The 144,179-nt window shown below is 35.3% G+C and overlaps 9 protein-coding genes across 31 annotated transcripts; 4 read left to right on the top strand and 5 right to left on the bottom strand.

Annotated features, from left to right (window-relative positions):
* The first annotated feature begins 1,964 nt into the window (after positions 1-1,964).
* LOC125682339 (uncharacterized) lies at positions 1,965-9,017 on the top strand. 14 transcript variants are annotated; one of them, XM_056156970.1, is made up of 5 exons: positions 1,976-2,144; positions 4,119-4,279; positions 4,393-4,945; positions 5,899-6,756; positions 6,908-9,017. In XM_056156970.1, the coding sequence occupies exon 5, from the start codon at positions 6,925-6,927 to the stop codon at positions 7,975-7,977; it is 1,053 nt and encodes a 350-aa protein (XP_056012945.1). In that variant the 5' UTR covers positions 1,976-2,144; positions 4,119-4,279; positions 4,393-4,945; positions 5,899-6,756; positions 6,908-6,924; the 3' UTR covers positions 7,978-9,017. The 14 variants fall into 14 exon arrangements, 13 of the variants coding, with proteins under 13 accessions (XP_048778800.2, XP_056012945.1, XP_056012947.1 ...); XM_056156972.1 differs by having other exon boundaries at positions 1,989-2,144; positions 4,501-4,945; XR_008800655.1 differs by having other exon boundaries at positions 1,989-2,144; positions 4,119-4,945; positions 5,899-6,012.
* Positions 9,018-16,839: 7,822 nt separating this feature from the next.
* On the bottom strand, positions 16,840-31,845 carry LOC125682336 (uncharacterized). Of its 2 annotated transcripts, none has more exons than XM_048922834.2 (2): positions 31,581-31,845; positions 16,840-21,043 (listed from the first exon to the last, which is right to left on the bottom strand). In XM_048922834.2, exon 2 carries the CDS (start codon positions 21,029-21,031, stop codon positions 19,967-19,969), a length of 1,065 nt encoding a protein of 354 aa, XP_048778791.1. In that variant the 5' UTR covers positions 21,032-21,043; positions 31,581-31,845; the 3' UTR covers positions 16,840-19,966. The 2 variants fall into 2 exon arrangements, with proteins under 2 accessions (XP_048778791.1, XP_048778790.1); XM_048922833.2 differs by having other exon boundaries at positions 31,660-31,844.
* Positions 31,846-57,711: 25,866 nt separating this feature from the next.
* LOC125682338 (uncharacterized) lies at positions 57,712-71,367 on the top strand. Of its 7 annotated transcripts, none has more exons than XM_056156965.1 (4): positions 57,759-57,797; positions 67,915-68,073; positions 68,437-68,584; positions 70,151-71,367. In XM_056156965.1, exon 4 carries the CDS (start codon positions 70,163-70,165, stop codon positions 71,219-71,221), a length of 1,059 nt encoding a protein of 352 aa, XP_056012940.1. In that variant the 5' UTR covers positions 57,759-57,797; positions 67,915-68,073; positions 68,437-68,584; positions 70,151-70,162; the 3' UTR covers positions 71,222-71,367. The 7 variants fall into 7 exon arrangements, 4 of the variants coding, with proteins under 4 accessions (XP_048778792.2, XP_056012940.1, XP_056012941.1 ...); XR_008800653.1 differs by having other exon boundaries at positions 57,763-57,797; positions 67,915-68,041; XM_056156964.1 differs by lacking the exon at positions 57,759-57,797 and adding an exon at positions 65,217-65,247.
* On the bottom strand, positions 68,090-68,842 carry LOC125682340 (uncharacterized). The gene is made up of 2 exons (XM_048922844.2): positions 68,747-68,842; positions 68,090-68,554 (listed from the first exon to the last, which is right to left on the bottom strand). Exons 1-2 carry the CDS (start codon positions 68,810-68,812, stop codon positions 68,183-68,185), a joined length of 438 nt encoding a protein of 145 aa, XP_048778801.2. The 5' UTR covers positions 68,813-68,842; the 3' UTR covers positions 68,090-68,182.
* Positions 71,368-88,483: 17,116 nt separating the features above from the next.
* On the bottom strand, positions 88,484-92,299 carry LOC125680568 (BTB/POZ domain-containing protein 6-B-like). The gene is made up of 3 exons (XM_056153436.1): positions 92,294-92,299; positions 91,448-91,899; positions 88,484-89,846 (listed from the first exon to the last, which is right to left on the bottom strand). Exons 1-3 carry the CDS (start codon positions 92,297-92,299, stop codon positions 88,730-88,732), a joined length of 1,575 nt encoding a protein of 524 aa, XP_056009411.1. The 3' UTR covers positions 88,484-88,729.
* A 2,747-nt stretch (positions 92,300-95,046) lies between these two features.
* Positions 95,047-109,136, bottom strand: LOC125682502 (mothers against decapentaplegic homolog 5-like). Its single transcript, XM_048923130.2, has 6 exons — positions 108,964-109,136; positions 108,007-108,434; positions 107,565-107,762; positions 107,244-107,381; positions 98,213-98,434; positions 95,047-98,002 (listed from the first exon to the last, which is right to left on the bottom strand). Exons 2-6 carry the CDS (start codon positions 108,419-108,421, stop codon positions 97,602-97,604), a joined length of 1,374 nt encoding a protein of 457 aa, XP_048779087.1. The 5' UTR covers positions 108,422-108,434; positions 108,964-109,136; the 3' UTR covers positions 95,047-97,601.
* Positions 109,137-109,149: 13 nt separating this feature from the next.
* On the top strand, positions 109,150-126,635 carry LOC125682500 (glutathione S-transferase C-terminal domain-containing protein homolog). Of its 2 annotated transcripts, none has more exons than XM_048923125.2 (14): positions 109,150-109,438; positions 111,358-111,722; positions 115,527-115,562; positions 115,751-115,821; positions 116,981-117,623; positions 118,710-118,924; positions 120,516-120,582; positions 121,471-121,567; positions 121,809-121,921; positions 124,137-124,181; positions 124,349-124,438; positions 124,791-124,997; positions 125,091-125,154; positions 126,356-126,635. In XM_048923125.2, the coding sequence occupies exons 2-14, from the start codon at positions 111,363-111,365 to the stop codon at positions 126,499-126,501; spliced, it is 2,154 nt and encodes a 717-aa protein (XP_048779082.2). In that variant the 5' UTR covers positions 109,150-109,438; positions 111,358-111,362; the 3' UTR covers positions 126,502-126,635. The 2 variants fall into 2 exon arrangements, with proteins under 2 accessions (XP_048779082.2, XP_048779083.2); XM_048923126.2 differs by having other exon boundaries at positions 109,164-109,438; positions 116,984-117,623.
* LOC125682503 (vacuolar protein-sorting-associated protein 36-like) lies at positions 126,542-138,563 on the bottom strand. 2 transcript variants are annotated; one of them, XM_056156963.1, is made up of 14 exons: positions 138,475-138,536; positions 138,220-138,349; positions 133,441-133,509; positions 132,102-132,172; positions 129,517-129,631; positions 129,287-129,364; positions 129,080-129,196; positions 128,862-128,939; positions 128,590-128,724; positions 127,951-128,016; positions 127,594-127,658; positions 127,103-127,187; positions 126,866-126,942; positions 126,542-126,760 (listed from the first exon to the last, which is right to left on the bottom strand). In XM_056156963.1, exons 2-14 carry the CDS (start codon positions 138,313-138,315, stop codon positions 126,664-126,666), a joined length of 1,149 nt encoding a protein of 382 aa, XP_056012938.1. In that variant the 5' UTR covers positions 138,316-138,349; positions 138,475-138,536; the 3' UTR covers positions 126,542-126,663. The 2 variants fall into 2 exon arrangements, with proteins under 2 accessions (XP_056012938.1, XP_048779088.2); XM_048923131.2 differs by having other exon boundaries at positions 138,220-138,563.
* A 320-nt stretch (positions 138,564-138,883) lies between these two features.
* LOC125682504 (uncharacterized) lies at positions 138,884-142,709 on the top strand. The gene is made up of 3 exons (XM_048923132.2): positions 138,884-139,023; positions 141,583-141,779; positions 142,579-142,709. The coding sequence occupies exons 1-3, from the start codon at positions 138,987-138,989 to the stop codon at positions 142,645-142,647; spliced, it is 303 nt and encodes a 100-aa protein (XP_048779089.2). The 5' UTR covers positions 138,884-138,986; the 3' UTR covers positions 142,648-142,709.
* The last annotated feature ends 1,470 nt before the right edge of the window (positions 142,710-144,179 follow it).

The following is a 144,179-nucleotide window of genomic DNA, read 5'->3' as shown; positions in this document are numbered from 1 at the left end:
ACAATGAATTTACGGTGAATTCAGATATAACATTCTCCACCAAAAATTTAATTTATGTAATAACATTGGCTGGCTTGTTAGACCGTTCTTTTCGTATTGATGTTGAGTATGGAATGCTCCGTTTACCTGGTTAAGATATACATGTAGGGATCACGACGATAAAAAGGAGATGATTACTCTTCCTAGGCGAGTGATCCCACCTTTGCTGTGTCCAGGAATCCTTGTTTTTTCCATATCCTGGTTGAATATTGTGGAGCGTCCCGCTCGAGAATACAAGAATAATCGTTATCTTGATTTTTTTCTATAATGTGTCGATATATACATAAATAGATAGATATATTGAAAAAGCGGATTTGGTGAAGAAAACGTCAGGTACCAAGGAGGTTAGCAAATCGACAGTAAGGCGTAAAAGTCAACTGCTGATTCCAAGGTACTTATCAAATGGTGTAGTTTCATATCTAAAATATATCACCAAGGCTATCCTCCAAAATTCATTTCATTCACCTAAAATCACTCTTCTCTTTTCTCGTGTACCTTGTATATTATATAATTGCCTTTATTTGTATATATTGCATATATATAACCTCATGTACTATAAAGTGGTGTGCGAGAATAAACTGAAATTGGACTTGGAAATGTAGGGGACTTTCTATAACCGACAGTCAAATCTCAAAATAGAAAAAAGCTCCGCATAAACCTATCCGCGACTTTCATGCAGGGTTAGGCAAAAATACGTACGAATTGTACGCGGTTATACGTCATCTCTTAAAATGTTTTGCCCTAAACGAACGTCTTGATAGGACATTTCATTTTAGATGGGGAAGATATTATGTACGAAGAATTCTCAGAAGATTTTCTTGAAAAAGTGTTCAAAGTCAACTTCAAGTACGATGTTAGTATTCGAGGAAAATTTGAAGATTGCTAGAAAGTGCAGATGAGAGGGGGTCACAGTTCCTATAAGTAGAGGGCAAATGCTATTTGTAGTTCACTTAGAGGAGGGCCGAAGGGTGTCGTACCTGGATCATGATTAATGTACAAAGCTGAATAAGCGACTGTAGATTAACTTAACAAGATGAGATTTGAAAACGGTATCTAAAATCGGCTCACTGAAAAAAATATCAACTTGTCCTGAGGAAAAAGTGTCATTATTATGGCTAATACGTAGCGGTAGCGTTATAGGAACTGGGTGGGATGAGGTGTACAAAACGATATCTTCGTATACGTCTGCTTAAAGAACATCCTTGGGGTATAATTATCATCTTTATTAATATTGTATCGAGTTTTCCAAGGGGCGTCTACTTTCATTCTAAAATTTGCCGACCTGATTATGGTTACTTTGAAGTTGATTTGGTAGATATTTTAAACGTGCAAAATATTAGTAATTTTCTTTACATTTATTGCTCCATACATTGAAAGAAACGAGCATTTTTACCAAATCTGCAAATTGTGTATATAGAATTAGCATTATACATAATGGTTGTGACCGGTCGACAGGGGATGCTTACTCCTCCTAGGCACCTGATCCCACCTCTGGTGTATCCAGGGGTCCGTGTTTGCCCAACTATCTATTTTGTATTGCTTAAAGGAGTTCATTATCTTCATCTTTCATACATGAAAAGATGACGATAACAAACAGTGATTAATCGCATTGTAGTTCGTCAAGAACTTGTTCATCAGAAGAATAGGATTATATTGTTCAGATTATAAAGTATTTTGAAACATTTGTCTTGTGAGAATATGAAATATTTCAAAGAATCATGCACTTGTATTGTAAATCTCTTTTTAAAGGGTGATTACTCAAGCATTGTGTATATGGAATAAAAAAATATGCTGATGCTATTTGCATATTACATATGAAAATGTCGGTTCAAAATTAGAAGATCAAAAAAGGCCAACACATAAACTATTCATTTTTGAGATGTGTCAATGAGTATAAAATCGGGCTCAATGTTTAAACAGACTTTAACATCGTATTGAGTTTACACGATACCCGCTTCGATGAACACCGCCATTGATTCTTCTGTTAGTGCCACACCTAAGCATAACAAGGGATAATAATAGAATGAGACTAACACGGTCATAGTTTGCGAAATATACCAGCCGGAAGATTTTATCCACTAAATATCGTTTTGGACCGGTAAAAGGTAACAGTTTATTTCTTTGTTTGGACTGATGAATTGATTAGGATAGACAATTAACGGTGACATGATGTGTGCGGGCCACAGAAGCTTACAATATACTTTACCTAGGGGCCTGTATACCCGGGGTACTCAGTTGTGAAGTTTGTGTTTCTACTTAAATCGGGAAATTGTTGAATATAATCTAAAACTCAGTTAAGGTGTACTTACGAACAAATCCATTTCAAATGCTCGATTTGACCTCAGTTAGGTTTTATGATAGTGATTCAAGTAATAATGCATTTCGTAACCTTTATAATATATGGTCGTACTTTTTTTCTCAAAAGGGTGTTTGACATTTGGTGGTCCAGCAAATCACTTCCATTTTTATAAGACCAGCTTGCTTCTCATAGCCTTAGATATACATTCCGCCATTTCCCCACTTATTTATTGAAAGCTTTACAGCTCATCAATACTATGCAGTCACGACAAAAAGAAGTAAAGAATACATGATATTGTCATCCCTAACCTTAAAGGTATACATCTGTGTGTGTGTATGTGTATAATGTGTTTATATGTGGTATGATGTGTGGGCCACCGACGCTTACGATATACTTCCCCATTATATATATAAAAGCACGAAAACCCAACAACACCCTACTTTCTTAAAGTGTCGGATCTGAGAAGCTACAAGGCCAGTAAAGAAATTTATAAAAGCACTGAGATATATATATATATATATATATATATATATATATATATATATATATATACACCGGAGTTTCAACACAACACCCTATACCTCAAAGTGTCGGATCCACAACATGGATACAAGGTCAAATACAAAAAAAAATTATACAAAGCACTAAAATGACCAATGACACGAACAACCAGATTGTCAAATTTTCGGGGTCGTCCCTTCTTCAGGACAAACGAAAAGAATTACATAATGTGGCCAATATCAACAGAGAATAATAACAAAAACTACATATAAATACATCTAGCACTACAACTACACTAATCTACAAACGTATTTACCTTTAAACGCAAATATTATTTAACGTACAATATTCACGAAGCTCAGAGAGAAAGTACACCAAAGGTAGCTAAAGTCTCGTATTCACCTAAGCATGTCAATAATTATTTCAACGTTCAGAACATTGAAACTGGTTGTTAGAGCATATGAAACGCTACTTGGTTGGCCATTATTTATTACCATTTTATTGCAAAACCTGGTCTCCAACTACTACGTTTTTCATATTCGCGGTCTTTGTTGAAGTTATTCAACCGTAACCATTCTTTAGGCAGCTTATTGACGTTATAGATGTATCTAAATTACTTTTGTCAAGTCCTTTGAAACGCCAGTTGTCGAAATAATTGTTTGTTATTGTATAACTAAAGGTAATTTTCTTTATATAGATTGATTAAAAAAGAGAAGAACATGTCATTTTGGTTAACTGTTTTTGGACATGCTGAACGTTTTAAAGATTTGGTAGTCGTGATAACAAACTTTGATTATGTAAATGAAAGGTGTAAATCTAATTCATATTTGTCTGCCTTATGTGTAGAATGACCTGTTCTTATATGTCAACATTCTTCAGGAAGATTTGCACATTGTTGTTTTCCTTTGAGATCATTTTCGGAATCCACGAACACTTGATCTATATTGTTCTGGATTCTATATCCACAACACTTATGATACCTTTTGTATGATTCCTATAAAAAGGTAAATATAACGAACAGTGACCAATCTCACAACTCCTATAATCACACAGGTTTTAAAAGTATTTCGTACAATATATAAGATGAAATACGAGAATATGCAGAGCACCCTTATTTTTTTTTTTTTTTTTACGGCGTATTGCATTATTCAGAAACATTCAGTAACAAAAACTCTTCTGAAATATTTTTAAAGTAATTTATGTTTGAGAGTTTCTAATGATAGGGTCTGTGAGGCTCGTCATGTGATTGGCGAGATATAGCGAGATTGTTTACATCCAGGTACATGGACTCTCAGACTGCAGAGGGATATATATTTTTTATTATGGAGGGCTTGAAGCAGCAGGGGAGTCGCAGAGGGTTCTTCGCTTTGTGTTTGACGGATTATGTGTAATTACCGCAAATGTACAAGTGTTGATGAAGACGCGTCTTACAGAATGCAGGTTAGTAAATGGGTGTAATCCATGAACTATTGAAATGCACGATACCATTTAGGCATATTCGCAAATCATTTCAATTGAAAATAAAACGCATAAAGCATGTTTTGTGTGTATAGACACGAACTTACTGGGGTGTGTGGGGAAATGGTACAACGCTGCAGTGTACAGTCATGTTTTTCGTAAACAAACATTGAAAGCATCCATCTCTATCCGTTATATCACAGATTCCCTGTTGGGATACACCCATCATCATGTGGATGTCCTACGCCAGTATACCCATAACAGAACAGTATAAGTGCCATCATATGACAGCAAGTTTCCATGGGCAGATATACAATTTAAAGATAAAAATATTGTAAATATTTGTTTGGATATAAAGTATGGTGTATAGTAGATTCAAAGAAGGTAATAAATGTGTTCAAATTGTGAAAATAAAATTTATACATGTAGATGCAGTGTTCTTGCCATGATCAGTTATACTATATTGGAAATTTTCAATATTGCTGGCATAGCTAAAGGTCACAGCATTTGGGAAGAATGAAGTGCACCCAGACGGTAACAGCCCATTGTCAGCACCACCTGAAATTGTTAATTGGGGTTAACTACCCATTTTCAGCTACAACAATGACAATTAAAGAGACTTGTGCAAACGTTAGGACTTCCCTCTTTGTAAGTCAGCATTAAAGACTGAACAATTACACGTATGTGTACCTAATACATGTATATGTATATTAACTGTACATATCTGAAAGGTGAAGATAACGTTCAGTGATCAATCTCAAAACTCCTATAAGGAATGCAAACCAGTTAGGCAAACACGGATTCTTGGACATACTAGAGGTGGAAGAAGGTGCCTAGGAGGAGTAAGCATCCCTTGTCGACCGGCCACACCCGCCGTGAGCCGTATGCCTCGATCAGGTAAACGGAGTAAACCGTAGTCAAATTCAGTGTACCAAGAACGGGCTAACATACGTCAGACAGCATTTGACCCAATGATAGGTTGTATTGACAAACTAGATCATTATAACGGCCATAGAATTTGCAAAATGCTGACTTAAAACGAGACTGTTGAAACCCCAGTAACATAAACTTGTTTGTCAATAGCCTGTCTTGATTTAAAAAGATGATCATACACAGAACAAGATCCGTGTATCCTAAATCAGTTGAGAGAGATATACACCATATTTTAGTCATAATGGAATACTGCTACATGAATATGGGCAGTTGACGATCGAGAAGCTGAAATAACCTCGTTTGTCATGAAGTTGAGTTGATAGTTCGCCGTTAATATTCATTTTCAATAAAATATCTAAGTACGAAGCAGATTCTGGAGGACCATATATATATATATATATATATATATATATATATATTCAGATTTTAGGGATGTGCTCATGCTTATAATAACTTTATAGTAACATTTTATGAATGAAAAAATACAAGTACTACTTAGGCTTGATCGCGATATCAAACTGTTAATGCTGCTTGCATTAAGTTTTGAATACTGCAGTACATCTTTGTCAGAATAAGTATGCATTCAGTATAATACTTTCACCACTGATCATACCGGTTGGAAATCATGTATGTTTTATCAATACATGTAATTACATTTTCCATTTTAGAATTTGATGCAAGGGATGGTTCACTTTACCTAAGATTGGCATCAGATTTCAGGACTGGTACTACCACATCGACAGGGGATGCTTACTCCTTCTAGGCACCTCATTCCACCTCTGGTGTGTCCAGGGATCCGTGTTTGCCCAACTATCTATTTTGTATTGCTTATAGGAGTTATGATATTGATCACTGTTCGTTATCTTCACCTTTAATCTGAAAAACACTCAATGCTGTGATTTACTAATGAGCACGTTTAATTGAACAACTCGAGTTACACGAGTTGCTAGAGTTGTGAATAAAACGTGTAGTTCATAACACTAGATAACTGTTGAACACAGGTTGAAAAAGTATACTCCTGACTTTAGCAGGAGCATTAGATGTTCAACATGGCGGAGAATGAAGAGAAATATTGAGTTAGGCATGTGAATTTTTGGGAATATAAAGCAAAATTACCATGAAAAAAGATACCGGTACATACAACTAAAGTGTAATGAACTAATGTTTAATAATTGATCTGAATATTTGTAAGCATCTTGCAAGATGTATGTTTTGACTTCGATATATTGTAGATATGGTCAGTCTTTGGGGTGACATATATAGGTCTACGTTTTGTTTAATTTTGATGATATTTACACTATTTTAATATTGTATGTACATGCATATTCATGTAATAGGAATTAAATACTGCTCGATATCACAATGAACTACCACATAGATAAATTATCATTGATACGATTTTCATATTAAATGCCATTTTTCAGTTGTTGTTTTATTCACATTCAAGGAATCTGGTATGTCCAGGGGTTCATGTTTGCCGAAGTCTTAATTTTGTAATCCTTATAGGAGTTATGAGATTGAGAACTGTACGTTATATTTACCTTTTCATCTTGCATGTAATAACTGCAACATTTCATTTATGTACTGATAACAACGCTTTCACAACATTCTGTAGCAATGATATATTCTGAGAGGTTTTGCATTCTAATCCTATATAATTTTTGTTCCTTTTTTCAGCATTTCTAAAGGTGGCAATGTTCTCTGATTTGCAAAGAAAAGGCAGGCTTCTCAAATATTTTGGATTGCTCATCTTCGCACTCATAGGACTATTTGCCTTCAACCATGTCCATCGAAGTATCTTAAACTCAATCACCAAGTCTCATCAACGAATCAAACAAGTGACTTCGCCACCAAAGAAGTTGACTGACCTGGAAAAAATTGAAGCTATTCGCCAGAGCTGTGGACCGTTGTGTGATACTTCTAGACCTGGTACCTCTGGGCCATATTTCAATCATGTAACGGCTTCGATAAATTGTAGAGGAATCTACCAAAATCCATACATTGATGAAGGCCATAAGACAATACCCCCAAAAGAAATTCCTAAAGAGCTTTGGAATGATTTTACCATGAACAACAGGACACCTGTTTTTCCTTTTTATTTCAACGAGATATATCTGGGATCCAAAGCCAAGAGTCCTGTCTGGTCAAAAGAAGAGATCGACCAGATGGTTTTGTTAGCAGCAAATGACATACTAGACGGGAACTATGGTTCCTCAGAGACAAACGCATTGAGGGATGGAATGGACCATGCTCCGGGAATTAAGAATGGACGTGTATTAGTAATTGGTTCAGAAATTCCTTGGGTTGAGGCGGCAGTTCTTGAAAAAGGTGCAAAAGAAGTCGTGACCTTAGAATACGGCAGAATAGAATCAAGGCATCCAAAAGTAAAAACGATGGTTCCATCTGAATTCAGTGAGAGCTTTCTGAATGGTTCACTTGGTTTATTTGACGCAGTAGTTACTTTTAGCTCAGTAGAACATTCCGGACTCGGGCGATATGGCGATAGACTGAATCCATGGGGTGATATAATAGCAATAGCACGTGCATGGTGTGTAACAAAAGTCAATGGATCGTTGACCATAGGAGTCATGTACGATAATGAGGACGATTATATTCGATACAATGCCGGTAGGTGGTATGGGAAAATAAGATATCCTTATTTGTGCACGAACTGGAAGCAACATTACAGAGGTTTTGGGAATCAACGAGTGCATGTTTTTACCAAAGTGGATCAGAAAATCTTATGATGTGTACATAGTAAAAAAAATGAATTGATATACGGTATACCAAAGTCAAAAGTGTGTTATATTTAAACAGATGAGAGAGGGAAAAAAAGAAATTAAACTTACCTACGGAATCCGTTATTCTGATCAGAATCGAGCCCGGAGTATTCGTTATGTCGCAACAGTACGTAGAGTATCCAGGTAAAATAAAATTAGTGTGAGAATTATGAGACGTTAACATTCATTCGTTTGTTTATGTAAGAGTTATGAGACGTTAACATTCGTTTGTTTAGTGTGAGAATTGTGAGACATTAACATTTATTGGTTTGTTTAATGTGAGGATTATCAGACGTTAACATTCATTGGTTCTTTTAGTGTGGGAATTTTGAGACGTTAACATTCATTGGTTAATTTGGTGTGAGAGTTATGAGGCGTTAATATTCACTGGTTTCTTTAATGTGAGAATTATTAGACGTTAAAATTCATTGGTTTGTTTAGAGTGAAAATTATCAGACGTTAACATTCATTGGTATGAAACCCTCCATCATTCATTTCGAAATTGTAGTTGCACATTATGAATTTCACATGATAGAATATAAAGGATTATTCATAGTAGAGAATAGAATTGGAGTGAATGTGATAAGGCTGAAACAGCAGATAAGATAACTTCACATGACGATACATATTAGATCAGATAGTCAGTCATGCAAGAAAGTGCTATCTTATTGATTTACCAAATTTAATTACAAGAAAACAAGGTGGTAATAACTAAATGTCGTAATTAAAAAAATGACAGTGTCTATATCTTTTGTTTTCATAGACTAATCAGTTTTCATCTCAGGTGAATGAAAGTTAGAGCAATATAACTAAACTGGATTGTTTCTGGATACTAGTATGATCGCAAAATTACTGTATGCCAATCTTCCCGAATATCATCCCAACATTTTACTGTGTGTCAGTGTTCCGGAATATAATCCAAACATTTTACTATGTGTCAGTGCTCTGGAATAGGATCCCAACATTTTTCTGTATGTCAGTATTGCTCAATAAAATTGCACCATTTTTCTTTGTGTCAGTGTTGCTGAATATGATATCATTATATGCCTTTGTGTCGGTGCTACTGAATATGATCTCAGCATTTGTCTGTGTTTATACAAGAACGTTAACACTAAAACTACACTAAATCTTCAAATACGTTTGCTCTGCAAATAACACCTTCATTGGTTTTGGCTTGCTTATCAATGTTTTCTATGGAGTGAATTTGAACACACCCCATCCATATATATTGACTGATCCACGATTGTGTGTGCGACAACATATACCAGAAGTGTATAAATCAAATGTGGATTCTAAAAAAAAATCGAAAGAACTTTTAGTAAATTTGAAATCGCAAGATCTTTCTCAAATGAACAACATCAAAACGTATGAATTATCAAGGCTTTACACGATGATTCCTCACGAGAAATTATTGACTAGACTTTTTTTTTTTTTTTTTTTTTTACATCACAGACAGTTGCTTCTTCTTCAAAAATGGAAAAAGGAAGTATTCGTATCTAGTGACAAGTCATCCCCCCAAAAAATTACTTTGATAAACAACACTCTGATTCCACGCAAAAGTACTCTGAAGTTGAAACAAAAAAATATGCAATGGGCACGAATTGTGCTCCTTTGTTAGCTGACCTGTTTTTATATGTTTATGAAGCAGACTTCAGAAGAAAAAATACCTTCTGTGCCCTTCAATGCAACATTTAGATATATCGACGTTTTATTTATAAACAATAATCATTTTCATTCATATGTCGATTCGGTGTATCCCTGTGAACTCGAAATAAAAGACACAACAATCCTTTACATCTACCTTGTACTTAAATATTTTATTGAAAACAAGCATTCTGAGAGTATTGCATGGCAATACATGGTCCCCCTACCGGTTGTGAAAATTACTGTACCACAACAATATTCAAAGTTCATTATGTACGTTATGGAAAAAGGGAAAATTGGGGAGCCAGGATAGGAATGGTATTTGGCTCCAGTTTTTTGGTACTCTAGTTTTCCTTTTAGCTCTTACAAGTTTTTTGTCATTTCGAATTTCCAAAATTTCGGCTTGAGCATCTCTAAAGAGACATTATTTGTCGAAATGCGCATCTGGTGCATCAAAATTGGTACCGTATAAATTTTACATTGGAAATCAACTACAATTCGAGTAGAGACTAGACCAGGAAAAAAGACAAATCTACATGTACAATTAGGTTTAGGTCCTTAACCAAGTCAATAAACTATAAGATGTGGGTGATCATGAATGATGTAACTATGCTAGAAGTTTTAATGAGTGTAGTACTCTTATCTACAGAAATAAGAAACTTGAATGTAAACTAACAATTCATGCAATTTTTCTAATTCCAAGGGCCATCACTTAATGAAAAATCAACAGACCGAGACGAAATTCAAACTTGATCTGTAACTGGTTATGGCAAAGCAATGTACCAAATATCAAATGAATATCTGCAAGTACAACAACAAAAAAGTCCGGAAAACTGATAATCAATGCTATTTTTCTAAGTCCAAGGGCCATAACTTAGTGAAAAATCAACGGACCGAGACGAAATTTAAACTTGATCTGTAATTTATTATGGCAAAGCAATGTACCAAATATCAAATAAATATCTGCAAAAACAGAAAAAAGTGCGGAAAACTGGACAGACGGACGGAGTGCAAACCTAAAGTCCCCTTCGACTTCGTCGGTAGAGGACTAATTACCTGGAATTCTCTCTAAATTTATGTCAAAATAAAGTAATGTAGACTTTCATCTCTATCTGTCTGCAATACAAAAGAAACGCGGAGAGTATTCGAAGTGGATGTAGCTTCTGGGAGAGCGGAAAACGGTTTCATATCCAATGGCAATAAATGAGTCAAAATGTCAAGAAAACTTATAATTCGCGCTATTTTTCTAAATCCAAGGGTCGTAATTAGACGAAAAATCACGAAATTCAAAATTGACATGTAACATGTTATGGCAAAGCAATGTACAAATATCAAATGAATATCTGCAAGCACAACAAAAAAGTCTGGAAAACTGATAATTCATACTATTTTTCTAAGTCCAAGGGCCATAACTAAGTGAAAAATCAACGGACCGAGACAAAATTCGAATTTGATCTGTAACTTGTTATGGCAAAGCAATGTACCAAATATCAAATAAATATCTGCAAGAACAGAGAAAAAAGTGCGGAAAACTGGACTGATGGACAGACGGACCGACGGAGCGCAAACCTAAAGTCCCCTTCGACTTCGTCGGTAGAGGACTAATAAATATCAACTGCAGACTTAACAACTCAACTTTATGACAAACGGGATGATTTAGACTTCTCCGTCGTCAGATTCCCACATTTATGCAGCAATATTACATTATAACCTGCATGTGATGTTCATATCTCAAAAATGATTCGACATGGAGGAGCTTGTTCCGCGTATGATAAGTTTTTAAAATCGAGGCAGGCTACTGATAAATAAGTTGATTACAGCGGTTTTAAGAAGTCTCGTTTAAAGTATGCATTTCGCAAATTTTATGGTCGTTCAAATGATCCAGTTTGCCAATAAAACATATCTTTGGGTCAAAACCTGCCTGACGTCTTTCATTCCGATTGTTAGGCCAGTCTTGGAACACTAATTTTGACTACGGATTATTCCGTTTACCTGATCAATATATAGGGCTGACGGCTGGGGTGTTCGGTCAACAGAGAATGCTTACTCCTCCTAGGCACCTGATCCCACCTCTTGTATATCCAGGGGTCCGTGTTTGCCCAACTCTCTAATTTTAAACAATAATTTATTGAGTTGTTGTTACATACATGCACATATACTACCCTCTCACACTGATTCATTCATTCTTTAATAGAAGTATTAAATATATGGTTACTTGCTGTACAAAAAAAAACAAAAAAAAAACAAACAAACAAAAACAACACACAAGTGAAAATTGGCAACAAACCAGTCAAAAATAAACTTCCATCTGGTGCACATTTTATCAAAGCTGTACATTTTAAACTTTTGGATTGCAGGATATTTTTCCACATGGTATCTTAACCGTAGATGACATAAAAATCCAACCAGGTTTGGTTCTTTATTCTGCATTAAACAAGTAAATATGTATTGTTTGATATACAGGATTATAAAATCAATAACTTTCACCTATTATGATATTGGACGCATTAAAACCAACTCTTTCTGAAGTCTTTCAGTAATTCGACCAATAGAAGTAAGAATTATTTTATTCCACTGCTCAATAAGTGAAGTAATATTTGGAATTTGGAGTCCAAAGTTGATGTCATCAATTTCACTAAGATCTACAGAGAATAGGATACCTAATAGATCAAGGATTGTTGATCCCCAATCCAGTTTCCATCTTAAATGATGAAAGAATTGATCTGAAATTTATTTTAGAACCAATCCAGGTGATTTTTGTTTTAAAAGTATTAATCTTTAGACCAAAAAAGCTAGAGAAAAATTCTATGGTATCTAAAGCTGTAAAAAGGGATTCATGTGAACCATCAAGGGCTAGTGAAGTATCATCTGTATATTGCGATATTTTATGTTCTGTGTTTTCTATACATATGCCTTTGATATTTTTTGTTTTGTTTGATTAATATCGCAAGAATTTCAGCACACATGAGAAATGAATATGGTGCAATAGAGTCCCCTTGTCTACACCCCCTTTGTATGTCAAACTGTGCCGATAAATATCCACTTTGGAAAATCGATGCTCTGAAATTTGTGTTTAAAATCTTTATCCATTGAATAAAGTGTTTCCGAAAACCAAAATACTTTAAACTTTATATATAAATGACCATGACAGTGAGTCAAAAGCCTTTTAAAAATCAATTAGTACTAGAAGATCAGGGATAGTGTTGTGTTCAGTGTAGGACATATATATATAAATCGAGTATTATCCCCTTTTAAGAAACCAGACTATGTATCAGATATTATATAATCCAAAACTTATTTGATTCTGAAGCTAAGACCACATGTTATAAGTTTGCATAGTACATTAATTATACATAATTAGTCGTCATTTTTTAAAGAATTGTCTAGCTTTATCACCTTTAGTTAAACATGAAATAATTCCAAGTCTTTGTAAAATAGGAAGTTCTTTCTTAAGGAAAATACAATTGATGGATCTTACAACATAACATTTAATATCACTCCATTTTTTTTTTTTTTTTTTTTTTTTTTGAAGAATTCAGTCATGTATCCATCACTTTCAGGAAATTTGTTTTTCATATTTTTTGAGATGGACAATGTTAATGTGGACAATGTTAATCTCCAAACTTTCGGCAATATGTGTTCTATTTTAGGAAAATTGTAATTGGAAATGATGTTTTCCAGATCTACATCAACTAAATTTTAATCATTATTAGCATATGAAGTATCGTAATCTTTCTTAACATTATCTAATATTTCTGATTGTTTGTATATTGTTTCAGTACCCTCCAATTGAATGTTTTTGATAGTTTTGTTTAAATAATTCTGAGATTTTGATTCACAAAAGTATTTTGACGGTTTTCCCCTTCCTCTATCCAACGGGCACGAAACCTTATCATGTGACCTTGTAGCTTTTCTTTTCGGATATTGTCAAGAGCGGTTCTCTTCTCATTTAGCTAATTAAATGCAATAGAAGATTCGGATTCCAAAACTTCAATTTCACCCAGGGGTTCTTTTTCTTTTTTCTTATGAGTATGAAATGGTAGATCCCCTGATTTCCATCATCAGGACCTCAAGAAATAAACTTTCATCAATGCCATTTTTGCATTGAAAATTTATACTTCCTATATTCCCAAGTACTGACGACTTGCAGATTGAACAGTTTCTTTGAACATCTTAACATTGTCTTTGCCTATTGATAAATTGTTATTAAATTTCCAAAGGCCACGCCCTCTCTTGAAGGGATTAATTCAAGTACACCAATAGAATGATCCGATCTATATCCCCACAAATATTTAGCTAAATATTTTAAATAAAATTTCATCCCAGTTCCTTTAAATAATAATTATTCAAATAGCTAAACTCACGGCAATGCGGCATCCATTAGTCTGGTCCAGTCTCCATCTCTGCCACATGGGTGTTAAGGGCCATAATTGGCTTTTGTAGCATTTTCATTAATTAAGAGCTTATTTTACCTTTAGAAAAACTATACTTTTTAATTTCTATAAATTATTCGTGATGATAATAAATGAAGAGCGAACATATAACTTATAACGAATGTTATGAATACATGTATATATATACCAACAACAACAGAGTTCGAATTGACCCGGCTACCCAACATGGCTACGTCAACAGAGATTGCAAAAAATAGAACATGTAAATGATTTTAGCAAGTAACTACTTACCAGTATATCATTTAAACATGCACACACACACACACTCACACAACAAATACACATGCAAATGTTCATTTATTTAGTATGGCGATCCCGATCCTATAGATTGTCAGAGTTTATAGTATTCCGATTGAATTGTTCCTTCCTCACTATGACCTAAAGTTTATCAAGCTTTCTGCCGTTTGTGTCCATGATGTCAAACTTGTGACGAACCCCTTTCTGATCTACGCAAAGATTTTCCCGTTGAGGTACCAGACACTCTGACGTCGTTGTTCAGTTCTCTTAGAAGTTGCAAGGTCATCTGTGTTAGATGGTCAAACATGAACCATTTTTTCACTTCTTCCTTCGATCTGTTACAGATAACTTTAACTTCTGTTTCAGAGTTTTTGAATTTGGCAACAACTGGTCTAGTTTTTCCTTCTGTCCCGGGAATCCTGTGGATGGCTAGTTCATCTGAAGGGTCGATGGTTACGCCCGCCGTGTCTTTCATTGTGGCGCATAACTCTTCACGAAGATTTTTCTGTGCCTTTTCCTTCCACCCTAGAAATTTGATGTTGTTTTTCTGGGAATATTGCTGATTATGATTCGCCAAGGTTAATGCAGATTCTGTCAATGTTTTGCAATGATCTTAGTTCTTTCATGTTCTTGATTTTTTCCCCTAATGTTTGATAAGTCATGTTCACACTATCTGCGATCTCTTTAGTTTCAAACATAAACTCTTTAACTTTTAGATCAATTTTGTATTCCAATTCGTCTTTAACCTGGGCTTTGACACTTTCTACGATTTCTTTTTTCAATGCCTCTTTAACGTCTGTAATAATTTTTTTCTTTATTTCCCCAGTTATTTCTGATAGAATTGTTGTTACTATGCTTTTTATATCTTCATTTTTCACCATTGACTCCCTAATTTCTAATAAACTTTCATGAATGAGATGAGTCTCAATTCATCTGATAAGCCGTTACCCGGAGTGAGATGTTCGGTGTCGGAGCTGCTAGTAAGTTGTTGTTGTTTTAACGGCCTTTTATCTGAAACAATGGAACTTCTTACAGATAATGGAACCGATTGCAAATCTAAGTTCAGTTGACTCTGTACCAAACTTTTATCTGTTCATTTGCTACTCCGGTCTGCCGTTTTTAATTCATTCTCTCCCCCCCCCCCCCTTTTGTTTCGTGTCCATACTTTTTGACATGGTTTGAAAGTCCAGTGAGCGAGTACTCACGATGATTTTTGCACTTTATAGAAAAACGATGTCAGATCCACGAAGAATGGTCACAAATAATCACAAAACATACTGGAAACGGATTTTTATTTAATTAAGCGTGTTAAGAAGCTTTTTAACCTTTATTAAGAAACAAATATTCGATTTTTTTGCGGAGCACTGAAAAGTCCGTCACTCTACCACCATCACGTGGCCCAACTCTCTATTTTGCATTTTTCTTGTACAATAACTTCCAATATCATGAAGTTATTGCCCGTCAAATACAAGTTAAAGCTGTATGTCCGATGTTCATTTATTACATTTGTTCAAAATAACTTAAGCAGATAAATCAGTTTTTAAAGTTATCAACTTTCCCTTAATTACATACTTCAAAACATTGGCAGTGAGAACATTATTTAAAAATTAAATATAGCGGGTACACATAAATGCATTTGTCGCTCGTCAAGTTTGTTAGGCGTCTATAAATACATGTAACCCACGCGCATCAAGAGAATCACTACTTGATGTATATAACTTATAATGTAGATGCAACTGTCTAGATTTAGGTCGGAAAGAGCCCAAAACAACGACTTACTAAGAGGTATTTGATATTTTTATTTCTCATAAACTTATGACAAAGTACACACTGATGATCTTCGCTCTAAAACTTTTAACTGAACATGTCTATTACTTGATTCGTGCATTAAAAATGGCCGAGTGACAGTTGTTTGTCATCACCGATTTCAAAAATCAAATATGTTTGGATGAAATAATATATAACACTGTCGTACAGCCTCATAAATACGTACATGCGATGATGTAATAGCGTTTTTATAAGGTGGAAAAAATTGTCGACATTTGGACCATACAACTTCAATTGAATAACACTTCATTTCTGAACTCATGAATATCGCAAATTGCGGAAACTTCCTCGCTTTGTAAACTCGTACCGGCCTCTTTGATATCCACGAGACAATATATAGAATGTATTTTTAGCATAAAATGAACAGATAAATGCAACGTACATGTATATCACGAAGTTCTTTGGTATCTAAGGTCATTACGAGTTGACCTACTACAAGCTGACAAAGCAATATATTTTCGTAGAGTATGATGTATTTTCGAGCTGACAAAGCAATATATTTTCGTAGTGTATAATGTATTTTCGAGCTGATAAAGCAATATATTTTCGTGGAGTATAATATATTTTCGAGCTGACAAAACAATATGTTTTCATAGAGTATATTGTATTTTCCTATTGAAATAGTTGAATATCAGTCCACATAAAGTCAATGACTACAAGATTTACGAACTGGTAGTTAATATTTAATACTTTCTTAAAATAGATCATAAATCAGTGATTAGCAACAACAATTTTCATATAATGTATCACATTTTCGTACCATAATTATGTAACATGCACAGCCACCAAGAGATTGTACTTTTAATTCTTCGCAGAATGGTCGAGAAGTTGTGGTTGAATTCGAAAGAATAGTTCTTCCTAAGCGGTGGAGCATTGCAACGGATACATACTCATGTGATCGAGATCCTATATCAATACGCTAAATCAGTCAACAAACACATACTCATGTTATCGAGATCCTATATCAATACGCTAAATCAGTCAACAGACACATACTCATGTTATCGAGATCCTATATCAATACGCTAAATCAGTCAACAGACACATACTCATGTTATCGAGATCCTATATCAATACGCTAAATCAGTCAACGGACACATACTCATGTTATCGAGATCCTATATCAATACGCTAAAACAGTCAACGGACACATACTCATGTTATCGAGATCCCATATCAATACGCTAAATCAGTCAACGGACACATACTCATGTTATCGAGATCCTATATCAATACGCTAAAACAGTCAACGGACACATACTCATGTTATCGAGATCCTATATCAATACGCTAAAACAGTCAACGGACACATACTCATGTTATCGAGATCCTATATCAATACGCTAAAACAGTCAACGGACACATACTCATGTTATCGAGATCCTATATCAATACGCTAAAACAGTCAACGGACACACACTCGTGTGATCGAGATCCTATACCAATACACTAAAACAGTCAACGGACACACACTCATGTGATCGAGATCCTATATCAATACGCTAAAACAGTCAACGGACAAACACTCATGTGATCGAGATCCTATATCAATACGCTGAAACAGTCAACGCACACATATTCATGCTATCGAGATCCTATATCAATACGCTGAAACAGTCAACGGACACATATTCATGCTATCGAGATCCTATATCAATACGCTGAAACAGTCAACGGACACATATTCATGTTATCGAGATCCTATATCAATACGCTGAAACAGTCAACGGACACATATTCATGCTATCGAGATCCTATATCAATACGCTGAAACAGTCAACGGACACATATTCATGCTATCGAGATCCTATATCAATACGCTGAAACAGTCAACGGACACATATTCATGCTATCGAGATCCTATATCAATACGCTGAAACAGTCAACGGACACATATTCATGTTATCGAGATCCTATATCAATACGCTAAAACAGTCAACGGACAAACAAACACGTGATCGAGATCCTATATCAATACGCTGAAACAGTCAATGGAACTATGTATTTGCACTTTATTCTAGTTTCTCATTCACTGCTACATAAATGGAGACGATAATGAAAAAAGATGACGGTGTTTGTTGTATGTTTAAAATGCGGTAACATGCTCCATCCCCTACAGGTACCTAAACGCAAATACATAGAGAATACCGGAAATACTGAACCATCCATATTCCAACATACTTATAAATACAGAGGGAAAACCGGAAATACTGAACCATCCATATTCCAACATACTTATATGTACCTAATTGTATGCAGTTTCAGCTGTAGAATACTATATGTTAAACACCAGAGTGTTCCAACTCTGCTTCTTATTTGGATGACTTCAGCTTCGTCAATTTACCATTTTTATATAGGAATAATCCATTATCACCTGCATATGGTGTTTATGTTTGTCAACTAGTTAAATAGTCAAGACCATGTTCTGTGTATGATCATTTTCTTTAGATCGGGGCAGGCAACTGACAAATATGTTAATGTAACAGAGGTTTTAACAGCCTCGTTCACAACCTATCATTGTGTCGAATGGTGCCTAATGTGTTTTATACCAACTGGTAGGCCGTTCTGTACATACTGATTTTAATTACGGAGTTTTCATTTTGTATTTTGTGAGATTAATAACTGTTTATTACCTTCACTTTTTTGCCTTTTACTTTTAGTGTAGGTTAGACAATATTGTCAAGGGTACGCCCTGAAATTAATGTATCAATCCATGCATGATTTACCTAAATCGAAATCTTAATTTCTAACCAATGAATCATTTATAAATTAATAAAACTCATAACAAGGGTTCTACAACATGTGAGGCAATTGAGATTCCTGCAAGTTTATCAAAGTTTGGACAAAAGATCTACCTTAAATAATGCGAACAAATGTTGACCTTTTGAATTTTACCCCATACCTTAATTTTATAAGAACACTAATATTATAGAAAGTTTCAACGAAAATCATTATAAGCAATGGATTTCATACACAATAACACTCCTATAAATCTGACAAAATTTTGATCTGGATAAAATGAACTTCAGGCAACCGTCCCGATTTGTTCAGTACATCACAAGTTCAATATAATCATTATATGATATGTTGCACTATATGAACGTCACTGGGAGTTATTTTTACATCAATAACAAACAGCTATAATTCTTTTGAATCTTAAAAAGAATACAAAATTAAGAGAAGGACAAGCTCGGACCTCTGGACATCCCAAAAATGAGATCAGGTGCTTAGGAGGCGTATGCATCCCCTGCTGACCGGTCACATCCGGCATGAGCCCTAGATCCTGAGCAGGTAGACATAATAACCCGTTATATATTTGAAAACCAGTATCTAGACAACATTCGACCCAGTGATAGATAATTATAACGACCATAGAATTTGAGACATGCTGACTTTAAACAACACTATTGAAACCCCTGTAACATCAACTTATTTACCATATTTGTTAGCAGCCTGCCTCGATTTAAAATTGATCATACCGAGAACATGCTCTCACGTGTCCAATCAATTGAGAGACAAATAAACAGATGATAATGTAATATTGCTACACAATTATGGGAAGTTAACGATGGAATATAAGAGCTAGCTCAATATATACTACGAGTACTTCAATATACATATATGTGGAATAGACTATAGATGTATTCTGTCATTCCCCTTGGGTTTTTTTTCCCCAGTGCAGTTGTTGTATGTCTTGTCATTAAATATCAAGAATATTGCTGTAGAAGCTTTCTTAAGTAGCCTAATCAAATGTAATAATTATCTATTTGATACCCATATTTTGAGTGCAATAACTAGAACCGAGGATCCACTTTGGTAAAAACATGCACTCTTTGAATTCCTGAACCTCTGTAGTGTTGCTTCCAATTTGTACACAAGTAAGGAAATCTTATTTTTCCATAAGTTCTGGCTGCATTATATTGAATGTAATCTTTCTCATTATCGTACATGACTCCTATGGTCAATGATCCATTCACTTTTGTTACACACCATGCACGTGCAATTGATATTATATCACCCCATGGATTCAGTCTATCGCCATATCGCCCAAGTCCGGAATGTTCTACTGAGCTAAAAGTAACAACTGCGTCAAATAAACCAAGTGAACCATTCAGAAAGCTCTCACTGAATTCAGATGGAACCATCGTTTTTACTTTTGGATGCCTTGATTCTATTCTGCCGTATTCTAAGGTCACGACTTCTTTTGCACCTTTTTCAAGAACTGCCGCCTCAACCCAAGGATTTTCTGAACCAATTACTAATACACGTCCATTCTTAATTCCCGGAGCATGATCCATTCCATCCCTCAATGCGTTTGTCTGTGAGGCACCATAGTTTCCTCCCAGTGCACCTCTTGCTGATAACCGAACCATCTGATCAATCCCTTCTTTTGACCAGACAGGAGTCCTAGCTGTGGATCCTAAATATATCTGGTTAAAATACCAAGCAGAAACAGGTAACCTGTTACCCATCGTAAAGTCATTCCAAAGTTCTGGAAGGATTTCTCTTGGGGGAACTTTGAATGTATGACCTTCATCAATGTATGGATTCCGATAAATAGCCTTACAATTTATTGGAGCTGTCACATGATTAAAATATGGACCAGGAGTGCCTGGTCTGGAAGTATCACATAAAGTTCCACAGCTCGCACGAATGGACTTAATTTTTCCTAATTCAGTTAACATACCTGGTGGAGGCTCATGATATGTTTCTTGATAAGGCATAGAGCTTGAAATCGTTTCATTCAAATTACCTTGATGAAATTTTTTGAACGTCAGTATTCCTATGATTAATAACATCAATAATAAAACGTATTTGATCACTCCGTCTCTTCCTCGGAAATCAGGGAAAATGGCCATCTTGTTGGATCACTGAAAAAGAAGCATACTATAATGAATATGATTAGATGTAAACAAAATTCATAGCTCATGATGATGAGCCCCTCAGAGAGGATACATATATACATCTGTATATGATTATGTACATGTATATATACATTGTTACACCAGATATACGTTAATATATAAAACCGACATCATATCAAGATAATATAATACAAATCCAGCAGCAGTAAATGAAATATTCTTAATCATATACTAGTACGAACTGCAAGAAATGAAAAATACACACACGCACGCACACGCACACACACACAAATATATATATATCCAAAAAAAAATTATCACAGTGTCCTGTTTAAGATATTAAAAAAATAAAATAAACAGTACACAAAGTTAAAATTGATCAGGCTACCTAACATGGCTACGTCAACAAACGCAGCCATTTGAACATGTTAGTTTTCGGGTCGCATTGGGATTTAATGAATATTTGAAGGTATGTTTGGACACAAGTATAGTAGGAAATATGTAGAGAATTTTTTTTAAATATTAAATCTATGAGACAGCAACTCAAGAATTCAACGACATCAGGCCTCAACCGTGCGCAGCTTTTTGTGCGCCGTAAATCGAAGGTTTTTACAAGGGGTGGATCTGTAGCTCTCTGTTCTGTCACATTTTTTTTCAGAGAGCTACAGTTCTGCAGCTAACCTGAATCCAATGATATAAATATGACAACAAGGGACCTCAGTTTTTTGCGGTCTCATCCGAAGAACCGCGCCATTTAGTCGCCTCTTAAGACAAGCAAGGGGTACTGAGGACCTATTCTAACCCGGATCCCCATGGGGTAAAAAAAAAATGTTTTATAACAGATTTACATTTCAACCCAGAATATCAAGTATTTGTTAGCAACTCATGTGTATGGTCCACGTATTGCGGTCTTGTTTTATAGAACCCCAACTTGTTTCATATTCATACCCGTGCAGTAGTCTGGTAAATGTTTTGAATGGTGATCATTCAGGTGTAAAAGGCCACTATCCAAGTAACGATCGTACATACCATAGTAATTTTGTTTACTCTACCGTGAATGAGGTTATATATGGAGTTCAAACGGTCATTTGAGAGTATGGGAAAATATAAATGCGTCTGATTATGCAAAAGTAGTAATTAGAAATGGTTATAAATTGCCTTTCCAGCCGGATCCAGAATCGAATTTTTATTTTGCGAAACAGTAAGTGTATTATTTACTAAATGTATATATAACCGCTTTTTGTTTTTATATCTCTGTATACCATTGGATAATGGTGATGAGATCCAATAAATTGAAAAAAAACCTGCAAAATAAATTCCGGAAATTCAGTGCGCAAGCTATCTAATTCGACACATTTTTGATGAGATTAATTTGTACTGTTGGGGCGTCAAGCGCCTATACTATGCCTGGTTCCTCAGCTGTGAACATGAAATTGTGGAATTACCCGATCCTTTATACATAATACAAATGATAAATAAGAAACATTGGCACAAGCACCAAATTCATGGGTCGGAAAGATTTTTGGGAAGTGTAGAACTTTAAAAAAAATCAAATTAACAAAAGGTTAACCGAATGTAAAGAAACAGTTGCAAATACGAAATCAAATATATCTCCAGGTTTAGACGGAATACCTGATGAAATGCTTTTGGGACCAATTACATGTGCATCTCTGCTTTTTTATGATATGATGAAAGAATTTTTTACAAATGGAAAAATGACATATTCTCAAAGGCTCGCAGTTATCTCTCTAATACACAAGAAAGGAGATATCAAAGGCCTGAAGGGCCTGAGAGTCGACTCGCTCTTCATTGTCAACTGGAATAGGTAATTTTGAAGGAGCAAGATAGTAATCAAGGACGACAAACATCATGTGTGTGTTTGCATATGCACGCGTCTTTTAGCAGAATTTATACTTTAATGCATCATAACTGTAAGGTGACTAAATTTGACTAAGTCATGACCATTGCCATTTAAATTACATGTACATATCCAACATGGATGTAAAGAGTCATTTCTAACTGATGATTGTGCTAAACAACCCATGATGTATAAATGCTAAGAATCGGAGGAAAATCATTATGTAGCCATATAGTACTTTGTCGACTCGCTCTTCATTGTCAACTGGAATAGGTAATTTTGAAGGAGCAAGATAGTAATCAAGGACGACAAACATCATGTGTGTGAGTTTGCATATGCACGCGTCTTTTAGCAGAATTTATACTTTAATGCATCATAACTGTGTAAGGTGACTAAATTTGACTAAGTCATGACCATTGCCATTTAAATTACATGTACATATCCAACATGGATGTAAAGAGTCATTTCTAACTGATGATTGTGCTAAACAACCCATGATGTACAAATGCTAAGAATCGGAGGAAAATCATTATGTAGCCATATAGTACTTTATATCACAACAGAAAACCCTCAAATAAGCACCACAGTGGTTGTAAGAAGATACCATCCAACAAAACATTTTAGCAAATCAATTCCTTAAAGAGACACTACAGCTCATTTTCCACATTTTAATGAAGTGTTTTTTAAACCATATATTGATAAAATGATAAAATTCACATCGATGCTGACAATTTTGAACATTTGGGATGCATCAATTTACTCTCAACTGCGTGTTGAAGATCGTCCGGAATTCAAAGGTTTCTTCATGCTGACTCGGACTTTTGAATGCTTATTTACATCACGTGGTTTTGAATGACAGCAAAGGTGCTGTGTAGGAAATTATCTAAATTCCCCTTCAAGGGGTCCACACTCACCTTTCAAGTACATAAGATTATTCCCTGCTCCTTATAATAACTAATTATAAATAATTATTTCAACAGAAACCTTTCCATGATGTTTTTACAACTAACACGTGTCGTGTTCAGATAGAAATAGCACGTACTTACTTTTAAACGTAGTGTCTTCGCAGCTAGTCTCAATGGCAGATTTAGGGGTTCAGTATCCCCCTCCCTTTTTACGCCTCAGATTGTGAATGAAAATCAAAATTTTGCACCCGAATGGCCAATTACTTTGGCTAATCTTTGACTTTCACACCCCTCTTCGGAAATCCTAGATCCGCCACCGAGTTACATGCGTTTCTCCGAGCTCTCTGTTTTCCAACGGTCATACTGATCCCTAGGTAAATTTTATTTCACGCATGAGTTTTATCTCATTCTATTTTTACCTCTTTTCTCACAGAATCTGTCAAAATGCTAGATCTATCAACTACACTTTCTCTCACTGGACGACATGCTGCACTGTTTACTGTCTATGCGCATGCGTCTGAAGACTAAAAGGAGGAGACTCGATATTTTTTGTATAGGTCATCAAAAAGTATCAATTTTTACATTAAAACGATAATTTTTAACTTTAGATAAGTGTTATTTTCGTAAAGTTCATACTTTCAACAATGCAACAAAAATTGAGAAAGCGCTGGGAAAATTGTCATTTCATGATTTTGGCGCAAAATGAGCTGTAGTGTCTCTTTAAACTTTAGTCAATGTTACAATGACTATGCAGTTGACATCTGTAAGAAACATCCCTGTTTTTACTGTACTGACTATCCGTGCACATTTTGAGAGTTTATTCAGAAACTAGTCATAAAATGCTACCATCAAAACAATAAAGAAAACAAGAAATGTTTGTCAAACAATAGAAACATACAACAATACCCCCACTTCCAACGTGGTGCAGAACTGTAAACAGTTATACACATGCATCATTTAATTCATAATAGTACCAAACCAATGCAAGTCAAGATGTTGAGTGGACAATATCTTCCTATGTCCAGAATGGACTGACCCTTGGCCTTTGACCATGTGACCTAAAATAGATAGGGGTCATATATTCCATAGGATGTACCAGTGTACCAAGTTTGGTGTCAGTCAAGCTACTGATTCTTGAAATATACGAGACAATATATTACTATGTCCAGTTTGACTCTTGATCTTTAACCATGTGACCTGACAATCAATCAATAGGGGTCATCTACTTCTTAAGATGTACCAGTGTTCCAAGTCTGATGTCCGTCAAGCAAAGGGTTCTCGAGATATTGAGTGAATAGTATATTCCTATGTCCATTTTGACCCTTGACCTTTAACCATATGACCTTAGAATTATTAGGGGTTATCTACTCCTTAGGATGTACCAGTGTACCAAGTTTGATGTCTGTCAAGCAAGGGTCCTCAAGATATTGAACGGACAGTATATTCCTACATTTATGTCCACATTGGACTGACTCTTCACCTTTTGACCTAAAAATCTATAGGGGTAGTGTACCAAGTTTGATGTCTGTCAAGCAAAGGGTCCTCAAGATATTGAACGGACAGTATATTCCTACATGTATGTCCAAATTGGACTGACTCTTCACCTTTTGACCTAAAAATCTATAGGGGTCCTCTTTTACTCATAACCAACCAACATTTGAAATATCATAACGATCAAGTGAATGGATCGCAAGATATTGAGCGAACATGTGGTCTACCGACCGACAAGTGCAAAGCACCCCCTCTCCCCTTTTTTCTTCTTTGAAAGAGGGCATAAGTGTTTACAAAATCTCAAATACAGTCAGAAATATGGCTGAAATGGGTTTCCGTACTTCGAAAAAAAAACGTAAATACTGACTATTACAATGAGATTAATGGGCTACCATAATTCTAGAAAAAAATTAATTTACACTCATATTTATCCAAATATAATACGCACTTTTAAATTATTATTTTTTTATGCGAATGGACACATATTACATACCACCAAAGGTTTTTGCACTTAATTTTTCGCCGCGTTGTTTACCTATCTAAAAGCGTAAAATTGTTCTTAAAAAAAAATAAAATATTATCTTACACCCTGTAACTAATCATTATGAAACAGCCAATTAAAATTTATCATCGTGCAATTTTTAAAACTGTCATGATATTATGATACCGTGACTAGCACATGTTTTGTGTACACGTCCTGTCACTTGCTTTTGTCAGATTTCTGCATGTTGCACGTTTTTCATGGGTCTGGGAATATGCGATTACTTTTGAGTTTTAGCGGTAAATGACTGATGTACTTACCCATCTAGATGCGGTGAAATTTTAGAGGGTTATGTTTGAATTCTTCATTTAGTACCAATTAATTAAATTACTGGCTTTGATTATTGATATGTTTATAATTACCGAGGGGGTGGGGGTGGGAGTGTCGTTATATCGCACCTTCATACGTCATTTTTCGAACTTGGGTGATGTTTTGATTACAACATATTTTGAACGCTTGCATCGGCTATTTAATTGATATGAACTTTAAACAAAGAAAATATAGAGTCTGGTAAAACTTTATTGCTACAAACTCTCGTGCTCTGTTGAAATTAACACTAGGGACCGGTCAATATTTATTGGGGGGAGGGGGGGGGGGGACCGCGGCATTACACAGTTCTATTTTTGTCCTATCGTCTACACATACTAATAAGAGGCCCACAGGCCTTATCGGTTACCTGAATACTAGTGAAAATCCATGGGCTTTGAAATTTAGAAAAAAATCCTATTCTGAATACCTGAGCTACATTTTAATGTTCAGCAACAGTATAAAATAAGATGTGTTCTTAAAACTTCACTGCCTTCAAAAGTGCAAACACTGATGAAAGGCTTTAAATAATAGGTGTATTAACATTAAAACATCAAAACATATGACTAATTTGGACTCATCCTAAAGTCATAACCCTGGGTTTTGATCGAAATTCACCATTTTTTGTACATCTTTTTCTGCTATTCCTAAGTATGCATTTAGATTTTATATAGTATCAGCAAACTTACACATAAATACTATATACTAAGTTTGGCCCAACTCCGGCCGTTTCACTAACCGATCGTAGATCGTAAACGTACGATTACGTTTAAGATCATTTGACTCGCACGTATACGAGCGTTTCACGAAACCTATCGTAGTCGTAACACGAACGATTGCGATTTACGTCTGACTTTTTAGAGCTCTTTTCTCTATGGAGGTAGATTTAAAATTAATCCTACCATGGAAAGAAATATTCATTCATTATTTCCTCATGGTTTTAAACATATCCTTATCGTCTGCAGTAACCCATGCAAGTTGTCAACAAAAATAATGGAAGTTTTGAGCCCGATCTCTAGTGTAACGTAAAGAAAATTCCTAGAATGTTTAAACAATTGATAGAATAATTTTTATTGACTTTCATGGAACTAAAATTGGGGGTGGGGGTGGGGGTGGGGGGTGGGGGTGATAAGAAATAACATAAAAGATTTACATTTTAGAATTTTAAATGTCATGTATCATCTGCTCATGTGAGCCAAATTTCCATCAATAAGTAAATTATGTTCAACGGATTAAAATAATAATAAGGAAATGAAATTATATTGATAAAAGGAAAGAATAAAATGAAAATAAAATTGCACACTGACTTGACTTATTCCTGTTGACTCCCGGTGGAGCATAGGGCTGCAAAATTGCACACAAGTAAAGGAAATTTTATTCTGCATCAAACCATGGATATGTACTCCGGCGTTTAATCATTGCTGTAAAATACGCTATAACACTAATGACATATCTATTCACTTATTTGTATAAATTTCAAACAAATCATGGGCTCAATTTTTCCCTAAAATGACTTGAAATTTATTTTCCCCATGCGTTTGTCTTTTATATATATTTTTTCCGTTTAGGCATGTAAGCATATATATGCTTACTTCCGTCTTTACGTGATGATGTGTAATCCAGATCATTTATTAAAAATTATAATTGTTATTATATACTTTCAATTTCATCTCTTCTTTTTTCTTTAAAAGTTTGCGGGCATATATCACACGATATATGCCCGGAAACATTCAGGCCCGCAAACATTACGTCACAATCAATACACTACCCGTTAATTTTCAAATTTTTCGTGTTTTTCATCTTTTACTCAGTTAAACCAATAAAGAAATTGTTAAAATAGAATTATTATTAGTTTCTAAATGAAATTGAAAGTATATAATAAAAAGGTTATAGACTTTGTATGGGAAAATATGACGACTTCGTTTTTTGTCGCGGACGGACCTCGCAAGCTCGGTCCGTCTACGCGCCAAAAACTCGGTAGTCATATTTTCCCATACAAAGTCTATAACCTATAACTATTACATGCAAAGTTTGATATATTGACTACCCCCCCCCCCCCCCCCCCTCCCTCACTTTTTAAAATATGAATTCTTGCATTGCCTTTACATTTATTTCAGCAGACTGGTCACAGGGTCTAGGCCCGTTTTGGACCCGAACTCTGTGATACAATGAATTTACCATATTTGTGGTATCACAGAGCCCGGGCCCAAAACGGACTTGACCCCTGTGAGACTGACATTTCTGTGGTTGTGCGTAACAAAGAAGGACAACTCTAATTGATTTAAGATTCGGGCTCGGACTGTTCAATATTTTTGTGCAAAAGCAGACTGCAAGTCATTGTGATTGTTTTCTTCCTACAAAGTATAAACAAACTCGGTCAGGTAAATACTACCACAAAATGATCTCAGGCGGGGCCAGCATGGCGGCCATATTGCTCATTTCCGTGCATGTAGGAGCACTTACGATAACCCTAGACTACTCGTAGGGTTACGATCAATACTGATCGTAAATTGCAAATCGTAACTTTTAGTGAAACGGTCGTACGTGCTACGTTCACATTTAAGTCTACGTTTACGATCTACGATCGGTTAGTGAAACGGCCGCTGAACCCTTACTCTGGGGATCATCAAATTTACAATCTTGGTAAAAGACTACCTGCTCTATCCATTTAGTTTCAATTTAGTATCAACAACACTAAAGAAGATGTTATTTAAGTGTTTTACACATAAACACTATATATAACCGGTTTGGCCTTACCTTGGGGTCCGTTTTACAAAAGGTCGTAAGTCTTAAAATTAGTCGTAAGACATAACTTACGATGTGAGACCCTTTTACAAAGATTTAGGATTTACGAGTTACGATGAAATTCGGCCTTAAGTCTACGACCGCCCGGGGGCGACCCTATGTCCCAAGTTTTGTCGTAAGTGCTCCATAAAATCTTTGTTACTATGGTTATTAAAATAATTCAACATGGCTGCATTTCTAATGTTTAATGTTATGAACGAGACTCATAAAAAACGTGCGTTGCGGGTGTTTCGCGATAGAAATAATCCGTTGGACTACCTCAGTGATGTTGAGGTAGTCGAGAGGTATCGTTTGCCCAGGCGGTATCTCTACGAGTTAACAGATTTAGTGCGGGGAGACGTAGAGCATCCTACAAACCTAAGCAAGGCTGTACCAGCTGTTATTCAAGTACATACCATGATTCATTATTGTCTGCACACATAAAGGCCTGTCCTGCCTCCTTTGTTTACTACAATGCGTCACTTCCTCTGATGACTGCGTCACACAAAATGTGGTTACGTACTCGTATATTTCCGTCAGTGCGCGGATCAAACAAATGTAGCAAGTGTGTGCCTTAGGACCCATTGCAATGTTTTTTTTACAATGTTTGTATATTCCCGCATAGACCATACTTTTTCCAATGATCATGATGATGTTGACTACTTCAAGTATTTTTAAAAAGAATATGCATGTCATATCAGATCTTATTTCGACACACCCATCCACACGTAGGCCTAGTTATGTACGCCTATATTATACATGTATGCACTTACATGTACTAGTACATCATTTATATGCACGGTGTTATCCAATATCATGGTAGATTTATACCAATTATTAGTATGTATGAGAAAGACACTGTATTGGGAAAAAAATTGTGAATGAATTAATCCCTAACCCTTTTCCACGTCCGCCCCCATCCATTAAATTATCATTTAGGCCTATTAGGCCTAGTATGTTTGTAATGTATTTCAAATGGAAAAAAGAAATTGTGAGTGAATTAATTAATTAATTAATAACTACATCCCCCCATTATACCAGTTATTAGTATTTATGAAAAAATAGACGGTGTTGCATTTTTTTTAACGTGTGATTGAATGCCCCCCCCCCCCCCCTCCCCCCCCCCCCCCTAACAAGTACCATCATCCATCATATTGCTTGTTATATATAGCCATTAACGAACTGCAAAGATTCACCTTTCCGTCCTATATTAGACCACTTGATACAGCCACGTACCTGTAAAATTATGATTTTATATCGCCTAGTATATCATATATAATACACAAGAATAACTCTTATTTAAAATCTAACTTTTAAAAAATCAACTTAATTTCCTTGATATTGGAAATCTGTAATTAATATTAAGATAATTAGGAATATATATAATTTGAGATCAAATAATAAGTCTAATTATTCATATAATATGCATGCATTAGCACAACTAACTTATAATTAGCAATCTGACCCCCCCCCCCCTCCCACCTTAGTCTTGTAACTCGAATATAAATGCATGTGCATTTGTATATACAATGTATGTAAAAACAAAATGCTTTCTCATAACATACTATGCAGTAATTAAGAATTGTTTATATGTACATGTATTGATCAGCTTCAAATGGTTAACATTCAATCAACAGGTTTTGGCTACAGTCAGGTGCCTAATTACCCCCCCCCCCCCCCCCCCCGATTTATTTTGGCGATATTTTCTTCAAAATGTGTGGATTCCCTGTCTATCCCATCCCAATTTAGGTAGTCGTTTCACTGTTAGTATGAATTAGTAGTTTATTAATTAATGTATCAATTAAGATTGTATGCCAACATGTTTGGTAAATCAATAGATTGAATTGAATAAATTTACTTCGCTTAATTAGCAATGCAAATATATAATTCAAAGTTAATTTGCTCCAATTTTCTTTCCTCCCCAGTGTCTGCACGTCAAAGCGTCGGGTTTCGCGCGGTATCTATGTTCAATTCTACAACTTCATGCGCTGAAGAGTTCCATATACGACTTGCGACAAAAGAATTTACGATATACGATTACGATACGTTTTGTAAAACGGTCCTACGATCTGTCGTAAGTTCTTCAAATTTATGACTTAGGACTTTTAAAGATTTACGACTTTTTGTCTGGTCTGTATATCATTCAAGTTATGACCAACATGATATACCATTTTCATTTTCTATGATTGAAATCCATACTCCATGCAAAACTTACATGTAATTTTTTACAATTTTATTCACATTTGAGTACTTCTTTTATGATTTTGAATTACATACAGTTTTAATATTAAAATTTTCAAAGGTTTAGTATTTTATTGCAAATTGTCTCTATTATATTCAACTAAATCCAAGTGCGTATCAAATATATTCGGCAAAATACGGTAAATGTGATTATTTATATCTGACTGTAGAATAGTCTGAAAGCGAAAACATAACAAACTGAATGTGCGTTCCTCGTCTCACCCCGGAAGATTTCCGCAGAAATAGTCACATGGTTTAGGTTTTGAAACACTTTCGAAGAGGCCTCGATGGGGAGTATGATCGGTCGTAATATACCATTTTCAAATATTTATTATGCTTTCTCAACCTAATAAAGCGAGATATTTAAACGCATGTACTAATCATGTATTTCATTTGTAATGCCTGAAAGGACCCTACCTTGGATTAAAGAATCTGCATCGTTAGATGTTCAAAATCTTCGAGCCGGTATATGTCTGGTAATTTCTAAAACCCTTACCGTGTTAGTCGTTTATCCCTTGGAATGCGTCGCGTCGTTTGGTCGCTGAGGTGGACTAACCGGAGTATTAATGGCGGCGCTCGTTGAAGCGGATAGCGTACTATGTTACAGGCTGCACATTGAGCCCGATTTTATATTAATTAGTGTATCACAGAGACAAGGGCGTGGTTTTGTTAGGGATAGTAGATCCCCAATTCAAAGGACGGTATGTGTAATTATCCAGCTTTCGTACTCAGATGTGAAACTTAATTTATAACGAGTTGTTATACGACTCCTATCACCGATCGAACTTGTTTGTCTGTAAGCTGTCGGCAGACGATTATATAACATAACAAGTTCAAGATCAGTTTATTCACTCAAACCATAGAATGGCACACGAGGAACTATACACTTGTCAGAGGTATAAAAGAGATAATAAGTAGGCTTAAATTTACAATATATACAAAGTGCTGAACCATTTTTGAATAAATTGGTCTTGTAACCTTTGTTTTACAACAGCTGAAATCCATTTACGTTCAGACCAGATATTAGAGAACCCACAAATGTCTAATATTTTCTTAATACATAGGATCTAAGAGTTTGACATGTGTCCACTATTGTGATGCATGAATAAATACCTGTACAAATAATACTATTTTATTTTCCGAGCATGTAGACAATTTTGTCTAGTAGGATATCATTCTTTTATATATATTGATATACAAAGGATAATGCCCTGTCTCGCCGTATACCGTATTTTATAAGAAGGTGTACTGTTTTTTAAGTTGAAAATATACTTTAAGAAATTTTAACTCTACACGTTCAATAATATCTGTTTTCATTACCCCAAATTCACATCCATAAAGTAACAGTGGAACTGCAATCTTAGCAAATAAATCGATTTGACAGTCAACTGGTAAATTAAATTGTTTTATTTTTCTGATTACCCCATACATTGCTTTCTGTGCCTGTTCACATCAATGTTTTTAAAAATGAACCCTGATCTTTAAAAAAAAACAAAAAAAAAACAACAACAAAAAAATACCCAGGTATTTAATATCTTTTATATTTTCTGTAGCAATGTCACTATAATGAAGAACATTTTTCGGCATAGGCCCTCTAGAAAATATATATCGATATTTTTGTTTTATCTGTATTGGCTTGTAACTTCCTTTGATTACAATACAAGTAAAATTCGTTTAAGGTAGCTCATTACACCAAAATTTTATTTAATGGCTCGTTTATACATCTCTTTGAAGTATGATTTCGCCATCGAAATGGCCAGATTTCATGAAACTTGAGAAACTTTGAAACTTTTATTTCACTTTTAGGCCTCACATGAGGCATGGAAGTACAAACATATAAAACAAACAGTAACAAACAGGTAATGAATGAATAAAAAAGTAACATATGTACAGTACAATTGTCAGGTTACTAGTGGAAGGAATATCATTTTTTGAACATTGATCTTACAATTGTACAAAATTTGGCCAAACCGATAAGAGTGAATCTGTCATCACTACGAGGGCGAGTCAATAAGTAACCAGCCTATCCCTTTCCAATTGACCGAGACGGTCACGATTTTCATGCCTTGTTTCAATACATGTTTTAATAGGACCTCCGTGGCCGAGTGGTTAGAGCACCGCATTCAAAATCACACGGCCTCTCACCTCTGGTCAGTGCGGGTTCAAACAGCGCGGGTTCGAATCCCGCTCACGCCGGTAAGTGAGAAAGTATCTAAAGTTGAGTAAGGTCCTATAATTCGGTACTTGTATTTAAAAGGTAAAACAGGCAATGAAATACACGGCGAGTTAGCCGATATTTATGGGTTTTCTGCACCATCTTATGCTCATGTTAAATTCTGGGTAGGGAAATTCCAACGCGGTAGAACGTCTTTAGAAGATGAAGTCAGATCTGGACGCCCAGTGGTTGCCACCGACGAACATATGTGTAAGAAAGTTCGGGATCTGGTATACTCTGATAGGCGAACTCAGATGGAAGAAATAGCGCAGGCAGTAGTCATTTCACATGGTAGTGTTTCAACAATCTTACATGATTGTTTAGGTATGCGCAAGTTAACAGCCCGTTGGATCCCTAAATCCCTTAGCGATGAACAAATGGCAACCAGGGCCCCGTTTTACAAAACAACTTACGACAAAGTCGCAAGTCTTAAATTGTATTGCACACTTATTAGTTTAAATGAGGGGATTAAAACGTTTCTGTAACTTAATTTTCAACATTATTTTTTTCACTGTTTTACATTGAGCGAATCATCTTACAATAAAAACGAGAGAATTCCAGTATGTAAAGTTGGCCGTAAGTCGTAAGTTCTTTTGTAAAATGCACCCCTGAGCATCAGTATGCAGCGCCTTGTTGAAGCGTTTTAGGTCAAAAGATGATTTTCTTTTGCGTTCATATAGACTTGGGTTCATTATTATGAGCCAAAGAATATTCCTCAGAGTCGGCAGTGGGTAGGGTCTGGGTCCCCGAAGCCAAAGAAGTTCAATACGCAATCATCTGCTAGCAAGGTGATGGCCACAGTATTTGGGACACAAAAGGCGTTATTATGTTGGACTTTTTACCCAAGAGAAGTAAAATAACTGGAGTGTACTATGCAAACTTGTCAGACCAGCTGAGAACCGCCATCCATGAAAAACGCCGGGGCAAACTCTCTAAAGGTGTTTTGCTGCAACAACAACAACGCAAGGGTCCACACTTGCAAAGTTGCAATGGATGCTGTAGAGCGAAACGGTTATGAATTAATACCACATCCTGCCTATTCGTCTGACCTAGCTTCTAGCGACTTCTTCCTGTTCCCAAACTTGAACGTGGACGTCATTTCCGGTCTAACAAAGAAGTCGTGACGGCAGTTGAGGAGTGGGTCAATGGAAAGGACCCTGACTTTTTCAGTTCTGGGCTTATGGCACTTGAACATCGTTGGTCTAAGGGCATCACACTAGAGGGCAATTGCATCGAAAAAGAAGAGGTGGATCTCAACCGGAAATATGTTAGGCTGGTTATTTATTGACTCGCCCTCGTATTAGATAAATTTGCAAAACTAATAGCATTTCTACCTTTGTAAATATTGGCAAGTAAAAACATTTTTCTTTCATTATTGACAAATTCACAGTTAAATATGTAGTGGTATTCATCTCCAATTTCATTTGCATTACAGAGATCACATAACCTATCAGAGCTATCAATGCTAAAAAATCTGCCATTCAACTGGTAATCTGTGACTGACACATCTAAAATTACTTAAACTATAAACTGATAAACAAGATCACAAGGCAATAGTGAAAATATTTTTCTGATCTAAAAATCTGCTTTAAAAATTCTATAGTTAATACATTTAGAAGAATAAAAAATATTAGGTTTCCATTCTGCTATAAATGCATCTTTACACATAGTTTTCACTTTTTTGATAAACAGACATTCTTTGGGAGTGAATTGGTCAATCCAATAGTTTAATATTTTTAAATCTAAAATATCCCTGATGTGTAGCAACCAGTCTGAGTGGTAAACATCCTCTTAATGAAGATTGAAAATAATATCATATAACATTCTACCTATCTTTTCTTTTGTTTTCCAGATACAATTTTTTGCCAGAAGCCAACCACTCTGGCATTTATAAACACTTGTAAAGGTACTCTGCCAAGCTCACCATATACAATACTATTTTAAATTTCATTATATATTTACATAATTCCAAATGCAACGACTCAATTAAATTGTTATTTTCATATCCCCATACTTCCGAGCCATAAAGCAAAATTGGAACAACTATTGCATCAGACAGTCTATTGTTTAAAATACAGGTAAATAATTTCCCAAAGCAGCTTAGGATTGTTATTCCTCTATAATTGTCAACATTTGCAGGGTCACCCTTATTTTTATAGATAGGACACATATTACCACTTGCCCGTGAATCTGGTATAACGCCACTTTCAAAGACAATGTTAAAATTTGAACAAACACCGGCATTAATCTAGAAACAGAATGCTTTGAAAATCCATTTAGAATCATATCACTAATGCATGTTTTGTTGTTTTTTCAGTGATTTCACTGCATCAGCAATTTCCTTCTCAGCAATATGCTGGTTAATCACAAAATTATATTCATGTACATTAGCTGGTAAATCAAATTCCACATCAGTCGGAGCATTATTTAGTTCTTTGAAATGTTCAAAAAATGTACTAAGGAGGTACTCTACATCGTCATAATGGTTGACTTCCTTTTAAAACATGGATGAAAATATAAATATCAGCAATATTTTCTTATAAACAAACATAGGTTTCTCAATTTTTTGACACTTGTAGTTGACATTATTTCAGAATATTTAACCACAGTTGGATTTGAACAATACCTTGAATGTAAAACACACCCACTGTCAGTCCTATATCAGTATATCTTGATCAGGTAAACAGAGTATTCCGTGGTCAAAATTAGCATAAGTATGCATAGAACGGCCTAACACACCAGATAACATTCGACCCAGTGCCATCTTGATTTCCAAGTTGATGATGGAGATATTAAAGTCATCTCGTTTAACATAAAGAGGTGGTGCGAGTGTGCAGTTGAAAAAATATGCAAATAATTATCAAGCAGATACTGAAGATTGAGGTAAAAGTATGTACATGTACGTTACATTACTTACTTGGTTTATTTACCAGTGTTTTATGGTTTTATCGTCGGTCGATGTCCTCAAAATTTACAAACTTGTATGAAGGTTAAGTGACTTCAGTGACCTTGACCTCTGGCCTTAGATCATAAAATTGGTATAAATTAAGAACCAGTTTTGATAGCGGGATCTTCAGAAATTATGTTTCCAGGTCAAGTGACTCCAGTGAATTTGACCTTGATTATAAAAAAAAAACTTTTATAACTTTAGAATCGGGACTGATAGAGACATGGGTCTTGAGAAATGATGAGAGGATGTTGGCACCTACGAACTGGAATCAAGATCACGTGATGCCAGTTTTACTAATGGAAGCAAAGTATTTTTTAAAAACTTTCAAAAGCAAGGTCTTTGTAATCTAGATTGTTTTGAATGAAATTTAGATTGGCATGGATTTTGTGAAAGGGAGTTATTAATAGGGGAAAATAGTAGTGCACATTTAAAAAAAATCCCACTTTTATACAGCCAGTACTTCGTTTGGGAAACTTTACAATCAGCAGATTGTAATGTTATCCTGTTTCGTTATCTTATATCTAGTCAGAGTAAACTTCTTTTATTAAAAAGAGAAAATAAAAGTTATCAAATAAACTTGTAAGGGGGGGGGGGGGGGGGTCCTGTCGCGGAAGTAAGTGGTGGTATATTAATCCGGCAAATAGTTTGATGAGAAATGAAGACATATCTTGTTTGTAATGGTATTCCAGACAAAGGCATTGGAAAATGTAAATAAAAGTATATATTTACATTTCCAACTGTTTTCTTTGCGATAACCCCTTGAATCCTCAGTGTGTTCATTTTCCGCAGATTGAAATAATTAGTACCCTCAAGTAGGACCCGGGATCACCCGAAAGTAGTTCTTATATCTCGAAATAAATGCGCGTGATAATAAATTCAAGTAAAACTCTTATCTGTTAGAAAAGGATGAATATGCCTACTTTCTGTATGGCTTTGTCATTGTCGAAGCACAAATATTTCGGCAGGTAGACATGCTCCAATTTACATTCTGTTATGAATTCTATTATTAGATTTCTCACTTTTGTTTTTCTTATGTTTATTAATTACTATTATTATTATTATTATCAATCTCTATTTCTTTTCCTGACGGAGTGATATTTTTGTTTCAATGCTTACAGATGAATAAATTTCATCACTATATAAAACCAAAAAAGTATGCTTTAGTGGGACCATATCAATGTAGGGGAATTTGTTCCCAACCTGTTCATTAATGGTTCTACAAAGGCTACCCGTGGTCACCATTATAATATAATGATCATATAATGGTTACCACTGGTCACCCATTGATGTAATGGTAATATAAAGATTACCTCTGGTCACCCATTGATGTAATGGGTTCTCTTTGGTCACCCATTATGTAATTGTCAAATAAAGGTTCCCTCTGGTCGCCTATTGATATAATGGTCATATAAGGGTAATCTCTGGTCACCCTTTGATGTAATGGTCATATAAGAGTTGCCCCTGGTCACCCTTTGATGTAATGGTCATATAAGAGTTGCCCCTGGTCACCCTTTGATGTAATGGTCATATAAGAGTTGCCCCTGGTCACCCTTTGATGTAATGGTCATATAAGAGTTGCCACTGGTCACCCTTTGATGTAATGATCATATAAGAGTTGCCCCTGGTCACCCTTTGATGTAATGGTCATATAAGAGTTGCCCCTGGTCACCCTTTGATGTAATGGTCATATAAGAGTTGCCACTGGTCACCCAATGATGTAATGGTCATATAAGAGTTGCCCCTGGTCACCCTTTGATGTAATGGTCATATAAGAGTTGCCACTGGTCACCCTTTGATGTAATGGTCATATAAGAGTTGCCACTGGTCACCCAATGATGTAATGATCATATAAGAGTTGCCCCTGGTCACCCTTGATGTAATGGTCATATAAGAGTTGCCCCTGGTCACCCTTTGATGTAATGGTCATATAAGATTACCTCTGGTCACTCATTGATGTAATGGTCATATATATGTAAGGGTTTCATCTGGTCATCCATTGCTGTAAATGTCACATAGGGTTACCTCTGGTCATCCATTGCTGTAAATGTCACATAGGGTTACCTCTGGTCATCCATTGCTGTAAATGTCACATAGGGTTACCTCTGGTCATCCATTGCTGTAAATGTCACATAGGGTTACCTCTGGTCATCCATTGCTGTAAATGTCACATAGGGTTACCTCTGGTCATCCATTGCTGTAAATGTCACATAGGGTTACCTCTGGTCATCCATTGCTGTAAATGTCACATAGGGTTACCTCTGGTCATCCATTGCTGTAAATGTCACATAGGGTTACCTCTGGTCAGCTTTTGATGTAATGTTCATATAAGGTTACCTCTCTGGTCACCCTTTGATGTAATGGTCAAATAAAGGTCTCCTCTGGTCACCCTAACTTTCATGTAAATGTCATATAAGAGTTTCCTGTGGTCACCCATGGATGTAATGGTCATGCAAGGGTTACCCCTGGTCACCCATTGACAGAATTAATAGAAAGGTGTCCTGAAGTAACCGACATATCAGTGTATGGTGGCCTTAGGTCATCCTTGTTTATATTTCTTCTTCAATTTCAAATATATAGCCAAGTAACAGATAGAGTGACCACATAACTAATCTCCTTCTCTGTCCGAAATCCATACTTCCCGTGATCTCTTATACACGTCTTACAGACACGCCTTATATGTTATATTTTCTATTTACAACAATTCTAATGAACAATTACAAAGTCAAACCATAACATAATTTAGACAAATTACCCTGGGACAATCTGAAGATAAATTTGGACAACACTTACTTAGGTTTGGTGAAAATATGCCCAGTAGATAAGATTTGCAAACGGATAGACAAATGATTGAAAATAGCTCATTTTATTCTTTGGCTCGGGTGAGCTAAACATTTCACCTTGACACTGTTGTAGCATCATATTAAAATATAATCCACCGTAACATAATTTTCATGTCTGAAATCAATAGGTGACCACAGGTCATCCTCTGGTGCAACATTATCTTATAATTATCTGTATATGAATAACAAATAAAACAAAAGGATGATATTCGAAGTTCAATTTCACTGCATTTTATTTATTACAAGCTAGGTTCATATCACATTCTCGTATTTGGGAAAGTCTGGGGGATGCAGATAAAAGTGAATTATCATTTTCAAAATTAGGCTATTTTTTGCTAAGAAATGATGACATGTAAATGGCCAATAATGACTTGCTCGATATTCATTTTCCTCTGGTAGTAGCAATATCCAGTGTCGGTGATACATGGTGGGTGTGAAAGTTAGTAGATTTAGGATAGTTTTAGTGCTGCAATGTAAATACGTTAGAAATTTAGTGTAGTTTTAGTGCTGCGGTGTAAATACTTAGTAGATTTAGTGTAGTTTTAGTACTGCTATGTAAATACGTTAGTAGATTTAGTGTAGTTTTAGTGCAGCGGTGTAAATACTTAGTAGATTTAGTGTAGTTTTAGTGCTGCGGTGTGAACAAAGTGCTTTTAGTGTAGTTTTAAAGCTGTGGTGTAAATACGTTAGTAGATTTAGTGTAGTTTTAGTGATGCTATGTAAATACGTTAGTAGATATAGCGCAGTTTTAGTGCTACGATGTAAATACGTTAGTAGATTTAGTGTAGTTTTAGTGTTGCGGTGTAAATACGTTGGTAGATTTAGTGTAGTTTTAGTGCTGCGGTGTAAATACGTTAGTAGATTTAGTGTAGTTTTAGTGATGCGGTGTAAATACGTTAGTAGATATAGCGCAGTTTTAGTGCTACGATGTAAATACGTTAGTAGATTTAGTGTAGTTTTAGTGTTGCGGTGTACATACGTTGGTAGATTTAGTGTAGTTTTAGTGCTGCGGTGTAAATACGTTAGTAGATTTAGTGTAGTTTTAGTGCTGCTATGTAAATACGTTAGTAAATTTAGTGTACTTTTAGTGCTGCTATGTAAATACGTTAGTAAATTTAATGTAGTTTTAGTGCAGCGGTGTAAATACGTTAGTAGATTTAGTGTAGTTTTAGTGATGCTATGTAAATACGTTAGTAGATATAGCGCAGTTTTAGTGCTACGATGTAAATACGTTAGTAGATTTAGTGTAGTTTTAGTGTTGCGGTGTAAATACGTTGGTAGATTTAGTGTAGTTTTAGTGCTGCGGTGTAAATACGTTAGTAGATTTAGTGTAGTTTTAGTGATGCGGTGTAAATACGTTAGTAGATATAGCGCAGTTTTAGTGCTACGATGTAAATACGTTAGTAGATTTAGTGTAGTTTTAGTGTTGCGGTGTACATACGTTGGTAGATTTAGTGTAGTTTTAGTGCTGCGGTGTAAATACGTTAGTAGATTTAGTGTAGTTTTAGTGCTGCTATGTAAATACGTTAGTAAATTTAGTGTACTTTTAGTGCTGCTATGTAAATACGTTAGTAAATTTAATGTAGTTTTAGTGCAGCGGTGTAAATACGTTAGTAGATTTAGTGTAATTTTAGTGCTGCGGTGTAAATACGTTAGTAGATTTAGTGTAGTTTTAGTGCTGCAGTGAAAGTACGTTAGTAGATATAGCGCAGTTTTAGTGCTACGATGTAAATACGTTAGTAGATTTAGTGTAGTTTTAATGCTGCGGTGTAAATACGTTAGTAAATTTAGTGTAGTTTTAGTGCTGCGGTGTAAATATGTTAGTAGACTTAGTGTAATTTTAGTGTTGCGGTATAAATACGTTAGTAAATGTAGTGTAGTTTTAGTGCTGCGGTGTAAATACGTTAGTAGATTTAGTGTAGTTTTAATGCTGCGGTGTAAATACGTTAGTAAATTTAGTGTAGTTTTAGTGCTGCGGTGTAAATATGTTAGTAGACTTAGTGTAATTTTAGTGTTGCGGTATAAATACGTTAGTAAATGTAGTGTAGTTTTAGTGCTGCGGTGTAAATACGTTAGTAGATTTAGTGTAGTTTTAGTGCTGCAGTGAAAGTACGTTAGTAGATATAGCGCAGTTTTAGTGCTACGATGTAAATACGTTAGTAGATTTAGTGTAGTTTTAGTGCTGCAGTGTAAATACGTTAGCAGATTTAGTGTAATTTTAGTGCTGTGGTGTAAATACTTTAGTAGTTTTAGTGTAGTTTTAGTGCTGCGGTGTAAACAAAGTGCTTTTAGTGTAGTTTTAGTGCTGCGATGTGAATACGTTACTAGATTTAGTGTAGTATTTAGTGCTGCGGTGTAAATACGTTAGTAGATTTAGTTTTAGTGATGCGGTGTAAATACGTTAGTAGATATAGTGCTGCGATGTAAATACGTTAGTAGATTTAGTGTAGTTTTAGTGTTATCATTAATGCAGGTGTATTTTCTTGTTGTTTTGTAATTCTCTGTTAATATTAGCCATATTGAGAAAACCTAAGAAGGGAGATAGCAATCTTACATTCAACCAAAATATTGCAGTATCTAAAATTTTGCATGGATTTATTTTGTCTACACAGATATTTGTGTAACCAATTTCATTTTATTGTTATCGAACCAATATCCGATTTTCTTTCTTTTAATGTTATTATTTTTTTTTAATTTCATTTTTTGTTGTTGCTATTTTATGTCTTCTGTTTATAATATTTATACCTACAACTATTGATTACCAATGCACATTTAAAGTATAAAATATTTAATGATTTCATACGAAATTATAGTAGAATTTCTTATAAGCTGCCACCTCATGAATTATCTATATTATTGCAATGTTAATATTATTATATCCTTTGTGTATTTATATATTCCAATTTTCCTTCAACGGAGAGGACTTACGAGTATATAGGCAGTGCCTATTGTCCTATCATATCATGAATTATCATTATAAAATACTGTTTAAATCTAAATTCAAACTAAATTCAAATCATGTAAACCTTTTTGTTTGTCCCGAAGAAGGGTCAGGACGTCCTGTCGTTGGTCATTTTAGTGCTATGAATAATTTTAGAACCTGGCTTTGTACCATGTTGTGGATTTGACACTTCATGGTATCAGGTGTATATATATATATATATATATATATATATATATATATATATATATATATATATACAATGTATATATATATATATATATATATATATATATATATATATATATATATATATACACGAAATATGCGGATTGACAGAAAATGAAATGTTTCTTGTTCTTCTGGGGCGGTATACAATATACAATATACGAAACAGACAATCAAACCTTCTGCTTACTGAACTTCAATCTTGTTCGAAACGCAGCTCCGCATTACCAGAGAGCTCTGGCTCAGTTACAGGTCTCGCCTCCCTAGCTGTCAGACACCATGCCGTTATCTGCCCCCTATCCAACACATACTTTAAGGGTAGTGTATATATGTTTATTCTTCTATATTATTTTTGTTTATATATATATATCTGTTCAAAATGTAATATTCATGTATATGTAATTGTATGTTAACTTATATTGCAATATCTCCATATGGAGGAAATAAAGAATGAATGAAAAGGAGGAGTGGGAAAATTTGTTGAAATTGACGAAAGTAAATTTGGTAAAAGAAAATTTCACAAGCAACAGAAAGTTGACGGTGTATGGGTTTTTGATGGCATTGAAAGGGAGACGAAAACGTGCTTTTTTACAACAGTGGTAGATCGAACACGAGACAATAAAAGCCAATATACAGCCCGGTACAACAATAATTAGCGATTGCTGGAAAGCTTATGATATTCTTCATAAAGAAGGGTTCGAACATTTAAAAGTAAATCATTCCGTAGATCCCGATACAAGGGCACACACCAATACTATAGAATCTACCTGGCATGCATTAAAAAAGTTATTAACAGTCAGTGGCACTTGGGGAGGCGAGACAGCTGACAATGCAGTGTGAACGATACTTATTTCAGTCAGTACTGCATCCGAAAAAAATATCTTACAGACTATCAAGATCCAGAATTCATTAAATCTGTATACCACCTCTTGATACTCGTACCTAACCTTCATCAAAGGAACCTTTGATTGCCAAACAACAAGTTCTGCAACCCCTCAATTTGATTAATCCAAAGAACAACTTAGATAAATTCATGTTGTAAGGTAAGACAATTTTTAACTATATTTGACTTATTGGGGGCTGCCGCCGCTAAAGTATACTCAAATGCCGTTGGGCTTTTATTTTTAACGTATGATTTTCAATGCTCAGCATCCAAGGCGAAAATGGCGGTGTGTAAAAATTTTACATTCCGCTGAGCAACGGCAAGGGATATAACTACTTATACACAGTCGCATGCTTCTGTGGACTGTATAGTAGAAACTTCCCCCGATGTTATATAGATGTTAACAACATCATTATCGAAGTAGAATATGTTTCGTTGTTTGTTTGTTTTGTTGTTGTTGGGTTTGTTTGTTTTTTTTTGGTTTTTTTTTTTTTTTTTGGTTTTTTTTAATTTCATCATTTATTAAAAAGTATATACATATTATTTGGGATAAAATATCCTCGGATACTCCCACATACTTCTCACCAATGGTGCCAGGAGCCCATTGGATTGAATGTATTTTATTGTGATTATTTTATACAAGGCATATATATAATTAATATGAAAATACATAATACATGTATCACTATATGTATAATAACAAATATTTTTCGAAGTCATAGAAATGTCATATACAACGTTCATGTAGATATATCAATAGTAGAAAAACACCAAAATTACTCAAGGAATAATATATAAACAATATTGTCCTAAGTTGACCGTATAGTTATAATGATAAATATTTAAGGATAGTATATACTTGTCTCTTCACAGCAGTCAAGTTACATTAATTTACAAAGATATTCAAAACAAGAGATGTTTGTAAAACACATATGCCCCCCATGGTGCAAAATTAAAAAGGATTATACACACACACATCATTTAATTGAGAGTAGTATCATCAATTCAAAATATTGAGCAGACAATATCTTCCTATGTCAAGAGTGGATTGACCATGTGACCTAAAAATCAATAGGGGTCATCAACTCCTGAAGATGTACCAGTGTACCAAGTTTGATGTCTGTCAAGCAAAGGGTTCTCAAGATATTGAACGGACAGTATATTCCTATGTCCAATTTGACCATTGACTTTTGACCATGTGACCTTAAAATAATTAGTAGTCATCTTCTCCTGAAGATGTACCAGTGTACCAAGTTTGATGTCTGTCAAGCAAAGGGTTCTCAAGATATGGAGCAGACAGTATATTCCAATGTCCAGTTTGACCCTTGACCTTTGACCATGTGATCTGAAAATCAATAGGGGTCGTATTCTCCTGAAGACGTACCAGTGTACCACGTTTGATGTCTGTCAAGCAAAGGGTTCTCAAGATATTGAACGGACAGTATATTCCTATGTCCAGTTTGACCCTTGACCTTTAAACATGTGACCTCAAAATAAATAGGGGTAATTTTCTCCTGAAGATGTACCAGTGTACCAAGTTTGATGTCTGTCAAGCGAAGGGTTCTCAAAATATTGAACAGACAGTATATTCCTGTTTAGTGTGACCCTTGACCTTTGACCATGCGACCTCAAAATCAATAGTGGTCGTCTTCTCCTGAAGTCGTATCAGTGTACCAAGTTTGATGTCTGTCAAAAAAAGGGTTCTCAAGATACTGAGCAGACAGTATATTCCCATGTCATGTTTGACCCTTGACCTTTGACCATGTGACCTCAAAATCAATAGGGGTCATCTTCTCTTGAAGATATACCAGTGTATCAAGTTTGATGTCTGTCAAGCAAAGGGTTCTCGAGATATTTGACGGAGAGTATATTCCTATGTCCAGTTTGACCCTTGACCTTTGACCATGTGACCTCAAAATCAATGGGGGTCATCTTCTTCTGAAGATGTACTGGCGTACCAAGTTTGATGTCTGTCAAGCAAAGGGTTCTCTAGACATTGAATGGTCAGTATATTCCTATGCCCAGTTTGACCCTTGACCTTTGACCATATAACCTCAAAATCAATAGGGGTCATCTACTCCTTAGGATGTACCAGTGTGCCAAGTTTGATGTCTTTCAAGCAAAGGGTTCTCAAGATATTGAGCGGACATTATATTCCTATGTCCAGAGTAGATTGACCCTTGACCTTTGATCTTTTGACCTGAAAAACAATAGGGATCCTCTTTTGCATTTGCATATACTTCTGCATTATAAACGTGGATATTGCTAAAAATAATTTTTGAAAAATTTATAGTTTAACAAATAAAGAAAAAAATCTGTAGATTATGTGCGATAAGAATGGTATAATGCTTATCAAGCTAGGCAATTTTTAGATCAATATTTTTAAAATAAGAAAAAGGGCTTCATATAAGAGAACCAAACTCTAGTACAAGGGTACACGTTTTTTTTTTTTTTTTTTTTTTTTTTTTTTTTTTTTTTTTTTGGTACGTATATCAATAACATAGGTCTTATTAGTGTTTATTATAGATAATCCCTATCTGCTATTACATGTATCTTCTGTAGTCAGCTTCTTTTTCTTTTTATGTCGACATGTTACTAATACTGCCATCAAATTTGACTTTCTTCTTTTGTATGTTGCTCTTTATTGTATGCCCTCAAGGGCCTCAAATTGGTTTCAAATAAATTTATTCTATTCTAAACATTCAGTCTAACCTTAACTGCTTAAGACTGTGTGTGAGGTGTGGGTGTGAAAAGGCTGAAATAACTCAAAATTAGAGAGGTTTTTTTTTCCATGGTAAGGTTTCGACTTTAGTAGCTAGGTTATAGGAGGACAATATAACTTTGGCAACATCTTTCTTTAATATGCATAAGGAATTGATTTACTTGACACTGCAAGCTGTCGTTGTCTATCTAGTTTTTATGTGTATAACACGTGTTGATCAACTTGAGATCTACTCAAAGGCAGAATGTTATTTCCTGTCTTACCCAGCCAAACTTGACAAAGGAATTTTTTTTTTTTTTTTACATGACATGACCGTTCTATCGACCGTATCAAATAGCGGATCGTAAAATGATTTCAGTGCATAGTTATATCAGTCAATCTTTTATAATGCTTGAAGACCCATCTCATGACCGTACGGTTGGTGAAAATGTAGGCGGAGCCTAATCTAAACAGATGTTATTTACCTGGAGTGGCCAGGGTCTACCAAGGTGTTAATTGGTATATCCCATGGCACCCAAAGAAATACACAGAGACAGAACATGGTAGAAATCTAACTGTACCTGCTTTTTAAAAAATATACACAGGACCTGTCTCAGGGACCTCTGCAGAGTTTCCATGGTTATAGTGTTTGAATAATGGTTATATTCCTAAGGGTAGCTGACACACAGTCTACACCCACCCTCTTTTTCTTTCTCTTACTCTCAGTCATTGACTCAATGAATAATTTCTGTTATAAATATAGAGATATCATAAATTGATGACAAATTATTTCAATAATTAAGTTACAAATTTTAGAAATTATTGTGCAAATTATTGTTTGATTTCTGATTGTGTAATTTATAATACATGTATGTAGAGGGAAAAAAAACTACAATTATATTGAAATTGCATTGTTCAGGGGTCTTTTTAAAAACAATTGAATTACTAGAAAATAGCAGTTGTGAACAGGTCAATGTTATCAAAACTCAGGTATGCTGGCCTTCCTCAAGATCTAAAGAATGTATGTAGGTACTGGCTGTTATTGTTATCAAAACACCTCTCTGGGGTAGCTCCAGACCTCAGTGACTGCAGATGTCACTCCGCCTGAGATCTATTGTTAAATGTTTGATTGACAAGCACCCTACAATTTGTGGGTGTTAACTTAGAATTGGGTCTTTAATTTCTGTGCTGTATGTATTATCACATGTGCTACATGTATTGTCGCGTATTATGTAAACATTGAATTGAATGCACAGAGATGTTCTCACATACTACCTTGCACACTCGCATCGAATTTGGGGGAAAAAATTAATTCTACATGCCATGAAAAAAAAAAAAACCAATGATGCAGTCCTCGATTTTAGATACACATGTACGTTTCTGTGCATGCTGTACATATACATTTCTGTACATGTTGTACATGTACATTTCTGTACATGTTGTACATGTACATTTCTGTACATGCTGTATTTCATTATATGAATAGTGCATGTAGCTGAGGGCATCATTGAGAATTTTCACCCCGAGAAAACCACCGTCAACCGAGGCGCAGCCGAGGTTTACAATAGTTTTTGAGGGGTGAAAATTTTCAATGTTACTCTTAACTACATGCACTATTTGTTTAATTATAGTGAATGTCATACATTAATTAGATGCTTTACTGGCTATGTCGTCTTCCAATTCACGAACCGTTCGCGCATAATCTGTGCGCATGTGATACCACCCGTCGTCAAGTATTGTTTCCCGTTGCTAGATATTAGCACCCAGGATGTAGTGGTTTCTGTTCTCAGAGGGAAACACTGTGGGTTTTTGTTGTTTTTTTCAAATCCGTCTCGACCAATCAGATTCGACTAAATTACAGGATAGTATAATGAATATACGATGTCCTTATACTTCCGGTATATCTTTCCAATGATCTCAGAGAGAATAAAATATCAACAATTAAACTTTTATTAGTTATTGCATTTTTCACCGTTATAATCAATCTTTGAATAGTTTATCAATACAAGTAAATTTGGAATATTTCCGCATTTAAAAAAGAAACAAAAATATACTGTTTGGCACATATTAAATATTATGAAGTTTATGACAAAACTTTTATGAATAAAATGTGCCTCTCCAAAAATGTATCTGTAGTTTTTGATGTCGTATTATATACATGTATATGTAGGCTAAGATCATTCCATATATGCAGTGAATTTTCCCACAAGAAGAGCACATGCAGAATAGTCTCCCATTCGCTATTGCAGAGTGCAGACATCATTAACTATTATTTTGATTGTTTTTTAAAGATAATATTTTACAGTCTCTACTCTATGTGAAATTCTATACTGTAAACACTGGATAGAAGACTTAATTAACTCCATTTCTGAAGATCCTTTCAATAGTACCGAGCGAAGCTCGGACGGGCCGAAGGCCCGTCCGCGAAGCAAGGCTCTAAAGGTAACACGTATGTAAAAGAAAAAAGTCAAAATCAGCAAAAGAAAAAGAGACAATCTCTATATACGTTCACTGAAATTTTCGTGATCCATATGGGCGCCGCCATTTATTTTTTCATTACCTGTTTCAACAGTTATTCGTGTTTTATTTTGAATGCCAATACTAGAAGACTCTGACGTGCAATTCCTAATTTAAACACTCAGTTTGTTCAAAGTGAATAGTATAGTTATCATTGTAACAGGTTTTAGCAAATAATTACATATAAAACCGTAATACGACTAAATAGATGAACGAGTTCATGAGTTTCTTTAAATAAGAATATACGATAAAATTACGGTTACATTTTTACCATTTTGAATTTATTGGTTAATTTTATTTAGTTTTATAACGGCCTTTTTCATTGCATACGGAATGTATTATTGTTGTTTATAATTGTTTGCTTTGAAAAAGAGAAAAAGGTTGAGGCTAAATGTGACGTCACAATACACAGTTTACGTCGCCTTGTGTTTTATTTCCCGCGTTCAATGAATAGGCGGATCCTGTAAAACTGTTGTCCCCATATAAACCCCTTTAATATTGAGATGCTACTGGATTTTTAGCGCAAGGAACATTTCATTAAAAATATATATTTTTTAAATAAATCATAACCTACCATACTTAACGGAATTGTGATTACCACTTGGGACACTCCAATGACCATTACATGCTTCGCTCGGTCCAACGGTCACACCGTATACATATTAGTAGAGGAGGCTGTATAGCGGGGGTAAACAATATAATCTATTGTTCTCTATTATTCTCTATATACATGTACATATATTTGCCTATAAGAGGGCAAATGGAGGTTTGTGATTTTGTATTACTTTTAAAAAAGGTTTTGTAGACCTACATTCTTGTGTGAAACACGAATTCTCAGGTTTGATATATTTCTTTGGTGAGTGAGATTTCAAGATTATGTACATTATATACTAAAGATAATTTTAGTGCAATACACCCCTTCACTTTCTAACCCCCAACCCTTACAAAGGAAATAGATATATGGTTTTATTACTTTAATATAAGTAGTTCTAAGCATGCTATTTTCATAACGATCGCTATTTTTATAATTATATTATAAAAGACAAACTTGAGAGAGTCCGTTCTTAAAAATGCGGTATATCCATATGAGTTTTCAACACTTTACACGACCGTTCCTTACGATAAATTAAAGACTAGGCTTTTTGACATCATTGACAATTGCTTCTTCTACAAAAATGGAAGACGGAGATAGTCATATCTAGTGATCAGTCATCCAAAAAATTACTTTGCTAAACACCACTTTGATTCCACGCACAAGTACTCTGAAGTTGAAATAAAAGATATGCTAAAGTTCCTCATTGACAATATCTTCGTAGTCATTGGTGATCAGGTCTTCCAACAGTCTGTGGGAATTCCCATGGGCACGAATTGCGCTCCTTTCATAGCTGACCATATTCTTATGACGCAGGAATTTATTCAAAAACTTCTACGTGAGAGGAAAAAATCTCTTGCTGTGGCCTTCAATTCGACATTTAGATATATCAACGACGTTTCATCAATAATTTTCATTCATATGTATTCCCGTGGGGATCCGGTTAGAATACCCCTTGCATGTCGTAACAAGCGACAAAATGACCAATAAGAACGCGTCTTCAATTTTGGTGATTGAGGAAAAGTTCCTGTTGTTAAAAACGACAGAAAATGCATTGTTTCTTCATATTTATTGCCGGTGCAAACAGATATTAGGTTTTTTGTTTGTTTGTTTGTTTTTTGTTTTTACAAACTATGATCTTTTCTCGATCGATGGAGACCGGGCTTGTTATATTTGACATCCTTGAAATATAAAAAGGAGACGAATGAAAATTTTAAGTAGCGATTTTGGGATTCCGGATTCCACCCTTGTGTAAATATAGAATAGAGAGGGTCAATTCGTGACGAGCCCCTGTGGGTGAATCTGTAGCTCTCTGGTCTGTCCCAATATTTTTCAGAGAGCTACAGTTCTGCAGCGACTGCCAAACAAGTAGCTGATACAGAGGTTTCAACAGTGTCGTTTAAAGTCAGTATTTCGCGAATTCTATGGTCGTTACAACTATCGAATTTGCCATTACAACCTACTATTGAGTCAAATTCTGTCTGACGTGTTTCATACCGATTGTTAGGCCGTTCTTGTCACACTGATTTTGACTACGTATAACCCCATTTACCTGAGCAAGATATAGGGCTCACGGCGAGTGTGACCGGTCGACAGGGGATGCTTACTCCTAGGCACCTGCTCCCACCTCTGGTATATCTGTGTTTGCCCAACTCTCTATTTTGTATTGCTTTTAGGAGTTATGAGATTGATCTCTGTTCGTTATCTTCGCCTTTTCTTTATACTTATTTATACAGGCCCTAATATCCCGCACCTGAATTTAATACAAGTATTTCTTGTAAAATAAAGGCATAGATTATTTTATTTGAAAATAGATGCTAGTGTGTTATATCAAGCTATATAAGTTATATACATTATGCAAATTATACAATTTAACTCAATCGGATTAAAAAGGTAATCAAGCTAATTTCCTATTTGATTATGTATTCTCCGAGTCAGATAGTGAACGCCCCATGAAATATTCAGGACCACGTGACGTTGCACGTGAAAATATAATATATATAACATGAAATCACCAATCAGTACGACTACATACTGTAAACGAAATTCTCATCTCAAATGATGTTTCTTATGATATTTTTCTCGTCCGCTTAAATCGCATATCCGCCATAACGTCATTCCTTCATAAATATGCAATAGAAAATCATCGTTTCTCCTTACATTGATTCGACCAGTATTCCTTTAGTATCCGTATATATATATGATTTCTTGAAATTGTCAAATCATATTATCCCAAGGGGATCCGGGTTATGATCGATCCTCAGTACCCCTTGTTTGCCGTAAGAGGCGATTAAATGGGGTGGTCCTTCGGATGAGATCGCAAAAACCGAGGTCTTGTTTCACAGCAGGTGTGGCACGATAAAGATCCCTCCCTGCTCAATGGCCATAAGCGCAGAGCATAGGCCTAAATTTTGCAGCCCTTCAATCGGCAATTGTGACGTCTCCATATGAGTGAAATATTCTCGAGAGGGGCGTTAAACAATATACTGTACAATCAATCAATCATTAGGACCGTGTTTTTCTATTCTCCGTCTAGGTCTTCTTGATCTTAGAAATCTATTAAATGCCCAGAGAAAACAATTACCACAGAAGGTCGTTCCTGATGCATAACTTGAGATATTGTGACATTTACATCATATTTACACAACAATGATCTCTATCGTAATTATGATTTCATCTTTAGTGTTTTACAAATTTTGTTTTCCTAAGACGTTTCATGAAACCAAACAAAAAATATGCACTCTTATCTTTTAACTTTGAATCTCCGGTCTACCTGACTAATTACATGTATCGGTAGTAGGGGGGCCTGAAAAAGTCTTACTATTTTTTTTAATCCAAGAGATGAAGAGACTATATACACTCAATAATACCTTTATCATAACTTAGTGCTAGGATGCCCTCGAACAATGGAGGGCATCAATACATGGATCTCGTGAAGGAGACCCTGTTTCTCCATACCTTTTTCTTCTCTGAGCTGATCTCATCATTCTTATTAAACAAAATTGTGATATAAAAGGAATTGTGATTAATGATAAAGAACATAAAATATCCCAAATATACCGATGGGATTATTAATCTTGTCCTTGATGGCTGTGCTAGTTCTTTATATACTACCCTTGATACAATGGAAACATATGCAGACATTTCCGGTTTGAAAATCAACAGTGCTAAAACAAATATTGTTTGGATAGGTTCAAAAATATTCTCTGCGGATGTCTCCCATCAAGAATTGGTCTAGGTTTCCTATATATAGGAATATACATATAAGCAATCGGTTTGCTTATATGTAAAAACCCATTGATCAGTTCCGTGATTCTATATTTTTTACACGTCTACCCTAGACATGATCAGTACGGGAATGTCTGATGTTGATTCGATTTCCTAGGCTGCTTATTCTTTGTTTTTGAGTTGGTCCACTTTGTTTATTCATTTAAACTTGATTTTTTTCTTTAAAATTTTTGTTCATTTCTTATTTTATACTCTGTTTTTATAATGTTCATTTATATACATATATTATTTTTACTATTAGCTTTATTATTATTATTATTATCATTTGTAAATTATTTATTCTTAATACATAGTTAAAATACAATCTCTCTGGGTACGAGTTAGCTTTACTATTTATCAACGTAATATGGTTAACTCGTTCCACCTGAGATCAATTAAGTCTATTTTTATTACTTTTTCTTCTTCCATTTTGGTACATTACCGCTCTTGGCGTAAACTCATACCGGCGCATGAGGTGCAAAGACGACTGTACAGGTGCAGGTTAAAAACAACAGATTTACAGTGCTGTTAAAAACGACCGGTAGGTTTAGCGTCTGATGGTGGTGTTCTGTATCTGGAACTTGAAGCTGTCCACAGATGTTGCACAGACTGCTTCGGATGGTAAAGCATTCCAGATACGTATTCCATCAGGGAAGAAAGATTTCTGGTATATTAGAGTCCTTGCATACGGTACGATGAAGCTGGTGTTGTTGCCTCTCAGCGAGTTGGTCGGTACCAGGATAGGTGATGATGGTATATCTATCAACTGGTTGACTACCCTGTACATCATCACTGCCTTAGCTTGAGCTCTGCGCTCCTGTAAGGATGTCCAATTTAGATGGGCCAGTATAGCGGAAACACTGCTAGTTGTCCGGTAATCAAAATTTACCATGCGGGCAGCTCTCCGTTGCACCATCTCCAGTTTCTGGATGTTGTCGGCAGTGTAAGGGTCCCATATTACGCTGGCGTACTCTGGGACTGGCCGGACCAGGGTTGTATAGCAGAGTGCCTTGGTGTTACGTGGACACTGCTGTATGTTCCTCCGCAAAAAGGCAAGGGTGTTATTTGCTTTTTTTGCAACCTGATCAATATGGTGGTTCCACTTCAGGCTCTTGTGTATATGGACCCCAAGATGTTTCGCTGAATCCACTACTTCGAGGGTATGGCCATGGATATGGTATTGGTGGCTTATGATCTTCCTCTTGCTGGTAATGTTCAGAATCTGGCACTTCTTGGGGTGGAATTCCATGAGCAAGTCAGCCTCCCACTTTTGTAAACTGATCAGATCTTCCTGAAGCTGGATGGCATCAGCGGGACATCTGATGTGTCTGTACAGAGCACAATCGTCAGCAAATAGTCGGACCGTTGAACCCTCTGATACTGCCTCCGGTAGGTCATTTATGAACAGCAGAAAGAGCAACGGGCCAAGGACACTCCCCTGGGGCACGCCAGACTGGACTGGTGCATCACTGGAAGTTACCTTTTCCAGGAGTACCTGCTGTGTTCGCTCACCCAGTAAGTCCCCTATCCACTGACTAATGTTGTGACGGATGCCGTAGTACTTGATCTTGTAGAGAAGGCGTCTGTGTGGTACTTTATCGAAGGCCTTCGAAAAGCCCAGCAGTATTAGATCTGTCTGGTTCCGGTTGTCGATGTTCATAGCAAGGTCTTGAATTGTAAGTATGAGCTGGCTTTCACAAGATCTTCGTTTGCGGAAGCCATGCTGAGCGTCATGGAGGATGTTGTGTGTATCTAGATGTCGCATGATGCTACTGCATACTATGTGTTCCAGCATCTTACAGGTTACTGAGGTGAGGCTCACTGGGCGATAATTCTCTGCTTTAGTCTTCTCTCCTTTTTTGAAGATCGGTACCACATTGGCTGTCTTCTATTCCTTTGGTAATGTTCCCTGATCTAATGATGCTTGGAAGAAGAGTTGCAGCATGGGCGCTGTTTGTTTAGCCGTCTCCTTCAGTAGTCAACATGGTATCTTGTCTGGTCCAGTTGCTTTGTGTATTTGTAGGTTGGTCAAGATCTTGTAAACCCCCTCTACTCCTACACTAATGGCAGGCATGTCTTTGTGTGGACTTGGTCCCTTGTCTGGTATTGTGTCCTCTCGTTCATCCTTGTTAAAAACAGAGGAGAACTGAGAGTTAAGAATGTCTGCCTTCTTACTGCTCTCAGACTGTGTCATCCTCTTGGTGTCCTTTAGGGGTGCTACTCCAACACTGTCGGTTCGTAGGCTTTTAACAAAACTCCAGAATCTTTTTGGATTTGATGACGAGTCTGGGCTGATGATGTTAGTAACGTAAGAGTTGTACGCTGTTCTGCAAGTTCTTCGTGACAGCTCTTTGAGATGTTTATGACGTTTGATGTCTTTAGCATTTCCTGTTCTTCGTGCCTTCCGAAAGCTTTTCTTTTTCCTCCTCGATACTCTCTTCACTTCTTGTGTTATCCACGGCTGCGAGAATCTAATGGATGTCAATTCAGATGGTACGTACTGTTCTTGTATGGCCAGTAGTCACTCTTTGATGAAAGTCCACATAGTTTCGATAGGGCTTGTGGTGTTAAATGTCGAGCAGAATTCTGTGGTTAGTGCCTCACTGTCCTTCTGTATGGCATCCATGTTGGCTTTATTCCATAGGAAGATTTTGCGGGCAACTGGCTTATTCCTTCGTGCGGACACACTGGCTGCGATCTGCACAATATCGTAATCTGCAATACCAGGGGCTGGGGAGCATTTATCCACCAAGGTTGGGCGGTTGGTAAGGAATAGATCAAGGGTGGCGTTATGTCGAGTGGGGAAATCCACCATTTGTTCGAAGCCACAGTGGTTTACACAATCCAGGAATTTCTGGTTTACTAGTACTGGATTGGAATTTCCTTCAATGCTCAGTGTGGTCCAGTTAATGTCCGGAAGGTTAAGGTCACCTCCTACCCAGAATGCTCTTTCCGATATTTTGCTGTGATTGATTCTAGGGATGTGCACAAACGTTCCATAAGGTCAGCCGATGAACTTGGGGGTCTGTAAAGCGCACCAATGATCAGCCGGTTTCCCTTCTCCAAGGTAACCGAAGCATAGACCGATTCAGTATCGCTTTCTATGTTAATGCGTTCACTTATGATGTCAGTCTTCACAGCAATCAGAACTCCACCACCGACAGCGTCCCTTCTATCCTTCCTATATACGTTGTAGAATGAGGGGAAAATCTCGGAGCTATGTACGGACTCTATCAGCCATGTTTCTGTTCCAATAATAATGTTGGGATTATAGGAATCAATGATGTTCAGTAGTTCCGTTTTTTTTGTTTTTAATGCTCTGAAAGTTTATATTCAGGATGACAAATTTATTCCATGAGTGAGTGACGTGCGTTGTGTCACGGTTCTTTGTAGCCTTTGGTGAGGAACTAGCTACGGGTGAACCAATTGAGTCATTTTCACTTTCTAAGCTGCTAAATGAGTTAACTGTGTCCATATGAAGTGAATCAAAGAAACTGGAAGTAAACTGTGGCATAGCACATGTTACACAATGCCATGACACATTGTTCAAACAGTTATACATCTGCGAGTCCATATTCATACAATCCGCATGATACCATAAGTTACAATCATCGCATGCCACACCTCTTTGTTTCCATGTTACCGCCTTATGGCACATTTGACAGGGGTACTTTGGAGAACGTGGACCAGGATTACTCTCTACGTCCGACGAGCACGTGAGAATGATGAAACTTAAGTACAAGAGTGTATGCATTTTACCTCGTTTGATGTTTGGGAAGGCAGATACATGTAAATATCTCAGGCCTCTGAGTCCTCTGTTCTTCGTACATATTTGGATCAGCTCTTTGGACGAATAAGTCATGTCCTAATTCGCTCCGCTTTTAACATTGATTGGCAAGCCTAAAAACCAAAAAACATGCGTTGTAAATAAGTTTGTAGTTTAGTGTAGTTGTAGTGCTAGATGTATTTATATATAGTTTTTGTTATTATTCTCTATTAATATTGGCCACATTATGTAATTCTTTTTGTTTGTCCCGAAAATTTGACCATCTGATTGTTCGTGTTGTTGGTCATTTTGGTACTTTGTATAATTTTTTGTATTTGACCTTGTATCCATGTTGTGGATCCGACACTTTTGGGTATCGGGTGTTGTTGGAACTTAGTGCTTTTAGATAGATAGATAGATAGATAGATAGATACACATTACATTAAAATGACCAACGCCAGATCATATATCAACCAAAATGGAATATCCTGAGTTTTGAGAATGCATTAACTGAGTAATTTAACAAAAAGGACTCAGCAGTATGAGAAAAATCTGTAAGGAAAGGTAAGGGACTGTGACGGAATAAAAAATGAAAAATATCTAAATATGTCCCTACTGTGCCTCCATAATACTGAAAATTTCTAAAAATAGAAATTAGAAATTAACCTGTCAAGAGTATTCCTTTAGAAAAACTATACAAAAATGACTGAACCTGAAAAAATATATACTATAAGTGCATGTATATATTGGTAAAATTTTCTCGAGTACCAAAAGATTTGGTGCCGAGCGAAGCGAGGGACCAAATCGAGTGGCGAGAGAAAAGTTTAAAGCTGTATGGTCCGAATTACAAAAAAAAATTTTCCATCTCGTAAAAACGCTATTAAATCATCGCATGTATGTAGTTATGAGACTGTACGACATATCATAAATTATTTCACCTGATTTAACCCAAAGAATTTGATTTTAAATCGATGTTTACAAATAACCGCGTCACTCTGCCATTTCAAGTGACAGTCACGTGACCAGTTCAAACTTTCAGATCATCGGTGGTTTTATCTGTGTAAAGCTGTGTATTTTGTTATAACAGTGCCGTACCATAAGTTGAATAGAAATAGAAATATCAAATACCTCTTAGTAATTCGTTGTTTTACGCTCTTTCAGCCTTAAAACTAGACAGTTGCGTATGAGTTAATATATCATGTTGGGATTCCCCTGACGCGCGTGGGTCTATTTATAGACGTCTATTATGGGATGATTTATATATGTAGCCACTATATTTACTTTCTAAATAATATTCGCACTGTTTTCTTTTACATGCAGATGTTTTCAAGCATGTAATTAAGGGAAAGTTAATAACTTTATAAAGTAATTAATCTACTTTAAAGTAATTATGTACAAAAATAATACATGAACATCGGGTCATACAGCTTTAACAACATACTTAGTACATGTTTCACACGAGTACTTTTAAAAACTCTTTGTGGTTTCTGTTTAACTTATCATAACCCTTCTGCATTATTACCCTTTAATCAAAATCATCAGAATTTATCTTGATTAATGTAATTTTATACTGCCTGGTTTAAATAATTAGTACCCTCAGGGTAATGTAGTCGAGTTAGGTGTCCGTAAATAGACGGGTCATGCGTAGTGAACCACGACTTTGCGCACGAGCGGGTTTCCCGCACTGAGACACTCACTCGAAGTCAAACCATGTAACCATTAACCTGTTAACACGTATGTATTACCTGTGTGTCAGTTATGTTCAATTGTGTTGAACCTCTGCCATATGTATGTACATGTATGTATGTATGTATGCTTCGCATTTAATGCCATGCGACTATTTACTAAATAGTAGTTACATTTTCATATACCCTCGCTTTGTAATTGCTTGACATTTTAACACAGCAAGAATGTCGACAATGGCGCTGTGAGCTTCATTCGAACTTTGAGCGTGCTTTGTTACTTTAGTAACGGTCATAGGGTATATCTTTTTTACCGCAATTTATTGTGGGTTTTTTGCTCTGCAAACAATCTTTTTGGTAGCAGTTTATCGTTATCTTTTGCTTGCAAAATATCTTAACGCTGTGCTTTTTCTTTTTGTATGCCATGCGTATTCTGTCTTCTATTTGGCATAATTTGTTGTTTAAAAAACAAATAGAAGATATTCAAATGAGTATTGTCTCAAATAATCTATAACAGTAATTATGTAAACGGGTAAAGCTGTTTCATTACAGTACGTCTGTTTCTTAAAGCTGACATGAATTAATAAATACGTACACCTTTCTCATCTTATCCGCCATATTTCTTTCAGGTAGACTAATTTACTCTACCCGTATATACGCCAAATGTGATTGTCACTCTTGAGTGATTTTTCTAGGAGGACTCGACCAGTGCACATCTCCGATAGTAATATATAGGGAATGAGAAACAAATAAAATAACATTTTAAAACATTATACTTTGCTCAAAATATTGATTGTATACTAATGCAACATTCTAGAAGTTTAGATAAGTTAGACAAAAATGCAAAAAAAAAAAAAAAAAAAAACACACCCAAAAGGAAGCTTTTCTTGCATACTTGTAAGTGCATGCAAGTATTCGCATTTTCTAATAAAATAAATGCGGATAAATAATTTGTCAATTACATACTGATAGAATGGAATAGGCAAAGAGCATAAAATATATTATTTATATCAATTCTTGCGAAATAAAGGTGAATGCCATATGCATAATATGCAATGCACAAGCTATAATCGCCAAAAAAAAGTATCAAATACGGGCGTCTATTCAACAGGTATCGGAGATGTGCACTTACCGAAAATATTAGATTCTCTTTATTCTGATAAATTCACGAAACAAAATGATAAACTCCATTTGTATTTCGTTAGAACTTTACAACACGTTCTCATTCCATTATACAGACTGCGACACACTTCACCCGTGCCAAACAGGGTGTCTTCAATCAGGGGAGATGTCAGAGTCGAAATTTTTTTCCTCTATTGAATGCTTGTCTGGTCGAGGTTTTGCAGTTTATAGAAATCGGGGATCTAATATCTGGTTGGATATATTGCGTGCACAATTCAAAATTTCTCGATGATCATATACAAAGTTGGATATACAAATAAGGGATATGATCGAAAATATACATCTGTGTGAAAATGCGTGTATAACATTTGCAATCCATAATAAACAGTTCATTACACAAAGACACATATGAAAGGAAATTCATAAACGAAAATATAGTTTTGTTGTCTCTTTTGGAACCACATAATTATTTACGGTCTCTGTATGTCCATATTCATTGAGAGAGAGAGAGAGAGCGAGAGCGAGCAACCGTCCTACTTCGATTTATAATATATCATTTCACAGAAGGAAAGAAAATTGATCACTTATATAAATGTAAGCTTTCAAGTATTAAAAATTTCCAGCTATTTAAAAATTTGTGATTGACAATATATTGGAAACTTACAGGAGTTGATGCTTATAATTGAATTCATTACAAATTTAAAAAAAAAAATATTAGTTTGAACTGTGCATGTAGAAAATACCGACTTTGTATGTTAGAATAACGGGAAAAAAGTAAATTGTCAAAAAAGTGGGGAATGCGGACCAGCCTTCCTGCCCACCCCAACCCCCTGTTTTCGTGCCTGAAACAACGTATCAATTTGTGTTGAAAGAAAGGTGCATATCTACATTTCATTAAATTCCAAAGGAGCTCGAATTTATGTGTTCCCCTATTATTTTGTATGCAAGATTCGTTCCCGAATTTAGAATCATGCTTTCAGTCAGAGCAGAAATGAATTCATGTCTAGTTTGAATGCAAATGTTGGGTTCCTTCTTTTAATTTCATCAGACTCATTAGAAACCCCTCTCCCAAACTATGCAGCTTTGTTTTTATTGATATCTAAATTGGTATAAATGAATCCGGATATAAATTATATAATGTTTTTTCGTGATCATATAGATATTGATACTGATAATGAAAAAAGAAAATGTTTATACTCTTGCCTTCTGCATATCCTACTAATGCATTACAGTATATTGACATTGTATCATATCAAATAAAAGCTCAACCCGAATTTTACTGATTTATGCATACTAACATCTTATCGAATACATTTGAATTTGAAATTTCTACGTACAGCGGTATGGCCATTGCACCAGATCTACGAAATGAAAATATTTATGAATAAATCACACTCAAGCCTCAAAGTAATCATTATGGCATGTTACAGAAACGTTAAAACACACAAATGCTATAGTCCTGCAATGCATGCGTGCGATTTTTCTGAATACATGTATTTATGTATTCATGAATGAAGTTCCTACGCTTGAAAATATCTTGGTCTTTATGCATTTTGTTTTACCATTCCTTACACTGTGTAAATGCATGAAGGAAAACTTGGTAAAGGGTGCAATTCTACATACACCATACAATTTAAAATATACATGCATGTGTTGCAAAGCAAAAAGTACATGTAATAACCAGACGTGTATCGTCATTTTTCGTGGGGGTGGGGTGGGGTGGGGTTACAACAGGAGAAAAAATGGAAAATTAGATTCTTCAAAATTTCTTGCCATTCAAAATAATAATAATAAAAAAAATGAACAGCAATAAAATAAAACAAAACACCCAAACAAACTAAGATGTTTTGTCCGATGTTCAAAGTCCTAATGTGGAGTGAAGGGTTAAAGAGTCTTTTACTTTGACTACTTCAATAATTTCCCCCTACACTTCATTTTCTTCAATCGTTGGGGGTCGGATGGGGTGGTTAGAGTCCTCTACTATGAGTGCCTCATATCTTCATTTTCTTAATTGGTGGTGGTGTGTGTCTTCTACTATTATATCAGAACTTTCAAGCTGGGGTAAGTGGGGGAGGGGTTGTCACTCAATATATCTTTATTTTCATTACAAACTAACAAAAAAAAAATGGATATTGACAGACACTCTTGTCCTCTCCCCTTGATGTTTGATAACGACGCATAATATGATAAACTCGATTATTACATTTTGCATTAGTACAATTTGCGTCGAGTTCGACGCAGAATGTAAGAACACAAAATTGCATAGATATATAAGATCTATTGAGCGCCAAATTAGCATAAAATGAAGTAATTGAAAATAACATTATTTAAAAATTTGATTAATTTTTAATTAATGCGTGCTTTAAATGAATCAAATAAATCTGTATTATCAATTAATGAGAGCAATATTGAGTTACTAGTACTGTTCTCTTTATTGAATTAACGATATCATTTGTCTTAATAAGAGCACGATTATTACAAGATCATCGGTTCTCTCTCTCTCTCTCTCTCTCTCTCTCTCTCTCGTTGTTATCTCTCTCTCTCTCTCTCTCTCTCTCTCTCTCTCTCTCTCTCTCTCTCTCTTCCCATACACTCGTACAGTGTTGTATATGCAAATTTATGTACCTAAATGATTTCCTGATTTATAAATCTGCAATACTCTGACCAGTAAATCATCTGGTATAAGGATTCATGCACAATACAGGGTAAATATTATACTCTGATACTTCCCCTGATTGAAGATAGCTGATCGGCACGGGCAAAGTGTGTCGCAGTCTGTACAATCGACAATGTTGTTTACTGTTGGAATGCAAATGGAGTTTATCGTTTTGTTTCATGGATTATGCAAATAAAGGGAGTTTTACTACTACTTAGAGTATTTTCGACAAGTGTACACGTACATCTGCATGCGGTCCTTTACAGATATTACGAGTAGGCCCAGGTAAATAGTCGTCCGCATTCGATGCGTTTTCATGGCGAGCAAACATGACATTTTTATAAGTACAGTAATATTTATGTCTTTGCCTTTTACTTGAAGTAATTGTGAATGGTATAGATTGTATACTCTTTGCTTATTCCATTTTATCAATAGATAAAAGATGAAATATTTCGCCGCATTTTTGTATAGTTTTGACATATTTACTGCATATGTACGCACGTTCACGTAAAGAAAAGGCATTCTATATAATTATATTTATCCAAATATATATATTTAGAATGATTTACTACTGCACGATATGTTTATTATAATTTTGAGCACTGTGTGGTGTTCCAAAACGTGATTTCATTTCTTCTTGATGTCCTATAAATTAGTATCGGAGATGTACGTGTTACCTGTCGAAGCTACCCGCACAGGTAAATCGAAGACACTGATGTGAAGTGAAGCGTAGCAAAGCTCGTCCCCTTATATACCATGCGAACCCTGATACATATAACAATAGAAATTCCAACTAATATGGCGGATTAGCAGAGAAATATGGCGGACATATAGAATTATACTATATTTATTAATTCATGTCAGCTTTAATGTAAGGTGTTTTGATTGTTTTAGACAATATTTACAAAGTTTAAACAATAGGAGATGCTCATCAAACACATGTTGTCTTTGACAATTTATAACAGTAATTTGGTTAGCAGATAAAGCTGTTTCGTAACCGTACGTTTGTTTCATAATACAAGCTGTTTTGATTGTTTTAGACATTTACAAAGTTAATACCAAAATACATGTGCATATGAGAAGGACACCAACACAGATAATGCCCCAGAAAAAAACCCATACTACCTGAACATTTGTCAGAGGAATTAGACAAAAGATTATTAATCGTGGTAGACATGATAGAACACAGATTGGACATTAGATTCGCTAAAATAGAACAAAAATTCGACAACAGATTCAATGATCTAGAAAAATGGATGTATAAAATACAATCGCAGTTGGATGCACGGGTACCAGATGTACAGGCTGGATTAAATCTAGTGCATCCAATGAAAGAAATACCTAAAAAACTAATAGATCAAGCTGTTCAAATGCAACAGTCTAAATCATGGGTAGTCGCAACAGAAAAATTAGAAATTTCGGCACCGTTTTCATTAGATCCCCCAAAAAAGGGTGCCTTATTTAAAAACAATGTGAAAACTGGTGGAGGACCTGGTGATTGCGCTGAGGACCCCCGTGAGAAAATGTCAGAGTCAGCTGGGGAGATGGTCGTAACGACTATTCCTCCGGCAACAAAGCTTTGCATTGAAACTATTGAGGGGGTGGATAGAGATAGTAAGGTCCTGTCTATGTCACATCTGAATGGGACACCGGCCATGTTGGCTGCATCTCCAGTTACTGGTGCAGGACATAGTGATGACGATGATGACCACCACGAGAAAATGTCAGAGTTTGCTGGGGAAATGGCCGTAATGGCTGTGCCTCCGGCAATTAAGTTTTGCATTAAAACTATTGAGAGGATGGCTCACGATGGTGAAGTCATCACAGTGCCACAGCTCAATGAGACAGCATAGTCTACGGGCTTTCACACTTGGTCCCGCACACATCTTTTGTGTTCTGTGCCATATACACACAAAAATACGGCACAGGCTTTCCTATTGAGAACAAGTGCTGAACTGTACCTTGGTGTCTTGACACTCTAGAACCAACGACAATTTATAAGTACAACCCTAGGGTTGCTACACCTCTAGTAGAGACACAGGGCTTTACAGAGATTGACAACCAAGATGCAATAGCTTCTTGCAAATCAATTGTTACACCTCTCGTAGAGACTTTGGGCTTTACAGAGGGAGTGGAAATCCTCGTCGATAGTTATTATCTTGCAGAGACTAAGGGCTTTGTACATGACACAGTTCATTCCAATGCTACAGTCTTTTTATCTATGGATTGGTGATTGCTGTGTCCTGAGATACAGATCATTACAATGCTACAGTCTCTTGGCTGTGGGTTGGTGATTGCTGTGTCTTTGGATACAGTTAGTTTTATGGTCAATGTCTACAGTTATGGCTGTGGGTATTTAGTTAATTTAAAGGCATGTAGTTATTTTGAGTTTAGTATTTATCTGAACGTGTACAGAATACGTAATTATACATATCAAAGTTATGTATATGGGTTAATAGTAGTTATTGTCAGTATTTGCTGTTACTGCTTTGGCTTAAGATATGTAGAACAGTTTGTTATTTGGGTTAGCTGTACATGGATAATCTTAAGGCTGCAATAGGTATGGATACGTAACCTAATGTTTTACAATTAGCATACTTTAGAACCATATCTTAAATTACACGTTTTACTGAGCATTACTGTAATAAAATATTACATAGAGATATTAGTACATTTTACTGTAAGTTAACACTTATGAAGCAAAACAACAAAGTTATTCATGAGTTAAGTATTTCATTTGGACAATTCAGTTTCCTTGTGAGAAGTGTTAAAACAATCTTGATAATTTACAGAAATGATCATGGCTAGTTATAAGTAATAGTTAGTCTAATACTACTACGGTAGAGTTACTGTAATTAGTTTAGTACTTTCATAAGTTATAATACCTTTAACAGTGTGTACCTTATGGTTTTTAGACTCTAGTGTGTATCATTTACGTGGCAGAATAATTAATTTAATGGACTAGAAGATTTAAGTATATATATCATATATTAAAGTTTAGAACAATGGTTTCCAATACACGTTTCCTCTTCCCAATGCTAGGGTACTGATATATGCTTTTCTTGTGCAGTTCAAACGTATGATAAACAATTTTATCTATGGATAAAACTGCAAATGATAGACTATTCTCATACAAAGATACAGTTTGTGTACGAAGAATGTCTCCATGATAGTTTATATCTAACATAAGACCCTAGATATTTAAGAATTGGCAGATGATGCATTGCAGTTCATAGATTAATGACATCCCACAAATTCTGGCTGGATGTCGATGGTACTAAATTTGCTAGATGTCACCACTGGTTCGATGTCGTTAATGTGGTTTCACCGTCCAAGTGGGATGTCACGGATCTGGAAGGCTGTCGCAGATCTGGAGGGGTATGACGATTCTGGATAAACGTCACTTTTCTGGAGGGATGCCACGGATTTGGATGAATGTCGCCGATCTGGAGGGATACCACCGATTTGGATAGATGTCTCCAATTACTCTGGACTGATGTCACCCTTCTTTGAGGAATATCACAATTCTACCTTGGATTCCAATTCATGGATATGACAGTTGTATTGAGTAGTTCAATTCATGTGATAACCTGCTATATGCATCTATGCCATTATAAAACGGGGAGGAGTGTAGTCGAGTTAGGTGTCCGTAAATAGACGGGTCATGCGTAGTGAACCCACACTGAGACACTCACTCGAAGTCAAACCATGTAACCATTAACACGTATTGTATTTTTCTATGTATTACCTGTGTGTGAGTGATGTCCAATATGCCTGTGTTGAACCTCTCTATGTATGTATGCTTTGCATTAAATGCCATGCTACTATTTACTAAATAGTAGTTGCATTTTCATATACACTCGCTTTGTAATTGCTTGACATTTTAACACAGCAAGAATGTCAACAGTAAGTTTACCTGTATTCAACGGCCACGTGATGGTCTTTCAAGCATTATCATGTTTTTCTACACATTCAAAATATCTTTAATCATGTTGCAAGACTGTGTCATGTCTAGATCCTATAATAGTAACCTTTGTAACCGATTATTATTAAGGTTATTGTAATAGTAACCTCGTATCTACTTTTAGATCCGGTGTTGTACCATAGAATTTTCCCCCGCATAGACTTTTCCCCCGGAAAATCGGACCCGGGATAGACATTCCCCCCGAAAGATGGGCCTGGTATAGAATTCCCCCCTAGAAAGAATTAACCCGGGCCCAATTTCCCCCTAGGAAAAAACCGCCCCAGTATAGAATTTCCCCCTAAATGACAGTACGCTCCCCCTTCTTATATTTTAGCTATGTATCTGTTTCCAGTTCTATTACTAGAATTCTCTTGCTTATCTAGACACAGGAATTCTTTTTATGCCCCCGAGATCGAAGATCGAGGGGCATATTGTTTTTGTCCTGTCTGTCATTCTGTCATTTTGTAATTCTGTCATTCTGTCTGAAACTTTAACCTTGCTAATAACTTTTGAACAGTAAGTGATAGAGCTTTGATATTTCACTTGAGTATTCCTTGTGACAAGACCTTTCCGTGGGTACCAACATTTTTCACCCCTTGACCTTGGAGTGTAACCTACTTTTTGAAAACTTTAACCTTGCTAATAACTTTTGAACAATAAGTGATAGAGCTTTGATATTTCACATGAGTATTCCTTGTGACAAGAACTCTCCGTGGGTACCAACATTTTTTTTACCCCGTGACCTTGACGTTTGACCTACTTTTTGAAAACTTTAACCTTGCAAATACCTTTTGAACAGTAAGAGATAGAGCTTTGATATTTCACATGAGTATTCCTTGTTACAAGATCTTTCCGTTGGTATTGAACCTTTTGACCTTGACATTTGACCTACTTTCAATTTTTTTTTTACATTGGTCATAACTTCTTAATGATAAATATTAGAGCTTTCATATTGTACATGAGCACTTCTTTTGATAAGATCTTTCTACTGGTACCAAGATATTTGCCCTTGTGACCTTGGCCATCTTCGGAATTGGCCATTATCGGGGGCATTTGTGTTTCACAAACACATCTTGTTTTTTTTTTTATTTTGAGCAGGGTCTTGTGTATCACAATCATCATCTTATGTTTGGGTTTTTTTTAAAAGGAAATTATTCAAATCGTGTAATGGTATATCAAAATCCATTCATACATCTCATGTCTTTGCTGTTATCTACCAGTATCTAACATCTGAAAGAGTGAAGTACTATTAAAGTACTTTTATTTATACAGTGCATCTAATTTACTTTTTAGATATTTTAATTGTATATCTTTTAGTCGACTTTTTACGAAAACCCCTAATGATATTGACCATCGTTATTAAAAGTCTTTTGGGAAGCAAATTGTATTTACTATATGCAATTCAAATGGCCACTTGCATACGTCAAGGTTAAATCTGGATCAGAGTAATCCAGAATTAAGCTTAGCTCAAATTTTCTGATTCACTTGCAAACTACTGATACTCAGGTGAGATCAGCTCAGTATATACTCTAGTTCTGAACCAAGCAGTAGGGAGGTTTAAACTAAGGTTTGACAAAGAATGGATGAATATTTTGAAAGAATTGATATGGTGAATTATGTGGAAAGGCTCATAAGAAAGAACAGGTAATAAGAGATAGACAGAATCCATATTTGTTTTATTCTGAAGAAGAATTCATTGACAGATTTAGATTGAGTAAAGAATGTGTAATGTCCATATTACAAGAAATAACAGAAAAACCGGAACCAAAGCAAAAGAAAGTGTGTGCAATTTCTCCTCTCAATCAATTATTGGTTGCATTAAGATTTTATGCAACGAAGTTTTTTGAGAGTTTCGGGAGATTTGTCTGGTGTGCATGAGAGCACTGCTTTACGAATCGTTAAGAGAGTATCAAGGGCACTTGCATCTCTTTATAAAAATTATGTTACATTTCCAACCGGAAACAAGCTTTTAGAAACACAGAGTAATTTTATGCAGCAGAATGGAATTCCTGGGATCATAGGGGTTATAGACTGTACTCATATTCCGATTCAATCCCCAGGAGGAAACAGAAAAGGTTATTTTTCAATTAATGTTCAAGCCATATGTGACCATGAATTGATGCTTACCAATCTTGTTGCTAGATGGCCAGGGAGTACCCACGATAGTAGAATATTTCAAAATAGCAACATTTGTGCACGGTTGGAAAGAAGAGAAATTCAGGGAATTATAATAGGGGATAATGGATACCCACTCAGACCATACTTGATTACTCACATGTAGAAACATGGAGGAAAGGCGTTTCAATTTTGCACTATGTAATGGTCGAGTGAAAATAGAGAATGTATTCGGAATATGGAAAAGAAGATTTCCATGTCTACGACAGCAGCTCCGACTTAAGTTATCAACAAGTTTACTGGTTATTACAGCATGCTCTGTGTTATACAACATTGCAAGGAAAGCTGCTGTCCCTGTCCCTGAAACAAATGATGACAATCCAGATGATGTTTCAGTTCCCGTGTTACCAAACCAAAATCAAGGAGGACAAGCTCTGAGGTCTATTCTCATAAGACATTTTCAGTAATAATGTATGTAAATGGAATTATATAGTTTACTTCATTTTCTCATATACAAATTCAAAATAAACTGGACAAAATTCATAATAAATTGGACAAAGATGATTTAATTGCACATTTTTTATACAAATGGTTGCCAAACACCAGCAAAATTATTGTTTACATCATTGCATGCAGCAGCATTTGCATTATTATTTGATCTGCTTTGCATCATTTCATTTTCAAGTTTCTGTTTCTTCAAAATCAAAATGCTTTCCTTCAATTTAAAATTTTTCATTTTTTTTTTTTGTTCATGTTCCTTTTCGGCCATTTCAAGAAGTCTTGATTTTACTGTGGCTTGACTTACTGGCATAGGTTTTTTACCCTTTCTTACAGAAGTAGCAGTGTGTGTGGCAGTGCTGGAGGTTGACGCGAACAAATCTTTTCTTGAATGGGGTGATTGTGAGGAATCCTTCTGCAAGTTTGCATTATCACTTTCCTGTGGCACTTGTTCCTGAAATAAAATAAAACACAATTATAAAAAGTAAAAATGGCCTTTCTTTAGCTATAAGTAGCTACGTTGGTAGAAATAGTCTTTGGACTGGACCTGATTTTTCAATCAATGAAACAGTTTGTAGAAAAAGAAAATTATACACAAAAAATTATTATTATTTGTGATTATTTCTAATATATTGTGAAAATTTACCTGACTATCATCATCAGTCCTCATTTTCTTTCTGTAGTTCATCCTCATGGAAACTTGCATCATCATTAAATGCGTTCTCGAGGCTGTTTATTTGCTGAGGAATCATTTCACTGATTGCGTTAGAAATATTATCAGTATTTTTCTCCATGGGTCCTCCGCCAGTCTTTCTTCTGTCTCTACGCTCTTTTGCCACATCAGCCTTTGCACGGGCTTTCAAATTCTTCCATAAGGATTTTAATTGCGTTATACTTCTTGTATTTACACCATGCCTTGCATTGAATGCATTCTCAATATTTTCCTATTCCTTTTTCTTCTTACAAATCATTTTCCCATCATTTTGTTTACTTTCAATGACAGATTTTTTTTCACTCACTAATTCAAGTAGCACAGCCTTTTCCAATTCTGTGAAATTTCTTTGCAGCCATATTCAAAATGAATTCTGGTTTAAACTACACTCATGTAAGAAATAGCTGAGTGAGTACAGCTCACCTGAGTACAACTTAAGCTAGGATTAAGCCAAGTTTACCTGATCCTTAGATCAGTCATTAAACCTAGGTTACCTGAGCTAACTGTGTGCAAGTGGCCAAAAGTTTTCAGCGTGTAAACCCAACTTCAACATCTAAAAAAAATTCCATTATTTTATGAATATCATAATATTAATGAGCGCATATCTATTTCATTAAACTATAACAATTTAACAGCACATATTTGTTTGTTTTTGTTACTTTTTTTTTTATACATGTACCTCTTTATAGCAATTATAACAATTTTCACTGATTATTATCTTCAATTGCATGGGTTTGCTTCATTCTATATTTATTCAAAAGCATCTACATGAGAAGAAAAAGATTCCGTTCGATGAAATCCGGAAACAGGAAGGGGGAATTCTATACCAGGACGGTTTTTCCGCCCAAGGGGAAATTCTATACTGACTTTGTACATACGGGGAAATTATATGCTGGTATTGTTTCTATTCAAGGTCCGTTTATCCGGGGTAAAAGTCTATGCTACAACACCGGCACTTTGGATGTTGAGTGTTGGTGGATTTTAGTATATATATTAAAGATTTGGTGCCGAGCGAAAAGTTTAACAACATACTTAGTACATGTTTCACACGAGTACTTATATATATATATATATATATATATATATATATATATATTATAAGTGTATTGAAATCAAGATTCCACGGAAATTTTAGAAGGACTTTCACCCACCATAATATACAGAACAAAGGCTAAAGAGTCATATAAGCGAAATTTCACTATGGTATTCTGATATTCTATACACGTATATACATATTTCTTGGAAACTTTATATGAAAGGGTGAAGATTCTCCATCATTATTCATTCTGTGTCTCACTTCACATCTAATCACATTCCTTTATGTTTACCTCTTTTCAGTGACCCTACAAGATGACGACTTTCCTTGATTTCCGTAGAAAAAAGAATGTTATCACAAACGCTTTATTGTTGGTAGTATTTATCTTGGGACTACTGGCTTTTAACGAATATCGGCAAGGTAATGGGACGGTTTTAAGATTTCCGTCAAATGAAGAAAGATATATTGAGCCTCCACCAAGTATGTTAGTTGAATCGGGAAAAATTAAGTTCATTCGTACGAGCTGTGGAACGCTATGTGATACTTCCAGACCAGGCACTCCTGGTCCATATTTTAATCATGTGACGGCTCTAATAAATTGCAAGGCTATTTATCGGAATCCATACATTGATGAAGCTCATACTTTCAAAGTTCCTCCGAAAGAAATCCCTCCAGAACTTTGGAATGACTTTACGATGGGAAACAGGTTACCTGTTTCTGCTTGGTATTTCAGCCAGATATATTTAGGATCCAAAGCTAGGTCTTCTGTCTGGTCAAAAGAAGGGATTGACCAGATGGTAAGGCAAGCAGCAAGAGGTGCACTAGGTGGAAACTATGGTGCCTCAGAGACAAACGCATTGAGGGATGGAATGGATCATGCCCCGGGAATTAAGAATGGACGTGTATTAGTAATTGGTTCAGAAAATCCTTGGGTTGAGGCGGCAGTTCTTGAAAAAGGTGCAAGAGAAGTCGTGACCTTAGAATACGGCAGAATAGAATCAAGGCATTCAAAAGTAAAAACGATGGTTCCATCTGAATTCAGTGAGAGCTTTCTGAATGGTTCACTTGGTTTATTTGACGCAGTTGTTACTTTTAGCTCAGTAGAACATTCCGGACTTGGGCGATATGGCGATAGACTGAATCCATGGGGTGATATAATAGCAATAGCACGTGCATGGTGTGTAACAAAAGTGAATGGATCGTTGACCATAGGAGTTATGTACGATAATGAGGACGATTATATTCGATACAATGCCGGTAGGTGGTATGGCAAAATACGATATCCCTATTTGTGTACAAACTGGAAGCAACACTACAGAGGTTCAGGAATTCAAAGAGTGCATGTTTTTACCAAAGTGGACCCTCAGTTCTAGTTATTGTATTTAAATTATTGATATATGATTTCATTTTGTTAAGGACAAACGCGGGGTTTCTCAATAATGTATTTCGTGACATTTCCAGTAAAATTCACTTTGCAGCCTAATATGTTTCTACTGTACTAATAGATTGGGGCATATCACTGTGTGTTTAGAGTTGTCATATCTCTTTAGTTCCTCGTTGTGGCAAGTAAAAATGAAAACTCTTATGTACTACGGAAAGTTGTATATATGGACATTACCAACTTTTTGTAGCAAAGAAGGGGAGAGAAATTATTTATCAATCAGAAATCGAACCCGGGACCCTTGCATTAACTGTTAATTTATTAAAACACTAAGTTAACCAAGCCGCTATACAAAGTATGGTAATATTACTTCAATATGAAATTTAAACTTATCTCGGAAATTGCACAAGAACTCTTATGAATACATGTAGTAATTTTCGAAAAAGTGATAGAAACGTTAGTTTTGTTGTTGTTTTACATACGTCATTGTGCATCATCCGTCGTGCATTAAGAATTGAACATCTGTAACTTCTTGATGCCAATCCTTCCACTTCTTTGCAAATATTACGGACCATATTAACAAAACTATGAAACTCATAACCCCTGGGTTCAGGGTTCATGCTCGAGGGTGGAGCTAAGTTGGCCATACATGTATATTAAACCTGCATTATATCTTGGAAAATCATCTTTACTTCTGGACATAAAGGGGCAGAATGTTTACATGATTATAATAAGCAATGAGTCCTGTACCAAAACTGGAAATTCATTTTCATATATTGAAAATGCAAATATCTTAGAAAATCTTCGTTAATTCTTAATATAATGCCTCGTTCACACGAAGAATTTAATTCGCATTAAACGTAAGTTAATGCGAATTAAATCTGAACCGCGTTCACACGGAGATTTTAATGCGCATTAGTTTACTTCGAATTAAAATTGACGTCGCGATTTTTAAAATGTGAATTAAATTTACTTCGCATTAGCTCCGTGTGAACGCTAAGCGAAGCTAATTCGAATTAAATGTAGACGCATGCGTAATGGCCAATTTGGGTCACATGCATCATACCCATGGTCAGCTATATATATTAGTGTTAGTTTTGTACGAAAAACTAAGCAAAATGATAATAATCACTAAAAACATGTACAAACAGCATGTCATTAGATAACGTCAGACGTAAATCTGTGCTCTGCATAGGCATACTGAGTAATACATGTGGAAGGAATTGTTTTTAAATACGACAACAATGTTTTAAAATAGTGGTAATATGATTTTCTTTTTTACATTTTTTAAAACATATGCCGCTCATTGTTAATTTTTATACCATATGACGTCACAGTAGACTTATAATACGTATTAGTAATTAAAAATTACGTCATAACAGTAGTCAGCGGAATGGTGAAAAAGACGTTCCGAAGTTTTAAAATTGGGCCCATGAAGAAACAATAGATTGTCTAGATTGAATGCTGGTTGTCGGAGGAAATAACAAGTAATTTCTTGGGAACATATAAATAAACACGACAAAAAACTCCTTATGTGTAGATCAGAATTATGTATGTAGGCCTAAATTGTAAACATGTAGTATACTACATGTAGGCCTATATAGCGTTTTGAACAAAGAATTCTGTATAGATCTATACACAATATTCATTAAAATATCTATAAAAATAATTTCAATAACATAGTCTATTCTTTAATTTATTTCGCGCACCCTTTAATAGAGATGCATACGAATTTACATCTTCCCAAGTCAAGGGTTTCTGATCCGCTCCTCTCCTCACAAACCAGAAACCCTTGACTTGGGAAGATGTTTGTGAGGAGAGGAGCGGATCAGAAACCCTTGACTTGGGAAGATGACGAATTTAATGCGCATTAGTTTACTTCGCATTAAATATTACCGCCGTGTGAACGCTATTTAATTCGAATTAATTTAATGCGCATTATTTATAATATTGAGAATATACATATATGGAATATTGCGTATGCCAATTAAAAACAAATACCGATGAATTCTATTGTGTTCCGATTCGTGAAGAATTACATTGGAGATAACCCAAACTTCGCATAAAATTCAGTGATTTGAATTTGAGCTGCCTTTGATGTCATCATTTTTTTTCCGAATGCACGCGAGACTCTAACAAATATATAAAAAAAAAAATCTTAAAATTCGCCACAATAAAGGAAGTTGGAGACAGAAATAAGAAATCACTGTTACCAGTATATAAATGTTTCTTTAATTAATTTGGTGTTCAAACCATTATATTTCTGCACCAGAAAAGCTTTCCGCGAATACCTGCAGTTTTTGCCCCTGTGCGGCATATCTGATGTGGTTTCAATTTCCATTTAATACCCATTCAAATCAGTACAAAAACCAATAATTTCGCATTTATTAAGAATTAATACTTCTATGTGTGTTTTCCTACTCAAAACATCGCTTGGGGAGAACTCTCGTATATTACGTCAAAATTAACGTCAAATTTAGTGACGTCGTCAGGTTAATATAAAGTTTTCCGTTGAATATATTACAGCTACTATGGTAGATAAAGAATAACAATGGTCATTTTCATAAATGACACATTCTCAAATACCAGATTTAGTATTTTGGTGAATTTCCTTGACAGGGCAGATTTTGGCTAAAACCGTACCTTGTCCTTTGATGCGAAGTAAAATTTAATGCGCATCCGTGTGAACGAAGCATAAAGATGTCAAACTGTTTGCATGATAATGATGGGTTTGAGCCCTCTATAAAATTTTTGGAAATTAATGACCCCCGGGTTCTGGTAGCAGGATGGTGCTAGATTAGTCATATACATTACTAGTATATGTTGAAAATGCACAAAATCTTCTTTACTACTCGACATCAAGCTAACAAACTGTTTGAATGATAATAAATGAGCAATGTGAAATACTTCCCCTGTATGGCAAGCCCTTTTACTATTTAATCGTAAAATAAGATATCTCTTTGAATAAGAGAGATATCTCCTTACACTAGAGAAATATCTCTATTGGTTGTAAAGATATCTCTGTAAGTAAGAGAGATATCGTTTTACGCTAGGGAGATATCTCTTTAACCAAGAGATATCTCTTAAATTAAAAAAGATATCTCTTTAAACAAGAGATATCTCTAAGCTTGGGAGATAGATATCTATCTCTTTGAGATATCTCTTAAAGCTAGAGAGATATCTCAAAGAGAAAGAGATATCTCTCTAGTGTAAGATATATCTCTCTATCAATGTAAAAAGAGATATTACTCTAAGTTAGAGAGATATCTCTTGGATTTTCAAAAAGAGATATCTCTTTAACTTAAAGAGATATCGCTTGAAGTTTTTTCCCTCGATGATCATAATGACTTCTCCCTGTTGCATTGCCATTGATATGATGTAACCCCTTTTTTAACCAGTCAAAATACTTCTAGTGTACCAATGGCGGAATAGGTTGAAGAGGTGGTTGGAGTAACATTATCAAGTTGTCGAGAGGCTAAATCCAGTCTAGCTCACATATTTTATCAATTTATTGTCTTTGTTTTTTGTTACCTGTATACACTTCACATGCGGTAAACGCAAAATCTTCGCCCGGGATTGCAGCCATCATGATAAGATTTACCTTGGCGGGCTTCCGGTTTAGGGAGAATTCCTTAAGCATTCAAACTAATAAAAAAATATTGGAAAGAGATGTCTCTTTTTCAACGATTAAGGAGATATCTCTTGTACTTTGAGAGATATCTCTAGGAATTCTTAGAGAGATATCTCTTTACGTGAAGAATATATCTCTCAGAGTAAAAGATATCTCTCAGAGTAAAAGAGATATCCCTTTAAGCGAAAGAGATATCTCTCAAAGTGAAAGAGATATCTCTAATTGAAAGACATCTCTTAAAGTATAAGAGATATCTAAGTGAAAGAGATATCTCTTTTTAGAGGGATATCTCTTAAAATTAAGAGATATCTCATTTTAAAGAGATATCTATCTAAAGTAAGAGATATCTCTTTGATTTAAAGAAATATCTTATTTTTCGAATAAATAGTAAAAGGGCTTTCCATACCCCTCAGTTCATTTTTCAGGTCCCAGGGTGGAACTTAGTTGATCATATGTTGAAAATGCAATACGCGAAAATAACGAACAGGGGTCAATCACACAAATCCTATAAAGAATACAAAAATAAAGAGTGGGAGAAACACGGACTCCTGGACACCCCAGAGGTGGGATGGGGTTGTTATCAGGAGTAAGTACGCCCTGTTGACCGATTATACCTATGAACTATGCATGTAACAGGTAAACGGAGTAATCCGTAATCAAAATTAGTATGTAAAGAACGGTCTAAGAATTGGAATGATATACATCAGACAGCGTTCTACCTGATAACGCAATAAGGCAGGCTATTGACAAATATGTTGATGTTACAGGAGATTCAACAGTCTCAGTCAGAATTTCGCAAATCTATGGTCGTTATAACGATCCAGTTTACCAATGCAACCTGTCATTGGGTCAAATCCTGTATGACGTGTTTCATACCAATTGTTAGGCCGTTCTTTAAACACTGATTTTGACTACAGATTACTCCGTTTACCTGATCAAGATTTAGGGCTCACAACGAGTGTGACCAGTCAACAGGTGATGCCTACTCTTCCTAGGCACCTGATTGAACTTCTCGTATGTCCCTGGGTCCGCGTTTACCAAACTCTTTATAGGAGTTATGAGTTTGATCATTGTTCGTTATCTTCACCTTTTCGTTGCAATGGTATCAAAAAGCCTAGCCTTTAATTCATTGTGAGGAATGATGGTGTAAAATGTTAAAAATCATACGTTTTGATGTTGTTGCTTTGAGAAAAGTTTTGTGTGATTCCAATTTTACCAAAAAGTCCCCCCCCCCCCCGAAATTTTTAGAATCCAAATTTGATTTACACCACTTCTTCCATATGTTGTGGCACAATACATCTAAAGTTTATCCTTGACAGCAGTTAATATTTTCGTGAGGAGGAAAGATTGAAGCTTGGTAGAACATTTACTGGATCCAGCAATTTATCCATGTTTGTAATGGTTTTTGTGAAGGTTAGGTATCCAGTATAGTATGGTGACTGATATCCATTAAAATGTGTTTACAACTGAACCGTCATTTTGAAGAATTTCATCTTTTGAAAGAGAACTTGGATAATAAGTAGGATTACCAAATGTGGAATTAAAGTTTGTTTAATATACAGTTGTAATTATGCGTCTTACAAACAAAAACAATGTTGTTACAAGTTTTGTCGGTTGAACCCAACACCTAACTTGTGTAACCTATCTATTTCTTTGATCACTTCTGGCTTACTACAAACAGAAAGATAGATGGTACGCACTTTTGTTTTGATGTGCATAATACGGGACTTTGATAATTAATTTCAAGGTGTCATTTTCAACTTCAACGACATCACCAGTAATGACATGTCCAGCTGGACTATGCTCGTATAGTTGAAAAAAGACGAATAATAAGAACACGTAGGTGGATTATGTTTATCTATGCACTGTAAAGTTTGTAATTTTAAAAGTAGGTGCACAACATCGTCATAATGGTTGATTTCTTATTAAAACATGAATGAAGCTATAAATATCAGTAATATTTGCCTATTCCTTTTAGATTTTATGGCCTAGCTAAACTGTAGATCATGAGTTCGAATCCAGGGTTTTCATTTTTTTTTTAGATTACTTTCTACTAAATTGCATTTTTGATTAAATAAACCAAATTTGAAAGTTTTCAATTTCCAAATATTGTACATAGTCTCCACTTTTCATCCAAATCAATTTTGTATGGTGTAGCATTCATCCTCAAAATCTTTGGATGCGATAGAAGAATATAAGACTCTCTTATGAGTAGCCATGAAATATAAGGTGATTCTACCCGAGGGTTGCAAAAAAGCTGTGAAACCCGAGGCTTTGCCGAGGGTTTTACCGCTTTTTTGCAACCCCGAGGGTGGAATCACCTTAATATTTCATGGCAACTCATAAGAGAGTATTTTTCTCTCATATTTCTAGAGTTTTCCGTTTTCTTTGTGCCTAGCGACGCCATTTTGAGAAATTCCCAATTAATTAATTTTTTGCTGTACATTAAAAATGACACCAGAATCGAATTCTACGACCCTCATTTTGGCAACTACGTTGCCGACAAAAAATCGGCCGACGAGTGTATGTGAATTGTATTAGAGTTATTCCTCTTTGAATAAATCAATAATCAGGGTGATGCGTGACGTAACTCGACAGTCCATCAGCGCGAAACATTTTGACAGACCTAATCAGAATATGAATCCACAACTGCACGTTTTTTTTTTATTAGAGGAGCATTGATGAGCAGTTATTTAATGACGAGTGTGTGAAGAGAGATTTCAAGTGGTTTTTGTTGGTGGATATAATTATGGACATGACATGGCTAGACTTTCGTTTTCCACGCGTGCAAGAACTCGAGTCTCATGGACATTGAAGGCACTTATTTCACCTGAGACACGGACAGTAGACGTTGACAGAGTGAATGTGGAGGTAGGCCTAGAAGTAATAGACCGTGTGGGCTGGGTTTCTGTGAACTGACATAGGGCCTAATGCACAGGATGACATAAGTGTACGAGGAATTTGTGACTATTGTTGAGTGTGCGGTAATTGTTCAAGGAATGTGTACTTTTGTGTCCGGTCACATACACCTGGAGATTATCAGGGACATTTGTACAATCTGTCATTTTTTGTACTAGAGCTTTGCAGACGCTAGTGTTCGTCAATCGAGGCGAGGTAAGTTGCAAGCTAGTTGTGTATTGATTATGACGTCACGGGATATGTAAGATAAACGTCACGTGATATGAAAGATAGAAATTTCTCTCATATCTACGTATGTAAGATACAGATATTCTATGAAAGAAAGGTATGTAAGATATTTCTATCTTTCATATCACGTGACGTTTATCTTACATATCCCGTGACGTCATAATCAATACACAACTAGCTTGCAACTTACCTCGTCTCGATTGGGAATACCCCTCGATTGACGAACACTAGCGTCTGCAAAGCTCTTGTACAAAAAATGACAGATTGTAATGTCCCTGATAATATCGAGGTGTATGTGACCGGACACAAAAATACACATTCCTTGAACAATTACTGCACACTCAACAACAGTCACAAATTCCTCATACACCTAGATGTCATCCGGTGCATTATGCCAGTTCACAGAAACCCAACCCACACGGTCTATTAGTTCTAGGCCTACCTCCAAATTCACTCTGTCAACGTCTACTGTCCGTGTCTCAGGTGAAATAAGTGCCTTCAATGTCCATGAGACTCGAGTCCTTGCACGCGTGGAAAACGAAAGAATAGCCATGCCCATATTCACCAAGAAAAACCACTTGGAATCTCTCTTCACAAACTCGTCATTAAATAACTGCTCAATTAATATCAATATCAATGCTCCTCTAAGAAAAAAACGTGCAGTTGTGGATTCATATTCTGATTAGGTCTGTCAAAATGTTTCGCGCTGATGGACTGTCGAGTTACGTCACGCATCACCTTGATTATTGATTTATTCAAAGAGGAATAACTCTAATACAATTCACATACACTCGTCGGCCGATTTTTTGTCGGCAACGTAGTTGCCAAAATGAAGGTCGTAGAATTCGATTCTGGTGTTATTTTCAATGTACAGCGAAATATTAATTAATTGAAAAATTCTCAAAATGGCGTCGCTAGGCACAAGGAAAACGGAAAACTCTAGAAATATGAGAGAAAAATACTCTCTTATGAGTTGCCATGAAATATTAAGGTGATTCCACCCTCGGGGTTGCAAAAAAGCGGTAAAACCCTCGGCAAAGCCTCGGGTTTCACAGCTTTTTTGCAACCCTCGGGTGGAATCACCTTATATTTCATGGCTACTCATAAGAGAGTCTTATAATCTTACATACCTTTCTTTCATAGAATATCTGTATCTTACATACGTAGATATGAGAGAAGTATACAAGAAATACAGGGTGTATACCGGAACCAGAAATATGATGGAATACAAGACTGAACTTTGTTATGTTGCTTACGTTAACGGCTTCTATTCCTTTGTTAGTAAATTTAAGTTAACCCTTTAACGCCCAGTGACTCCTTTTGACGCCTTTTATGTGCCGACGGGATAAAATTGGTAATAGTTGTTAATAATTGGAATATAATTAAACAAATAATATTTTCTAAAAGTAGGGTAAAAACTAAACAATTTTTCTACTCAAAGTTTTTCTGTGCGATGTTGGGAACTAGTCGAAAACATGCATTTAAAATCGCACAGCGTTACCGGAAAGTAGGAAAATTAAGCCGAAATGACAAAAATTGTGTTATATTCTGTTAGTAAAAATCTTTTCTAAAAAACACAATATTTAAAAAAACGTATATCATATTCGGAAAGGTTGAAACATCTGATTAATTTTTTCTTACGGTCATATTTAGGTACGGGCAAGTGTCATAGACCTATTTCTTCATGAAACTAATGCATTTTACAAGTTAAACGCGATAAAAATGCACTTTGACGTCATTTGACATTAGCATGCGTGTGTATTGCGCAAATAGATTATATAACGATACATAACTATATTTACGTGGGAAAAGTAAATAAATTTATAACGGTAAATCTGTGATTGGGTTTTTGTTTGTTTGATGAATTAGAACTTCCGTTTTACAACCTAAATACAATGTACATTTATTTCCCTATGTAAGCGTGTCTGCCTTCAGCCTAAGTATATGTGTGTGAGCAATGGCTAATGGTACCTTCACATTCACGGATTTTTCTTACGGATCCTTACGTATTCCACGAATCCGTAAAAGTACACGGATTGTTACAATTTAGACATGGATACCGACGAATGATTTACGAATGCTTGTGATTGACTACGAGTCTGAGATCCGTAAGGACTCGTAAGAAAAATCCTTGAGTGTGAAGGTGGTATAATGCGCACGGGATTTGTGGGTTTTTTTCTCTCTCTTTTTTTTTCTCACGTACATGTCCGCATTCAGCCTAAGTATATGTGTGTGAAAAATGGCTAAAGCGCACAGGATTTTTTTCTCTCTTTCTTTTTCACATACATGTATTATATAATCTAAAAGAATAAAGTTTTGTTTACATTTGAGTGTCTCACATGCATGAATTAAAAAAGGTATAAATGTATATTTCCATTAGATGAATAGGCAATAAATATGATGTAGGCTATGGAAAGGACTAAAATGTACATTTTTATAAGTTAATCATTACGAGCGAGTTGTCAGTGTGTGTTAGATGTAAGTAAGTATACTCATTTAAAAGTGTTAGCGTTTAGATTATGATTTTTCCCTTTATTTGCAATAATAATCTGTTAGAATTTAAAGAAAAATAACTTCAGTACAAGTATGTCAAATGAGTTGTTTTGACTAAATATATCCATTTCTTGTTACGTTGTCATGTCTGTAACATAAACAGCGCATAATTTAATCATGGAGTATAGCGCTGAAAGCGATACAGGCTCAGTTTTGTTGTCCGTTGGGTCACCGTCAGGCATTGGTGTAGATGACTACAGTTATGAAGAAGTTCCTATAATAAGGACAATGAATCGGAATATATAGAAACACAGTCACCAATGTACACTGGACAGTCATTTGAGTGACATTACGGACGAGGATTTCTACTTCTAGTCGCATCAACTCCATAGCGTAAATATTGTAAAGTTCCATGAAGATGTTGGTCCTTCTCATGAACTTGACTTCTTACATGAGGGGGCGGAGAGGGGTGGCCCTCTCCCCTCTCTTCCCCTGAATAGTGATGAATTGCATATTTCATTTGGGTACTAAAGCGTATTGCATGCCAGTTTACTACCTATATGCACGGCAACGGTTATAATACATATAGATATAACAGGCTTACGCGATATTGCATGACGGCATGATTCGGAAGCATCCTTAACCTGCGATGATTTAAAGAGCCCGTGAATTGAATGCTTCGTTGGAACTTACTAAAATAAATTACACCACTTTTTAAATGGTGGATGTTTGGAGAAAATCCTTAACTGTCCCTGTTCCAATTAACACTATAGTTAGTATTCTTTTATCCCCTGACACTTTTTTTGTCCGGAACTACACAGATAATTAAGATAAAACATTTTAAGGATGAAAGTATAGCATCTCTAAAAGTGCAGAAGTGTTCTCGGAAACTACACAAGGCTTTGTTAAGGAGATATACTGCATCCTCATAACGGCTGACTTCCTTTTAAAACATGAATGAAAATATAAGTATCAGCAATATTTGTATATTTATTTCAAATTTAATTGTCTAGCTGGGAAGCACAGTCAGTTAAAGTGTCGACTGCTGATCTGTAGATCGCAAATTCGAGTTCAGCATGGATTTTAATTTTTTTCCAGATTACTTTCTACTAAAATGGCATGTTTTCATGTTTTGACTAGGTAAAGTAAAATTGAAAGTTTTCAATTTCCAAATATCATTGTAAATATCCTCCAATTTTAATCCACATCTGGTGTGTCATTCATCCTTAAGATGAAACATGTCCATGATGATAACATAGTATGAACACGTGAAGATAGCAAATAGTGATCAATCTCATAAATTCTATAAAAGATACAAAATTAAGATGAGGGTATACACGGACCCATGAACATACGAGAATTCAATTAGGTGCCTAGGAAGAGTAAGCATCCCGTTGACCGGTCACACCCATTGTGAGACCTATATATCTTGATCAGGTAAACGGAGTAATACGTAGTCAACATTAGTATGTAAAGAACGGTCTAACAATTGGTATGTTACACATCAGACACCATTCGACCTAGTCATAGCTTGTATTTGCAAATTAGATCATTATAACTCCCATATAATTTGCGAAATGCTGACTTTAAACGCGACAGTTGAAACCTCTGTAACATCAACATATTTCTCAGTAACCTGCCTCGATTTAAAAATTATCATACACAGAGCATGCTCTCGAGTATCGAATCAGTCGAGAGATAAACAGCACATGCAGGTGATAATAGAAAGTTCCTACATAAATATGGGAATTAGTTGACGAAGGAGAAGTCATCCCGTTTGTCATAAAATTGAGTTGCTAGCTTGCCCACAACATATGTCCAAATAAGAAGCAGATATGGAAGACTCTGTGGTGTCTTTAATTTTTAGTTCACTGGGATATATAGAATGTACATATGAAAGGAAATAAGTATTGTTAATCGGCAATTCGTCGTCGATATATCTAAATGTCGAGTTGAAAGTTACAGCAAGATTTGTTTTTCTCGTGTAGAATCTTTTGAATAAATTCTTCCTCACCAGAATAAAAAACAGGTCAGCTAGTTATTTGTGCGCATGGGACTTCCAACAGATTGTTGGGAGACCTGATCACCAAAGACTACGTAAATATTGTCAAGAGGACTCCAGCATCTTTTCAATATCAACTTCAGAGTTTCAGGATGGTGTTAAACAAAGTAAACATTTTGGAAGACTGAGCACAAGATATTTTTATAGAAATGCATGTAGCAACTGGTTATGATGTCTTTAATTTATTGTGAGGAATGGTGGTGTAAAATGTTGAAAATTTGTAAGTGTTGATGCTGTTGATTTGGGGAAAGTTTTCCGATTTAGAATTTACTAAAAGTTCTTTGAACTGTTTTAGGATTCTCATTCCATTTACAACACTTCTTGTATATATTGTCGCACAATGCGTCTTAAGTTTCTCCTTCATAGTATTTAATATAATAAATTTGCAGAAGAAATGTCATTTTCGTTTTAATTAATGTTGTATGGTCCGATTTTCGACTTTTGTCCACCTTGTAAATGCACCGCAAAATTATCGCAAGTATGAAAGGTGAAGATAACGAACAGTGATCAATCTCATAACTCCTATAAGCAATACAAAATAGATAGTTGGGTAAACACGGACCCCTGGACACACCAGAGGTGGGATCGGATGCCTAGGAGGAGTAAGCATCCCCTGTTGACCGGTCACACCAGACGTGAGCCCTATATCCTGATCAGGTAAATGGAGTTATCCGCAGTCGAAATCAGTTTGCCAAGAACGGCTAACAATCGGTATGAAACACGTCAGATAGCATTTGACCCAATGATAGGTTGTATTGACGAACTAGATCGTTATAACGACCATAGAATTTGCGAAATGCTGACTTCAATCGAGACTGTTGAAACCCCTGTACCATCAACTTGTTTGTCAGTAGCTTACCTCGATTTAAAAACTGACTATACGCAGAACAAGCTCTTGCATATCGAATCAGTTGAGATATATAAACACCATATGCAGGTGATAATGGAATATTGCTACATAAATATATAAAGCTGAAATCATCCCGTTTGTCACACAGTTGAGTTGTCAGTTTGCCGTTAATGTCTACTTCAATAAAAGATCTAAGTATGAAGCAAAAGTGGACGACTCTTTGGTGTCCTTTATTTCGAGCTCACATGGATATATCAAATCGACATAGGAATGAAAGTTATTATTGTTAATAGACAAAACGTCACCGATATATCTAAATGTCGAATTGAAGGCCACAGCGGGAATTTTTTTCTTCTCACGTAGAAGTTTTTGAATAAATTCTGCTTCATATGAATATAGAAACAGGTCAGCTAACAAAGGGGCACAATTCGTGCCCATGGGAATTCCAACGGACTGTTGGAAGACCTGATCACAAAAGACCACGAAGATATTGTCAATGAGGAACTCTAGCATATTTTTTATTTCAACTTCAGAGTACTTGTGCGTGGAATCAGAGTGGTGTTTAACAAAGTAAGTTTTTGAATGACTGATCACTAGATATGAATATTTCCGTTTTTGTTGAAGAAGCAACTGTCTATCACGTCAAATAGTCTAGTCTTTAATTTATCGTGAGGAATGGTCGTGTATAGTGTTGAAAAGTAATAGATTTTAATGTTATTGATTTGGGAAAAACTCTACGATTTCAAGTTTACTAAATGTTCTTTAGAATTTTTTAGAATCCACATTTGATTAACACCACTTCTAACATATGTAGTCGCTCAGTAAGTTTGAAGCTTCTCCTTCACAGCTGTTAAAATTTTCGTGAGGAGCAAAGATAAGGGCTTGGTAGAGCACTTGCTGGATCCAGCAATGTATCTTTGCTTGTAATGGTTTTTATGTAGTTTAGGAATCCAGTATAGGTACGGTAACTCATATTCATTCGACCCATTGACTGGGATATTAAATGTGTCTAAAACTGAAGCATGGTTTTGAAGAATTTCATCCTTTGAAAGGGTAGTTGGAGTATAAGTATGATTACCAAAATTGGCAGAAACATCAATCTATCAATCCAATTTTACACTTAGTGAATAAACATCGGTTTCGGAATCATGGAAGACCCCTACCCCGGAGACTGAAATTTTGGGAGTAGGATATTAGTGGTCTACTCCCACCACTGTGAAGAGATGGTGATGGTACTCTCTCTAGTTACGGAGATCCGATCCTCCAATTTTTATGCATAACGCATTACACACAGTGAATAAACATCGGGTTCAGAATCATCAAAGACCCCTACCCCCGGGGATGAAATTTTGAGGGTAGGGCATTAGTGGTCTACTCCCACCACTGTGAAGAAATAGTGATGGTACTATCTCTAGATATGAAGATCCGCCCTCCAATTTTATACATAACATAATGGAATCATGGGAGACCCCCTACTCCGGGGACTGAAATTTTGGGGGTAGGGTATTAGTGGTCTACTCCTACCACTGTGAAGAGATGGTGATGGTACACTCTCTAGTTACGGAGATCCGACCCTCCCAAGAATTATACATAAGGAATCACACATTGAAGGCAGCATTTCGCAAATTCTGTGGTCGTTATAACGATCTAGCTCGTCAATACAACCTCGCATTGGGTCAAATGCTGTCTGACGTGTTTCTTACCGATTGTTAGGCCATTCTTGGCACACTAAATTTGACTGCGGATAACTCCATTTACCTGATCAGGATATAGGGCTCACGGTGGTTGTGACCGGTCGACAGGGGATGCTTACTCCTCCTAGGCACCCGATCCCACCTCTGGTGTGTCCAGGGGTCTATGTTCGCTCAACTATCTATTTTGTATTGCTTGTAGGAGTTATGAGATTGATCAGTGTTCGTTATCTTCACCTTTCACTTTGTGAATAAACATCGGGTTTGGAATCATCAATGACCCCTACCCCCGGGGACTGAAATTTTGGGGGTAAGATATTAATGGTCCACTCCTACCACTGTGAAGAAATGATAATGGTACTTTCTCTAGTTACGGATTTTTATATTCTTATTTTTATACATTGACTGTGGTCCACTACCAACCCCAGAGTCACTCCGGACAATCAGAAACTTATGCTTGTAATAATTTTAAATTCTAATAATTCTTTCGCCGAAATATTGCGATAATTATCCACAATACGGACTTAAATCTAAGCCCAAACTTAAAAAAGCCTAGTTAATTAGTTAGGTAATCACGCTAGTACCAGGGGGAAAAAAAATCACTCCAGATTTTGTAATAAGCCGAATATACTTAAGTTTAGTGAGATATTATATCACACACAAGTTTTAAATCGTTAAAAAATCTGGGTTTTTTTTCTGTTAACTAAAATTCATGATGCAGTTTGTTCTCCATAATATATCTTCCTTTGTTTGTAGCTATAGTATGTACCTCTCTTAATTGTGCGTTGTTGTTTTTTAATCATTTATAAAAAAAAAAATTCTATTATGTACCACTGATTGATGGTGTAAGCGAAATAGAGGAGCATGAACTTGTCACTCCGGGCAATGAATGTCATTAAAACAAAGCAATACTGACCCCCGAGTCACTCCGAACAATGAATGTCATTAAAACAAAGCAATACCGAACCCCGGGTCACCCCGAACAATAAATGTCATTAAAACAGAGCAATACCGACTCCCGAGTCACTCCGAACAATGAATGTCATTAAAACAAAGCAATACCGACTCCCGAGTCACTTCGAACATTGAATGTCATTAAAACAAAACAATACCGAGTCCCGAGTCACTCCGAACAATGAAAGCAATACCGAGCCCCGAGTCACTCCGAACAATGAATGTCATTAAAACAAAGCAATACCAACTCCCGAGGCACACCGGGCGGGTCAGGGGCATAGTCTGAGGTTGCCCCCACTGGAACTACGGCCTGGTTATGAAATTTTAGGAAACTACTTATGATTAAATATATATATATGTGTGTGTTTTGAGAACAATATAGTTGGCTCTTACATTCAATTGCATGGGGTTCACTAGGATTTAGTTATTCATTGAATGAAAGAAAGCAGCATTTCCCGTATCATTATTGCTTTTTCTTTTAATTATGAATGTCAATCTGACAATACTTGTTTCTATGTTCGTAAGAGTTGATTTACATTTGATTGCGGAGTGAGACGTAATTAAGACGAGAGGTCCATGGGCCACATCGCACACCTGAGTCACCTTGGCCCATATTTAAAGATTTTTCCTATATATTCGCATGTAATACTTTGATTCCTATTGTGGCCCCAACCTACTCCCAGGGGCCATGATTTTTACAAACAAGAATCTGCACTATGTCAGGAAGCTTTCATGTATATGTAAACTTCTATGGCCCAATGGTTCTTGAGAAAAGGATTTTGAAGATTTTCTCTATATATTTGTATATAAAACGTTGACCCCCTATTGTGTCCCCATCCTACCCTTGGGGACATGATTATAACAAACTTGAATCGGCACTATGTTATGAAGTTTTCATGCTTATGTAAATTTTCTGGCCCAGTGATTCTTCAGAGGAAGATTTTTAATGATTTTCCCTAAATATTTGTATGCAAAAGTTTGATCCTTTATTGTGGTCCCATCCTACCCTTGGGGGCCTTGATTTTAACAAACTCGAATCTGCAATAAGTCAGAAAGCTTTTATGTAAATTTGTACTTTCCTAGCCCAGGGCTCTTGAGAAGATTTTCCCGATTGTGTCTTCATCCTACTCCCGGGGGCCATGATTTGAACAAACTTGAATCTCAACTATGTTGGGAAGCTTTCATGTAAATGTCAACTTTTCTGACCCAGTGATTCTTTAGAAGATTTTTTTTTTTAAAAATTCCCTATGCATTTGTATGTAAAACTTTGATCCCCTATTGTGGCCCTATCCTACCCCCGGGGGGCCATGATTTGAACAAACTTGAATCTACACAATATCAGGATGCTTTTATATATATTTCTATACTTTCCTGGCCCAGTGGTTCTTGAGAAGAAGATTTTTCCTATATATCTGCAGGTAAAACTTTGATTCCCTACTGTGGCCAAATCCTACTCGGGGGTAGGTGGGTGCATGATTTTCCACAAACTTGAATATGTGCTATGTCAGGAAGCTTTCATGTAAATTTCATCTCCTCTGGCCCAATTGTGCTTGAGATTTTTAAATGACCCCATCCTATTTTTTCATTTTTGTGTTTATCTCCCCTTTGAAGGGGGTATCAGGTGAGCTAAAAAAAAAAAAGAAAAAAAAGAGTGGGGGTGGCAAAATTTACTTACATACATGACTCATACAATTTATGACGAAAACGTTTGGAATCAACTCATTTAATATTTTAAGTAAGCTCTTTAGGGAGAATGTGCGTCATATACAAATAGTAATTGAATTACATGTATTTATCAAACTATTTATCGCAAACTATGAACAGGAGATGAAAATTTGGTTTAAACAAACTTTAATTGTGGTATTTTATGTCACCTTCATTAATTCAAACAATATATTATTGTGTATAAACATAAATGGATTAGACATGTTCAGGCATTGCCTATTTTTAGAAGTTTGACTGCAAAACAAGCAAGGCTCTGATTAATCAGAATAAAACATAAATGATACTAGACGAACTAACTATGAACAGCAACGCTTCTGTATATTTCTCATGAAGCGCTGATGCTGGCGTAAAGTGTCGTAGTTCATGCCTTCATATAATTTCAAAATTTAATTATATTTCTTAAATGAATATTCCTTTGAAACCTATGTACACTAACCAGTTTTGGCGCACTGGAAATAACGTTTTTTCATGGATACGAGGAAACCTCAACACAGATTGATATATGATATAGTAATTCGCACGCAGATCTGACTTCGTAACTTAATGGATAAAAATGTAAGATTAATGTCACCAAAACGGAAATAGAAAAGTTTTGTGTATAAAACTTAAGCTACTCTTGTTAGATTTGCAGAAATGGTACAAATCAATGGCAAGATATGCGTTATGCCATGTGATACCGAAGAAGTGAAAATACTGAGACGTTTGCCAGAACACATTTAATACAACATTCAAAATGTAAAATCTTCTTTAACTTCTTGATATGCACAGCTACGGTGCCTTTTCTATGAATATATACGTGAAGACTGGTGACATCCACATTTTCATTTTGTTTATGATGAATAAATAAGGTCAAACCGTCATGGTGTTTCCGTTGGTAATAAGCCCTTACACGGACATTACGTTAATCTAGTCAAACCAGAGTAGCTGTATCATCACATTTTTTTGTGTCACACTTTCATAAAGGTCATAGTATCAATCAAGTTTTGGCCTTGTAGAATCATATCCACAGCCTCATTGGATACAGAAATACGCTTTGGAATAAATTTAGTAAGGCCTGCTTCTTTTACAATGGTTTGGTAGAATGGCGCCGTAGCAACACCACAGGTTCTACATTTAGAGCTGACAGAGACAACAAGCTGAAATTTGGAATGAGGGTCAGCTGAGAAAACGTAATCCAGAGGGACCGGTGCCAGGTTTGTAGATGTTTTCAGTCCTTCATAAATTGTCTGAGTTTTCTCTTCTCCTTCAACTTGTTCCAGAACGATGATTTTTATCTCTGGACCTTGCTCCGATTTATGTGAATTATGCATGTGATATTGGTAGAAATTGGCATCGAGTGATTTATTTGGGAAAGGTAGGAGTTTAATTTGACACAACTTAACTGGAAATCTGGATTTTAGGGAAATCTTCTGCTTGCAAACAAGTCCCGCTGTTCTTTGTCCCAGAGCTCCATACAACGTCTGGACTTTCACTTCTTCTGGAGCATTCTCAAATCTAGCTACTCTTTGAAATTTTTGCGCACCTCCCTCAAATGTGTCTAGAGTGAAATATTTGTACAAATCCAGCTGTTCTTTCTCATTTAAGATACCTGATGCTACAAAGAGACGTGAAAATGTTTCCAGAGAAAGCAAGGGTACTCTTAGCAAGTACAGATTATCTCCTAAAGCATTTCTTATGTTTTCTCCAGTGAGGTCCAATTCTCCTCGCTTGCATTCTTCTTCTGCCCAATGAAGGGTAGCCTTGACAACATTTTCTTCTGAGGTACAGAATTTTCCATTCTTAAGAACTTCTCGCAAGTTATCTCTGCTCAACGACAGAAAACCATCTGACTGCAAGCACTCTGTGGTGTTGAATTCTATGAATCTTAGTACATTTGTCTCAAGTTCTTTCAGATCAAACAAACTGGCCTGACTGAAAATAATGCAAGCATTATCACAATCGACAGCAGCCTCTAGAAAAGACTGGCACTGATTGACCAAAGATGGGATCTGGTATTTTTGTGCAGCGTGCAGAGTTGGAATGACAGTATCACCTTCCAGCTTTATCCTGTCTGTGTATATGAACCTGTAATAGCAATGGTGCGAAAAAATCACATTATATCAAAAGGTCCATGCAGTGCTAGCAAATACGTGTAGTGGTGGACATACATGTTTACAAGAAAACTATTCAATGTTTTAGTTATTGCAGAGTTTGAAGCGTAAACTTCTATTATGAGCACTGAGGTACTAGTATGTTAGTAATTTGCTAACGCAATTTTGATTCTAGACATTAGTATTCCCCTTATTAAACTCAACGCTAATTCGAGGAGCATAATTCTTATTTGATCTAAATTGAAAGTTACCAACATAGGAAGAGGTCACCCCCCCCCCCCCCCCCCCAACCACATTAATTGTGTGATTCCTATTACAAATGCTTTCAGAAATAGGGTAGATAGGTCGGATTCTTCTTTCTCTCTTAGTACTTCAGTTCATATTAGAGGCACTCTTGAATTTATAGTAGTAGTGCTAGATATAATAAGCACACTTTTTTTTTCCAAACACAAACCCCATGTTTTTCCCGATAATTAAAATGGACCCCCCCCCCCCCTTCCGCTCGTAAAATACATTTTAAGGCCTAATATTAGAAAATTGGGACAGTGTAAATATAACGTTTTATTATACCTCAGTATGAGAATTCTATGCAACGCGTAATCTGATTGGTCTAGACAGCCATGTGCCAGGGATGACAAAACTTCATATCTCCCTTTCAATCATCATATCTCCCTATCATATTTAGCCCCTTGGGCAGCTTCGTGCATTTTCCATAAATTTAACGTCAAAGTAGACGAAGTGTATTATGACGTCACAATAAGTCCGAGACATTCTACTTTTCATAGTTCGTTAGGCACAAAATATGCGGGTCTCTGATATACAGTTTTAAAATCGCCTGATTTTGGTTGATACAAAAACAAGCAAGTACATCAGCATTCAACGAGAATGGAAATACAGAAACTGGTTATCATATCACTATATTTCGTTGTTTGTACCTTCTAATACGTTGACGGCGCGGTGTTACCGTTAGGGCGATCTCAGCTACATATAATGAGCGGACTCCAATTTCAAATGCAGTTTTGTAGTCTTGCTTTGTTTCGGTATAATAAACAATTTATTGCATGATAGTGAGGGAGATATGATGATTTATTCACCCAGGAAAAATCATATTCCCCTCGGGGAATATGATTTTTCTTGGGTGAATAAATCTTCATATCTCCCTCACTATCATGCAATAAATGTATAATATCATAAACAGACACTTCTGATTATTGTTTTATCTTAATTTAGAATAGGTGAAGCTTTGAATTTTGTTGAATATAACGTAAAAACAAAAAAAAGTGTCTAATTTGACAGACTGAATGTCGGATCAGATCAATCGTCTGCAGTCATTTCAAACATCTCAATCATGTCCATGATTCGGAATTTTGAACTGACCTATGAGCTCGGTCATGGAACTTTTGATCTTCTCATAAGATTGAAACCTAGCTAAATTATCTTCGTGGATTATACCGTCAGCTAGCAATCGTTAATGAAAATGTGATCCGGAACACTGCAAAAGAATACTGTAATGAAAAGAATGAATGATTAAATTCCAGTGCTAATAAGGGTATATATATGAAATATGACTAATACCTCAATAAAGATTGAAATATGTCGTAAGAGATGTCCTCAATAGCGACATCCTGACCCACTTCCTGCAGGGTGCCGTAAAACATAGCTTTAAAAACGGGACTTCTGATGGCAAGAATCAGTTTATGTGCCATCAAGACAGTTTTCTCTGGTGATGACTCGTTCGGAAACTTAAAGCAGGTGTCGGACAGCTCATTGTTGTTGAACAAAGCTGCCAGCGAGTCTTGCATCGTGCCGTGATCTTTACTGACTGACTGTTCCATGCTGTCACTGTTAGAAGTGCTACTTGTACTCACATTCTCCATATTCTTAATCTTAAAATGAATGTTACAGTTTCGTAAACAAATTCGAGTTTCACTTAGAACCTGATCAACATAATCTGCGACAGTGCACCATTTCGTCTGTAATTTTAATGAGTCAATATACACATAATAGTTATGGAATCTCGATCCCGACTAATATAGTATAGATTATAAATTCTTACGTATGATACTCTCCATTTCTGGTTCTTTCATTAAGGCAAGGTTTTATTTGAATATCAAAGCATTAAACCCATCATTTAAAATAGAGAATCAACAGATCCACCCATCAAAATTTTACTGCATATCTATTTGACCATAGGTCAGAAATATCGGGTACATACTGTCACAACATACTGTCGATACCGTGACAAGGCAAAGATAAATGTTTAAATGAACCATTCAAAGATTGGGAGACTGAAAATCTTCATATGAAATTTCGTAAATTTATCGTTGGATCAAGGATGAAAAGTACCAATATGCAGTTTTATCAGAGCTAGGTAGACACCAATAAATATTTTAATCTAATATTATAACAACTTTCTCTTACTGGCATAGACTTAGGGCATGCTCGAGATCTTTTTGTTATACAATGTATATATATATATATAAAAAAAAAAGCATTATCTTGGACAGTTGTAATACAAATAGTTGGTTTTCAAATGTAAAGTATATTTATGTAAGAAGATGGGGATGTAAATCAACGAAACCAACAACTTTAAAGAAACAACTGGGGGGAAAAGAGAGCGGATTTCCTACAGTACTGGCCTATGAAAAGAGAAGAGGGTTGTCTATCCGGTAAACTTACAACATATTTCTACATAAAAAGAGTTTTTGGAATATTTTTAAAAGTTTTGAACAAAGAAAAATTATTTGTAAATTTAAAATAAACGCACTTAATCTAAGAAATGTGAAAAACTTACAAAGACGGAGGGACAGAAAATCATTCTTGAAAGAAATGAAGGAATTTGTAGAAAGTGTATACATGAATTGTGTGGAAGATGAGATTCATTTACTTATTGAGTGTCCCTTTATATAAACGTGATAGACATGGGGTTTTTCTTTTGGTTTTTTTTTTAGGATATTGCTAAAAATAATTAAGAAAAATTCTGTGGATTATGTCTAACTGGGAAAATGATATGTTGCTTATCAAGCTAGGCATTAAAAAAAAAAAGAACCAAAATAAATGTAAAAGAGTAATAATGTTGATACTCTAGTACAAAATTACGTGTTACTAATTCTTTTTGTACGTATATAAATTGTATCTTTTAAGCATTTATTACAGATAATCACCAACTGCTATAATCTTCTTCAGTAGTAGTGGATATTGCTTTATGATAAATATAAATTCTAATTAATATTTTTATATATAATCTTAAAAATAATATGTGAGTGTAAGAATTATATACAAATGGGAAAAAAAACACCTCGATATAGTAGTCAGTCGATGAAACGGAAAGGTGCTCTCATGACGGTACCTTCGATCGCTTTTTGAAAATTATTCAGAAACTTAATTGTACATATAAAAGTTTTATATATTTTTTTGAATTTGGTAACGCCTGCATTTTAAGGGGGACCGATTTACGAGTTCCCCCACAATTTGTTTTTCACATTCAATGAACATAATTTACTGTCTAATGTGTTTACATGTGTGTAAGGTTTCACACATCATCACAGTTATACAAATAGTAGGAGTAGTTTATTTATTTATAGTGACATGTGTATATTCAAAAACATTATGTTAACAGATAGTGTAAAAATAAATCAAACACCCGGTCCATCGGGCCTATATGCCACCTTAAACACAAATCTTAAATGCAGTACATGTGACAGAAGCTCATTATAGAGTTCATTATTTGTTGTGTAAACAAAGATCGAGCTATCTGCTATTGTTTACGAAGTTGGTTATCATCTATCATATATGACATTTCAAGTTTTTCTTCAAGTAAAATGTGCCAATTTGTGTGTGCACAATTAGGATGCTTTAAATAACAAAGTTAACATTTCATATTTTCCATTCATATTGTATTGTATGATGTATCCGAGGGACTGTTTATTTAGATTTCAATGGTCAAGTTTTAGTCTGTATCATGTTGAAATTGAGCAAGATATAATTTTCCATTTGTGTTGTATAATTTTTCATTTGAATTGTATATTTTCCATTTGTATTGTATCTGAGGGATTGTTTATTTTTAATCTGTTATGAGGGATTCCATTGGTCAAGTTTTAGCCTATATCGTGTTGATAACGAGCAAGATGTTGTGGATACTAAACCACAAGAAAAACTGGTCCCCTATTTCCGTGCAGGACTACACGAGGTTGATAAGCGAAGGAAAGTTCATTAGAATCTACATAAACAGTATTTATGAAAAAGATATAGCCAATCTAATCATGTTTAAAACCAATGAAATCCTTTGTAACAAACCTAAGTAATCAATCCCTCGGATGCATTATAAATGAAAAATTATATACAATGCAAATACAAACGAAAATTTTCACAATACAAATGAAAAATTTATTATACAAAATACATGTACAATTGATGAAATATGTAATATACATATGTAGTAGTTACATGACACGAGATGTATACAAAATATCGTGAGTTATTACTGACCCCCTTCCCATATTTAGTCTTTTTTGCATCCACCAATAGATTCAATTTGAAACACGTGATTTACTCAATTGTCAATTTATTGTTTTTTATTCATTTATCTTAATTTTATTTAGTTGATTATCGCATGTGATATTATGGATATTGCCACACTTTTGATATGTGATGAACACCTCCCCAAGGATAAAAAAAAATCAAATCATGGTCATGGGATAATCTAATAAAACTATTGTTCCTTAGGTAGAATTTCAACTGATCGATGTCAAGTGGTCTTATTCTAAATATTGTCACCAAATCTAAAGACGTAATTGTAACTGATGATATTCAGATCGCGACTCCATTGAAACCTAGACGCATGGGCGATCTTAATTAAGAGTTACTGTATTATATATTCAGGAAAGACTTGCATATTGAATGTTTAGTATCCCGGTAACCTCACGTTGGACAGATGACCGTAGGAGCTAGGACAGGGCTACAACCGAAGTTTAAAGTTTCAACTATGATTTTAAAAAAAATGTTCAGCTAATTGTGAGCAAGATGATGGTGAGCATCAAAGCCCATAAAACCGCTTGATTTTTCTTCTCTTTATCAACAACTAATTTTTTCTCCTCTTTATTAACAACCAATATTACCAAAGTAATCTTCACTCCCTGTATAGTATCTAGTAAACTGAAGGACAACTGACACTGTTAAGAAGTTCTCTTTTATTATGCAGCTGATGACATCTGAAGCAGTATACCAATACATGCAGTGATAGCTAAAAGCAGGGAAAAAAGGCAGTTGTCACATCAATACTGGTGACCCCTACAAGTTGTAAAACTATGTATCCATGGCAAAATAGAAAGTTCCGACTGATCTGAAAATATATGGATTGCACAGAGAAAGTCAATATGGACAAATTAGTTATGTTCACGGAATCTAATAAATGGGTACAAGTAAAGAAATGGAGATGATATATCACTGCCCGAGGAGATTCCTGGTGTGTCACAAGTCAAGCCATTTGTTCAAACATTGATACCAAACGCAAAAATTGTGTTGATAACTTGATATCATTGAAAATATTTCTGTTATCATAAATCATGAACTTATTATTATGGCATGGTCAGATCTAAACATAGGCTGCCTTCTTATCATCTTCATAAAATCACCTGTTATTGATACACAAAAAGTTACTTCAAAAATGAAAAACTGTTCTCCCCTGATGAACAACATGACAATGATAGGACAGTATAAACATGACAGTTATCTTATTCTCATTTTCACAAACAATACAGTAGTACTACAAATCAGTCACAAGCTGCATTATATAGAAATCAATATTCATCAACAAAATATTACACCTCTTCAATGAAAAGCACAGCGCAAAATCTTTTAAAATGTGATATATATATATATAGATAAAATACAACCTATTTTTTAATTTTTCATATATAATAACATTAAAAAAAAATTCAACAATAAAAAACTCACAATTTTCAGCTTTTTATGAAGCAGACCTGGGGTCTGTTGCAAATCAGCACAAATCACCCAATTCACTAGTGAAATACTCCCCAAGAAAAACAATGTCCTACAACTGATCAAGACGTACATTACTTATCAGACACCAGGCCCGGATTTCTTGAAATAAACTTAAGTTGAAACTTAGATGCAGTCTCAAGATTTTACTCAAATTTTGACTGCTCAAATAAATGAAAACTCAAACTCATTAGTTTCATATTTTTTTTTGTGGAGAAATCCCAGCCAGATAAAAGATGTCATTCAAAACTGATCTTGTTGAAGCCATTCTTTAGTTATGGAATCACCCTAACCATGCCTACAATCATTTATATCAATGCTGGCATATAATAAGTAATCTACAACTTTTGATAGTAATTATGTAACAGCGATTATATATTTTTATATCACATCACCTGCTGTTTCTCTCAGTGAGGAATAGACTATAAAATTATAAATTCAGCACTTTCTGTAACATGTCAGGAAAATTTTTTAACAACTTGAAATGAATTTCTTTCACCAAATTATATATATCCATGTATATGTGTAAATAAATGCTTTGAGCAGAACTTAAAAATCATCTATATGCATCATATGCAGCTGAAAATAAATCAAAATGGCAAATTTTTTATTTTTTTCCCCCTGTGTTTTTTATGTTGTTTTTTTACGAAACAAATGTACATGCACAAACAATCTTTTGACAAAAGGGTACAATCTCTTACACTTAGTTGTTCATAATATTGCAGATGATACAGGGTTAATATTCCTGTCAAATGAAGAAAAAACAAACAAAGAAGTTACCATACTTAAGTAAGAGACCATGTATAATAAATACATTAAGGAGAACTGATGAATTGCTTAAAATCATATCTATATGACATCAAATCATATGAACTTGTACACCATGTACTGATCATAAATAGCTCATGTGCATCATGTTCAAATCAAAAACAGTGAAAAGAAGAGTAGTCTCAAATAAGTCAAATTTAGTGATAACAAGGTTTCTTTTATCTGACAATCACATATGCCTTTCAGCTCTTCCAATACATTTCTACAAAATCTTTAATAGATTTAAACCAGAATTGCATGGCATTCTCAAAATTAAATCCAGCTGTAATTTACCCTGCATTTCTAATGTAATGGAGGAAAAAACCCCATGGCTAATTTTACTACTCATAATAACTACCATCTAAGCTTAAGGCTTTTGTGTCAACAAATAGTGTTAGTTATACAAAGACTGTTAGAGGAGCATAGTGTTTACACCCACAAAACAACAACTGACATGCACAAGAACTGTTAAATATATATATACATATTTATTTTACCATTTCATCTTTCAAATAACTTATTCTGTAGTTCCCCATTTTTTTCTTACATTACGATAATGGTTCACTTTGTTAATAAATCTCACAACTCAGCCACTCTTTGCAACATTTCCAAGGTTTGATCGGTTTACCCTTTAAAACAATACAACTTCAAATTCGGTGATACATAAATGTAATATAGCTGACAATGGTAGGCAACTCTGACATATAAAGCACTAAACTTATTTGGAATGCAAAGTAAATTAATCAATTATACAATTAGTAAATTAAGTATCAAAACATTCTGATATAACATATAAATGTTGTAATTCTAGTTGGACAACTCCATTTTTAGCTTGACATTTCGATGTACATGACAACACTGAGTGACCGATGATATTTTTTGGCCTCGAGATCGGATGGTTTTAGAGACGGAGGATTGATGATCAGGAAACAGATGAGATGGGGTTATGTGGAGATCCCATTTGGGTCAAGACTTTGTCCAGCCACTGCAGGGGGCCATTCAAATGAATCTCAATCCAGCATGGAGTACTGGTGACATCTTGACGATGGTACTCTGCCCCCCAACCCTTGACGAAGCTCATCCTTATTGTGCACATCTTGGTGAGTTCATATACAGCTTCAAAACCATGGTTGACAGACTGGCTGAGCAAGGCTGCAAACTCCTGGTTGTTGAAGATCTTCAAGCTGCAGCCTGGAGGAATTTTGCAGACTGTGGTGGGGTGAAATCCATGGTGATAATTGCAATTACGACTCTGAACAAATATACTGGAGTCACTCAGGCACTCTGCAAACACCTCTCCACCCACGTAATACAGATGTACACCTACAGAATATCATATTAAATATAAATGACTGGCACATGGGAAAAATTCTCTGTTTGTGTATGTTTTCTTATCAAAGACAAAATTTTACTCTTATCAGTGATTATGATTACCATGTACAATATATGTAAAACCTTTGTTTAGTCATAAAGTACAATCAATGTGTGCATCTTTACTCCTCTCAGTATGACATTTCTGTCTGAAACTCTTACCTTTACTGATGTGTCTCCTAGTGTTTTCTATGGTTGAATTGCGGTTGACATTTGACAGAAGACCCAAACAAAATCGATCTGCGTTGTTGGAGGGATCAGTAAAGCCGTCCACTACAATACTCGTTTGTGATGCATGGAAAGCCTCTCCCACTCGGTTATTGAGCTCATAGTACACAATGGAGCACCAGAACTGAGGTTCCTGGTAGGTAACTGCCTGCATATCTACAACCAGGAAAACTCTACATGAAACACATGTCCACAAATCTAAAGGACCTATAGGTAAGTATGGTTGTCACCTGAGACCCAGGGTGTTCAATATCCTGTTGTTTTCATCCCATCCCTAACTTCATACATGCCTAAGACAGGGTTCATTAGTCTTATAATTTAATATTACAACTATAGACCTATGGGAAATGAAATTTCAAAAATTTCAGTACAGGGATTATTACCATCATAATTATTCACACAGGTCAATTGCCAGGTCCCAGGATCATGAAACATCTTGAGCTTAAGTCAAAATCTGAATACTGTAGAGGGGAATAATTTCACAGGCTGTAATTTTCGCGTTTTTTTCCATTTCAGACAAATTCACAGGTTCATAAATTTGTGTATTTGAATCACAACTTAGGTCCCCTCCCCCCAACACATTGTGTATTAAAGACTAATAAAAATAAAAATATTCATGGTTTCTAAAATTTGCGGACTTGTCTTGACAGTGAATATAGCAAAAATTCCCACCGCAATTTATTTCCCCCCTATACAGTATTGTGGTGAAATGACTGAGAAGTCAATCATTCCAAAATAAAATTGCTATTCAAAATTGTTTCATCAAATTTCTAGTGTCTGTAAATAAAGAGTTTCAGTTCAAAAGTGATGAATATTTTACAGGTGATCGAAATTTTGACTCAAGTCCGAGTTTGTTGCATGATCCTGGGGCCAGGAGTAGATATCCAGGGCTCGAGACTAACTGTTTATGTCATCAGTCCAGTCTGACTGATATCGTATAATTTCAACCAGTCCGCAGAAAAATTCATCAGTCCACTAGAGTTTTCCAGTAAAGATTATACATATTTCGTTAATGTTAATAAAATGAAATAATGAAATTTAAGTAGATTTGCCTCAGACAATATTGTAATACTTATGTGAGATTTATAAAATTAACTTATTGTGTTCATCTAATATCTTCAGAGAAATACAAAATGCATGTTTAAGAGTCCATAAGTATGTTTTCCAAAATGACGTTTTAGAAAATTGACCAGTCCCATTGGACTGACTAAAACAAATATCAGTCAATCTGCCATGAGCCCTGCTATCTTTAAAGATTTTAAGGATTTTTTTTTCATATGCTCAAATTAGTCTCATCCTATGGTCTCAATCCAGGAAAAATGAATTAATAGATTCATTTTGTTACAGTGCTTATTTAGAGGACATGATCTTTTGAGATCTGTACTGAAGGATATCTTGAGCAATTAAGTAAAAAAAAAACACCATTCCCAGACAATACAAAAACATTTATGCTTAAATAATTCCCTTCATTGCTATAGAAATACCATTACCAAATGTACAACCACCTTAACCTAACAACAAAAAACAACATTACATCAAATCACAATGAACTCTTCACTCATCTTATATTTGAGTTACAATGTTTCAAATAATGTGAAATTCCAAAAAGAACAATTCTAAATGACTACATAATGTAGCTGACTATTTTAATTCTAAATGACTACATAATGTAGCTGACTATTTTCTGTTTATATGGAGTACTGTAAGATGATTCAATATTCTTCTGAGATCAAACAGTTGCTAACAAAATAAAAGAGCTTTTCTATTTAAGAACAACCATAGAAACTTACCACTCAATTTGACAATTGTTTTGTTAGCTAAAATATATATTATATATTTTAAAAAAAAAGACACATCAATGTATTTCACATTATTTGAAACTTACCATTATATTGCACTATTAACTTTAATATTGCAGCTTTCTGATAAGTGAGGAGTTCATTCTGACTTGAAGTAATGTTCATTTTTGATGTTAGGTTTTGGTTGTGGTGACATTAAAAAAAAAATGATATAAATTAATATTAATTAACAAAAATATGCAGTTTTACAACCTGTCAAATCATCTTACTGTGTGCTTTCACTATAATTCTAAAACCAGCAATTTTCATGCCAGTCATTCCATAACAGTGAGATTGATGGTTCGACAAATGAAGTCCCATCGAGTACAATGTTTTGGATGATAATTCTGACATTATCTGTGTAGATGACATTTTCCATAAATTGAACAAACAAGAGGCCCATGGGCCACATCGCTCACCTGAGTCACCTTGGCCCATATCTGAAGACTTTCCATATATATTTGCATGTAAAACCTTAGTCCCTATTATGGCCCAAACTACCCTTTGCAAACTTGAATCTACACTATGTCAGAAAGCTTTCATGTAAATGTCAACTTCTTTGGCCCAATGGTTCTTGAGAAGAAGATTTTTAAAGCTTTTACCCCCCCCCCCCCCACTTGTGGCCCCATCCTACCCCCCGGGGGCCATGATTTGAACAAACTTTAATCTGCACTATGTCAGAAAGTTTTCTTGTAAATATCAGCTTTTCTGACTCAATGGTTATTGAGAAAAAGATTTTAACTATATATTTGTATGTGAAACTTTGATCCCCCTTGTGGCCCCATCCTACCCCCGGGGGCCATGATTTGAACAAACTTGAATCTGCACTATGTCAGAAGGTTTTCATGTAAAAATCAGCTTTTCTGGCTCAGTGGTTCTTGAGAAGAAGATTTTCCCTATATATTTGTATGTAAAACTTTGATCCCCTATTGTGGCCCCATCCTACCCCCAGAGCCCATGATTTGAACAAACTTGAATCTGCATTATGTCAGGAAGCTTTCATATGTAAATCTCAGCTTTTCTGGCTTAGTGGTTCTTGAGAAGAAGATTTTTAAAGTTTCCCCCTATATATTTGTATGTAAAACTTTGACCCCCCCCCCTTGTGGCCCCATCCTACCACTGGGGGCCATGATTTGAACAAACTTGAATCTGCAATATGTCAGGAAGCTTTCAGGTAAATTTCAGCTCTTCTGGCCCAGTGGTTCTTGAGAAGAAGATTTTTAAATGACTCCACCCTATTTTTGTGATTATCTCCCCTTTGAACAAATTTGAAAGCCCTTCACCCAAGGACGCTTTTGGCCAAGTTTGGTTGAAATTGACCCAGTGGTTCTGGAGAAGAAGTCGAAAATGTGAAAAGTTTAACAGACGACGGACAAAAAGCGATCAGAAAAGCTCATTTGAGTTTTCAGCTCAGGTGAGCTAAAAATTTAACAAAAAAAGACTGAAGAAATTGCTGCTATATTTAATAATAATAAAAAAACACCAAAAAAAAAACCCTTGGATGCAGAGACTTAAAAATGAAATTTTATATTCTATGTGAGAATTTGACTTTTTAACATAATCACTTGGTGTTGTCAGTCTGTCTCCTTTACTTTACATAAGATGTATCAAAGATCATGGCATATCATATGACACATTGTTTTAAAAAAAATGTCCAACAGATTTTTCATTTGTCTGACAGAAGTTACCATGCTGTCAGACAAAATGAATTAGGATTTCAATTTCTCTGATATGGACACTGTATCAGATATTGCTACAACTAAATAAGTACATGCAGTAAATTCTACTTCATGATATTGCCAATCAGTGCATAATATGCCAAAATCAATACACATATATATACACTAGTTACATGCACATCTTTGAATAAATAAGAAATTCATTCACAAAAGTAGATGTACAAGTTTGAACTTTATTCTAACTAAGGATGAGTATACTTCAACTCAATATTTGGCCAATATGTTATACTTGGATCTATTTGCAATGTGTGAAATTAATGGTAGATTGAAAGGCAAGATCTATTAAAAAAAATTGTTTATTCTATTTAAGAAATAAAGTTCAGTTTTGAAAAACACATGAAGGCATGAACTGAGATGTTTTACACTAGTATACATCATGAAGTCAAGTGTGTTTAAAGCGCTTCACGAAAAGTATACCAGTGTAAAGCATTGCAGGTCACACCCTAATGCATTTTTGAAATTAAATATAATATCTGTATTTACATTCTACTTTCACATCTGTCAGAATTCGTAAGTTTCGAGATAAGAGCTCTTCTGTGTAAGAGGTGTATTTAGAGGAAATTTGAATGCCTATTAAAGTGGGACAGAGTGGACCAGTCCGGCCTACAGTCAGTGAGGAAAACAATCAAGTTAATTAAAAGCAACCTCTCTTTAAGTAAGTAAATGTGAGAAATACAAAATACTACATAAAAATGTTTTAATTAATTAAAACAATGTCATATTTGCAATTAATATCCTTGATATGATACCTACAACCAACAAAATAATGTGATATATAATAATTCAATGTATCTAAATTATTCCCCAACTTACTTATATAACTTACTTAGTGTATCAGTCGAATTCAGGTGATCAAACAGCATATGAGAAACTTACTGAGTATATTCACTTACGCAGTGATGAATATTTGTCCCACTACCGCATGTAAACAAATTGTTTCGCGCCTTACTTTGTATGAGAGCACTCCAAAGGGAAATAACTTGGACATATCTTTAAAGTGGCATATTAACAGCCATTTAAAGATATGTACTGTATTTATCAAGATTCAAATACACATTGTTCAAATCTGCATCGTCATGATTATATTCATGAGGAAATGGCAATCATTACAATATCGAAGGCAAAAACATTGGAAATGATAATACTGTACATGTATACATGTGTGCAAAAGAAAAAGATTAAAGTCTCATAATAGCTTTGAAGTGACATAAAAAATGTACAGGCATGACTTAAAATTGTACAGCCTCTGCAATAGAGGATACAGGTAATTAACAAATTGCAAACTATAAATAGGCACCTTTTCCCACCACTGAGGTGTTGATACCAGGTACCTATACTGCTCCTTGTTTGTTTAATGCTATTTTGTTTTACTAGAAAACAACTACAGCAACATGAGACAATGATCCCGAAAGTTACGTACAAACTTAATTATCATTTTTGTAACCATAGCAAAGGAAAAATAATTAGTACTGTAGAGAGAAATATTTTAAATTCCAAAAGTCGATATTAGCACTTGGTAAGCTGGGTTTATTCTCACCTAGCCGAAATAAATTTTTGAGTGTGAAATTTAATTATCAAATCAACTACAGGCAAGGTGCGCTAATGTTTCCATCACGGTCATTTTTTTTTTTTTTAAGTCTTGATTTCAAGGGCCTGGGCCTTTCCAATTGAAAAAAAATAGCGACATTTGCTTGAAATTGGGAAAAATGTTTCATACAAGGAAGTAGGGAGAAAACCAATCCAGAGTGCATTAAGGTATAATTGGACTCCTTTTGACTTTCAATTTGGTCAAAGTTTACCTCATTCAAATAAGCAGAGGTAAAAAAAATTAGGTTCACTTCACAATTTTAAACTATATTTTATTCACAAAGTGAATGGGATCGGGCAGCAGGCATAGCCCATTTAAGTCCTCTCCCTAAACTTCACAATTTTGAAGCAAAAATTGTAATTTGTGGGCCTGTGAAGAAGATTTAGTGTTCAAAATTAACCATAGACCGATAGACCGAGTCTATGTCAAATGACACCAGTCTATGCCAATTGTATTTGGGATAGACCAAATTGTCTATGCCGATTTTCTAGATTTAAAGCAAAAGTCAACATCTGATAAACGTTATGAGGAAAGGAGGACATTGTTATTGAAATGGAAAAGAAATATGCTTTCTAAGTATACATTTGAAGTAAATAATAATGTTTTAAATTTGTGTTATTTTTTTTCAATGTTGCGGTCTATGCCAATTTCATGAGGTCTATGTCATCTTGTTTTGGCATAGACCTGTGATCTATACCAGGGTTCGAAATTAACTCATGTCCGTAAGTCCGAGACTAGTAAAAAACGTGTCGGACTAGTGAACTCTCTATAGCACTAGTCCGTACGGACTAGTGAAAATCCGGAGATCAATCTTCAATTGGTAAAGATTTTTAGGAAGATTTGTCTGAGTCTCTTAGATGTTTGAACTTATGGTTGATTACCTGCATGGTCAAGTGTTTGCATGACTATGACATCCTGATCTTTCAAACACATGGAATGCATTTGAGACCGCCGTTCTTCGAACGTGCACAAATTGTCAAATTCCTGCCAATTCCGAACGCCGAGTACACATCACGAGAACGTGTTCTAGGTGTAAGAATTGCAAGTAGTGTGGTCTGAGAACATGCACGTTTGTGCGCACATGTTCTCGTCATTCGAGACTCTAGCACAGTAGTTCATAACACTATAGCTCATGACTTGGTCAATCGAGTGAATTTTATTGACTTTATTGATAAAATTTCGAACTCCTGTGACTCTAAAATCTGAGCACCAAAACAACAGGAATATCGATCTCGAACGCACTTATGGACATTTATAAAAGGATTAACTCAGAGGTTAATATTGCCTGCTTCTGAAGATTTTAAATGCGAAATAAAAGATGGTGGTCTCTTTTCCTTCTGTAGGTGTCAGAAATTGAATTGTTTGCAACTGTGATGTGTTTGGTTTGATTAAAATGAAGATCATTTTATGATATACTGGACGGACTAGTGAAATGCTTTGCGGACTAGTGAACATCAACGGTGAGTAGTCCGTACGGACTAGTGCTTGAAAAAGTTAATTTCGAACCCTGTATACCAAGTTTTAAACCAATTTCGAACACTGGATTTATGAACAATTGAACAATTAGGCTACTCTGCTTGATTTGCTTTCATTGTTTGGGAATTTCAAAGCAAATATTGAAATACCTGCTTTTTAGCATTGGGAATGGGGGCCTTATTTCGGCCCCCTACAGACCCTAAAAAATTCCTAAGGGTAGAGAATTAGATAATAAGAATTAAAATTAGGTGAGATAATGAGTTAAGTAACCGTTGAGATAAGTTTCGACTTATTATTTCTTCAATTTACAACACAAATTCATATATTATATGTATTCAATATATCCATAAAACCCCTTCCACAATTTTTTCATTTTGTCATTGTTAGAAAGACCTATTCTTTCCCTTCCAAGTTCTGAAAATCTAGATAAAGAAACAACAAGAGGTCCAATGGCCATATGCTCACCTGAGTCACCTTGGCTCATATTTAAAGATTTTCCCTATATGTTCGCATGTAAAACTTTGATCCCTATTGTGACCCCAACCTACTCCCAGGGGCCATGATTTTTCAAAATTGAATCTGGACTATGTCAGGAAGCTTTCATGTGAATGTAGACTTTTCTGGCCCAGTGATATTTATAAGATTTTTAATGATTTTCCCTATATATTTGTATGTAAAAATTGATACCCTATTGTCGCCTCATCTTACCCCAGGGGGGCCATGATTTTAACAAACTTGAATCTGCACTATGTAAGGAAGCTTTCATGTAAATTTCCACTTTCCCGGCCCAGTAGCTTTTGAGAAGATTTTTAAACATTTTCCCTACATATTTGTATATAAAACTTTGATCCCCTATTGTGGCCCCATCCTATCCTCGGGGGCAATGATTTTAACAAACTTCAATTTGCACTATGTTAGAAAGCTTTCATGTAAATTTCCACTTTCTTGGCTCAGTAGTTTTTGAGAAGACCTTTAAAGATTTTCCCTATATATTTTTATGTAAAACTTTGATCCGCCCTTGTGGCCCCACCCCATCCTACCTGGTAGTTTTTGAGAAGATTTTGAAAGATTTTCCCTATATATTAGTATGCAAAACTTTGATCCCCCCTTGTGGCCCCATCCTACCCCCAGGGGCCATGATTTTTACAAACTTTAATTTGCACTATGTCAAAAAGCTTTCATGTAAATATCAGCTTTTCTGGTTCAGTGGTTCTTGAGAAGATTTTTAAAAGATTTTTTCCTATATATTTGTATGTAAAACTTTGATCCCCTATTGTGGCCCCAACCTACCACCAGAGGCCATGATTTGAAAAACTTGAATCTGCACTATGTCAGGAAGCTTTCATGTAAATCTCAGCTCTTCTGGCTCAGTGTTTCTTGAGAAAAAGATTTTTAAAGATTTTCCTCTATTTATTCTCATGTAAAACTTTGATCCCCTATTGTGACCCCAACCTAAATATATACATTTTATGTACAACTTTGATCCCCTATGGTGGCCCCAACCTACCACAGGGCAATGATTTGAACATACTTGAATCTGCACTATGTCAGGAAGCTTTCATGTGAATGTCAGCTCTTTTGGCCCATTGGTTCTTGAGAAGAAGATTTTTCTCTATTTTAATATTCCCATGTAAAACTTTGATCCCCTATTGTGACCTCAACCTACCCCCCAGGGCCATGATTTAAATAAACTTGAATCTGCACTATGTCAGGAGGCTTTCATGTAAATCTTAGCTCTTCTGGCTCTGTGGTTCTCGAGGAGAAGATTTTTAAAGATTTTCCCTATATTTTTATGTAAAATTTTGATCCCCTATTGTGGCCCCATCCTACCCCCGGAGGCCATGATTTGAACAAACTTGAATCTGCACTATGTCAGGAAGTTTTCATGTAAATGTTAGTTCCTCTGGCCCAATGGTTCCTAAGAAGATTTTTAAATGACCCTTTTTTGTGATTATCTCCCCTTTGAAAGGGGCATGGCATTTGAATAAACTCGAAAGCCCTTCATCCAAGGATGTTTTGTGCAAAGTTTGATTGAAATTGACCCAATGGTTCTGGAGAAGAAAATGTGAAAAGTTTACAACGCCGACGACAGAAAATGGACAAATTTTGATCAGAAAAGCTCACTTGACCTTTGGCTCAGGTGAGCCCCCCCCCCCCCCCCCCTCCAATAAAACAAACATAAAACCTGTACAAGAAGGGGGAAACAAACATATCCCAAAACCAAATCACCTGCTATTCAAGAAAGACTGTATACAGCATATATCTAGTGTGACATACATCTGGGGTTATTTCAAACAAGTTCTTGATGATCCAGTTTTGCTTACCTGCAACTCTGTTTCCATGAGAAGGTGTTGGCATTGTGTCCATTGGTTGATGGTGGGGTCGTGGATGGTTGTTTCTGTTTTGATTATTCATATTGGCATTGTCATCATGTGGTTGATAGGCTGGTGGTGGTGTGCCAGCTTCAAACACAAAACAAATGTCAGACACACAAAACTGTTTCTTCGACAGCAGATAAAATTTTAATCTAAAAGTTTTTATACTGAAACTCAAACGAAATCAAATTTACTTGTAGCATGAATTTGTACATCAATCACTGTTACTGTCTGACACATGATTAGGTTACATTTTGCAATACTGCTTACCTGGTAAACCATATGGACTGCCTGGTCCTGAGCTACCAGGAGAGTTGGGTCCCTGGGATGGGTGAAAGCCATTAGGGTCAAAGCTAATGTTTTGTGGCATTGCTGGTTCTGGGGCTTGTTGGAATGGGGGCAATGAAGGTGGTGATCCATGATTGGCAGGAAATTCACTGTAGCGAGGAACAAGGACTGGTGGTAACACTGAAATAGAATCTCAATGCATAAATTTATCAGAAAGGAAAATATTACAATGAACATTTAATTTTCTGTATTGTGCTTTGCAATCTTTACATATTAGTTGATTAAGTGAATTTTCACATATTAACTTATTAATTCTAATAAACTTTATATCACAATGTTGATATTCTATTCATTAGTTTTGTTCAGTGCAGTGTGAATAATATTTACGATTCTTAATAAGAACAACACTACTAGTTATTTATACCTGGGCTCTCTACTCTTTTGTAATGGTAAGGATTAATGCAGACTTCTTTCTGTTTAGCACTAAATGGGTATTCACATATATCTAAAGGTTTTAACTCATGATGACTCTGCAAATCTGGCCATCGCCACACTCTACAATAAATGACATGTGGCAGTCCCTTCCTGTGGGATACTTGTAGTCGACCATCCAATGATCTAGGAATTGTAACACATTTACTTGGTTGTCCAGGGCAACTCAAGGCTTTCTCTAACTCCTCTAATGCACCTTTCTTTTTCTTCAGTTTCTTTACCAAGGAGTCAACTGCCTTTTCTGCCCATTTTTCTTCCTCATCTCCTTGTTTCCAACCAAGAAGCCTCTTTACTGCCGGACTTGTGAACGAGAATAGACTGTTTAAACTGGACATAGGGGAACTCATTCCAATGTATATCCTGTAAAGACAACATTTAATTTTACAATTATGAGGAGGGAAATATGGTCAATATAATTTGACATTACAAATATATATAAATTATATAAATATATATACAGTATTTACTGGTTCCAAACTAGCAAAGAATTAAAGATCACACTACATTCATATGCTGAATCATATTTCATGGTATAATGACTTTACTGAGTAATGAGTATGCTTGGTAGACACTCCTAAAACTATTTCTAACAATATGCCATTATGGTTTTAAATTGGGTCATATACCTAACTAAATTAAATTGTAGCAAATTATTTTTTTAAAACTAACACACGTGTGTAAACATACTTCTAACACATCAAATTATAAATAACAGTATCTAATTGTCGATTGATTAATTTATCCAGCTGCTTGACCAATGAAAATTGTGCATGGTCATATTACATGGGTGCATGTAGGCTTATAATAAAACAAAAACATGGACACAAAACTTGTAGAATCTATGCTCTGGGGCATTCTTCTCTAAAAGAAAAAAGATCTTGCCCTTTACCTCTTGGATCGATACCAAAATCTTCTTAGAGATCCTTGTAAATAATTAACTGATAATTGTAACTTTCCATCAATCTAATATCCGACTTGGCGATCAAAATTAACGGTATAGCGAATAGGCGACAGAACGACGAGAAACCGATTTACCAACTTATCATGTAAAATTACTTCGCTTTCCGGAAGAAAAATAACTTCCTTTTCGGTGATATCAAGTCGTAAGATACCATGTATTTGTATAATGAATATTACTCTGGATAAAAATTTATATGGGAATTTTAATTTGTTCAGAAAGCAAGCAATATCATCTTTAAACATTACTTTTTAGAAAGTGTTCTCTGGAATTATTTTGTCGAGTCGGCAGGTTATTTATGAATGAAAAGCGCCTGCGCTTTGTACTGTGACGTCAGGGCACTGGCGACGGTGTGACGGCAAACGCAAGATGACCTATTAACCGGGAAAATGCACTGAAGCTACTGGTATGACTACACTTTCGGGTTTGCATGTTCTAGGAGTAGTCCGATTGGGTTGTATTTATTGTTTTGTAGGCTTACGTATAAAGTGATATACTCTCTAGAATTTGAAATTCTGTAATCGGAAACGCTGTATTACATGGAAAGAGGAAATTCGAGGAGTTGCTGTAGATCTACTTTCACTTTGCATTTGAACACAAATACACAGACAATTAAAAGATATATCTTGTATGGTTTGCAGGGATATCAGTAAAGAGTTTGTTAAATATATATATATATACATACACATGTTGGAAAACAGGAACACGATTACAAGTCCGACCCCCCCCCCCCCGAATATTTTTTTCATTCGGCAACATATAATCCTTTCAAAACTTTTCTAAAGCTAATTTTGATAATAGAAAGGAAATCTCAAAAAAGATAAAAACCATTGCTCAATAGTAATAGTTGTCATCTTGTTGCAATTAGACAGCAGTAAGTTGATATTTATTTATACAGATTTTTTGTGTGTGTGTTTGTCTTTGTTAGATTCTTGGTAATGTAGCAAGACAAAGTGGATCTGCTTTGATTATTCAAGTGTTATTGATAAGACACACATGAAAAAGGTGACAATAATTAGAATAAGCCACGTAATTTGTATGTATACATGTATAGAATCCTCATTTATACCATCCCTTTAAAATGTTGTTTATTTTTTTTCAGTTGGTAGAAATTCAAATAGTGTCATTTAAACAAAAAATACATTTGGAACTCTCAGCATTTATCATTATGATAGTGAATGTAAAAACTCAGATTAAAAAATGCAGTGTGGTAGGCATGGTAGGTTTGCTTTAACTTTTACGCGTGAATTTCTCTCCCGATGTAAATTATTTGTAAGTCATTGTATTTGACCACACCTATTTTATCTTGCAGCCAATAACTTTAATGGCAGTTTCTATTGTTTAATTGCTATTTATAAAGCCATGTAGCGAACAATTTGTTGAAGCAAGACAGCTGGTCTTGCTAGCTACACTTCTCCTTTCAATCTTCCTACACTGGAATCACGTCTTGTTTGTCTGTTTTGTCCTTATACTTTGCCCCTATTAACTTACTAAATTATTATATTATCTTAGGGTTGGGTTCTTTACCTTATAGTTTATCTAGGCTTTAGGAGTGTGTATTTGTCATATTCATACTGGTAATAAATTTGTAAAGTGTGGTTTATCTTATTTTCATTTCTATTTTGAGTTATTTTTTAATCATAGAGTAGTTGGGTCATTACAAACTTATTTGTTGAAAGTGTCTAAACAGTGCAGAAGTTAACTTTTGATGTCCATAATTTTGTCAACATTTGTTTTATTAATGACTTTATTATAAAGTTTGTGTGTATGTTGCTGTATAACTAAAAGTTAGCATATTACACAAATCTTGAGGCATCTTTTGTTACTTTGCATTTTGAAGTCTAAACTAAAGTGATATTTGTCAACAGAAAATTTTATGACAACATTTCTTAAAACATTGAGATTCGTTTTAGAACATTGTGGTATACAGCTTGTTCGAATAACTTGTTGTGGTCACGAACCATAGAACTTTTAATGCATCAATAATATGTTTATTATCCATCTGTGTGTCTATCAAAGCTCATTCTGTGACACAAAACATTAATCTCTTCTGAGAGAGAGAGTTTCTACAAGATACTTACTCTGAAAATGCATTTAACACATCTGGACTAAAGCATCCTTATTTTCCTAAAAAGCATTTGGTCTCATTACACTTTTATGCTTCACTAATGCATTTATAAGTATTTATTGTATTTATCACAGGTTGTTGACGTTTTAAATATAAGCCTCTCTTTCATATCACGAGGGGATGCTCTGCCTAGTGATGATCTTATTTTTAATTCAATTTCTACCCGTTATAATTTGTTGTTTTTATGAATTTTACAGATGAAATGAGTTTAGCAAGAACTGCGGTGTACATATCTGGTCGTCGTAGTGATGCTGGCACCCAGATTCTTCTTCCTCTGCCATCCGCTGCAGTCGTATTCTTGATCCACTACTGCGACTGTGATGTCTTTGAGTTGGTGTTCGTAGACGAGAAACTCAGTGCCTCTGAATGTGTCAGTGTGAGCTTTGCAGTCTTGTTGGCCACAAAGCACACCTTTACTGACGAGGCATCATGTCCCCATCATTGTGATCTACCAGTGGTGTGTGATGACTCGGTCATTAGGTCTGGGCTGTGCTCTACTCTGCGCTGTCTGATTAAGAAATGTCATGCCAACAACCCAGAGAAAAACCTCCATGACTTATTGGTAAGGGATTTCATAGAGTGTAATAATGATTAACATATAGTTAATGACTAATTTGTGTACTATATACTCAATACAAACTTTTTTATAGGTGTACACAAATACTTTTTTTTTTAGGTCACTCACACTCTTTATAAGTTTTGCACACCTCTTCTCCAAGAATATGGTGTGTTATACTGCTTTGCTATTGATCTGCATCCGTCGTCGTGCATTAACAATTGAACATTTTTAACGTCTTCTTGATAACTGACTACCCTTCCAATCCGATTCTTTCAAATTTGGTATGAAGCATTTTTGGGATAAGGTGGACAGAAATTGTAAATTTCGAGACTCCTGAACCCCTGGGGCCTTAAGGATGGAAGATAAACTAAATGCATAGTCATGTACAACAGGAAGGCTTCCACCAAAATTATCAATTTCTGTTGAGGTTCTGACTCCAGGGTGGGACCAAACTTGAGTTGAATATTTAGTGTTTATGTGTGTCTTCAAGAAAAATAGGACCAATGTTTTTCCTGCCCATTACATCTATAATTAAAACTATTTCATGGATTATTAACAATACATTTAATAAACTTTGCTAACAATACATTTAATAAACTTTGCAGGTATAATATTATCAATGTGTTGTATGGATCTTATAAAATATCTGCTTGATAGGGCCCAACCATGGCGGGTGCCCTATAGTTGTCACTGTCGTTTCGTCCATCTGTCTGTCCATCCATCAGCAATTTCTTTGGCACACAATAACCAGTTTTCCTTAGAAAGATTTCATAAATTTTATACAAAGTCCTTGGATTAGGCAGAGGAAGACCCCATTTTGATTTTCAGATTATCAGCTTTGTCTTTTAACAGAGTTATGGGAGTTTTTATGCCCCCATAATTGGAGATTCGGGGGCATACGGTTTTTGGTCTGTCTGTTTATCCACAAAAACTTTGACCTTGTCCATAACTTTTGAATGGAAGGTGATAGGACTTTCAAATTTCACATGTGTATTCCTTGTGGCAAGACCTGCTTTTCCTTAGGTACTTTGATCTTGATCGAAACAGCTATAGCATGTAATAACTTGAGATTACTTGAGATTTTCATAGAATTTAAAGGTAATGCTCTGATTCTTATTGTCTGTCAACACTTCTATGGCACGCGATAACGTAATTTTAGTTTGAAGTATTTTTCATCAATTCTATATATTTTACTTGGATTAAGCAAAGGAATCAGCCCCTTTTGATTTTTTTGCTGGGCCCTATCTAGTATCTGACTTGTTTCTAATTTCATTTCACATGAAATGTTATGAATTTTAGACCAGGGGGGGGGGGGGGGGGGGGGGTCAGGAAATTTTGTTGGATGTGGGATGTAGCTTAAGCATACATGATTACATTGACAGCAGGTTATGAAATGGGCTTAGCCCATACAGTTATATACATGTATACATATGAAGTTCTAAAAGCTTAGAAACTGCATTTTTATGTAAAGTTAGGATTTTTCAGCCTGGAATAATACCTTAGCCTTCATCCCAGAAGAAACGGAACAAATTGCCTGCCAAGATCATATTCCAATATTCATCAAACAAATCTGATTTCATTGTATTTACATACTGATTTTGACTACGGATTACTCCCTCTACCTGATCAAGCTGTAGGGCTCATGGTGGGTGTGACCGGTCGACAGGGGATGATTACTCCTCCTGGACACCTGATCTCACCTGGTATGTCCATGCTGGGATCTGTGTTTGCCTTACTCTTAATGTTGTATTCTTTATAGGAGTTATGAGATTGATCACTGTTCATTATCTTCACCTTTATAGGAGTTATGAGATTGATCACTGTTCATTATCTTCACCTTTATAGGAGTTATGAGATTGATCACTGTTCGTTATCTTCACCTTTATAGGAGTTATGAGATTGATCACTGTTCGTTATCTTCACCTTTATAGGAGTTATGAGATTGATCATGTTCATTATCTTCACCTTTATAGAGTTATGAGATTGATCACTGTTCATTATCTTCACCTTTTCATTTATCTAATATCTGAAAGTTCTTTGCTTGTTTAGGCTATAACTAGTACATGTATCATTATGAAAACAAATTCAAGATTCTTAATTTGATAATGACAAAAGAATTTATTTTCACCTTATTTTGGCTCTTAGCTTTCAAAGAAATAAATAATTATTTAATGTTGCTTGCATGAAAATTCATTTTGGTTTTAAATAATTCGGCAGTTTTAATGGTCTTGCAAAGGTTGCATTTGTTGATGAGAGTATTATATATTACAAAAATGATAGAAGAAAAAACATTTTGTAAAGTAGTAATTCAGAAGTGTTTTATAGTGATTTGTATTTGATATGAACTTATAGTCAGAGTATTTGTAACTTATTTATCATAAGAATGCTGACACAATTTGGTTTAAATGGAAACGAAGTAGTGCCACTTACCACTCTCTTACACTGGAGTGAATTGTGGCAATTGTGATTTATAATTGTTAGCTTGAGTGGTCACCACAGTACAGCTGCCTACTTAACAAGCCCTGATCAGGTTTCTAGTCTGACACATTTTGAAGGCGTGTGGCATGGTAATTAGATAAGCAGAAACTAATGATGTGACAAAGTACAATTTTATTTTAATCATTTGGTCGATAAAAATATTTGATTCCACCCATTTCAGCATTCATTTAATACACATTGCCAATGCTGAGTTTTAGTCAATTTTCATCTTCTGTACAACCCAACATCTGTAAGAAAAACTTGAAGCATGTAGATCAGGAAGGTCTCTACCAAAATTGTGAATTTTAGAATTCCTAAGGTAGAGGCATATACATTGTACATACCATTATCTGTTGCCAAATTTTACACCTGCTAACAGTTTATCACACCCCTCCCTATATGGTGATATGAAATGTATGACTGGAATACATTTGTGTACACTGGTGCAAAAGTTGATTTGATCATGGTTGTGCATGGTATCCTAATTGTCACTTCACAACCATCAACGGAGCCCCAGGTTCGATCTGTGCACCGTGTCAAACCTAAGACATTTAACATATTAGGTAGATGCTGTTTTTTTTGCCAAGCGCCTGATATTAAGGTGGCTCACTACACCCTGAAATAGTTTCTCAAATCAGTACGAAATGATTTAATCATAAAAGATATGATGACATATAATAAGAATATATGCCAAAAAGGCAGAAAATATGCAAATTTGGATAAAAACATGATCTTCAAAAAATGTATTTCAATACATATCAACAAAATACTCTGGCGGATTTGAACTCTGGATCTGCAGTTCACCAGCTCAATGCTTTAACCACTGAGCTATGATGTTAGACAAACAAATCGATCGATACAAATACTTTCACAAAACATTTAAATCGCCATCTTGTGACGTAGTGTCATATAGAGTATAAGCTTTAGTGTAGTGAGCTTCCTTAAAAGTGAAAGTCGTGAGTCTTTTGGATATGATCGTAAAAACGGGGGTCCCATGTCATGGTAGACATCAGCATGATGAAGAACCCTATTGCTACGGACCTGAGCACCATGCAAAGGTTAACATTTGTGGCAATTCACCTTAAGCAAGTGACATCTCCACATGAAAAACAACCTGTGTTGTAACATCAAGTTTGTTTACTACAGACCATGACAAATACATATGGATTATACATGTATAAAACATGATCACAATGATAATGTCTGAGTCTGTCTGTATGTGTCTGTGTTGCAGCATTGTACATGCAGGTGATAGATGTATTCTTTGAGTACTCTTGAAGTTTATAAAATACAAATGGAATTTAAATAAAAATACTTGAAATTTTTCAGGGTTTCAGAGGTGGTAGTCTTAAAGCTTGTGCAGAGGTATGTTGTGAAATTATGTGATAGATTAGAAAGTTTAAATAGTGAAAATTAATCTACTTGCAAACACATATGTGGTAATCTGAAAACTTGTCACATAACTTGTCACATACATATATCCATTTTGTGAGGATTGGGTATCATATGTTCTGGTTATTTATCATGTTAATATTTTTAATGAATCTATCTAGATATCAGGATGGACTAAGCTGTGTGAAATTGAGCTCCCTTCTTCAGTCACAGAGTTAATATGTAACATCAGGTAAATGCATTCATCTCTATGAAACTTTTAGATTTCAGTTTGCAATGATATGGTACTGTAATTATACCCCCTGCAACAAAGTTGTGGGGGTGTATACTGGAATCGGGTTGTCCGTCTGTCCGTTTGTAGATGCAATGGTTTCGGGGCTCTAAAGCGTTATCCTTTCCACCTACAGTCACCATATCATACATATGGACTACCCATGGGACAAAGATGTTTCCTATCGATTTTGGGTCATAGGTCAAGCGCACTGGGCAGCGAAGTAGCAATATGGTTTCTGGGCTCTAAAGCGTTATTCTTTCCACCTACAGTCATCATATCATACATATGGACTACCCATGGGACAAAGATGTTTCCTATTGATTTTGGGTCAAAGGTCAAGCGCACTGGACAGCGAAGTAGCAATATGGTTTCCGGGCTCTAAAGCGTTATCCTTTCCACCTACAGTCACCATATCATACATATGGACTACCCATGGGACAAAGATGTTTCCTATCGATTTTGGGTCAAAGGTCAAGCGCACTGGACAGCGAAGTTGCAATACGGTTTCCGGGCTCTAAAGTTTTATCCTTTCCACCTACAGTCACCATATCATACATATGGACTACCCATGGGACGAAGATGTTCCCTATCGATTTTGGGGTCAAAGGTCAAGCACACTCCTAGAGGAGAGACTACCCAAGGTTATGTCATGCCCTTTCTTTTTTACACTCAGGAAAGAGGTAATTTATACCTATTAACAACACCCTTTGGGAGTATTCCCGGGGGGTATTCTTAGTGAGCATTGCTCACTGTACCTCTTGTTTTGAAACTGTTCAAGTATGGTACATGTATAGTAGTACATCATTGAAAATGACTGCATTTTATACATGCAGTTCATAATTAACTAAATTTCATCTAATGCGTTTTTCCACATCCAACATTACACGGTAACGGAATAAAATATATATTATATCAAATATTTATAATTATAAGATTGGGGAAATTTACGTGCTTATTATGTGTCTGTGTAATTAGTGTAAATCCCCCCCACGTGTAATTAGTGTAAATCCCCCTCACGTGTAAATAACCACTTTTACAGTATAGTGTTCTTAGAAATGACAAATTAGTTGATCTCTGATTTCATATAAAATTATTGAATCTCATGTGTCTGATTTAGCAGATCCAAAGAAAATGAAACGAATACAGAGGTAGTAGAGGACATCATATCAAAAGAGAATGAATTTAAAATCATTACCAAAAATCTAGACAAAAATGGAATGGTTCATCCCAGCAAAGACAGTAGTGAAAGCAAGGAAAGTGATATTGCATTGCCAGAGGCAATTTTGAAATTAGAGTGGCATTTCATGAAGTCCCCATCAGTTCATAATGATGATAAAATAAAGAGGGCACTGCTTTCCCAGCTCAAACAGGAAGTGAAGGGGATCACAGATCCCAAAAAGTTTAGGTTCACAAGAGACATTCCTCACTCACATTGTGTGAACAGGTTTAGAATTAAAAAACCAAACCAGAAGTATAAAACATCCCCCGGTGATGGACTGAATGGGACACTAGCAGAGAAGCACTGTATAACCAGTCCCCAAGTCAGTGGAGGTCTTACATCAGAGTCAGCAGGTGCTAGAGAGACGGGCCTTGAAAAACAGAGTACAGAGGATGATGTCATAGACTTATCATTGACAGAACTTAATGAATATATGTCTAATCTCACCATCCACGAGATTCAGTTTGTCCATTTGTATTCGGAGGGTATGGACATCACTGTGTCGGATATGGTTCTGTTTACATACATCTATTTTTTGCTGGTAAGTCTCTTACTTATTAGTCCCCTACTGGTGAAATTGAAGGGGACTATAGGTTTCCTCTTTGTCTGTCTGTCAGTCAGTCTGTCCCACTTGGTTTTCTACACCTTTTCTTTTCATATTTTAATTTGTGACCTTTACCTTCTCCATAACAGCATGATAATGTTTAGCTGCAGAACTGTAGCTCTCTGAAAAAATATCTCTTCCGTTACAACATTTTTTCAGAGAGCTACAGTTCTGCAGCTAACATTTTGTATGTGGTTTACTAATGTATGTATCCCGTGCGGATCCAATTTAGAATAGGTTCTCAGTACCCTTTACTTGTTTTAAGAGGTGACTAAATGGGGTGGTCCTTCGGATGAGACCGCATAAATCCAAGGCCCAGTGTCACAGAAGGTGTGGCATGATAAAGATCCCTCCTTGCTCAAAGGCCGAGCATAGAATTAAATTTTGCAGCCCTTCTCTGGCAATGGTGATGTCTCCATATGAGCGAAAAAATCTCGAGAGGGATGTTGAAAAATATATGTACTACTGTATGTTTACAGATCAAGTTTAAGTTTTGTCACAGTTGAGTGATTTTCACGAGGTTTTTGGGACTTGTTTTGACTTTACTCTACAATGCTTTAAGTTAGGAATCTGAATTGTTTTTTCGCGGTTATTAAATGAGTAGATACACATAAAGTTTCACTTTCATTACAGTTGAATCATTCAATTTGAAACAAAAATTGTCTCATGGTTGACTGAATTAATTCTTGTACTCAGTCTCGTTCTCAGTATTTTTATTGTCACATGAGATCTATATATAATTCGAGGCATACCAATTTGTAGTCGAGTCTGTCAGATTTGCTACTTCTATTAATTTACAAGAGATCGAAATTATGATATTTTCTGGTATTACAAAAATAATATCTGCCCCACCCTATACTGTACATGAACTGCATATAAAATCCCTCGAATAAATAGAGGACACAGGTAGATGACATGCATTGTTTTGCAATACTTTCATATGTTTGTTATTTTCTGTGTTTCACAATACCTTACACAATTGAATGCATATGAAAACTAGTACATTTATATATTTATTTTTAGCAAAGTGTCAACTTTGACATGATGTTGATCATGGAGCACCTGCCTTTGATATCTCAGTGGTTTAGGCACATGATCGCCCTGCCAGAGGTGAGGCGAGCTGCTGTCAAAACTCAGTGTGATCTGGATAGACTTTCGTATTCTAGGAGAGAATCAACCGTGAAGTTTTATATCCCAGACTGGGTAAAGCCTCCTGACCATGATGAAATGGAACTGAGGTTAGCAATATGAGTTTACATGATATACAGAGGTGTAGAATCTGCTAACGTAAGGCTTAATTTAATTGACACCTACATGTAAGATACTGGTACTCTTTCTTTTATACACTGTACATGTGTATTAATGCCAGGGAGTTGTATACCTGTGTTAACTGAGTTATTGATAATGAATATATATATATTTCAGAAGGAGATTAAGAGTTATTAATATTATTATACATACATTACAGCCAGAGATTAAGAGTTATTAATAATGAATATATACATACATTACAGTCAGAGATTAAGAGTTATTAATAATGAATATTCATACATTACAGCCAGAGATTAAGAGTTATTAATAATGAATATATACATACATTACTGCCGGAGATTAAGAGTTATTAATAATGAATATTCATACATTACAGCCGGAGATTAAGAGTTATTAATAATGAATATATACATACATTACAGTCAGAGATTAAGAGTCATTAATAATGAATATTCATACATTACAGCCGGAGATTAAGAGTTATTAATAATGAATATATACATACATTACAGTCAGAGATTAAGAGTTATTAATAATGAATATTCATACATTACAGTCAGAGATTAAGAGTTATTAATAATGAATATATACATACATTACAGTCAGAGATTAAGAGTTATTAATAATGAATATTCATACATTACAGCCGGAGATTAAGAGTTATTAATAATGAATATATACATACATTACAGTCAGAGATTAAGAGTTATTAATAATGAATATTCATACATTACAGCCGGAGATTAAGAGTTATTAATAATGAATATATACATACATTACAGTAAGAGATTAAGAGTTATTAATAATGAATATTCATACATTACAGTCAGAGATTAAGAGTTATTAATAATGAATATATACATGTACATACATTACAGTCAGAGATTAAGAGTTATTAATAATGAATATTCATACATTACAGCCGGAGATTAAGAGTATTAATAATGAATATATACATACATTACAGTCAGAGATTAAGAGTTATTAATAATGAATATTCATACATTACAGTCAGAGATTAAGAGTTATTAATAATGAATATATACATACATTACAGTCAGAGATTAAGAGTTATTAATAATGAATATATACATACATTACTGCCGGAGATTAAGAGTCATTAATAATGAATATATACATACATTACTGCTGGAGATTAAGAGTCATTAATAATGAATATATACATACATTACTGCCGGAGATTAAGAGTTATTAATAATGAATATATACATACATTACAGTCAGAGATTAAGAGTTATTAATAATGAATATATACATACATTACAGTCAGAGATTAAGAGTTATTAATAATGAATATTCATACATTACAGCCGGAGATTAAGAGTTATTAATAATGAATATATACATACATTACTGCTGGAGATTAAGAGTCATTAATAATGAATATATACATACATTACTGCTGGAGATTAAGAGTCATTAATAATGAATATATACATACATTACAGCCGGAGATTAAGAGTTATTAATAATGAATATTCATATATTACAGCTGGAGATTAAGAGTTATTAATATTGAATATTCATACATTACAGCCGGAGATTAAGAGGAAAATACAGAGCTATCAAACCTGACATTACTAAGGCTCTGAACAAAATCAAGGTAGGTATTAATCATCAGAAGTTGGAGTCTGCAGAATACATGAAGTGATTAACTACATACGATTCTTTCATTTGCAAAATATATATAAGCTGACTATATGTGTATATAAGCTGACTATATGTGTATATAAGCTGACTATATGTGTATATAAGCTGACTATATGTATATATAAGCTGACTATATGTGGCTTTGTAAGTGCACAGAAGCTCTAAAACAGAATTTGATAATACTGGATGGGTACTGTTCAACTTGATGTTGGGTTGAAATGCTAATTACAATGATTATGTTTCCCAAATGAAGTTTTGAGACTTGTTGTTTTTGCTCAGTTATTATTCAGTTGCACCTATTCCATATTTCAACAGATAGAACTTGAGAAATATCATATTTATTCAAACCTGCCTACCCTTCTGCTTTTGGTGCCGTACGTCTTTCACATCTTACCACTAAATTATGCTATAACGCTATAAAAACCAATGTTATGCTTTTCAAACTTATGCTTGAAAAATATATTTCAATTTTTTATGAATGACTTTTGAGTCCATGTACAACTTACTAATAAGCAAATCAGAAGATCTATTTATTAATCATAATGATGCAAAAAGATGGCGTTGAACAACCACACCTGTTGAAGGGACATGTCAAACTCCTTGATCTGATTAAAGGATTTTACTACAGATCCCTTCTGCAATTAAGTCTCAGTGGGTTTTATCAACAATTTCCTTCCACACCATGCACTATCTCGTTTCTGTCGCATTACAACTGTTCCGATTCCATGGGATTGTATCGTGTACCTCTAGTGTGACAGTCTATTAACATGATCAATGAATGATGAAAATGGGTTTTACTTCCTTTAGTATTTAATGACAGATAATTCATGATTTCTTGTAGAATGGAAATATAGAAGTGGAGTTTGGCTCGCATCCCAGAGGTGACCAAGTGCAACTAGACTGGGAGAGTTTCCCTGCCAGAGTAGATCCAGGAATAGGTAAAAAAAAAAATGTGAAGCAGCTCCCAAAAATAGCTCCTTGCGGGATAACTGGCATCAGTTTTTGATACTGCTGACTAAAACAGTTTAGTTTTCTGTATAGGATATGGATGTGTAATTTGTTTAAAAGAATATTAGTAATTATGTCAGAAACAAAAAGGAAATATCAATTGAATGTTTTTTAAAAGTTGGGAAAAAATGAAGAAAATTCACTGACAACACCTATGTTTGTATTAATAAGATCTTCCAAAGAAGCGTCGTCAGAGGAAGTGCCAGCAGCTGGAGAGTCTGGCCACGGCTGTCCTGGAGATTCACAGGCCTGGTGATGTCATCGTCGACTTCTGTAGTGGAGGGGTAAGGAGACTTGTAGAGAACATTACATACTGACACAGAGGGGGGGGGGGGGGGGGGGGGGGGGGGGGGGGGGGGGGGGGGGGGGGGGGGGGTTTACTAGCAAGATTAAATATATTTGCATGATAAATGGTTGGTTGTTGACTATGATTGTTCATGTTCAAGGTTTCACAGATTTCCCCGACATACTAACATCTAAAGCATAATCAGTCTAGATCAAGTATTTACACATGTGTTTGATAGTCCTCTACCGATGAAACTGAAGTGGACTATAGGCTCTCTCTTTGTCTATCCTTCTCTTAGTCAGTCTGTGATACGTGGTTTTCCGTATTTTTTCTTCATCATGCTGAAATTTAGTATGTGGTTTACTACTGTATATTTACAAGTCAAGGTAAAGTTTTCTCACAGTTGAGTGATTTTTACAAAATTTATGGGACTTTGTGTCGAACATAGTTTTCATGACTTTTTTTCCATTATGCTAAGGGCTATTCCAGAAATAAATACATGGGGGGGTCGGGAGGCACCTTTTGTATATACCAAGCACCCATAAAAAATTACCCCATGACCCATCAAATTAATAAACTCATTTTACAATGACCCATCTAATAAAAAAAAAAAAAAAACTAACCAGACCCACCACAAAAATATTTTTAAAAATGAAAACGGTACAAATCTCGCGAGGTTTTCGGGACAAACATTCTAGTCAATGACGCGGTAATGCCTGTGCGACATTGTATCACAGTAGTTCTGAAGAAACGATGTCACATCAACAATCAAAGGCATCTATGGCGGGAATGTTGGAAAGATTGGGAGTCCAAACGATGCTATTATCATGAAATGGGTATGGATATGTTTTTCCACGAATCGTTCGTCTTCTAATGGAGCCCGCGCCTGGAGGCCTCTATATCACCATCACACCGACTGATAAATATAACGCATTGGTACCCTCGTATAAATCAACTAAAGTTTGCCTATTTTTATTAGAAAACGGAATACCTATTGGTTTCAAAATATTCCCAAAATCGATGCACTGTAAACTGTAATAATCTACAGAACAGAGTTCGCCGCCATCACGTCCAAAGGGACTCTATTAAACGCGCCTCTAATTTGAAGAGTGCCGTAATGGAAAGTTATGCGCTGCAAAGAGCGACAACTCGAATAGTTCTATGTTACTTTCGATTTCGAAAGCAGCATTTCGAAAGCACGTTTTCAATTTTCCCTCCGACGTTTTGTAACCAACACGACAAGAGCGACAATAAAAATATTCTGAAAACTCAACACCCACGTAGCACAAAATAAAACAATAGAAACTACCCACTACCCATAATAAATATTTTATCAACAATCCCACCACGGACCAATTAAAATATGAAAAAATACGACCACCCACACAAAAAAATATCATTTGCCGCCCGACCCCCCCATTTGATCATTTCTGGAACAGCCCTAACTTAGAAATCTGAATTTTGACATGTGGTTACCTAATCGGTAGATACAGATCAAGTTTCACTTTTGTTACAGTTAACCCATTCCAACAAAAGTTGTTGGACTTAGTTTCATGGTTGAATGAACTTCAAGTTTTGTTTTCTGGACTATTTCCACCATGCTTTGATTTTGGAGGGTGAAATTTGGTACACTACTGTATGTGATTTACTGATATAAGTCTACAGATCAAGTTTCACCAATTTTTACAAGATTTATAGAACTTCGCACCAAATGTAGTTTTCTGGACCTTTCTTTACAATGCCTTATTTTAGGAATCTGAGATCTGCGGTTATTGAATCGGTCAATACACATTAAGTTTCACGTTTGCTACAATTGCATTACTCTAACAAATAATGTAAAACTTATTCTTATGGTTGACTGAATTTATTTTGTACTCGATCTTGTTCAAGGCATACCAATTTGTAACAGAGTTCTTCTGGTTTGCTGCATCTAAGTACAAGAGATCAAAATTATATTATTTCTTGGTATTGAAAACTAACATCCACCTGCTTGTCCAAATATGCTTGTTCTGCATATAATGACATCCCTTAAATAAATAGGAGACGCTGGTAGGGGACATATATTGCTTTTGCAATACTCTCAGAATGCTTGTTATTCCGAGATTTTCATGCAGCATCAACATCTGATATACTTGTACAGTATCAGCAAGTAAGACTATGACAGAACTTCCATTGGAACGTGTTTGTAATGTATCTAAAATTTTCATTTACAGGGGCACTTGGGTATTGTCATTGCTTACCTTCTTCCTGATTGCAAGGTGAGAGAAGTAAAAAAAAACTGTATTCCCACACTGTATACCAAATCATCCAGACAGAAATAATTGTGCCAGTCCTGTTGGAGTTAATTTTAGCCTAGTTTTCAATCTTCTTAGTTTCATTTTATGAACTGTTAATGTATATACATGTATGTGTTCTAATTATCCAGATATATCTAGTGGAAAACAATGAAGATTCCTTAATACGAGCTAGAAGTCGCATAAAAGACCTGAAACTTCAGAATGTTACAATATTCCAGGTACAGCCAAAGCAAAATATACATGTAATAAGGCTGCAGATTAGCAGATGCTTGAATGCTTAATGTTTATGATGTGATGACCACCATGTGCACACATTTAAGCATAAAAGTCATGTGAATACATGTATCACTTTTCAACTGTTTGACTAGAGCTGCACTTTTAACAATAATGCACCTGCATGTGAAATATGTTCCTTAGAAGTGGACTTTCTCTGTCATTCTTTTCTAATGCAATAATAAATGACTTTAACGTTTAATATATATTGTCTAGTAGCAGTCTATAAGCAAGAAAATTCATATAGTTGGAGTGAGTGTGTAATTTCAATCACAACAATAAACTTTTACATTTCAGTGTAATCAAGACTACTTTCATGAGAAATTTGACTTGGGGGTGTGTTTACATGCCTGTGGTGTCGCTACTGACATGGTGCTGAAACAATGTATCAGAAATGAGGCTCAGTTTGTGATCTGTCCTTGTTGCTATGGAGGTATTCAGGACACACATTTTATTACCTATCCCAGGAGTCAGCGCTTTAGAGACGCTGAAATAGAGTACAAGGTATGTACATTGAATAGACATGATAGATGGAATTCATCCAAGTAAAATTGTTCTGAAGACATCCATTTGTTAAACATCTTTTTTTTCTACCAGGAGTTTCTGACCTTGGGCCATGTTGCTGATCAAACTGAATTTAATATGGCTTTGGAGGAGCAAGGTTTGTTTAACACTGAAAATATGACATTAACAATTACTGTAGTTGTTCTACATGTAGCTCTGACTTTTAAATTTTTTAACAAAGGATTAACCCAGTTGTTAGGATCCCCTTCCCATAAATTGTGAGAGGATATAGTGCAACTCATTTCCATCCATCTGTCAGATAAATTCCATAGTTTTGTTTTGCTAAGTCTGCTGAGCTGATTTTTACTATCATGAAGTTGTGTATAAATTACAAACAAGTGCAATGGGTTTTTTTTCCATTGGTGCATTTTCTGCAGTTATAATCTTTGAACATTTTATGGAGGTAGTTTTCCAAACATTTTTGCTGTGTTTACAGATATTACATTGATTACTAGTATATATAGTGTGAAGTTATATATTGACGCATTACAGGTCAAGTTTGGATTCAATTGTCCTACTTTGAGCAGATTTACATGCCATCAACTTTGAAAATTATATAGAATTTACATTTCCTAGATTTTTTTGCAACACAGAAGTGAATGTGTGTACATGTAGCAAGATGATGGTGCATGTGTGGGTTGTCGGGTGAGTGTGTACATAAAACTGATATAAAATGCAGTAGTTTGATGTTGCATTGCTGAGTTTGCGTGAAGAGATTCTCTGCTTTGTGATTTTTAGTATTTTGTTGATTTTTGACAACAGGTCAAATTCGAGTCTCATATACTTGCCCCTGGACTTGTATAATGTCATAGAATTCAGAATTCCAGATCTACCATACTTTAAAGATATTTTAAAAGCTGACTGAATTACAGGTTTGAGTTTTGTTCCAATTGAGTCTCAACAGTTCAGATCCTTAAATTTGGCATTTCAATTTTCCTAACCTCTTTTTAACATTTGTACCTGGAGATTTCCGACCAATCGTAGTGTGAAGTTGTAGAGTAATACATCCATACTACATGGTAATTTATTGGTAAAACTCTGCTTTAAACACTACCAACATTGAAAGGGATTTGTGTCAACGCCAACTTCTAAAATATGTAATGATGAGATTCGTTCTGTGGCAAAGTCTAACAAAATATTTCACCATAATCTTGGATTTTATAGAAATCCGTAGAAACATTAGGAAATCTGTATCAGTATATGCCACAATGTGATGGGCATCATATCAGTAATTATGTGTATTATAGATTGTTTTCTATAAAAGAAATCTTTATATTCTTGAAACAATTTACTTTCAGGTAAATACTGCATGAATTTGGTAGATATGGATAGGAGCCATTATGCCAGAGAACATGGCTACAAGACTGCTCTCTGTTCTTTAAAACCACTGTCTTGTACACCTAAAAACAACCTTCTAATCGGACAAAACACTTCCAACAGGTGATATCTCCAAATGTGACAAAAGTCTGTGTTCAAATAACAAGTTTTATATTTCTTTTAACTTTTATTGTTACATATTGTACATGTACTGTAAACAAATTTTACAGACAGAATAAACAAAAATAATAATTTAACAAAGTCATATTTTGTTATTTTTTAAACATTATCAGGTGACCTTAGTTAAGAAAAGATTAGAATAAAATCTAAGTCCTTCGACACACTCATCACGACAGATACCACCAACCTTCTCCGTCAAAAGTAATCTACAAATGGGGAGAAAAAATGTGTATTATAAAGCATGAAGTTCAAAAAGGTTGAATAAAAATGGGGATAAGGTATGCATTGCATTCCACTATTTTAATAAATACCTTTCTTTGGCCAAGATAACAGAAACACCAACTTCTTTGGACAAGTCTTCAGCAGTTAAGGAACCCTTCTCCTCCACCTATAAAGATAGAAATTTATTGCAACAAACTAAAACAGACTTCATTTCATAGGCCTTTAGGTTTGAAATATTATGTAGATGCTTACTTTACATGTACTGGTAGATGAAGTTAATAGAAACTGACCAGCTGAGTGGTGAGGTGAAATTAATAGAAACTGACCAGCTGAGTGGTGAGGTGGATGACTTGTTCTTCATTGTGACTCTGGAGCTGTAACACCATCACTCCACTGTCAAACGTCTTTAGTCTGCAAGCAATTCCAGTGTACATGAATCACCTTGTCAGAAAACAATATTTCAACCAAAACTTTCATTTATTCCTCAATAATGGAATTTTAAACTTTGGTGTGATGCCATTCCTTTGTTCAGTCTAGGAGTTTGGGTGTCAAATATTAGATAGCATTCCTATATTCATTGTAATAGTATTGGATTTATGCTGAATACATATCTGTATGAAAATTTTCCAGACAGTTTGAGGCCTGTTAAGGTCAAAATCTGTCGGATATTTTTGCATACAGAACTATTCAGCATATATTGTACTTGAAACATTGCCCCTTTAAATTTGTTGATTTACCCGAGACAGTCCAATTTTGAAGTTATCGGTACATACATGTACATTATTAAATAAAGATAATTTAACGCAAATACACGTACCTGACTGGAAGTCGTAGAATTTCGAACATTTCACAAGCATTTAGTAAATCTTCTGGTGACAGTAACTGAAATGTGGAGTAACCTATTTTAAGTACATTAAGCATTTCCATTAATCATTCAGACTGTACAGACTTGTGTTCATTCTGACAATTATGTAAAGAAACTTTGCATCAACAGCAATCCAGTTGTTTAAACTATACCAACATTTAGATGCCAAACCTTGAATTCAATTATACAAAGTACTCTACATCATATAATGTTGTCTAATCTAAAGATTTTTTTGTGTTACCAAGCATGTATATATATAGATTGTTTACAGAAATAAAAAAGAAGTTTCACTATTAAACAGAAAGTTACCTCCATGCCTCTGGCTCGGTTAACTCGACAGTAAACATCTGTCAGCGTCATGATGCCACCATATTCCTGTAATCAAAACAGTATTAATAATGTAAAACAAATATGTACCCTCCTGTAATCAAACTAGAAGTCATACATGTATAACACATTTACACTTCTTATAATCAAATCAGTAGTCGCATAACACACTTACACTCCTGTAATCAAATAAGAAGTACAGTGTAGGTACATGTTTTACGTGTTATTAGCACTATTGTATTCCTTTGTTAACTTATAATTGCCACCAACATGCACTAATCAATAGTTTGAAAATCTGTTGTCAGACAAAAACCGTTTTGGTAATGTTTGATATTAAAGTATGCAAGTTTTCACTGATGTGATGTTTCAGCATCTGGAGCATGCACAAAGCAATTTCTAAAAATACAAGTACCAACTACCTGTACATAACAGTGTAATTGTACTATTATAGAGAATCTTTCAGCTCTGTAAAAACTTTCAAAAGCTGAAAGAATTAAATATGTCATGATTCCAAGTTTAATTCTTTGTTCCAAATCTGATCATTGTCACAGTTCTGTCTTAACATGCTGGTGATCCAGAGCAACTAAATATAACACAAATATGGTGCAATTTTCAGAATACCTTTAGTGGTTTTTCTAGTACATTAGACAGCTGTCTGGCCAGCTCTGTGTAGTATTTGTCACCCGATCCATGTGTTTCCCTCGTAACAGGATTAGGGATACCCATGCTCAGCAAATAGGACTTAAATTTTATGGTCTAAAAACAGAAAAGGATGTTAAAAGTCAAAGACGCAGAAAGTTGATTTACTTTTAAATAATGTATGTTGTATTTTCTGTTATTTCCAAGTACAGGTATCAATGTATTCATTCTTTTAAAGCATAACTCATTCCTACCTCATCATCCGTAACTTCGCCTTGCTTATCTTTGATCTTATTTGCTATTGTTTTTGAGAGTGTCACCATTTCTTTGGCCTATGCATGAAAAAGTATGTTAATATCATCATACATGTATATTTAACATAAAACATTCAATTACGATTATGTATTGGGCATGAAGAATTCAGTATAACTAAGAACTTAAAAATCTTGAATTTCTTGGTATTATAACACACCTTCTCCATAAGTTTTGTGAGATCTTGGAAAGCTTGAGAGATGTTTTTGTCTGTGTTAGCATGTGTTTGTTGAATGGTTTGTTCTATGCCCATGATTCCAGCTCTATGACGGGGAGCCTAAAAAGCAAAATACCCCAAAACTGAAAGATTGCATTTAATGATGTAAAGATGAACTCCAATTAGAAATATGATGAAAGAAGACTCAACCGTTGCTGCTGGGTTTCGTGGTGGCAATACATGCTCCCATTTTCTCTGTTGCAACTGTTCATTGTAATCTCTGAAAAACTATAAACAGAAGTTATAAACATTATTATGTACTTAGACTGCTTGGAAAGGAAGAAATTGATGAAAAAAAATTCCTAAAGTTCAGACACATTTTCCCTTCTGTAGACATTAAAATTCGATACTGTATGCAAATACTTGAACTTTGACCTTACCTGACCTTCACCAGCTTCTCTGAAGGAGAATCTGATGTAGTCATAGCGACTATTTGTTACAGGGCCTGGTTTCTTCCCGGGACCTGCTGCTGACACATGGACTGCTATCTTGGCACTGAAAACCAAAGGGAGACATAGAGAGAGAAAAAAACCCAAAATATACCGTGGAAAACCTTGCAAATATTACGAACATTGATTCGTCGGCTGTTTTCAGCATTCTAAAAGCCTCTGTGAGAGTGTGGAAAGCAAAAACGTGTCCATGTAGATAATGGCCACCCAGTTACTTAGGGCTGTTCCAGAAATGATCAAATGTCCCTTTGGACGTGATGGCGCGGCGGCGAACTCTGTTCTGTAGATTATTACAGTTTACAGTGCATCGATTTTGGGAATATTTTGAAACCAATAGGTACTCCGTTTTCTAATAAAAATAGGCAAACCTTAGTTGATTTATACGAGGGTACCGATGCGTTATATTTATCAGTCGGTGTGATGGTGATATAGAGGTATCCGGGCGCGGGCTCCATTAGAAGACGAACGATTCGTGGAAAAACATATCCATACCCATTTCATGATAATAGCATCGTTTGGACTCCCAATCTTTCCAACATTCCCGCCATAGATGCCTTTGATTGTTGATGTGACATCGTTTCTTCAGAACTACTGTGATACAATGTCGCACAGGCATTACCGCGTCATTGACTAGAATGTTTGTCCCGAAAACCTCGCGAGATTTGTACCGTTTTCATTTTTAAAAATATTTTTGTGGTGGGTCTGGTTAGTTTTTTTTTTATTAGATGGGTCATTGTAAAATGAGTTTATTAATTTGATGGGTCATGGGGTAATTTTTTTTTTTTTTTTTATGGGTGCTTGGTATATACAAAAGGTGCCTCCCGACCCCCCCATGTATTTATTTCTGGAATAGCCCTAAGCAAATGTTCAGTAGTCTGATTAAGCTGAATGAAATTATGACATGAACACTACAGGCAATAGGAATCTGAAAATTTGCTTTAGTAGAATAAAGAAGAAAGATATTTCGTGTGATCTATATACTAAATGAATCTCATGAATTAGAAAGAAAAGCTATCGAGAAAAAGAAAAGCAAAATGATAATATGTTCATCTATATCAACTTTCGGTGAGCAACACAAAGAGTGTAAAGGACCCCAGGTCTCATTTTCCTTTTCATATATTACCATCTACTTTGAATCTTTGGGGCAATAGTAATAGTCATTCTCTAAATTATTTCAATGTGGAACTACTGGTGCAATTTAATGAAATCTGAGAACCTCACCATATATGAATAAATCAAGCAAATAGCCAGCTTTGTTTTCTTTCTATTACTGCTTAACCCACCTCACATTCACACTGCTCTTGATCTGAACTAAATACATAAACTCACATCATGCCAAAAGCAGATAAAAAATAATGGAAGTAGTTTAAGTTAACCCACAATTACTTGATTTGACTTATATAATTGTTGTTATAGTGTGAAGCTGCCTTGAAAGGCTGTGTCCTTAATCATATTCACTGAATACGGGACTTTCGAGATACGGATCCACTCTGACTTTTATCGCGCGTTGAACGTAATTTGTAAGGCATGTCACTTCCGGATTACAATAACAGCTAAGTAAACAAGCATGGAATACTTCATTTGCTATCAAATTCCTGCATTTAAATGCTATCTTTGAAAGTAAGGAATCACTACAACCATTTTATAGGAAAATGCATTTGATTAAATTATGTGAGTTGGCGAGGGAAATAAATATAGGGAATATCTTGAGGATGTCGGTAAAACTTCACGCCTTGCATCCAGTGACACGCGTCTAAATACGCCTTTTCCCTTCCATCTAACTTACTCCCAGGTACTAAGCACCAATAGTGACTTGGATCGTCATCGTAAGACAGCGCTTAATTAGCTCTTTATGGGCTGTGCGCTAGCGAAACACCATTTGTATCAATGTCAACTTGCCCTACAATTGGTTATTATCACGTGACCGTGGTGTATAAACATCAAATATAATCGGTCATTCCGGCACATACCGAAAGTTCTGTATTGTTCAGAGGCTGCATCCTGGCATAAGTTAAGTGAAACATACAGAGATGCACGATAACAACAGTCTATCAACACAAAATGGAGGTCTGACACCTCATCCTAACCACAGAGTTAAACAGAAACATCCCAAGCTGTTCTATATGAGCAAGTTTGGTAACAAATAAAGATGAAACATTCAAACTCTGACATTTAGAAAGAGTCAAAACAGCACAATGTAGGTCACATGCAGCCTCTGTTCCATAAGTTTGGGGAAATAGTTTATATATTTGTGATGATGTGATATAGCCACACACTATCAGACAAATTGACAGGGTGATTCTACTAAGCCCACTTTTTTTGGATGCAGTAGGCATAATACTGTTGTAATGAAAATAGAGCTGTTCCATCACTTCCGTGGCAACTTTTTTGGTTCTATTTAATCAAATTATCTCTTTTGTCATCCACTCCTCTTACCTGAAAGCTGATGACCGATACAAATAATAATTAAAACATTCATATGTGAAACTATCAATGTTCGTCAATTTCAGACCTACCTCTTGGCGAACCCTGAGGGCTGTTCTTCTATATAAACCACCAAACTGTGCTGCAAGGCTAAAACTCTTGTCTACAATTAAAATTAATTGAATTTTGACAATAAACTTCACCATTAATCAATATTATAGTTAACGGTTATTTTCCATTTCTAGATCCCTAAGACTTGAAACAAAGAATTCAAAAGAATGCAGATACACATACCTTACCAGAATGATAGACATTAATGTATCGCTATTACTGTTAAGACTGTAAATATACTGCTCAAAAAAAGAAACACATGGCAGTAATTTGTTGCTGAATCTTTTCAAATAATTTTTCATGCATTTCATTTTTTTGGTCTAGAATGAATTGCCTGATTACTCCTTGTTACGTCTATAATGCTGTTGTTTACTGGATAGATATGCTATAGAATTTGAGGATAACAAAACATGTTTTTCACTACCAATATCATCCATGCAGCATGTACATAAGTTGCATTTAATTATTCATTATGACCCATGGCATTCAATAAGCTTATTTGACATTGCTGAAGCAGGTGAAGGACTATTATCTAGAATGGTACTTTTTATATGCTTTCTTCAATAGCTTTCTAAACAAACCTGCATTCATCACAAATGGTACTTTCAATTACTTTTTGACCAAGAAATCAAGACATTTTCTTTCTCTGTTTGTCATTTCTGTGATGATGATCTTTATAAATTGTAAACAACTTTTGATTTACAGTTATTGTGATCTAGGCTTTCCACATCTGTGAATCAGAAATCCACACACACAAATCTTCCTCTTCTATTTCCCATCATTGTAGTAAGCATATAGCAAATATCTGGACTGTTTCTCTTTGACAATGCATTAATAGACATCTTCCTTTTAGGGCTGAAACGATTCACTGAAATATCGATAATGTTTACTAGTAATATAAATGCTTGATTCATTGCCTCAATTTGTCAGTTTAAACTACAGAGCCAATGGACGTCTTACCGTTTCATAGTTTGGAAACATTTTGCATTTAAAATTATAACTGTGAGTCTTGGTAATTAATTTTTTCTTCAATGTTATTAATGGTTTCTTCTGTAAATTGTATTGTATTAAAAATACTGAATCGTGGCATAGATATTGCAATATGTATCGTATCGTGAAGGGGGCATATCGTTTCAGCCCTACTTCTTTTCTCCTGATGACATTTCTGAATCAAGAATATCTGGAATCAACTCCCTGGAATAGCATTCTATATAATGACCATCAAATCTGATCTGAAGACAGCTCCCCACCCCCTAAAGTATGACCCATGCCTAGTTTGTTATGGCTTTAATACTCAGCCCTGACATTGAACGAACTTACCCTGTCCCTGTTGTCTTTCCAAATAACTCTGTGGGTGGTAAGCGTTAATGTACCATTCTCAAAGTAGGTCTAAAAATTTAAAATAACAATTGAAAAAAAATTAGAATAAAGTAGACGTCGAGAATGTTCATGTCCACACAAGTACAATATGTACCACAAAACAATAGTGACTGTAAACTACCAATGTGATAACTACACTCAAAAAGGGTATAATATCATTTTTTAAAATGCATATGCATTAAGTTTGTAGGTCAGCTTTCTAGGGGTATTACTAAAAACAAAATTTTAAAAATCCAACTCTCCTCTACTTGGAATATGTAGACCCTATATGGGGTTATCAATCCCATATTCTGGGCCAGGTGATGTAAACCTCATCACACTATTGAAGCTATGGAGAGAACTTAAAATCATGCATTTTTTTTTATATTCTGTGAAATCAAGCCTATAATCTGAGGAAATTAATTTGACAATTTTCAGAAATTAGTTTAAATATAATAGTTCATTTCATTTATCGTTTACTTAGCAAAAAATATGGTCTGTATAAAAGTCTACAAGCTCAGTATTACACTCACTCGCACACATACTCACACACGAACAGTCTCGTCACTTTATCGTCTCTCGTAATGAATTACGAGGGAATAATTTTTTCCTCTATTTGGACCACCTACAGCTATTTATAAAAACTTGTGCAACATCCCAGTTAAGAGGAATTAAGTAGAAATTTAAGTATTTCATTCTTAACAATTTTAAGGCAGCCTTATGCCTTGTTTGCATATAAATGTATATGCTTTCTTCACATGTATCACAAAAGAAAACTTGAATTGAAAACACTGACTAAATGGAAGATTATGTCAACTAAACAGTGAGCCACACAAACCAAAATTGTCTCATTTTTCAAACATAGTTAAAATGTGTACAGCGTAACAGGGCTTGAAGCTAACTTTTTATGTCACCAGTCCAGCCAGACTGATGGGGTATAATTTCAACCAGTCTGCAGAAAAATTTACCAGTCCAACAGAGTTTTCCAGAAATAATTAAACATATTTTGTTAGTGTTATTAAAATGAAATTTAACTCTATATGCCTCAGACAATATTGTAACTCTTAAATGTGGGATTAATTTACGAATCAGACTTGTCCGATATCTACAGATCGACACATGCCAAATGTGTGTATAAAATTTCATAAGTATATTTTCCAAAATGATGCTTTAGAAAATTAACCAGTCCAGTCTATGCGAAAGTTTTTTGGACCACACAGGACATTCGGTCCTGTGTAATTAATGAACACACAGGACCAAACCAAAATTTGGCAGACCGAAAAACCTAAACAAGAGGCCCATGGGCCACATCGCTCACCTGAGTCACCTTGGTCCATATCAGAAGACTTTCCATATATATTTGCATGTAAAACCGTAGTCCCTATTAGGCCAAATAAAATTATATCTCTGTTTCCTGTTACATGTCAGAAAAAAATTGGGTGGGTAGGTAGGTAGGCTTTTTTTTTTTTGAATCAAGGAGCGTGTTGTACGAATTGTAGACACACAGTCCTCTACAATTGCTAAAATAATTAATACTGGTTTTGTTTTCTTTTAATAAACAATGCTTGTTTTTAAAAAACTGTGAAGAGAATAAATAAAAGTATTTATACTTAGGTACTCTTTTCTCTGAGTAAGCCCTTCCAATGAACATAATGCATTCGAACGCATTTACAGTTTGTTGTGTCGCCTCCTTAGCTGCATTACTGATTTATTCATCGATGGCAATACTTTCTTCCTGTTTCTGGCATTCAGAGTACACGTACTTCATTTTGAAATCCCGGTTAATATCGGCAATTGTCAGGTTTGGGTTAACATCGAAAATATTATGGTCATCTGCCGATGTTTTGACAAGAAGACTGCAATTTTTGGGCAACACCCTATGTTCTTCTTCAAGTGTTGTTCTATCCTCAACCGTCTTAAGCACGGACTTTTCATCTTTATGCTGGCACTTCTTAAACCTAAGAGCAAACAGGCTGCTCACCGACAACATGTGGGCAGCCATGATGACCTTGATGAGCTCCCTTGAAATGTACCGGAAGTTGAGCACAAGCAAGTTCGGAACCGTGATTTCCTGGACATTTTTTTTTAACAACATTTTCGCCCAGTCGGGGGGTCAAGGCATCAGTCAGTCGGGTAACAGGAAACAGAGGTATAATTTTATTTGGCATAATTCCCTATTATGGCCCCAACTTACCCCTGGAGGCCATGGTTTTTACAAACTTGAATCTACACTATGTCAGAAAGCTTTCACGTAAATGTGAACTTCTTTGGCCCAATGGTTCTTGAGAAGAAGATTTTTAAAGATTTTTCCTATATATTTGTATGTAAAACTTTGATCCCCTATTGTAGCCTCATCCGACCCCCGGAGACCATGATTTTAACAAACCTGAATCTGCACTATATCAGAAAGCTTTCACCTAAATATCAGCTTTTCTGGCTTAGTGGTTCTTGAGAAGAAGATTTTTAAAGATTGTCCTTATATATTTGTATGTAAAACTTTGATCCCCCCTTGTGGCCCCATCCGACCCACGGGGGCCATGATTTTAACAAACTTGAATCTGTACTATGTCAAAAAGCTTTCATGTAAATATCAGCTTTTCTGGCTCAGTGGTTCTTGAGAAGATGATTTTTAAAGATTGTCCCTATATATTTGTACGTAAAAATTTTATCCCCTATTGTGGCCCCATCCGACCCCCGGCGGCCATGATTTTAACAAACCTGAATCTGTACTATATCAGGAAGCTTTCACCTAAATCTCAGCTTTTCTGGCTCAGTGGTTCTTGAGAAGAAGATTTTTAAAGATTTTTCCTATATATTTGTATGTAAAACTTTGATCCCCCCTTGTGGCCCCATCCGACCCCCGGGGGCCATGATTTGAACAAACTTAAATCTGCAATATGTCAGGAAGCTTTCAGGTAAATTTCAGCTCTTCTGGCCAAGTGGTTCTTGAGAAGAAGATTTTTAAATGACCCCACCCTATTTTTGTGATTATCTCCCCTTTGAAAGGGATATGGCCCTTCATTTGAACAAACTTGAAAGCCCTTCACCCAAGGATACTTTTGGCCATGTTTGGTTGAAATTGGCCCAGTGGTTCATGAGAAGAAGATGAAAATGTGAAAAGTTTACAGACAGACGGACAGACAGATGGACGCCGGACAAAATGTGATCAGAAAAGCTCACTTGAACCTTAGGTTCAGGTGAGCTAAAAAGTGAAACACATGAAAATGCAGAACCAAGGAAATCTTATCTATTAGTTACTAGTAATACTATTGATAATATGTTTTACGGCGTGACCGTGTTTGAGGGGGAAGCAAAAAAGTTTTGGCATTAGTATCTATATCCAAAACAGGACAAAAACAACCCGAAGTTAGTACGCAGACAGATCTGTATCAAAGCATCCTAATTTTGGACATTTGATCTGCCTATATATTGAACGCGGGAAATATAACGCAATCAATGTAAACAGTACATTGTGACGTCATATTCAGCGTCGTTAGTTAGCAAATTTAAAAACATAGCGTTTGAACCACAACAAAAAACATGGCGTTAATCGTGGAGTGATTATATATGATTAAGAAAATAAGATTTACTTGCTTTTACGGATTTTATGTAACATCTCAGAACGACATGAACTAGGGTAGACGAGATTCAAAATGGAAGAATACATGTCCACGCGCTAATATTCGAATCGACGCCATTGGTACCAAACTTTTCAAGTTCCATAGATATGGTTTAATTTTTCATTATTTTGCTATATTTTCCTTTTAAACATGTATATACGTGTTACCTATAGGGAGAGCTCCGCTCTTACAGCCCTTTGGGCTGTGAGAGGGCTTCGCCCTCTATTATATCTTGAGTAGGCCTAACAGCTTTTCTTTTACCAGGGATTGCTCCTGCATAATACTTTAGACGGTCCATGCGGTTTTAATCACATTCATTTATGTACTTGGATTTTTGCGATATTTTTTACTTAAAACATTTAAATGACTCTAGATCAAAATAGTAAAGCTCAAAACCGGACATCGAGTCATCTGACATTCCGGTCTGGTGTAAAAATGATGCATCGGACCTGAGGCACTGCACATCGGTCAGGTCCGACGTCTTTCACATAGACTGCCAGTCCCATCAGACTGACTAAAACAAATGTCAGTCAGTCCGCCAGTCTTTTAACAAGTCACAGACTGATGGGCATATGTTAATTTCAAGCCCTGCATAATTGAAATTGTGGAATAAAAATTGTTTAAAGGTCAGAGATATTCACATAGCTATTTTTTAAACTACAAACTGTCAAACGATGAATATGTTTAATATCTAGTTATTACAATTCACGTTATTGATATAGGAATTTATAGCCAGACTCACAATGGCATTTCATCGAAGGAAGATACTTTCTAGTAGTTCAAATGTTCTCCAGTATTCAGATGTTGCCTAATTCAGAAAAATTTCACGGTAAAAATCCAAATTTACAGAATAATTACTAAATGAAGTAGGCCATAGCTAACATAATGATCATGGCTAAAGACCATAGGAGTTTGAAATTTTATCAATAAAGTCAATAAAACGTACTTGACAGTAATGAGCTCTGCATGGCTTGGTCAATCAAGTGCATTTTATTGACTTTATTGATAACATTTTTAAACTCCTGTGCTAAAGATATTGGGTTTGTAGTTTAGGTCCAATTAAATTGTGGTGGTATTATGGGTTGAATACCCTAAGGAAATTATTTTATGCATATCATACTTTGTCTTGTCCGTCATATATAGCTATCCCTGACTGGAAATTCACCCCTTCTTCTCCAGGAACAAGATTTGTGTCACTCCACTCCAGTCGATCCATTTTAATACCACTTTTGTATCTCTCCAGTGGAACTCTTCATTCGATATTTTCGTTTTATCGATAAATTCGTTGCATATGTAAAGATCAATATGATTAGATAATGTTATTTGATATTCTTAACACGCAAACATTAAATCCATTCTATATGAATTAGCTTACCCTGGTTATTTTGACTTCGTAGAATAATTCATAGTACAATCCATCCTTTATGATGGTACGAGATAAATGTAGTTCTTCAATGTTTTCCAGAAACGGAAATATCTTCGCATTTCAATATTGCATTCTTTATAAAGACTAGCTTCTTAAATTCGAAAAATATTGAAAAATGAAATGTAGAATTTAAATTACAATTTTATCGTTGTATAGGAGAGAAGGGAGGACAGGTCTGTCTGTAATTTTACCGTCGTATCTGAGAGGGGGGGGGGGGATCTGTAATGATACGGGAAAATATTCCATCCATGTGTAAATCAAAAAATAATTTTTGCCTTTGGAGTGATTTTCTATTAAAATGAGGTCCCATTTTAAAGAAAAAATGCGATGAATTTGAGTTACAATCATTATGCTCGTGACAAATTAAAAAATTCATGACACGTTATGGTGAACATGCAGAGTACTATTTTTACACAGTTCTTTAGGAATCAGCGGAGAAGGAGAAGGTCAAGAGCGTAAAAATGTTGACCCGATCAAAGCTTCTGTTCACTACTGGACGTAAGTCGTAATAGATATAGTATATTTCTTTTTGAAGTAAATGAATTTGTCCGAAGATCTTATGTGAAAATAGATAAAAATATCAAAAGAATGTACTGAATATTTCGGATGCAAAGTTTATCCCGAAATTCCTCTATATCTGAATATATGTACATGTACAAAAATTACCATCATACCCATACTTTCACCGAATAATTTCCACAAATTTGAGGTCAACCATGACTAACTTCTTGTCTTGTATGTTAAATTCGGAGGTAGAATTATTTTTGAAGTTTCTGCATGACGGGGGAAATGGGTGACCCTATCATCATGATCCGGGCCTATGTCGCACACAATCTGATCAAAAACTGGTATACTGGATTTTGCTCATGTTGTGTCAAAACTCATTGATAACAGATGTTCAAAATATGGTAAAGTGGATTCAGAGTTGTTTAAATGTCTTTCTTTAATGAAGGATCAGGGTTTTTGAAATCAATGACCCAGGGGGGCATGTGACAATGAGGCCACAATAGTCAAAAAGTGAATAAAGTTTTACCTGAGCATGTGCATGTATAGGGGGGAAAATCTCCCCAGGAACAGCAGGATCATGATTAATCATATTGATATGCAAGTATCCTAATGTAGACAGTAGTGCAGTCAGAGGCCAAATGAAATAATATGTGTGGACACAGTGGTTCCGGTTACACTTTCTTGAAAAGTAGGGTAGGTAGGTAGACCATAGGGATTTTATTTTTTTTTTTATATTTATATTTTTTTTAATGATAGAATTTAGATGGAAACAATTTTCGTCTACTTTCACTTTTTTGCATGTACCATTTATATATGGTGTGATATATACCGATGAAATTGGTAGGGTTCACCCTAGTTTTAACAGTTCTTTTATATATTTATATATATATATATATATATGTATATATACTAGTATATTAAATAAAAAAATAAATACAGAAAGAAAAATCAGTGCATTTACCAAAATCATGTTTTTCAACGTGAAAGTAGAAAATTATATTTCAACCAGAGTATTGTTTTCAAGCCCTTCTAGGTATTTAAAATTTTAAATCTATCTAACTTTTTCAAAAATAAGGAGGGTGATCGCTCAGTATATTTAAACAACTGAAATTTGCACTATTGCTTATATGTAAGCACACTTTAGTTCTAAGTCACTTTCTGTCTAATGTTAGATGGCCTGTAGTAAGTGTTTACAGCTTAGCATTGTAGCGGTATATATATATATTAGCTATGAATAACTTACAGTCAAGCTTCACCTGAAGGAAAATGGGTCAAAATCCTATATGTATAGTGGTATATATTATGCACCCCTTCTCATAAAAGAAAATCTTGAAAAAAGTGTGCATTATATTTGGCAAAATACGATAACTGATATTGGAAATAGTCCAAAAAAAGTTTAGGGTCAAGGGTAAAAACTAGGGACGGTCGGGTAACCGGAACCACACTTTTTTTTTTTTTTTTGGCCAGATCCAAGTTTGTTCAGATCTTGGTCGGTTGGGGGTGGGGGGTACAAAGTTTTATATGGGAATTATAAGATAAAATCTTTGATTTATAATCTTCTTCTCAAGAACAGCAGGACCAAAATTAGTCTTTCAAACAAAAATTATGTAGGACCACTAATTAGAAACATTAAGATGCAAACATTCCAATGTAGTGATGTGCAGATTCATTTGACTCATCCTCACAATTCAGAGTTTTGTAACTACGTACCTTCCGTCATTGGTTTGTGTGGAGGATATGTAATCACAAAACCTTGACTTGTGTGGAGGGTACATAACCACAAAAAAAGGATGTATTTGACTAGGATTGGCTTAAATAGGGCATCAAAGTTTTAAATGAGAATATAAGAAATTTGAAGAAGAAAAAAATATTTTCAAGAGTAGCAGGGCCACACTAGATCATATCAAATGACAATACGCAAATATTCTGAATTAAGATTTTTGTTCATGGATCCAGGAGTTAGGTTGGGGCTAAAACCAGGGATCCAATTTTACATAATACATGAATATATAGAGTGAAAAATCTGTTTAATCTTCTTCAGAACAGCTAGGCTTTGTCAGTCATATTAATTTTGAGGCATTCTCATGTTGTGTGGATTCAAGTTTAAGTCACAACCTCACATGGTTAGATTTGGGGGCATAATATGGGATCAAAATATTTCATGGGATTAAAGAGGGTAAAGGTGTTTTAAAATCTTATATTTACATTCACTGAATCTTTTCTCTAATATTTCTATTGAAATTAGCATTGCTTTCATCTGCGACAATGAATACATATTTGTTGCAAACTACTTCAATCCAGTTTTTATAGTACCACCTGTCTGTGTAATCATTACCAAATATGGAGCGTTATCAAGGTCAAAGGATGTGTTGCTGTTCCATTTAACGTAATGAAAGGGTCAACCATATTATATAATTTCAGTATTTAAATCTAATTTATAGCCCTGTAGGTTGCCTGCAACCCTGTTTCTACTGTTTATACACTGTGCTAGTAAGTCAACATCATCCCTGATACATTATCTTTTTTAAAAAAAATTCATTTTCTGTTTAGGAAATTTTGTCCAGAAAAGAATGGGTCATACTCCCACTCCAGCTGAGGCAAAGGCTCTCTGTCAAAAATATGGCATCACTATGGATAATGTTCCAGTTCGTGCGGGAAGCTTTAAACAGATGAATGCAGCAGCACAAGCAAGATTCAATCGCTATGCTATCCTGTCAACTCTGGGCATGACGGCTACCATGTTCTTTGTAAGTATCAACTTTTAAGTTGTTTTTATGTGAATTAGATATACTAGTAACCATTATATCTGTATTTGCTGCATCGTGTATGTTGTATTTAATTCCCCAGTATTCACAAAACTCAGTGGTCTGAAGACTGAGGTCAGTGAATTATGAAGGTAGGGTCAGTGCAAATTTAAATAAAAAGAAGTCTGATACGCTTGTAGATCTTTTAAAAGTTACACACATCGTTTAGCTTTTGTAGATATATAAACTCTCTTTTGTTTGAATTTACAATCAGAATCAAAATAAATCAATAAATAAAGAAGTGCCATTGTAGATTGTGTATTTTTAGAAGTAAAAATTTAAAAAAAAAAAAAAAAATAAAAAAATAAAAAAACCTAAAAACTAGGCCTATACTTTAAACTGTCAAGGAAACTTCTATGCATATTGCATGAATGTTCAGTGAACAACTTGTTGAAAGGTAAAAGTACAGAGATTATGAAGTGCCAGGTTAAGCAATAATAAGCAACTAGCCAAAACTCTGATCTAGGTGAAAGCGGCATAGAAAATTTATGACAAGGAAAAGCGCATCAGAAAATTCAAAACATGGAAGACAGAAGAAAGGCTGTGGTTGACATTTGATGTGTATTGAAATCGCATCATCTGTGAAAGGTGCAAAAATGCCAGGGATAGTACAATTAATGAAATGTTTAAATTCTTCAAGTGCTGTATCCTGTTATGCAATACTTTCCGTGATGTACCCAGCTGTACAAGTACTCTGAAAATTTAGGGGCCAGTAAATACTAACATTTCTTTTTCTTTACAGGCCTGGCATAAAAGAGTTTTCACCACTCATCAGCTGTTTCGCTATCCTAAAGAAATGTATGGCAATTAAACTCTCAGACTGTCAATATTAGTTATGTAAATTAATGAAAAAATAAATCTGTGTTACCTTGATGAGTACCCTTTGTCATTTGGAGCCCAAGGTGTGATACTGCATGGGCCAGATGTACATACAGCATATATAAATACAAAGCTGTACCCAAGAGTGCAATTATACATGAGAAAATATCTTAGGAAGTAGCATAAAGCAGACAAACAAAAGGTATACATGTACTTTTACTATGCTTAAATTTGTGTCAAGTATTGAATGCCTTGCTTCATTCCTTTAACTTTTAGTGTATAGTCCTTATCAACTGAAAAAGTTTATGCACATTCTTATTTAATCTGATAAAACCAAGATAGGAGTATAGAATAGGAGTATATCTTAATGTTTTACAAAAATACAGCTTTACAATGGTGTGTACATTAATTGTTAATGATACAACGCGGCTGGTTCTTCATTAGGCTGTTGAAGCGGTGCAATCCCATGTTGTACAGCATTGCTCATATTGCTGCAAATTTACAAGTATTTTGAGGCAGGTTAACACCACAAAGCTTTTTTAGGTCACCTGAGTGAACTCAGGTGACGTATTGCAATTGGTTGTCGTGTGTTAACAATTGAACATTTTTAACTTCTTAACTACCATTGCAATTCTTTTCAATTTTGGTATGAAGCATCATTGGGACAAGTGGGACATAAATTGTAAATTTCAGGACTCTGGGGCCCTAGGGGCAGGGCAAAAACTGCCCAAAATTGACCAATTTTCAACATGAGGTCCACAGGCCGTATCGGTCACCTGAATACTAGTGAAAAAGTATCACTACTTCCATGGGTTATGAAATCTAGAAAATATTTCCTGTTCTGAACATCTAAACTAAATTCTAATGTTCAGCAACTGTTTACAGTATAAACAAGATGTGTTCTTTTAAAAAACTTCACTGCCCTCAAAAGTGCATACACTGATGAAAGGCTTTAAATAATAGGTGTATTAACTTTAAAATATCAAAAGATATGACTAATTTGGACTCATCCTAAAGTCATAACCCTGGGTTATGAAATTCACCATTTTTTTGTACATCCTTTTCTGCTATCTCTAAGTATGCATTTAGATTTTATACAGTATCGGCAAACTTGCACATGCATACTATATACTAAGTTTGGCCCCACCCTTACTCTGGAGAAAATCAAATTTACATTTTAACTCTTGATAACTATTATTCCAATTTTCAAATTTGGTGTGAAAGATATTTGGAACAAGGGTAACATATATTGTAAATTTCAGGATTCCTGGGGGCCTGTGGCGAAAACTGCCCAAAATAGACCAATTTTCAAAAATCTTCTCAAGAACTGCACACATGTAATTGAAACTAAATGGATAGAGCATGTAGTCTTTTACCAAAATTGTAAATTTATTGTTAAATGTAGGATGTAGAGAGGGCACACATATCATATGTTCAAAAGGGCACTTTTCGTTGCGGCAAGACAATTTCAGGGCACTTTCATTGTATCATACTATGATAGTAATAGAATAATCATTTAGCCTC

The sequence above is a fragment of the Ostrea edulis genome, chromosome 2 (genome assembly GCF_947568905.1).
Source record: "Ostrea edulis chromosome 2, xbOstEdul1.1, whole genome shotgun sequence".
Taxonomy (NCBI): domain Eukaryota; kingdom Metazoa; phylum Mollusca; class Bivalvia; order Ostreida; family Ostreidae; genus Ostrea; species Ostrea edulis.
Note: the sequence above shows the minus strand (reverse complement) of the source record. Positions and strands in the feature narration are given on the sequence as shown.

What these genes read in the sequence shown, in the direction of transcription:
- LOC125682502 (XM_048923130.2), bottom strand. Translation starts at nt 108,421, where the DNA reads ATGAGTTCCCCTATGTCCAGTTTAAACAGTCTATTCTCGTTCACAAGT. An exon ending in CAAAAGAGTAGAGAGCCCAG is followed by an intron (nt 107,763 to 108,006) that starts GTATAAATAACT and finishes ATTCTATTTCAG; the next exon opens with TGTTACCACCAGTCCTTGTT. An exon ending in TAGGAGACACATCAGTAAAG is followed by an intron (nt 98,003 to 98,212) that starts GTAAGAGTTTCA and finishes GATATTCTGTAG; the next exon opens with GTGTACATCTGTATTACGTG.
- LOC125682340 (XM_048922844.2), bottom strand. Translation starts at nt 68,812, where the DNA reads ATGATGATGCAAGTTTCCATGAGGATGAACTACAGAAAGAAAATGAGG. An exon ending in GGACTGATGATGATAGTCAG is followed by an intron (nt 68,555 to 68,746) that starts GTAAATTTTCAC and finishes ATTTTATTTCAG; the next exon opens with GAACAAGTGCCACAGGAAAG.
- LOC125682504 (XM_048923132.2), top strand. Translation starts at nt 138,987, where the DNA reads ATGTTGACCCGATCAAAGCTTCTGTTCACTACTGGAC. An exon ending in GCTTCTGTTCACTACTGGAC is followed by an intron (nt 139,024 to 141,582) that starts GTAAGTCGTAAT and finishes TTTTCTGTTTAG; the next exon opens with GAAATTTTGTCCAGAAAAGA. An exon ending in TGACGGCTACCATGTTCTTT is followed by an intron (nt 141,780 to 142,578) that starts GTAAGTATCAAC and finishes TTTTCTTTACAG; the next exon opens with GCCTGGCATAAAAGAGTTTT.
- LOC125682339 (XM_048922843.2), top strand. Translation starts at nt 6,925, where the DNA reads ATGTTCTCTGATTTGCAAAGAAAAGGCAGGCTTCTCAAATATTTTGGA.
- LOC125682500 (XM_048923125.2), top strand. Translation starts at nt 111,363, where the DNA reads ATGAGTTTAGCAAGAACTGCGGTGTACATATCTGGTCGTCGTAGTGAT. An exon ending in GAGTTAATATGTAACATCAG is followed by an intron (nt 115,822 to 116,980) that starts GTAAATGCATTC and finishes TGTCTGATTTAG; the next exon opens with CAGATCCAAAGAAAATGAAA. An exon ending in AGAATGTTACAATATTCCAG is followed by an intron (nt 124,439 to 124,790) that starts GTACAGCCAAAG and finishes TTTACATTTCAG; the next exon opens with TGTAATCAAGACTACTTTCA.
- LOC125682336 (XM_048922834.2), bottom strand. Translation starts at nt 21,031, where the DNA reads ATGGCCATTTTCCCTGATTTCCGAGGAAGAGACGGAGTGATCAAATAC.
- LOC125680568 (XM_056153436.1), bottom strand. An exon ending in ATATTTCAATCTTTATTGAG is followed by an intron (nt 89,847 to 91,447) that starts GTATTAGTCATA and finishes TTGCTATTACAG; the next exon opens with GTTCATATACACAGACAGGA.
- LOC125682503 (XM_048923131.2), bottom strand. Translation starts at nt 138,315, where the DNA reads ATGGATCGACTGGAGTGGAGTGACACAAATCTTGTTCCTGGAGAAGAA. An exon ending in CACGAAACCCAGCAGCAACG is followed by an intron (nt 129,197 to 129,286) that starts GTTGAGTCTTCT and finishes TTTGCTTTTTAG; the next exon opens with GCTCCCCGTCATAGAGCTGG. An exon ending in ATTCTACGACTTCCAGTCAG is followed by an intron (nt 127,188 to 127,593) that starts GTACGTGTATTT and finishes AATTGCTTGCAG; the next exon opens with ACTAAAGACGTTTGACAGTG.
- LOC125682338 (XM_048922835.2), top strand. Translation starts at nt 70,163, where the DNA reads ATGACGACTTTCCTTGATTTCCGTAGAAAAAAGAATGTTATCACAAAC.